Here is a 125,913-nt window from a genome sequence, read left to right on the forward strand (position 1 = left end):
CTCCATGGCAAACAAGGTTCCTTATGAATCTTCCATCTTTGGCTATCTGCATACATGCTTGAGATTCAGCCACCACTGACAAATGCTTTCGAGACTCACCCAGTCGGTTTCCACCTTACTTGCTTGGATCATCCCTTTCTTTGCTTCTTGGATGCTTTAAGAAATTTTATGACGGTTCGGCATACCAGACAAATTCTTTCTATTTTTTCTTTTTCTTGTGCTCCAAAACCCTCTTGGCAACTTTTCCTAAAAGTTGATATGCCTCCTAAAGTGGCCGAGGAGGGTCTTTATAGATGCACTTCCTTGTCCTGAGGGATCTTCACATAGGGTCCATCATTTGTGTTCTGACAATAACAAGTGTTCGAATGAACACTACTCCCAAGCTTCTTTACTCGTTAGTTCAACCATGTTTAGGTAATCCCTTGTCCATATCGCTACTCCCTTACCATCTTATTCTTTAATCCAGACTCGATCTCCTTGGCCAACTTCTATAGCCGATCATGCTTTGCATAGCCCTTTATTCCATTCACTCCTAAATTTGTCGTGATCGAGGACTTTATGATTTGGTGGGATGCCTAGATAATTAAGATTTGTTCTAATAAGGCAACCACCATCCTAGCCATATTAATGGTGAATCCCTTCTTGACTCCAAAGTTGAAAATGACTCCTTTGCTACTTCATTTTGCACAATTCCTCTAGAGGCCTTCTTGGTTTGGCCAGCTGAAATTGAATCTACTATAACTAAAGAAGGCCATAGTCCAAAGGGCCAAACCAGCTATACCTCAGTCCATGCAATTAAATGGAGCAAAAGATGATGAACTTCAAGCTCAAATAGAGACATATCACCTAGTTCCACTCTTGTATATTCTTTTCTCTTTGCACCTTTTTATCCTACTTTTAGAAGTTTTAACTTCAAATTTTTCCCTACAAGCACTCAAAACATTGCCATCTAATTCAAAAGGATTGCCAAACTCAATGTGGACTACTTAGGTCACTATAAAGAGGAATGGATAAGGTCCAGGAGCGAGATCTGCTATATTGGAAAGTTCAATCATATACCAAACTTTCAGGACCATAACTTGCCAGTATAATATCCAATTGAGGTGTCCCGTTTTTGCAATCAAGTAATTTTTTGAGCTCTTTGACATGGCGTCTTCTCTTTACAGTGAGATATATCGAGCAATCAAAGACAAATATTATTATTTGGACTCCAAAATAGACCAATCAATGCATTAATATCCATTTTAGAAAAGACTTTAACTGGATATATCTTCCAATCAGGAAGAAGTAGATAGAGTAGCTAAACATAAAGTAGATGTCGAAGTCGAGATCTACCTCTTACAAAATTTTAGCTTTTTATATTATTTTTACTAGCCATGTTAGGAAAAGTCATCTTCTTAATAACTTGATGAAACTTTCAAACTCTTCATCTCATATGGCTCAAATGTATCTAGGATTTTTTTTCAGATGATTGTTAGGTCAAACAAATTCATACTCTTAAAATCCATCTTTCATATCTCGAAATGACATAGATAGAGATGGAATGAAATCATCATAGTAGCAGTATGATTAATTCTGGTCAAATGACTTTCAAGCAAGAAACTATTATCAATTATGTAATATAAAGGAGGGACTTGAGTAAAGGACTCATACAAGATTTATTCCAAATTTTTTTCCATGCTTCCAGGGCTCTTCTCTTAAATTTTTTTCTAGCTTTTGACTCTCCATCTCCTCTTTCTTTTCTAGCATATTCTACTAAGATGTGTGCATTGAAAGAAATATGATCCATAAATAAAAAATGGAGAAATAATATAATGCATTTTCTTCTGCTAAAATATTCATTGATAAAGAGTAGTGCTTGAAACCCGGTTGAAAAGGGAGATAGCCCAAGCATAGGTGAGTTCCTACCTTGTCTCCTATTGTGTAACATCTTATTCCTCCCACCCACTCCACCAAACAGACCCATTGATGCCTTTAAAAGTCAATGACATGTATGCGATCTTGAAAATAATGATGCAAACTTTTGGTGATGGATTATCATGAAGAATAAATTCTAAATTCTTTCATCCCCTGCACCCCACAACAAAATAAAAAATTGTCAATGCAAGAGTCTGTAAATGACCAAAGGAGGCTACTATAGATAATATGGCCTAAATGATGCTTAATCTAGGAAGATTTGTATGGTTTAGTCAAACAAATAAAATGCCATGAACCAGAATGCTTTAGTAACTCGGATATGTAATTCAAAAAGTCACATAGCTGATGTGTTGTAATTCCTATTGCTTCTATGAATTAGCATCAATTTTGCCATGCAATGCTCTACTTCATTTTTTTTCTAACCAGCAAGCAACATAAACAAGATTGACATTTCTTTACTAGAACATGTTAGGCATATCAAAGAGCTAACTAGAGATTGTTGGGTTTACTACTAGTACTTTAGGCTATCCCCATGTGGAGTAGCCCACACCAGACTAATAGGTGTTGGACCTTACTAACAAGAAACATGTTTTTTAAGTGGTAGCCTACATAATATGAGAAAGAGCGCAAAGAAGAATAGGAAAGGGGCAAGGTTTTGGTTCTATACACACAATAAGGGTCTCATGGTTCTTCTTGGATTGAAGTTTAAGGCACAACAGATTGTTTTTCTTTATTCATTTTATCTACAAGGTTGTTTAATGCTTCAAAAAAGTTAGGATTTCTCTCTTTGAGGGTGTGTCTACTAATTTTGTAAGTTGGAAGCTTGTTCGTGCATTTTTTTGTGTCCTTAAAAAAATTTTGTTATTGTAGACCTTTTGTACTCTTCATCTTATTGATTAGTGGAATCCTGCTTGGTGCCCAAGGTTTTTCTCTTTCTTGAACGATTTTCCATGTAAATTGTTGGTGCTTTTACTCTCTTAGTTGCTTAGTTTTGCTACTTCCATTGAGTTGTTGGTTGTCATTGTATATTATGATTGTGAATATTATCTATAGCTTGCTTAGGAGAGGAGAGGGCACCTTCCTAATAAGTCGTATCAGAACTATGGTTGGTGCCTGCAGGATGTTTGATAAAATTTCTAAGTAAGCTATTAAGATTAATATAATTAGAATGGTGAGTTTAGATGGTGACGATTGGAGAACATGGAAGGGCAAGATATTAGACTTACTTTCTTATTAGGAGATGCATGCTCCCTTGGAGGATGACAATGCCAAGCCTAATGATATGATCGATAAGTGGAAACTCTTGAATTGACAATATGTTGGCTTCATTTGGCATGGATGACAATGTTTACCACCATGTGGAGAATGACACATCGGCTAGTGTACTTTGAAAAAAGTACAATAAGATTTATGTGTTTAAAAAGCTTGAAATTTGAAGTACAAGGAGGGCACATCAATGGTAGATCGCTAGAATGAGTTGCCAAGTTTGGTGAATCAACTTCCAACCATGAACATGGTGTTGGAAGATGAGTTCCAAGCATTACGACTTCTAAATTTGCTTCCAGATAGTTATGATACTTTAGTGGTAACTCTCACTAACTCAGAACCAAATGAAATATTGACAATGAGCATGATTAAAGCTAGTTTGCTTGAGAATGAGACTAGAAGAAAGCATGTGGATTCTTTGCAACCACAAATTCTTATCTCGGATAATAGAGGGAGGAGTAGAAGTCAGAATTTTTACAACCTAGAAAAATCTAAAGGAAGATCCAAGTCTAGAAAAGGCATACATTGTCATAGTTGTGGTAAGCTCGGCCATATGAAGAATAATTGCAAATTTCTTAAGAAGAAGAAAAAAAAAATGAAAGTGAAGGCAAACAAGAGGATAAGGACACCACAATAACTTCTTCTGATGAAGAGTTGATTATTTTATCCGCTTGTGATGAAAACAAACCAAGACTTAGATTGGGTCATTGATGTGGTGCTTCTTGTCATGCTAAAGCATGGTTGGATCTCTTCTCTCCCTACAAGGTAGGTGATTTTGACTTTGTGAAAAGATGAGCAGCAGTGGCATCACAAAAATTGTGGGAATAGGTGATGTTTGTCTTGAGATTAGCTTGGGTAACAAGTTTATACTCAAACATGTGTGGCGCATTTAACACCTTCATTTGAACTTGATCTCCACCGAAGAATTAGATGATGAAGGCTTTGAAAATTGATTCGTTAATGGGTGTTGGAAGCTTATCAAGGATGCTCTCTTTATAACAAGGGAGAGGAAGTGATGTACATATTACCGAATACAAGCTAAAGTGTGCAAGAACCAAATCAATGTCGTAGAGAAAGAAGCTACAATGGAGTTTTTGCAAAGAAAGCACTCATTTCGAATGTCAAAGGTATACCTTTGAATCGATGTTCTCATTGTATTCTTGGTAAGCAATAAGGAGTTTTCTTTACACACACTTCTACTAGATAGCATGATTTATTGGAATTGATTTATTCCAATGTTTATAGACCCATGAGAGTAAAATCTATGGGTGATGCTACATAGTTTGTGACTTTTGTAGATGATGCTTTTTAGAAAGGTGTGGACTTATACTATGAAGCACAAAGATGAAGTTCTTGGTATCTTCAAGCACTTTCATGCTAAAGTTGAAAAAAAAAACTAGAAAATCGGAAAGCCTAAGAAGCGCATCTATACCAACAACGGTGGAGAATATAGAGATCCATTTGAAGAATATTGCAATGGCCATGGTATTCAGTGTGAAAAGATGGAATCTAATACTCCTCAATATAATAGTGCGGCGGAGGGGATGAATTGCATATTTGTGAGAGGATTTGATGTATGTTGTCACATGCCAAGTTGTTAAGATCTTTTTGGGAGAGGCTATGCGCACCGCTTGCTACTTGATTAATCGATTTCCTTCAAAACCATTCAATGGGGATTACCTAAAAATGGTGTGGATGGGAAAAGATACCTCTTTCAAGCACTTGAGGGTGTTTGAGTGCAAAGCATTTGTTCATACACCAAAAGACCAAAGAACCAAGCTTGATGACATGTTAAGGCCATGCATTTTCTTGGACTATAGGAGTGAATAGTGTTTGGTTATAGATTTTAGGATCCAAAAGCGAAGAAGTTGATTAGAAGTTGAGATATTATTTTTTTTGAAAACCAAAGCATTGAAAATTTTGAAAAAGTGAAGAAACCACAAGCCAGTGGAGGTGAACTTATTGATTGAAGTTTTATTTCTCCTCCTATGATTCATGATGAAAGAGGAGATATCCAAAAAGACAAAGTTCAATTAATTGATAAAAATCCTCCTCTTGAAATTGGTGCCGAGTAAGAAAAGCAACCTCCCCAAGAATAATCACCACTAATGCTAAAACTAAGAAGGTCTATAAGGCTACATCAACCATCAAAGAAGTACTCTTATAGTGAGTATGTGATGCTTAGTGATACAGAAGAACCGAAAACTTTCCAAAAAGTATGGGTTCATGAATAAAGGGATAAGTGGCAATAGGCTATGCAAGAAGAGATTGATTCTTTCTACAAGAATTATACATACGATTTAGTGGAGCTACTAAAGGGTTGAAAGGCTTTGAAAAACAAGTGGATGTTTCAGTTGAAAAATGATGGTGAAAATCAAGTCAAGTATAAGGCTCGGCTTGTCATAAAAGGATTTGAGCAACAAAAAAAAGTTGATTTTGATGAGATTTTGTCTCTAATTGTCAGGATATCCTTTATCTATATTATTCTAGATCTTGTTGCAAGCTTTGACCTAGAGTTGGAGCAACTAGATATCAAAACTACTTTCCTTCATGGTAATTTGGAGAAGGAAATCCTATATAGAGCAACCTCAAGGCTTTACTATCAAGAGCAAAGAACACTTGGTTTGCAAAATTAAGAAGAGCTTGTATGGCTTGAAATAAGCTCCTCGCCAGTGGTATAAAAAGTTTGATACTTTTATGGTGAGCTATGGGTACAAGAGGAAAAATATTGATCATGTTGTTTATGCCAAGAAGTTTAGAGATAGTGGCTTTTTCATCATCCTTTTACTTTGTGTTGATGACATGCTTCTGGTTGGCAAGGATGTTGGAAAAATTGGCAAGTTGAAGAAAGATTTAAGCAAATCCTTTGACATGTAGGGTTTGGGGCTGGTAAGAAAAATCTTGGGCATGGAATCAAGCATATAATAGGAAAGCAAAAAAGTTGTGGCTATCACAGAGTATATTGAACAGGGTGCATGATAAGTTCAATATGAAAAATACTAAACCAGTTTGAACACCACTTGTAGGCTATTTCAAGTTGAGTTTAAAGCAAAGTCCTACAAATAAGATGAAACAAATTGAGATGAAGAATATTTCCTATTCCTCCATCATAGGGAGCTTGATCTATGCCATGATTTGTACAAGACTGAATATAGCAATGCGGTTGGTGTCGCAAGTAGATTCCTTCCAAAATTGGGTAAAGAGCATTGGGCAACGACTAGTAGGTAATGAGATATTTGAAAGGCACATCCAATTTATGTATATGCTTTACTAGTACAATGATCACTCTTGGTAGGTTACATAGATTTGGACATAGCCAATAATATAGACACTTGATGGTCCACCACTGAAATGAACTATATCGCCATTACTGAAGCAAGGACTTGGGGCAAGATAAGTATGTGATCCATTGTGATAGTTAAGCCAAAGTGCTATTCATCTTAGTAAGAATGCATCCTATAATGTTGGAACCAAGCATATTGCCCATTCGCTACCATTGGATCTGAGATATCTTGGAAAAGTAAGGAATGAAAATTGTGAAGATCCCGAAAGACTGCATTCCATTGATTTGATGACCAAGCCCTTTACAAAGAAGAATCAACAACTTTGTAAAGACTTGGTGGGTGTAGGAGCTTAGTGAGCATTGGCATTTTGGCGTGGGATGCACTAAGCAATCAGAGTCATCCTCATGGTTTAGAGGATGAGTTTGTTGGGCTTACAAAGCATTTTGGGTTAGTCACATGTGGAGTGGCCCACACCATACTAATAGGTATTGGGCCTTACTAACAAGGCATGTATGTTGAAGTTGGGTACACAATATTAGAGTGAGTTTGTTGGGCTTACAAAGCATTTTGGGTTAGTCACATGTGGAGTGGCCCACACCATCCTAATAGGTATTGGCCCTTACTAACAAGGCATATATGTTGAAGTGGTTGCATACACAATATTAGAAAGAACGCAATGAAATAGAAGAAAGAGGTGGGATTTTGTTTTTCTATATTCATGCAAGATCCTTCTTTAATTAAAGTTCAATACAAAAGCTTCTTTTTCTTCATTCAATTAATCTACAAGGTGTTCAATGCTTCCGAAAATTTTTGGGATTTTTCTTTTTAAGAGCATGTTTATTAACTTTGTAATCGGAAGCTTGTTGGTGCATTTTTTTGTAGAGATTTTCTTATGTCTTTTGATTTTTCTTTGTTGTTGTGAGGATCCATGCGGGCGTGTGTTCAGTCCCACATCAGTTATTTGCTGGGTAGATCTTGGATACTTATACATGATCAAGGAACCCAAATAATAACTTCCGGCTAGCCATTTTGGGTGAAGTCCTGGGTTGTTATAAATGGTATTAGGGCAGACCTGGCCCATAACCTATGTGACTAAAGAACACTGCAGCACGGATCCATTGGGACTGACCATGGGCCAATCATGGTGTTTGTGATTAGATTTGAATAGATTTGAACCCTTAGCTTGACGAGGACGTCAGGGCTTAAACAGAGGGAGTATGTGAGGATCCGTGCGGGCGTGTGTTTAGTCCTACATCAGTTATTTGCTGGGTAGATCTTGGGTACTTATACAGGATCAAGGAACCCAAATAATAACTTCCGGCTAGCCATTTTGGGCGAGGTCCTAGGTTGTTATAAATGGTATTAGGGCAGACCTGGCCCATAACCTATGTGGACTAAAGAACACTGCAGCACGGATCCATTGGGACTGACCATGGGCCAATCATGGTGTTTGTGATTAGATTTGAATAGATTTGAACCCTTAGCTTGACGAGGACGTCAGGACTTAAACGGAGGGAGTATGTGAGGATCCGTGCGGGCGTGTGTTTAGTCCCACATCGGTTATTCGCTGGGTAGATCTTGGGTACTTATACAGGATCAAGGAACCCAAATAATAACTTCCGGCTAGCCATTTTGAGTGAGATCCTAGGTTGTTACAAATGGTATCAGAGCGGACCCGGCCCATAACCTGTGGATTAGGGGACACTGCAGCACGGATTTATTGGAGCTGACCACGAGCTGATCATGGTGTTTGTGATTAGATTCGAATGGATTTAAACTCTTAGCCTGACGAGGACGTCACGACTTGAACGGGAGGAGTATGTGAGGACCCGTGCGGGCGTGTGTTTAGTCCCATATCGGTTATTCGTTAGATAGATCTTGGGTACTTATACAGGATTAAGGAACCTAAATAATAACTTCCGGCTAGCTATTTTGGGTGAGATCCTGGGTTGTTACAGTTGTTGTTGTTGTTGCAGACCTTCTGTACTTCTCGTCTCATTGATCATTAAATTTCCACTAATGCCCTGTAGTTTTTTCCTTTTAGAAAGATTTTCTATTTAAATTGTTAGTTTCTGCTTCATTTGATAGTTTGGTTTTTGCTGGTTTCATCTTCCTAGCAGAGATATGCTTGCTCAGTGATTCGAATGGAGAAAGATACAGCTACGCTTATTAAAGAAATTGAAGCGTACCGTCAAATGCTTGCGTGATTGAAATGTGACAGATCGAGACAGTTCAACCGAACCTTATACTTATACACGGACAATGAGAGAAGCATTGACCTCGTAAACCCTGAAAAATTATCTTGCTCTATGTATTCCACCAGACTCCGTCAAATTTCACCTTCTCCGAGCTCAAATCCTCACTCATTCCCTTCCCCCTTCTGTCAGTACCGTTGACATCTTCATTCCTCCCTTTGTTCGAAGCCTTAGATACCAACTCCCCTCAAAACTATAGAATAACCAGGGCCAATGCCAGAGCTACCCAACCCCAATCTCCACCTTCCCCCAATCACTCTCCCCTTTCTCTAACGTATGTCCAACTTCTTCCAGCCCTTACCAAACCCGATGAGCTCGACAGACACCTCCGGCGATGGCTTGGACCGAAGCTCCGGCGGTGGGCACTTCAGCTCTGACCACACCGGAGAGTTCAGATACGGTGCCGGAGTTTCTGTTGGCATCCTCCTTCTCATCACCACCATCACTCTGTCATCCTACTACTGCAACCGAGCCAACACACTGAGACCAGCGCCGCCTGACAACGGTGCGACGTCCGCGGTGGCCGACGTGGAGGCCGGGATCGACGAGGCCACCCTGATGAACTTCCCCAAAGTGCTTTACTCCGAGACCAAGCTCCGCGACGAGGGGACGACGAGTTCATGCTGCTCCATATGCCTGGCGGACTACAAGGATTCCGACGTGCTGCGAGATCTGCCGGACTGCCGGCACCTGTTTCATGCCAAGTGCGTCGACCCGTGGCTGCGGTTGCATCCGACGTGCCCCGTCTGCCGCACGTCGCCGCTGCCGACTCCCCTTCCGACGCCTCTGGCTGAGGTCGTTCCACTGGCAACGCACTCATGACTTGATAGCATGGAGGTGTAGCAAGTTTTCATTCTGTTTTTCTTGTAATATTGGGTTCAAGGTAGGATTTTTCGCTGCAACTTATGGATGATTAGATTCAAGAAGAAGTGTTTCGCAAAGCAATTCATCGGATTCATGTGAATTTCTTAAGGAAGATGGAAGAGAAGGAGATAGTATGGGATGTTGCATGGAATTTCAGATTGGAATTTGGCTCCTTCAGTTGGCATTCCACTGTGTATAATAGGGAGAGGTTCACCAGATATTGCTCAAAAAAAAAGGGGGAAAAAGAAGGAATCACAGATCCCTTCCGGCCTTTTTTTGGATAGGTCAAAAGATGCATGCGAGAAATTAATATGGATTCCTGTCCTATGAATACTGTTCCCAAATCTGATCAATCTACCCCTCTTCTACTAATGTCATAAAAGATTTCAAATCATGAAAGTTCATGCATTCATAGGTCAAATTTCGCTTCAATTAAATTCGATTGAATTCTCCGTGTTTATTTCAGAATGACTGTGGAGTCATGCAACCATGGACCATGCTGTTGGATGGGTCAAATGGTCAAGTCAACATGTTTTTTTCTTCTTTTTTTTTTGATAAAAAGGGAGTTTTAGCAGTATAAATCTGAACAGAAATACAAGCCAGATCATAAAACAGTAGAAAAGTGGAAAATAAATATGAAAAGAAAGGGAAGACAAGAAGGAAAAGAAAGAACGGGGATTGATTAATTTCTTAGATAAGAAACTGATCTAATCCAAGAAAAGATTGGTTATTAGAGCCATTACTTCTTGCACCATAGATCTCTTTCCTTTGAAGACCTTTCTTTCCTTTTTGATTCGAAAGCCCAGAGAAAATGTTAACCTTGGTAGTGAGTGGCATTCTCCAAGTAAGCTGTGTTCGATCACATTTCCTTCCAGGTGAATTTATCTGGCTGGTTGACTAATAGTCAAATTAAATACCTACTTGTCTCTGCCAATATGTTTGTTTTTGTCATGGGAAACATGCAACTTGATGCTCTGTTTGACGGCCAATTTACGTTTTGTCCTACCATGGTCAGTATTTTACGTTTCTTTACGCAGCTGGGCCTGTTATTATACATAGTTTTGCAAATTTTGGTACACAATCATATCTATTTTATGCACACTTACATATGGCACAAGGATAAGATACAAAATCTCATCAAAATCAAGATTTGAGAATAAAATCTTCAGAAGATGGCCTAAACATAAAATAACTGTCAATTTAGAGGGTGGATCCCAGTTTGCTTCTGTAGTTAGCTCAAAAATTTGCACATGCTTTGCACTGGTAACTACTATATTTTTCTCCATTTTTTTTTGTTGAGTCTCTCATTTGATACACCAAGATGCTACCCCACTTGAAAGCCCTATGTAAAGGCCATCCTTATCCATGTTTAGATGATTCCTAGACTAACTCGAAAAGCTCCATAAGCTATGTTAACCAACAAATGTGCTGTAAGCTATAGTAGTGAGAAAGCACAGACTTTTTTGCTTTAATGAGTGCTTCCAATTTGAAGAGATTGAAGGTTTATTCAGTTTTTGAAAGATGAAAACAGAGAAATGAATTCCTTTTTGTTCAGAGTTTCTTTTACACATATTTTAACATGTCTTCATTTCGTTCTCTTAGATTGCTTCCTCATTTCTCCACCATCTTGTCAAATTAATATTTGTACTAATATTTTCATGTTTAACTTGTATGTTACATCACTTGTTATACTTGCATGTTATAATTTGGCTCTATATCACTAGATGGGGAACAGGAAGCCAAACGCAAAAAGCCTTGATGACGTGGGAACCTAATTCTACCTAAAAGCTCAAGATGTTAGGTTTTGAGCCAATCATCTATATCAATTTTGCTGTCTTCCACTCTTTATTCCATATGAGACTACATACTACATGTAATACTCAACATCTTCTATCATACAAAGAGAAATGACATAAAATAAGCCAAAAACTTACAGTAACAAAGAGTGTTTAGTTTAGAAGCTGTTTATGTGGAAGCAAGATTGTGAAACTCAAAGAACATGACTTGCTTGACATTGTCCAAAACACTAGAAGCCTCCTTCAATTTTTGATGATCAAATTGTCTTAACATGGAAGGCATATGATTAACCATTTTTGCTCAAGTGGAAGGGAAGTAAATGTCAGAACAATCTTGGATTAAAAAATAACTTCCAAACTAGACATGTATGACAAGATCCAAATTCAGGCTATTGTCAGACTGCTTTATTTGGCTAATGTATGGGTTTGCTTATCCTTCTTTAAGACAAATTATACCCTACACCGCATGCACCAACGTGGCAATGCACCATACCAATTACCTCGTGTCCTTCATGTGGGCCAATTACCGAGACGAGTGCATAATGAATGAGACCCATGGGAAGGAGCATCCACATATACTTGTGGCTGCCTCGAATCACTTCGCCATCCAGCATCCAATGTCCAGGGAGGTGAACGTGGTGCAATCAAAATAGGGGGCATGCATCATATTCCGGCGGCCGCTAGACTCTTCTTTAATATAGTAGTATAGTATAGATGACAACATACTCTAGACCTTGGTTTAATCCTGTCCCCATCTGGTCAAGCTTCCACTCGCCTCTTTCCCCCAAAAGGAATTGAATTAGTTGCAAGCAATATAAACAAGAAGTAAAAATCTATTCCTACCTATAATCTACTTGTTTGCGCATTTAGGTTGTTTCCAGTAAATGATTGATTGTCTGCAACCAGTGATCAAACAATCGTAGGTCAAGTGATAAATTGTCAAAGATTGATGCTTTCTTTTCTTAGATTCTTCGAAACCGAAAAGGTATACTTTGATATAATTGTTATATGATTTAAAATTACTAATGGCATCCATTGAAGGATTAAAATATCACAGCTGAAAAACTTGAAAGAATCAAAAGGATAGCAATTGAAAGACGCAACATGTAAAGGACTACAAACCTACAAGTGATTTCTTATATTGGTAAAATACAAACCTACAAGTGATTCAAAGAATAAACAGTAAATAATAGAGGCATAAAGCCCATCCAATTCAGAAATCCAAATTATATTAGGAGTTTGGAGTTGTTGCAGAAACTAGGAAGGAACCCGCGCTACGCTGCGGTTTCTTTTAATACATGTTGACAAAAATAAAGAGAACCAACAAAGCTTCATGATTCCACTCCGATTAACCCATGTCGATCTCAAGGGATATATAAGCGTTCTATATTTCTCAGTAGTCATTCACGACTTCTCTATGTTTTCTAGGATGATTCCGAAAAAAAAAGAAAAGGAAGAAATGATCATGAATTGAGAGGAAGACATGCTAACTCTACATATCTATCTATAGTAGGTTACCTTCTATGCATTCTTTTTTCCGAACAGAGGTCAGGTATGTGCCTGCAGATTTTATTTTTTTTAAAAAAAAATAAAGATCAAAAAGTCGGAAGAGAGTTTAATTCTTGGAAGCTAACTATGATTATTGCATCAAAAAAAAAAAAAAATAGTATTAAAGGATTACTCCAGCAATGCATTTTCTTGGGAGTTTCATTTTCAGAGAGTTCGGTACAAATATGCTTTTTCCGAGTTGAAACAATAGTTTCTTCCACAAGCTAAGAGGTGGAAGGTCCAGCACTGGATGTTAGATGCTAATAAGGTACTTGTAATTTATCTTCTTGGAATACTTTCTGGCTAGCTTTTTTTCGGTGAGATTCTGAGTTGTTACAATTCTTGTTCTTCAAAGATGGCTGTTTATTTTCGACCACCTGTGATGATGCACCACCTGCAAGACTCTGCTTAACTTCCATCCTCTCAACCCTAGCCTGAGTTTAACAAGCGTAAATAGTTCATGACTAATCTGTATATAGTTCATGACTAATCTGTATAACTAATCAACTACCCACGGAGGAAAGACTGCCTCTTCTCCACGCATACTCAGCTTGAAGCTTAACCAGACTTGACATCAAACTTGATGAACTCAATCCAAGACCAACCTAAACTTAATATTCTAACCTCCTTTTCTTTTTCTTTTTCTTTTTTGATAAGCATATCCTCAGCTCAAGTTCAATACTAGACTAGGATCAAGCTGGGTTAAGTTTGATCAGGTCTAGTCGGGCCAACGAGAAAGAAGGCAATGAGGGAACCCAAAATGGCGGAGGAAACACAAAATTGAATGATCCCAATGGGGCTAATAACCCAAAATTGATATTTATTTGCAAATTGTTGGATTTAATTGATACCCTAGTTGTCTGATTTTATCAATTTATATTTGGGTTGGTCTTTGCCAACAGAAGTCCCCACATCTTGCTAAACTTATACAGGCCTTGCTAATAAAAGTGGTGGCTATTGAAGATCTTAATCTTCATAGCTTCCATTTTCATCAAAAAAAGGTAGTGTTGCCGGGGTGAAAACCCGCAACAACAGATGGTGCTTTCGTTAAGAGCGGTCCCCTTGCCGCAGGCTACCCTCCAGGACTGTGGGGGCCTCCGGGTAAAACCGGCACGGAACCTTCCCGCTGGGGGGCTATGTCGTGGGGGGTGCCAAACTTAGTCCTACATCGGCTAATAGCGGGAAGGTTCTGTGCCTTATAAAAGAGGCGTAGTTCCTTTTCTCTCGAGACGCCTTTTGAAGGGCAAAACCGTGCGGCGGGAAGGCGATCCCTGCTCTCGCCAAAGCGGACAATATCTCGGGAGGAACGCAGTCCTCTTTCTCTGCTAGCTCGGTTGGGACTAGGGCTGTTGCCGGGGTGAAAATCTCGCAACAAATGGTGCTTTCGTTGAGAGCAGTCCCCTTGCCGCAGGCTACCCTCCAGGACTGTGGGGGCCCCCGGGTAAAACCGGCACGGAACCTTCCCGCTGGAGGGGCTATGTCGTGGGGGGGGTGCCGAACTTAGTCCCACATCGGCTAGTAGTGGGAAGGTTTTGTGCCTTATAAAGGAGGCGTAGTTCCTTTCCTCTCGAGGCGCCTTTTGAAGGGCAAAACTGTGCGGTGGGAAGGCGATCCCTGCTATCGCCAAAGCGGACAATACCTCGGGATGAACGCAGTCCTCTTTCTCTGCTAGCTCGGTTGGGACTAGGGCTGTTGTTGGGGTGAAAAATCCTGCAACAGGAAGCACTGATCCAAGCCTGCTCATCTGTGAATTAGTTTTGGGTTAGCATGCCCAAATTGCACCCATACCATCACGTAATCTTGATTTCTTAAGGATCACAAGAATCACATTAAAAGAAGTTTTAATAACCTAGAAAAAGCACCAATCCCTCTCCATCTGATCCCTTTCTCTTTTAAAGAGGAACTCTTGCACATCTTGAGATCTACCCACATAAAAGAACTTCTAGCATGCATAAAAAAAAAAGGAATTTCAGGGTCTGTTTGGATATTCTAGCTGGAATATCCTCCAAGAATTAAGCTTGTTGGGCTGCCCAACCGGCATCTTCTAAGGCTTACTATGGTCCAAACATAAATCCCGTGGAAAGAAAAAAAAAAGAGAGAGCCATATAGACCTTTTTTTTATCTACAAAATTTGGGATACGGGCCATGCTCAAGTGGACATCCTAGTCACTTCTTAGCTTGTTTGCTCCATTAACTCTATAACTCTTTAATTATTTCCCGCAGTCTTCTATAAACAACACCAATATTCATAAATTGCTTCTCTAATATTTAATTTATTTTTAAATTGCCATTTTTTTTAATGGATCGGGATCCATTGTTATACTTGGAGTGATAATGATGATAGAACTGCCACCATCTATGAGCTGAATTGAATCTTGGTAGAATAGGTATAGTTTAATGTGATGGGGTAGTATTTGTATAACTTTGGTATAACTTAATTACTTCTTCAGCCTGAAAAGTTGATAGAATGAGGTGAAACACGATATTAGTTTAGATGTACAACTCAGTCTTGGCAGAATGAGGTCCAGTTCACTTTCAATGGTTATAGTTGCTAGGTGTATTGATAGAAATTATTTACGTGACTAGAGTTCAAAGTTGTCATAGATTAGATGCATAATCTGAAACTTGACCTACGTTTTAGATGGCATTCTACAAATATCCAGTAAACTTGCTAATGAGCTTACTAATCCCAAGTTTGTCTGAGTCGGGCCAGGCTGGATTAACGTTTCAGGCTTAAAAATGATTAAATTGGGTAGAATTGAGGAGGGTGATTAAGCTGGGTGGAATTCAAGAGGGTGCATGTATGCTCAAGAATCAAGTGGTAACAATTAATCATCGAAGCTGCAGCACACTAGAATATATTTTAGAAATTGAATGCTTTTCAGGAATTTGTTTATAGGAAAAAGTCCAGGAACATAGTCTTGGTCAAGCTAATTAAGGTTCTTAATGTATAATAATTTTTATTAGAACTTGACTGTAAGGGATGGACATTTTCTACATCAGCAAGATCATTTTGCAATAGTTTACTAAGACTTTGTTGATATTAAACCAATATACATGTCCCCTCTCCACTCTTCAATTGATATCATTCTTCAACTGCTTGATTATGTTATATGCATTTCTCAGTTTTTGCAGATTGATCAGTTCCATTGATCCATTCTCTTCCTATCTAACACCAAATTCAAGTTTTTAAAAAGGCGTAACTTCTGCAGTTTTCTACTTAAAATCTTCCCTAAAGTGTTCATGTACTTAGCAATGCTATTCTATAGAACAGATAAAGCTAACAGCTGAAGCAACTGGTTTTCCCTGTTTATTTTCTATTCCTTACAAGTTTGGGGGTACAAGAATGCTTTATGTAAAGAAATTTGTAGTATTGATCAGTGGTGCAAGTCTATGAGCATAAACCAACACCAAGAATTAGAATCAAGAATGCAACTCCAAGAGAGATTTAAAGCATTACACGAAAGTTTGACAACCACTGCCGAATCTTGTCCTGTCAACATGAAGTCAACTACGGAGCATAACTAGAATGATAAGGCTTCATAAGATAAATATCAAGAAAGGAGTTAAAGTTTTCATTATTCAAATGCTTAGTCAAAAATAAATCTGTTGTAGAATTTTGGAGTCGAGTTCTATTAGCTTGAAGCATGATGTCAAATCCCTCTTTTGTGTCACAACCTAGAACCTCATCCAAAAATGTTAATCGAAAGATTTTTTTTTGGGGATATTTAGCATGTATAAGTACCCAAGATCTCCTCATGTCACGCTCAAATCCTAAACATAACATGGCCATGCTACCAAGGGATACAACCCACGATAACACGAAGCCAAATATTTTATTTAACTTTCAAATTCATCTTAAATAAAATATAATAAATAAAAGTCTATTTTTATTATCTATTAAATGCAACTAATACTATTCAGAGTGCCTAAATACAAAAATAAATACCAAACCCATAATTAACTACAAATTTATAGTCAATTTAAAATATTAAAATTCTTCTACAAAATCGTCAAACTTATTAGCGCGAACTCAAACCTTGAACCATCCTTCGTTTCCATCGACCCTCTTCGTATAGAGAAAAAAATAAAAATAAAAATATGTGAGCGACATGGCTCAGCGAGTAAATCTTACATTACCTTAGCGGATCAGGTATAAGATTTTTCGTATCAATGCATTATTACAAAAATAATAGATATTAAAAAATAAAATATTTTATAGTATAGTATATTAAAATAGGTTATAAAATTAATCATGCATATATAAATCATCCATATTTCATAAACATTGTTCTAATATTTAGTGTGGCTAAATCATAAACATTACATAAATCATAAAGCCAAATAAAAACCGCCTAAATCTTTAGAAAAATGTCGCTATAGATGCACTAGCTTTCTCTAATGATTAGGTTACGTGTCGCTGTTGAAACAGCGCTAATAATTGATAATGTCAACGTACCGATCATTTCAACCACTGCGAAACATACCGAGCAGTGTTCCATTCTTTTCCTAGTGGTTTGGATCGTTACTCACTCCCTTCTTTCATATTGTAGTGTTTGCATTAAAAGACATATTACGTCAACACCACCATCCGAGACAAATTGACTAATTAACTAAACACATATATTTTATTCCTATTTCTAAAGTTACGTGAGTTGGATCGATGCCAAATTTAAGTTGGCTCCCGTTTTAGTTCCATTCTGGCTCATGGTCCTGGTTTAGGTCGGAGGTTAACAGAGAGCACGCCCACTATATAGGCGACTGGAGAAACCTTGACCTCGAAAGTCTTGCAGAGATTAATTAGCTTTGGACAATTTCCAAATCCCAAGCTTCCCTCCGTTCCCCTCGCTGCAAACCATGTGACCATTAATCCTTAAGCCTCGCATTTATTGCATCTTGGGATACCATCCAACTTCCAAGACTTCAACACGAAAGGGAACCACCTCCCTTGCCATCCACGCCCATCACCTCCCTCACCTAAACCTCATGAACTCCGCCAATAGCCCCACTCTGAGCCCCCATGGAGCCCCTGCCACCGTGCTCAGCCCCCACCTCAGCGGCAAGCTACGCTACGTTCTCGGCTTCTCCGTTGGCACCTTTCTCTTCATCGCCTCCATCACGTTTGTATACTACTTATGCACCCGAGCCAACATCCCGACCCAGCCACCGCGCCGGCGGTCGAGTGGGTCTGCCGGTGAGGCAAGGGTGGCCGACGTCGAGGCCGGGCTCGACGAGGCTACCCTGATGAGCTACCCCAAAGTGCTTTACTCCAAGGTCAAGCTCCGTGATAAGGGGTCGACGATGACAACGACGGCCTCTTGCTGCTCTATATGTCTTGCCGACTACAAGGGGACCGATGTGCTTCGCACTCTGCCGGACTGTGGGCACCTGTTCCATCTCAACTGCGTCGACCCATGGCTGAGGTCGCATCCGACGTGCCCGTTGTGCCGCACCTCGCCGATGCCGAGCCCTCTTTCGACGCCTTTAGCTGAGGTTGTTCCATTGTCAAGCCGATCATGGAATGTATGAGTAATACACAAGGCAGGAAAGGACTTTGCTAAATTTTTTTTTTTCATAACATGATTCTCTTCTGTGAATAGTGTATGTCTGAATTCAATTCAAGCTGTGTTTGCATATTAAGCACGTTATCAGATACGGTTGTTCTTTTGCTTGGAGAAGCAGGAAGGAGTTGACTCATATTTTGGCATTTATCTTAGACCCTTCTTGTTTGAGCTTGGGGCTTAGGGCTGGCAATGATGCGTAATTTTGACGGTGTTGTTGTTTCATGGTGTGACTTCATCTTCGATCCCTCTAGCTATGCTGAAGCTGAATTGCTTTGTTTAGCTTACGTTTCATGAATAGAAAAGGTTTATTTTTTTCAACTTATCTTAATTTTTTAAAAAAAATGAAGGGAAAGCAATTAGCAATCCGTCACTTACTCTACCGAAGACGAAAGAATACATAAAAAAGTAAACGAAAAGGACAAGCTGGCTGCTTCTAGGTAGGCTGCGCGAGACGTGGCATCTTTTTCTGCATCCTATGAAAAATGATATAAAGCCTCGTTCCATTAGTTTGCAGTTGCCAACTACATGGATTTTACGTGTCATTGGTTGTTGCTAACAAAAAGAGAAAATAGTGCTGATGGGAAAAATATTTGACACCTCGCCTTCGATTTAGACCAACTTCTTTGACCTTGAATATAAACCGAGAAGAATGACTTAGGCATTGGCCGAAGAGCCGATTAGCTAAGAAGCCACTAGCTAAGGAGCCAATAAGCTGAGAAAAACAATCAGCATATATCAACAAGGACTGACAGTACTAACAATCGACAGCTTCGGCAATTCGCAGTCATGGCAGTATTACAGCCTGCGTCGGACCAGCGTTGCACGTCGTCCACGCGGACTGACTCCCACGCCACGGCTATACTATCGGCTATTACCTGACCATCAGTGCACACCACATCAGCTCAGGTAATAACAGAACAGACTCCTATATAGAGGCATCCTCGGGGACCTTAAGGATGCAAGTAACATACTATTCATGGAGAACGACACTCTGCTAAAATTTCTTTCTTCCACATTATTGCATCTCTATTTAGACTTAGGCATCAGAGGGTCTCCCATCGGAAACTCTCCGACAAGCGGACTATTTTCAGGCCACCTTCGGACGAGATCCACTACCGTGCACCTCGACCCAATCTACTTAACTCATCTCCAGCCGACCTCAAGGTCGTTCGAGCTACACTCCAACCTCGGTCCCGAATTCAATGGCAATAGATTAGCTCTAAAGGAAGAGCCGCCCCCTAGCTACATCAATAGAAATTGAAGAGACAAATCACCAATATGAGGTCACAAGGAACCCGCGGTATATCGCATGCTTTGCAACGCCATGCTCCGACCTCCCAAGGGTTGTTGTAGAGCTCATAACCTGCTCCATCGAAACAACCCGCCATGCGTGTGGGCAATGAGCTTTCAACCTACTCATTCAATGGATGCAGGTGCTGACCGTGGAGGTCCAGGGCCTGCAGTAGGCATTAGCATGATTGGAGCAAGTCCGGCAGGAGTTTGGCCAATCCAACCATCACTCTCACTCACTGGCGCATCGCATGAACCTAGTCAGTTATCGCTCTCAAGGTCGAAACTCAGAGCGCCCCCCTCCCTTTGAGTTGGCGCACCCAGCAAAGTAGTCCTAGTCAAGATAGAAAATGACGTGCTTCGAGCCCCCATTCCAGCAGGGCCTCCGCTCGGAGCCTCTCTCTTTTTGTCATATGGAGACTCTTCTCTATCGAGACTCCGACCTCGATAGGAGAATCGAGAAGATGGGCCAGCAGATTCAGACCCTTAGAGGACAAGCTCCGAGGGAGAACAATGACCTCAATATCTCCTCGGAGGCCCCTTCACTAGGTTCAGGATGCCACCTCGGAGGTAGATCATGAAGGAACCGATCCCACCTCGATTCAAGATGCCCCAGGTAGAGCTGTAAGACGGCACCTCCGATGCTCTGGATCACCTTGAGAGCTTCAAGGCTCTCATGATGCTATATGAAGCCAATGATGTCATGCTTTGCATGGCTTTTCCCACAACCCAGCACAAGGTGGCTTGATTCTGGTTCTCCAGGCTTTGAACCAAATTCATCCACACCTTCGAGCAGCTCGCCCATCTCTTCGCGATGCACTTTATCTTCAGTTGAAGACAGTATCATGGCTTGGACCTGCTGCTCGGCATTAAGCAAAAGGACAAAGAGTCCCTTAGGGACTATACTAGTCGCTTCAACATGGCGACACTAGAGGTCTGCAATCTTGATCGGTCAGTTGCAATGTCGGCGATGAAGAGAGACCTACATCCATCACGCTTCCTCTTCTCCTTGGAGAAATGCTTCCCCGCTGACTTCATTGAGATGTTGGCATGTGCAGAGAAGTATGCCAGCATAGAGAAGGACATGGCTTTCCACCGCGAGTTTGCTGGAGGAAAACCTTCCTGAGGAGGCAAGAGGGCCGCGATGAGCAAAGAGAGCATAGAAGTGTTTTACCTTGGCTTACAATGACCTAGGAGCCCTCCTTAGAACTTCGGGAAGCACCTGATGCTCTCCGCCTTGAGGACTCATATCCAAATGGAAATTGAGGGTCGAGGATACCTCTATCCTCTGCATCTGATGAGAACCCTGGCAGCCAAGAGGGAATAGAAGAAATACTGCTGTTTACACTAGGACAACGGCTATGACACGAAGGAGTGCATCCAGCTCAAGGATGAAATTAAGGCACTCATCCGACGTGGGTGGCTGGACTGGGATGTGCGCGCTCGGTAGGACCAAGGAGTGCCTGCTTCGACCTCTAGTCTGCCATCTTCGGAGCCGATCGACAACTGCCTGACTACTGAGGTCATCAACACCATCTCTGGCAATCCTGCTGAGGTCTCGAGCACCTTAGGCTCAAGAGGTCAAGGCAGCATTGAAGTGACAACATATAGGAGACATCATCACCTTCTCTGACGCCGAACTATAGAGAGTCCCGATCCCCCATATGGCTCTATAGTTATTTCTCTTACAATCGCAAAATAGGATGTAAAAAGAATATTTATTGATAATGGAAGCTCGACCAACATATTAGTTTAAGATACTTTCCAAAGAAAGAGACTGCCTGCTGAGCAACTTTGGAGAGTTAACCCTCTTCTGGTTGTTTTCTCAGAAGACTCAATTTTTGGGTAATCAATCTATCAATCACTGCAGGACAAAAATCCCAAAGTAACACTTTGAGGCTAGACGTCCTCGTAGTTTGAGTCCCCTCAGCCTCCAACACAATTTTCGGTCGACCTAGTCAAAACATTTTTTGAGTTGTGATATCTATCCACCACTTGTTCATGTGATTCCCTACAAGGTGCAGAGTGGGAGAAATCCTAGGTGACCAAATCGTTGCTCGCCAATGCTACATGGCCACCCTCAAAGGAAAGAAGCTAGTAGAAATCCTACCAATCGAGAGGCTGGACACAAGGGATGAGCTCAAGGAGCAACAAGGAGAACCGACCAAAGTGCTGATACAGGTCTCCTTGTGGGAAGATGAGCCGGATCAGACTGTCCAAATTGGCTTTGGTCTAAGTCAAGGACACCGAACTGAAGTAATCAACTTTTTTCAAGCCAACAAATATGTCTTCGCCTAGTCGACTGTCGACATGTCAGGCATAATCCCCAAGGTGATAATTTACGAGCTCAACATAGATCTGACTCTCTGACCAGTGTGGTAGAAGAAAAGAAACTTCACCATAGAAATGCAACAGATCGTAAACCAGGAAGTTGACAAACTCCTGACAAGTCGGCCTTTTTTGCGAGGTAAGCTACCCTAATTAGTTGGCCAATATTGTGCTTGTCAGAATAGTTAATGAAAATAGTCGAGTTTGCATCGACTACGCCAACCTGAACAAAGCCTGCCCAAAAGATAGCTTTCTGTTCTCGAGGAAAAATTAGTTCGTAGATGCGACCGTGGGACACCAACTGCTCACCTTCATGGATGCTTTCTCTAGGTACAACTAGATCCCAATGGTGCTCAAGAACGAAGAGAAGATGACCTTTCTTGCTGATAAGCCTATACTTCTACAAGGTAATGCCCTTTGGCTTAAAGAATGTAGGGGCTACTTACCAGCACCTCATCAACAAAATTTTTAAGGAACAAATCGGCCGCAACATGGAGGTGTATGCAGACAATATGCTCGTGAAAAGCCAAGCAACGAAGCAGCATATCGCCAACCAAAGGAGACTCTTGTGATCCTCAAAAGGTACCAAATGAAACTCAAACCAATGAAGCGCACATTTGGAGTCACTTTAGAAAAATTTGGGAATTCATAGTGATCCAGTATGGCATTGAGGCAAATTTGGAGAAGATCCGAGCAGTACGGGACATGTAGCCCCCAAAGATCGTCAAAGAGGTTCAATGCCTAACAGGTCAGGTTGTTGCGCTAACGAGGTTTGTCTCTAGATCGGTGGAGCGTTGCCTCCTATTCTTCAAGGCCTTGAAACACCTGAAAGACTTCCAATGGACCGAGGAGTGTCAACAGGCCTTTGACCAACTGAAGGAGTACCTCAGCTCATCACCTTTCCTCACAAAATTGTAAGTTGGAGAAATGCTCTACCTGTACCTTCCTATTTCTCCCACTATTGTGAGTTCGATTCTAGTCTGAGAAGAGGGAGGATGCCAAAAACTCATCTACTACATAAGTTGGATTCTTGGCTAGATACTCCAAATTGGAGATGACAGTCTGCACCCTCATTCAATCACAATCCTGATCGACCAGCCAATGAGACAGGTTCTCTTGAAGCCTAAAAATGCAGGTCGTCTAGCAAAGTGGGAGGTGGAGCTCAGAGAGTTCGACCTTAAAGTATCGACCTCAGCCATCTATCAAGGCGCAGGTGTTGGCAGACTTTCTGGTGGAGTGCACCATCCCTAATGAGGATCCTGCCGAGCTTCCCAGGAAGATGGAGACCACAGAGCGATTGTTGATCCTGTATGTAGATGGGTCATCGGGCTCGAGGAGATGTGGAGCTAGGCTCATAATTACTAGCCCAGATGGAGTAGTCACGGAGTACGCTCTGCAATTCGAATTTTGGGCCTTAAATAATGAGGCCGAATATGAAGCACTTATCACCAAGCACAAGCTCTCCAAGGAGTTCGGAGTTCAACAACTAAAGATTTCAGTGACTCACAACTAATGATCGAACAACAATGAGGAGAATTTGAGGGTTGGGAGCCTTTAATGACCAAATACCTACAAAAGGTAAAGGACATCACTCGGCCATTTGTAGCTTTGGTATATAGCAGATCCCTTGGACGGAGAATGCGAGGGCCAACCTACTGTCAAAGTTGGCCATCTCGAACCTTGTCATGTTGACCAAAGCCACCTACCTCGAGGTCCTAGAGACGTCGAGCATTAATGAGGCTGAGGTTGTGCTGAACACCAATATCAAGCCAAGCTGGATGGATCCCCACCTCAACTTCTTAAAGGATGAAATAGTGCCTGCAAATCGAGCTGGAACCCACCAGATAAAGCAACAAGCCTTCCACTACGTCCTCCTCAAGGACAAGTTATACTAGAGGTCATTTTTGATACTACTCCTTAGATGCCTCTGTCCAACTGAAGCAGATTTTGCACTTCAGAAAATGCATGAGGGCATCTGTGGCAATCATCTGGGGGAGTAAATCTTTAGTCTACAAGGTCCTGCGGCAGACATACTACTGGTCGACCTCACCAAGGAATAAAGTCGACCTCATCAAGAAGTGCGATCAATGTCAAGACACATAAGCATCCAACAATGACCGACTATATCGTTGACGTCAATCAGTACCCCATAGCCATTTACATAGTCTGAAATCGACATCCTCGGACATTTTTCACTGGCAATAGGGCAGCGCAAGTTTTTCTTTGTAGCTGTGGATTACTTTAACAAATAGGCAGAAGCCGAACCAGTAGCTCATATTACTAAGAAAAAAACTCAGAACTTCATCTGGCAGAATATAATCTACAAGTTCGGGCTTCCCCAGATAATCATCACTAATAATGGGTGTCAGTTCGACAATGCTCAATTCAAAGAGTTCTATACCGAGCTCGAAATTGACTATCGGTTCACTTTGGTAGTGCACCCCCAGTCTAACAGAGAGGCCGAAGTGACCAACCGGACAATCCTGCAGAGATTGAAAGTGAGACTGGATTGAGTGAAAGGGCTATGAGCCGAAGAGCTCAATAATGTCTTGTAGTCACATTGGACAACATCTCGAGCCCATACTGGGGAGACACCCTTCAACCTTGCTTTTGGAATGGAGGCAGTGATCTTATTGGAGATTGGACTTCCGTCCCTTCAGATGGAAAGCTTTGATGACCCAAAAAATTTAGATCAGCTCCAAGCCAACGTCGACCTGCTAGAAGAAACCAATGAGCAAGCTCAGAACTGTATGGCGGCATACCAGCGAAAAGCAGCTTGGTACTATAACTAAAGGGTCAAAGGTAAGCTTTTCTGACCTGGCGACCTCGTCTTGAGAAAGACCGAAGCATCCCTACCAGCAGAACTCGATGTTGAGCCCAAATTGGAAAGGCCTATGCAATGTAACCGAAGTTGTCTGACCGAGAAGATATAAACTGGAGTCGCTTGATGCCACTTCGATCCCACGGATGTGGAACTCTGACCACCTTCATGTCTACTACCAGTAAAGTCCATTATTTTCTGGGCTTATCTCTAATAAAAATTCTTCTTGTTATATTTTTGTCTTTCAGATCGGGTAATTAGACAAGCATACTTGACTTAGGATACTGTCAGAGACGCTTGGGTCCTAATAAAGATGGCACCCTGGGGATGCCTAAGGCCTCCTTCAACCGAGCTTGCTCAGGGTCCCTTTGAAAACGAAAACTCTAGAGATAGCCAACAAAGGAGACACCTCGGCGGTTGACCTAGGACCATCTTAAGACTGAGCCCACTCGAAATTTCTCTAAGACCATAGTCCAGATATGCCTCCGGAACTCTAGTCCAAAGATGAACAAGTCCAAGCCCACTTGGAATTCTCCTAGGACCATAGTCTAGTGATGCCTCTGGGACTATAGTGCAGAGATGAAAGGAGACACCCTGGGCTGACCTAGGACCTCCTCAAGATGGAGGCCACTCAGAATTTTTCTAGTACTATAATCTAAAGATGCCCCTGGGACCATAGTCTAGAGATAAAAGGAGACGTCCCGGGCTGACTTGAGACTTCCTCAAGACCGAGCCCACTTGGAATTCTTCTAGGACCATAGTTCAGAGATGAATGGAGACACCTCGAGCCGACTTAGGGCCTCCTCAAGATTGTGCCCACTTAGAATTCTCCTGGGACCATAATCTAAGGATGCCTCTAGGACCATAGTCCTAAATGAAAGAAGACATTCTGGGCTAACCTGAGACCTCCTCAAGATAAGCTCACACAAAATTTTTAGGGAGCCGAACTTCGGAAAGATTGACCGAGGGGCCCAAGACAAGCTAAAGCTCCATAAGGAGAAGGGTCTGGTTTGAAACCAAGAAACAAACAACATAAGTAAAGATCGAAGTCAAGTACTTTGAAAAATTCTTTACCTTTTATTATCTTTTAGTACATACATTGACCTTGGCAGAAGCCGAGCAAAAAGAGCTACAAGAGAAGCTCGAAATTTGGAGTGTCGACCTAAACTCAGAAAAAAGGCAAACGATGAGGGCAAAAATTGAAGCCATGTACTTTAAAAATTCTTAACTTTCATTAAATTTGTAAACCCTTACAATTGATCTCAATAAAGGCCAAGCAACAAGAAAAGTACACCAAGCTCAATTTACCTGAGTGAAAGGAAGAAAGAATAAAAGAGATAAAAAGGCGAGACTTCACTCCTCTCCTTTGCCGCCTTTCCCACTGCCAACGTTGTTGTCACCGACCTCACCCTCCTTATGGTTGTTGCCTTCTACATCGTTGTTGCTACCTTCGCTACCCTCGCCTTCACCGCCATTGTTGTCATCATCATCAAGGCTAGAGAAATCCATCTCTATAAAGAGCCGCTGAGCCCGAGCTTGGCATTCTTCGAAGCCTTTCTCAAAGATGTCGGTAGCATTCTCCAAGGTCTCCTTGCAAAACTCCACTAAAGCGTAGTATTCCTCGACTGCTCTTGTAACCTTCTGCTTGGCTTGAAAGACGAGCTTCCAAGCCTCAAAGACTCTTTCCTCGACTCAGCTGGAGAACTTCTAGGCGTCATTAGCCTTCTACTTTGCTGGATTAGCTTCGCAGAAAACTTCGTGACCTTCTACTCGATGACTTTCAAGGCCTTCCTGGCAGCAGATAGGTGGCTCTGCTTGGGCCGAGGCTTGTCCCTCCGCCGAGTCGACCTTGTCTTTGGCATCCTTCGTCTTCACTTGGCTCGCTCCTCGGCCACCCTAGCCTGCTCCTTAGCACCCGCCACCCTCACCCGAAACTCCATGCTGAACCTAGGAAGTATCATGATCCTCTCATGCATGCAGCCAACCTCGAGGGCATGCTGAAAAGAAAAAGAAGGGTTAGTTACCGAAGTGAGTGATTTAATGAAGATTTATAAGATAGAAACTTACCTGAACGACCATGACAAAGGCCTCACTGAAGAACCAACTTCCTCGCCACCTTAGGGCTCCAAGGACATATGGACTCCTCAACCGACCACTCTAGGAAGTCGGTTCTGAAGTTATGGACCGAAGCTGAGTGGCCCTTCTCGAATGGAGCAGATGGACTCGAATCTGACCGAGCCAACGCACGGATCTCCGAGGATGATCAGCATGGGGCGTTGCGATAGCGTGGGGATGGGCAAGGATGACCCCTTCTAGGAAAGCCGACCTGATCGGCGATACAATCTCGACCTCAAGATCGAGGTCCATGGTCTCCTCTTGAGATACGAGCACCTTGGGGGAGATCTCGGGGACCAAGGCCTTGGCAGTGACCTCAGTAGTAGCTTCGGCGGCTTCGACAGCTTTGGTAGCAGGCGAAGGAGGATTTCCCTCTTGACTTCTTCCTTTGGGGGGTTTCACCCCCAAATGCCACGACCAACTCTTCTTCATCTTCCTCCTTTGATGGATCAATATGAGGTCAGTCTTCATGGCGGTGAGAGCTACAAAATTGAAGACAAAGTTAGTCAATAACACAAATATGAAAAGATAGAAAAAATTCACGAGAAGCTTATCCTAGAGGTTGGCCGAGCTCAGGTCAATATTGATCAACGTCTCCTCAGACAATAGCTCCTGAATGGTAGGAATCTTGGATTGAAATTTTAAGAGCTTGTGTAAGGCCCCTTTATCGTCACCGGGCAACATTGGGGGCCGATTTAAATCTCTGCAAGGTATTCTCCATACAGTTTCAAACAACCATGGCTACTCAGTAAAAATGAAGAAAAACCTTCCTTTTCATTTGTGGATGAAGGAGGGAGTACCTCATATCAGCTGGCGATCTTTTCTAGAAGAAGTACCAGCTTTGCTATCTTGAGCATGCCTCTTCAGAGTGAAGCATCCCTGAAAGAGGGAAACTAAGGCTTGGATGCCCTAAAAAAGAAAAAGAGAAAGAAAGTTGACGAGGAGCCGCCAGAAGTTCGGGACTAGTTGGCTCGGGACAAGGCTATAGGCCCTCATCAGCTTGACAAAAAAGGAGGTCAAGAGGTAGTCTCAGCCCAACCCTTAGAGTCTCCTCATATAGGCAAAGCAGAGAAAAAAAAGGACTAGTCACCTGAACATTGGGACCAGCAAGCTCAACGGTGAAATTGGGGGAACGAAATCCTAAGCTCAAATGAGGTCCAATTCCTCTTGGGTTAGGATGGATACCTCATTATATGGGTGCAATCTGATCTTAGACTCAGCCTCGCCCAAAGGAGACAACTGTCAAGCTCGAGAAGAGTGGTTAGGTGACCAACTCTTCTCTAAAGAATTAACCTCACCTCCGCTCATGGTGATGAAGAAGAAGATGAAGAAAAAGATGAAGGAGAAGATGAGGGGGCGAAGAAGACAGAGGGAGAAAAAAAGAGTAGCTAAAGAATGAGTACCCATTGGAAACCAGAGAATGCAGAGGATGCTAGAGCTAGAGACGAAGGGACTTCGCCAAAGCACCACCTAGGACCATGGACGCTTGAGCATTCGGATAGAGAAGCAAATGAAGCAAGAAGCGCAAACTAAAGGGAGGGGTCACACTTATATGGAGGCATAAACGATCTTGATTTAAGCATCGATTGGCCACTCGGGCAGATCAAACCATGTGTTGGCTCGGAATACAATGCGATAATTCACCAAGATCGTTGTAGTAATGACGCCTCAAAGAAAATCCTGCAATGATGATTCTCAGGACACCCTAGATATGGTGATGCTTCAAAAAGATTGATCAACACATTTAATGCCCCGAACCAAGGTCGCCCTTGATCGAGGTGATGACTCGATTTTTTTTGTCCGAACTGGAATGCAATTCGGCCTCGAAAGTGGAAGAAAAGTGATGGAGAAAATATTGGATACCTCGATCTCGGTCCAAACCGACCTCTTTGACCTCAGACATAAATAGAAGAGAATGACATTGACCACGACCAAAGAGCTGATCAGCTGAGGAGCCACCAACCGAGGTGCCAATCAGCTGAGAAAAACAATTAGCATGTGTCGACAAGGACTGACAGTCCTAACAACCGACAACTACGGCAACTCGCAACTGTGGCAGCACCACAGCTTGTACCCGATCAGCACTGCATGCCGCCCACGCGGATTAACTTTCAAGCTGCAGCCGTACTATCGGCCGTTACTTGGCTATCAGTGCATACCACATCAGCCCAAGTAACGACAAAACAGGCTTCCCTATATAAGGGTCAGTCTGGAGGACCTCAGACATGCAAGTAATATATTATTCACAAAGAATGATACTCTGTTAAAATTTCTCTTTTCCACGTTATTGCTTCTCTATTCCGACTTAGACATCGGAGGGTTTCCGCTAAAAACTCTCCGACAAGTGGACTTTTTGCAAGCCACCTTCAAGGGAGATCCACTTCTCCATACCTAGGCCAACCTATTTAGCTCGCCTTCAGCTGACCTTAGGGTGATTCAAGCTGACCTCAGTCCTGGATTCTACGGCAACATGCGCTTTTTAAATCAATTCTCTTTATGTCAATTCTTCCTTGATCTCCAAGTTAATTTATTAGAATTCTAAGCCCTCATTAATAGGCACAGTTTTATACCCACAAATTAGTCAATGATGAACTACCATAATAAATAGCCAAAAATATTAGGCTAATTAATATTTGCTTAGATATTTCTGTGGTCTCATTTGAAAGGCTCCTGTTAATCAGACAAGATTATCAGGGTACATTGGATAGCTGTTTGGGAGAGCAACCATCCAAAGAGGAGTTATTTATATCGGAAATGCTGGTAACCATCGGAGGAGTTACCATGACAAGAAACCACCTCCTAAAGAAAGTTATTGCCGGAAGTAACATACGTCTAACCAATATGATAAAAGGAGGAAGAAAGATCCAATTGATTCTTTTCAATACATTTATATAGCTCTACTACCGAAAGTAACAACCCTCTCCTAGGATTCAAAGTCTTTCTTGGTGGTGAACGATCTTCCAACCAACAATGGATGCGGCTCCCTTGCCTGAAGAGTGAAGGTTCAATCTACTCCCATATGGATATTGAGTGATTTAGTGTGAAGATCCGTGCAGGCGTGTGTTTAGTCCCACATCGGTTATTCACTGGATAGATCTTGGATATTTATACAGGATCAAGGAACCCAAATAACAACTTTCGGCTAGCTATTTTGGGTGAGGTCCTGGGTTGTTACAAATGGTATCAGAGCGGACCCTACCCATAACCTATGTGAACTAGGGGATACTGCAGCACGGATCCATTGGGGCTGACCACGGGCCAATCGTGGTGTTTGTGATTTGATTTGAATAGATATGAACCCTTAGCCTGACAAAGACGTCAGGACTTGAACGGGGGGAGTATGTGAAGATCCGTGCGGGCGTGTGTTTAGTCCCACATCGGTTATTCGCTGAGTAGATCTTGGGTATTTATATAGGATCAAGGAACCCAAATAATAACTTCCGGTTAGCTATTTTGGGTGAGGTCTTGGGTTGTTACATCTAGATTGAAGGTTCAACCTACTTCTATATGGATATCGAGGAATTCACAGATTGGAGATTCAAACTGTTCGAACGTGGAAGTTAGGGGACCCATAAAGTACAAGTACAGGACCTGACTTCTCCTTTTGTTTGGGGTTCAAACTTCAAATGAAAGAATTGGTCATGACTCAAGTAGCAGAGATGACTTATTCCTTCCCCTCTTATTATGAATAATTCTTTTATCTCTATTCTCTTGTACTCAGATATCCTTGTGAAATCAATCATTAGTTTGCTTCACTTACCTATGAGCTATTCCTCTCCTTATTACTTTGTGATTTATATAATTCTTGTTCTACTAGAAATTATGAAAAACCCTATCTGTTAACCAAACTCCTTGATCGATCCGCTCAATTTGTCATGCCAGCATCCTAATCAGTCAGAGCTTAGTTTCTTGGAAAACATTTTGGGCACACTCAGTGGGACTTAGTAGGATAGAATGCAACAGAACAGCTGTAAAGCAGCAAGCCAAAGTGAAACTTCCCAATGGAATGATCACATAGAATCCAACATTCCTTGTATGGTTGCTCAAGCAATGAAAATCATTTATTCATGCCATTTTGAATTTCAAGGAGGCTGCTAGAGATGATTAGAGGAATAGAAATAATCAGGAGTTTCGGGCTATAGAAAGATGCATCGATTGAATTGCACATGCTTCTCAGCAATTGGCTCCTGAAATCTATAGAAATTAATAAGATTAGGAGATATATTCGGCCTGTTAAAATTGTATACCTTCCCAGGTTCATCACCATAAGAAGGTATAAATTGATTTAGCGCTTACGCATGCTTCTTAATTATATGATAAAATCATGAAGAAAGTACTTATCTACCACTGAAATACTCTGGATGATCCTCAGGATTCCATCAGAGTAATATTAAATTCCTTGGTTGGGTTCTAGAATTAGATCATTCCATTCATGGCTGATCCAAAAGGCGATTTTTTCCTCTCAACTTTTCAAATAATTTCTGGTATATACTGGGCCATGGTATTTATATTCCAATAGGTTTTCATGCATAGAATATTTTTATTTGCACGTTATGTCTTTGAATATGTACTACATATGATGTTCTATGCTATGTTGCCAAGTATGACTGAATAGTATTTTTGAGGCTTTGGTTAATATACAAAACCAGATGCTTTTAATCTAGTTCTTGCTAGATGTGGCCCTATTGTACGCCTACTTTGATCGGTGTAAATGCTAGACACCTATTTAATCTTGGTAATTTACTATAGACCACTTCAAATGCCCTGAGGTTCATATTTTGCAGAAGTTTCTGCATGTAGTTTTCAGCCTAAAACTAGATCTGAATTTGATTAATTATTTTTGGGCTTTATTTTGGCAATGTCCAATAATTGTTGGATCGTAAACATGCATGGGATGCATAATTAAAATTTATTATAACTTCTGATTGGATTAGATAGCAATAATAAATCTAGTCTAATAAATTCAGCATGTTTCATTTATGTATGTTGTTCATTAATGTCATGAATGGCATATAAGTTATAACAATGTATTTCCCAGGAGGCTAGTGGCAGTGTACAGCAATTTATCAATCTCATTAACCAATTTATATATGACTAGCCACTCTAGTAGACTATTCTTTTAATTTAGTCCATATCATATCTTGATGATGCACTATAGGATTATCAAAACTTATGCACAAGGATATCCTGAGTGATTGATCTGATCAATTACTTAGATAAAACCCCAGATTCAGTGGAAGTATCTTGATTCAATAATACCCTGTTCTTGATATTCACCTAACTGATTTCTCCATCAATAGCGGACATATATTTCGTATTGCATGCATGTGACTCTTCATGCAGGTTGAGCAAGCACTCTAATAAAATAATGAGTTTGCAAAAAAATATTTTGCTATGATGCATTATTTATTGATAATAAATACCATAAGATAATAAAATAAAAAGGTTCATCATGAAATATCTCATGAGTAATATTTTTGGTGATGAAATACCATGCATTGCTAATTTTTGTGGCTAAACTTCTAGCACCAAATATTCCCACTCCTATTTTTTGGTGGGATGCTTTTTGCGATGATTTAAGATTTTTTCACATTAAAATATTACAGTCTTGAACATCAAGATTTTTAGCAAAGATATATTCCCGTCATGAGTTAGTTATTAATTTTGATAACAATGTTAAAATTGCTGTCCAATATATATTTGTGAATAAAAAATATCTATAATTTTTGGGTAATTAAATAGTTTGGTCACTAAAGTTTTTTTGACATTTGGTGACAACTTAATTTTCATTGCAAATGGATTTTATTTTTTTTGGCAAGGATAATATTTTATCACTAGAATTCATCTATTGGTATGTTTACAGTTTTGTCACAAAATATAGACTATATAGCGGTGAAACTCATTCACATAGAGATCATGAATATTGGGAATCTATATTATGCAACGAGATATTGCTTTTGCTCATTTGAATTGAAGGAGGATATCAAATTGGTCTATTTTCAGCATCCGATACATAGTTAATATATTTTTCATAGTTAGTAACTCCGTATCAAAGTCATCATCAATATCGTCACTATCATCAATATTGATATCATCATAAGATAACTTTTAGGCTTGTCATCCACGCTCAAAGGGTTGAAGGGAGATAGTGCATCAAGCTATTCGCAAGGGCCAACTTGATCCTCTTCCCCATGGATCCCAGATGAGGAAGAACTTGTTCAGAAACACTGTAATGAAAGGAGCACAGGAGTTCGTTGTTAGGTATTGACTAAATAAGATCGTCCAGTTTCTATAGATTCTACAACTAAAATGCACTTCGAAGAGGATAGAGCTAAGTAGAGAGAAAAGGTTTTCCATGTGATGAAAAATGAATAGAGCTAAGTAGAGAGAAAAATTTTTCCATATGATGGAAAATGAAAAGTATTTTGTCACGAATTATGTATGTCTTAACAATACTATTTATTTTGTCACAAAATTTTAAATATTTTGTGATGAATACTATTTTCGTCATAGATGGCTTTTAGCAGCGGGGCATTAGCTACGAACCTAGCGACGAATTTTTTTTGTCACCAAATATTTTAAGCGATAAATTTTTTTTTTAGTAACAAATATTTTTTATGGATAAATGTATAAATTCTTGTAGTGGAAGCTGATTAAAATATGTAATAAGTTTATGTATCACAATATTGTTATAGTTATTTTTTTCCTTTTAGTTTGATATTCCTTATTTTGTTTATTGTAGAAACAAATGATAGATTTTTAATTACAATTCATACCAAAGGGTGAGGCCTCGTAGACTCTACATGAGACAATCGATCATGTGCTTGATACCAGGATGGGGTATATCAAAGGTCTTAGATATGATTCAAAGCTAAGTATTTAGAGGTCCACTTAGGAACATTATTAGTCTCAGGAATCATAGATAGAGGTACGGAATTTGAAGATACGGTCTCAGTAATTAGAGAGAGATGATTTGTGGTCAAAACTAAAATAAGTGTTAGCTAATCAAGCTTTGCATAATGACCAAACAATCACATAATTAGTGATAGATAATATTGAATATTTTCAAAATATTGTTTCTTCTTTGTTACTTATTTATTAAATAAAAGATATAAAATATTACTTATATACTATTGTCTAATTGCATCTTATATTCATTTTTGTACAGACTACTAGCATAGATCATGGATTCTCATGCTGAGAGAGCAAGAAACACTTTGTTAGATTTTGGAATAGTTGTACTTGTAGCTATTATTGTAGTATATTTATTTAGTGGGTTTTAATTTTCTTATCGGGAATATTATGTTAGTGAACATTGACGAAGTATGTGGATGACTGACGACTTTGATTTGTCATGGAATTGATTTATTATTTAATAGATTCCATGATTTTATGTTCAAATGTGTTGTTGGTAGATGATATTTGTAAGATATGGATGATATGCTTATCAATCATATATCATATATAGTAAAGACTTTAAAAAGGAAAAACTATTTCCTAAGAGTAAAATACTACCAACAATAAAATAATTTTCGTCTATAAAACTGACTCAACGTACGCTGGTGAATATCAATTTCGTAGTGAAACTAGAAGAAAGCAGGCAATGATAATGCTTTGTTACTGAAGACTAAATATTGGTGTGGAATAAGTTTTTCTCACTAATTTACCATTTAAGACAAAAATATCTTTCCAGCAATTGTTGGTTTTTAGCTATGAACGTGCATTCATTGTCTGTATTTTACAATTTGCAGTAGAAATATATCATCTCTAATAGCTAATATTATAGTGATGACTAGAGGTGCAAATGGGTCGAATCGAATCAGATCCTAAGTGATCCCGATCCGATCCGATTTTTTATTCGGGTTCTAATTTTGGATCCAGATCCGATCCGGTTGAAGATCGGGTCGGATCGGATCTGGTCTGAGTTGGGTCTGGTCCGAGTCGGATTGAGTTCGGATTCGGTCGAATCCATTTTTTTATGTTTTTGGAAAAGATTTGGGCACATCTAATTTGGTCCATGCAGGTCCAACCTGACCCGACCCATTTGTAGCCTTAGTGATGACATTAACAAGGTATTAGCTTATTTAACAGAAAGATAATAGTTGGGGGTTATATGTCATGCATATAGCAAAAGTCAAGCGGTGAAATATATATTTCCGAAACGTCAGGGGGGAATATATAATTACCCCAAACCTCGAGGGTGATTAGTGTAATTTACTCTTCAATTTATGGTTCTTCCATTCTTAATCTAAAGAAAATATAAGAACCAATAAATGCAAAGAAAACTTGATGGTACCTGTTTACATATACATCCCATTTGAATTATAATCCTTGATTCAAGAAGCATTTATGTTTCCATTGAATGAAAAAAAGGATGGTACTGGAGAAGAAATGGAGCAGTTCAGAGCCCGTGTATTCCAATTTGTCGACTTGTGAGGTTTGGTTTTCTTTGGACTTGGATATATGGCTTGAGTTGTTAGGTTCCTTACATTATCTTTTTGCTCCGTTTCTTTTTTTTTTTAAAAAAAAAGTCTTCTTTGTTTTCTCTTATTTTATACTCATTTTATTTCTGATGAAATACGTGGTGATCTTTCCCACCATTTAGAAAAGAAAACTAGGTCATCGCAGCAATCCCCCTGTTTTACTGGATAACTGAAAATCTTCCTAAAAATTGGTTTTTATTCCAAAAGAATTGGCGACGGCAACTATTAAATCCCTCCCTAATTCCATCCTTTTTCATTATAAGAGGAATTCTTGCTAATTATGAGATTAATACAGCATTCAAATAAACCATAAATAATCCACCCTAAATATTTCTCAATTATGATAGCTGCTAACGTAAAGCAGATCAATTTCCTTGACTAAGCCCAAAAACTATTCACAGATTTATGACTTGGCATTTATAAATTATTAGAAATCTATGACCATGAAGCAATATTTATTAACTTAGAAAGACAAGAATATTTAAATTACAAAATACAACTGCAAATAAGACATGGGTTGATAGACCGTTCAATCTTGGCACGTTTGCAACTTGTAACAATTACTCAACCACTAATCCCTAAATGCTTAAGCAATGAATATAATAAATAGAACAGTGTTAGTATAAGTCTAAACTCACAATTAAAATAATCTCACAGCCAACATGTTCCTTTAGATCCATTTGAATTACATCATAGTTGCTGCCAGATCAATGAGTGAGGTTTCCACGATAACCAATTAATTACCAAACTAAATAGGCTACCAGCCGCACCTCCAGTGAATGTCAAACCACAATACAGAGAAATTTTAAATCAAAGATTTGAGATCATTACAGGGGATATAGAAAACACGGGGTATTCACAAAATAAAAGAGATTGGTGCTTGCAGTCAAATGCATAAGTTAGATAGATTGAGACTGATGAATTCAAGTGTAGATCCAAAGAACAAGCTGTAGATAAAGAGAGAAGCATTGACCTCGAAAAACTTGCATTGATTAAATTGCTTTATAATATTCCTCCCTGACCCTCTCAAACCATTCTAAGCTCAAATCCTCCCTAAGCCTCTCCCTGTCTCGCTCCAAACCACGTTACCGTTGACATCCTCAAACCTCCTTTCTTTGAAACAACCTTCTGAAAAGATGAAGGAGACACCATTTCTTCAATCCAAAAGAACCACTCAAGGCAGTGCAAGACCAACCCAACCCCAGACCAGACCTGGATAACTACAACAGCTCCGCCATGAGCCCCGACGGAAGCTCTGTCGGGGTGTTCAGCACAGACCGCGTCGGAAAATTAGGCTATGGCCTTGGCTTCACCATTGGCATCCTCCTGCTTGTCACCACCATCTTGCTTGCATCCTACGTATGCAACCGAAGCAACACAACCACCCGGTCACCACCTCGGCGACCAGGTCGGCCTGCTGATGAGACAAGGGCGACCGATGTGGAGGCCGGGCTCAATGAGAACATCCTGATGAGCTACCCGACACTGCTCTACTCGCAGGCCAGACTCCACAAGAAGGGATCAATGAGCTCTTGCTGCTCCATATGCTTGGCAGACTATAAGGACACCGACATGCTGCGAGGTCTGCCTGACTGCAGTCACATGTTCCATCTCAACTGTATCGACCCATGGCTGCTGTTACACCCAACATGCCCCATATGCCGCGCCTCGCCGCTGCCGACCCCTCTTCCAACGCCTCTAGCTGAGGTAGCTCCACTTGCAGGGCAGTCATAATAGCATGTCTTTGATGCAAGAAAGGGAAGAAATATTACTTAGCTTTGTCATATTGGTATGTGGTTTTTCTGTTGATAAGTTTTCATCCCTGTAAATAATTTACATACTTCAGATTCAACTTTCAAGCAGGGCTTTTGCAAAGCAGAACATCAGATTCAACTTTTCTTTCCCTGCAGAAGTGCAAGGAATAAGTAGAAACAGGTCAGCCTCTAGGCAGTGACATAGGATTCTTTTCTTTTTTTTCATTTTGAGGAAAACAGAACATGAAATTTTAAATCTAACCTGAGCTGCTCCTAGCATTGCCTTTTTTCTTTTCTCTTGAGAGAGTGAAATAGATAAAAAAAGTCCCATGTCATTGATATGGAGTAGGCCGCCTATTCTATATGTCATAGAGTAGGATGATGGGGTAGGATGCTTGACATTTCTATCTAGGTATTATATAGTAGGCAGTGCCATAGGGACAGCCAAAGAAGAAAGAATTCAATGAAACATCCTAAAAGAAACAAACTCACAAGATCACTCATGGAACTGAAACATCCTTTAAGTCGAACTTAATCTGCCAAGTGAAATATAAAACAACTGAAACAGGGAAAAAGTTTCCAGGCAAAAAATTTGATTTGCCTCATGAAAGATAAAAAATACATCACAACCACCAGCAAATCACTTATCATGGTAACATGTTTGACAAAAGCAAGAACCAAGACAATAACACTGAATCTCTTAAATGGATTTCCATGCAGTAGAAACATCAGGTCATGACATACAACAAAGCAATGGGAAACAATAGTAATAATAAAAGAAGGCAACCTTCTAAGAAGGGTATATAGAGAAATGGAGAAAATACAGTTGGATTAAAGAACAAGTTGTGCTATAGACCCTTAAGAAAAAAAAATGTTGCCCAACTGACAACAACGACTAGACCTCGCTGGACTCGTCAATTTCTGCACTCCAGTTCTCTAACTTTTGTTGGCAATTCAGGCCCCAGACTTAGCACACACTTGTGCATCCAGCTTTTTTATTTAGTTCATCCATTCCTTTGAGAAAATCATAAAATAAGAAATCAGAAAGGCCTATTCTCGGTGATCAAGATTGCACCTATGAGCACGCTTCCTTCAGAGGATACATGGCGGCAAAGATCCTTAAGCTTGCAGCATTAAATAACAATAAATTAGTCTTTGACATCTGAGCAAATTCTGCAAACTTATTGTAATGTAATGAACAAATTGTTGAAGACAACAAAAGATTGATAAAAAAGGAAATAGGAAAGTTATATCACTTAAATGTACATCAGACAAAGAATGATTGGTTTATCTTCTGATGTAGCACTGTAGACTCCCATTGCAAATCACTTGGCATATGTTCTTGTAATAATTGCAAATTTTTATTGAGATAGACATCAAAAACAATTTAAATTACATATAATGTTTCTGTGCAAATAAGCAAGTAACAAAAAGACGAAAAGCAAATAAAACTGACCTAATTTGAAAACAAAGAATCTTGTTGAAACACTTGGCTAACTTCCTGCTATTATTTAATTTTACATACACTGAGGAGTATAGCTTCCAAGTCAAATGCTCCAGGATTACCAAACCAGGTTTATGAAACACAAGATTCTACCTTTCCTTGCAAATAACGGAGTATCTGGGGAATAGAAATCAATGGTCCATCTCCAGTCTTGGTACACAATCTTGCTAGAACCAGAAGGCTTTTAAGCTCTTTGGAATCATAACTGTCTCCAAGATCAGCATCCACCATCTTGTGCATTGAATACACAAAACCAGATTCTTGGACCCATTGGACTAGTTCATCATCACCACCCAATGATTGACCAGTTATGAGCTCAAGGATCAGCACACCAAACTGAAACAACAATTCCTTGCTTCTTTGATCAATGTGCTCTGCGAGATGGAAGGAAATCAGGAGTCATGAGTTAGTTTGAATGCACAAATATAATTAAGATGTCACGTCGAAGGATTAACCTTCTGAAAAGGTACAGTTAGGTTCATCAATTTGATTCAAGTCAGAGTCCAGAAATCCCACATCAGATAGCTGTAACATCAAAAAAAAAAACTGTTTTTAGTTTCTATTGCCTTGGCTCAGGAAACTGTATTTATATTCTGAAAGGGTGTGGCATAGATGACTGCTTTTGACTGCTTTCAAATGCAAACAAAAATGCATTTCAAGCAAATAGGCCTTACCTTGGCCACAAAGTTCTCATCCAACAATACATTATTTGAGTTGATGGACACATTATAAACAGGAGGGTCACAGAAATAATGAAGATATTCCTGCATTGCACATCATGATTGATGGTAACTATAAGTTGAAGAAATGAGTAGATAATTATTCTTTTTATAAGCCATCTCTTCTTTGTTTATGTGCATTATGTTGTAAATAGATAATCTGTCTAGCAAACCACCCACCAGAGCAGCTGCCACATCAACAGCAATCTGTAACCTGGTCCTCCAATTCAACGGTGTTCTAAGTGGATCTGTCAAAATCATCAAATTAGTCTGTCACAATTACATAATAAAAGTTCCAAATGTCTTAATTATGTATTAGTTATACCATGTAGATACTCCTTTAAGCTTCCATTTTCCATGTGGTCAAAGACAAGAAACCTGAAACCAACCTGCTGTGAAAATCCTTGACAGGAGAATAATTAATCTTGCAATGTGAAGAACAATTTGAGGTTATGCAAATCCTAGACTTAGATTAACTATATAATACCTATCATTTCCTTCAGAAAATCCTTGAAGTCTGACAAGATGGCGATGGTGCAAGCGTCCTAAGAGTTGCACTTTCCTATAGAAAGCATTCTTGCCTTGTTGCATAAATTGTATCTTCCTTACTGAAGCAACAAGACCATCATGAAATCGAGCTTTATATATAGTTCCATGACGACCATTTCCAAGAATCATGCTGTACCCATCAGTTGCTTTCTTAATCTCCTTGGATGAGAATTTCTTAACAAATGGTATTGGACCTACAGTAAGCAGAAAACATGAAATTTATCAAGTTCTCAAAATCAGAGATGAATATCAGAGCATATGATGGATAAGAGTAGTTTTCCACTCAATTCTGCAGGTATCTAAGGTAGCATATTATTTAAATCAACCATGATGATAAATATCAACAGCCCAAGGGCAAACATGTGGGACTCCACTCTTTTAAACTTAATATGTCATTGCAGTATCCGATCATGTACAATATAATTTAATTTCAATGGTATAAAATAGGACTACTAATTCAGGTATACATGCAAAAACTTGCATAATTGGCAGTAGAAATGGTACAATAATCCATCAAGATGCAGAGAAAGCAATTCACAGAAAGAACTCTCTTAACATAATCGAATAAATGATTTACTACCATCAACCTCTATATTAATGATATTTTTATATAAATACCATCCATGTTCTATATTTGTCTCCTCACTAATCTTAGATGCTCTTCCTCGCATTTTCATATATCAGCTTGAACAAAAAATATATTTGTGTCAATGCCAGAGAGTGTATATGATGAAGAAAACGGAGCTCATAAAATGGAGAAGTCAAACTGTGTCAATGACTTTTATTATCTGATCATAGGCAGGTTGATCTAGAAGCTGTGAAATGAAACATCTGAGAGGTAAAAAGATTAAAATTGGGGATAAATGAAGAGAGGAAAGTGAAGTTGGTCATCTCAAATCAAGCATTTAGATATTGGATCAGTTTCTGTTCCGATCACCTGCTTACAGAGCAATGTAAAAAAGCAAAGTGAAGTTGGTTACTTCAAACTAAGGATTTGGGTTTAGATCCCAGTATTCATGCCATTCTTACAAATATATACATATATATACATATATATACATATACATATATACATACATATATATATATATAGAGAGAGAGAGAAATTGACTTGGCTTCGATGATTCGAGTTGTTGGATATCTACTCTAAATTATTTATACACCAAAAATCATATTATTTTGAAGATCCCTAGCCTAAGCATCACATGGTAAAAAAATCGATATTTTAAGTAAATATGAAAAAATTTATATTTTTTGACCACCTGATGCATAGAATAGAGGTCTCCAAACTATATGATTTTTTGTTTATAAACAGTTTAGAGATAGTAGATCACATCCAACAGCACGGATCATCAATGTGGAATCCCATCATCCGATCTAGACCAGACCGGACCTAAGTGGAGATCTACTCAAGTATAGCCAAATCAATCTCTTTATTTACATATGTGTATATATATATATATAGACACACACACACACACACACACACACACACACACACACACACATATATATGCATGTATATACGTATGTATAACTATTTTTATTGAAAAAAAATATTAGAGATGGATTTAATAGATGTCAAGCTGACTCATACTAGCTATTTATATTGGTCCGGCATGGTGCATGTTGGTTGGCACATGAAACCATTATCCAAGTGCAGTTGTCTTGCATAAAAGTTGAACGTTTGGTGGTTGTAAATCTAGAAAATGGCATTAAACTTGGACATGGTACAGTCTAAGGGCTCGTTTGAATTTCTGCTTACTTTGTACATTGGATAAACCATGTGTTCAGGTTTTAAGTTAAGAATGGATAGAGGCGGGGAGATGAGGTTTAGCTGTGCTTGCAGATTCCTTAGATTAAATTCCTTTGAAAATATGGGACGTGGCATATAACCTTCAAGAAGGAATGTAAGTTCCCTGTCTTTTTCAAGATTGCTTCAAGGATCTCCAACCACAAAATTTCATCTCTTCAGGCCGCTGAATTCTTCCTGCCTTAGGTCAGCGTGAGGTTTACACAACATACAAGATAGGCGTCCTCCCTAAGAGGCCCTAAATGTCCCAGCAAATTGGTTTGTAGTTCAAGGTCTATCAATAAATAGAACAGTAGGGAGGGAGAAGGCTTATAAATGTAGATGGATTCAGATGGGCATACAATGTTCATTTTGCTGCCTCATAATGCATGTCTCAATCGCATGGTTTGATTGCTTAGGTGTTATGATGTAAAGTAATGTCTATCCACACCAGATATAATAATACAAGTCCCAAAAAATTGGTTTTTGTACTTCAAGAAAAGGTTGAAGAAGATAACTATGTCTTTTAACCAGTGATGCATGGATGTAAACACGACCAAGCCCAGACGCATATTCAAGGGTTGGATCTGTCCAGAGGAGAAGAGATATGGTCAAATGCAGAAGAATAATTCCATCTAAATTTTATATGTTGATATTAGAATTGTTATATTAAACATACTAAGGGGGCTAACCATTCATAAAAACCTAATAGTGTTTCGTTATTACTAGCTTGTCAATCATTGATAAATTTATGATGTCACTCTTGATTTCAAACATTTCAATAATTTTGACTTGTTTGATGTGTCAGTTGAAAGGTTTAAGTTAGTAATATAACGATGCATTCATCAAAATCTTAAACAGTGGTCATAAATATAACTCATGATATATATGATCACTCCATGCTATATTTTACGGCATCTAAAGAGTATCAGCTTCAAAGATGATGGAAAAAGAAACTAGGAATTATGTAGTGCGTTGTTTTCTATATGCTTTAGCAAAAGCAAATGTTTGTGTCATATGTCACACCCATAGAATTCTTATAAATTGCTTTCTCATAAAATCTCCATGCATATGGCATTCTACAAAGGTTTTCTTTCTTGATACTTCATTACTAAACAACCTTAAAAAACAACAACGACCTGCTTATGATGTCATTACTTTAAATTGGAGCAGTGTTGGAAGAGTTCAACTTTTGACCAATCTTTAGTTCTTGCAATAAAAGAATCTGGTTGGTATCAAAAGTCTTTGATGTGTATCCAGCTTACCACTATGAGTGGAACGTTTCTTTGAGCTTTATCTGGAAATATATATAATACTTCCTTTAAATAGGTCCCATAAATGTTCCATATAAACCATATAAATTAACATAATCAAGAATATAGAATCCTCACATTAAGATAAATCCATGACTCGGCTAATCGATGGCCACACAAAGTAAACAAGACACCTTCACTTAACTCTATCGGCAAAGAGTCGGTAGCATCTTTGAGATCGAAAGAAAACAAATTACCTTGACTGGGCGTGGTTTTTGGTTATATGAAGCATATACAATACAGAAACACTTCTTCCCTTCTTGGCAAATACCGTTGGATGCTCAATAAAAGGTACAGAACATGTTCCAACTCATTTAGTTTTCCTCCCAATGTATCTTGCAAAATCCTTCTTTTACTGGGGCTATTGAATGCTTCCAATTATACTAAACCATTTATCTAATTAACAACTACCATCATTATCATTCCACCAAAACAAAATTTCACTAGTATAATACTATATGGTGCATGTGATCAATGTACAAAAGATATTATTCTTTTCATAGAAAACAATTTCTTCAGGTATATCCTCGGTATCCTCCTCATGCCTGCCTGATTTTAGTGTCCTCCTCTGACTTCCTACAACTGGAAATATTATCTTCGGCATAATATTATAAGTAATAAAAACAAAGCATAGGTGGTTGGATGGGTCTACGAATCTATGAATTAGCACACTAACCAGGCCCAAGTCATTTGTAAACATTGGTGAGTTGGACACCAAAAGAAAATTTTACAAGCACCTCGAATCTAATTATTAATACTCCAATGAACTGCAGAGAAACCATGAGCATATAGAATTATTAATCTTAAAAATGAATCTGGTCAATGCCTGATAGAAAGGAAGCATTATCTCCAAGAAGCCAACATCCTTCCCATCCCATCAACAACCTAGTTATCAAAACATATAATCAAATACAGTGGGCATACTATCAAAGACACATCAAACTTGTAGTGATCTTTCCTGAAGAATAGCAACCAATTGGCGCCAAGATGTACAAAATTGCAGACATTCATAGAATTCGAGCTCGTGGTAAAGAAACAAAAGGGAAGACAAGAAGAAGAGAAACGTAGCAAATGGAGAGGGACCTGCACGAGAGGGGCGATGCCAGGGGAGGAGTGAATCCCTGAGCTTGCGGAGGAGGAGCCGGTACTTCATCTGCCGAGAAGAAGAGCAGGGGATTCGACTTCGCCGAGAGAGAACGGAGAAGAGGGAAGAGAAGGAGGGATAGAGAGGAGGGCGGCGGGGAGAGAAGGAATGGAAATTTCGGAGGCGTCCAGATGGGCATTTGGTTGGTCTCTCTCTTCTTTAACCGGAATCTCCCAACTTTACCCCACGTCTTCGTCCTCTCGCTCTACCACCCCACCACTGGTAAAAAGAAGAGTTTAAAGAAACGGGGAAGGGATAACAAGAAACGGCTTTTTATCACAACGGTTGTGGGGGAATCTACCTTTATTCGTCTTCTTGCTGACTTTTCTTTGCCTTTTTTTTTTTTACTCCCTTTCTCCTTTTCCGATCGGATGTGCCCGTGGGCGAAGAGTGGTTATTGGTTGGACCAGGTCCACCAATCGGGGGGTGGACCCGTCCAACCGCAAAATAACACGTATAATGATGGATAAAAGGGAGACAAGGACTCATGGTTCTACTGGCCCATCAGCTTGGTGGATGGATCTAATCCAACTAAAAAATTATAATTATACGTGGACAAGAGGAAGGATTGAAATCACAAGGGCTGATAAGAAGATAGCAGAAATATATTCTCCATATTCTCAAATTATGCAATAACTTTATAATTTATTCACAAATTGTTCATAACTAGTTTTCAAAATTTCGTATGTTACAAATAAATAAGACAACACGTTGTTGTTGATTATTTTTTTTGCTATAATTTGTTTCTTTTGCTTCTCTTATGCTTTCTCAATAAATATATATATAAATATTTTAGAAAAGTTTATTTTTAAAAATTTAATTATTTTCTTAATTTTTTGTTATTTGAAATCTTTCTAAGTTTTTGACAAATTTGCTAAATTTTTTAAAGTTTGGAATCATTATATCTAATTGGATTGCTCTCAAATTCCGGTCTTGTGGCTATTTTTTTGCAAATTAGTTAGCCTGCATGGAAAACCTTAGCAATCTTAGAAGAAAAATGGTGCGGATACAGTAGTCTCATGAATAAATGATGTGGGCTACCGATCATCTATCAGATCATCGATCAATATATCAGACTTATATGCAATCAAGAATTTGTGCACCATGTAATATTGTCGATATTGCCTCTCAAAACCCAACCTACATGTGGTTGAGCTGATGGGAGAGCTGCTCTACTTGCTTGGGTTGGAGGAGAGTCATATGGTACTGCAGCTGATTTACAATCACAAAAAATAATCAGAGGGTTGCCAGAATATGTCCCGCTGGGAATTCTTCGATGCTTAAGTTAGGAAGAGTTTCAAGAAGAAGCACAAGAGATGAAAGAGGGATAGAAGTACGAGAGTGTGGTATTCAAATTTCTCATCATACCTCGTGCCTAGTATTTATAGAGGAGAAGGCGCAAATTTGTGTAGTTAGGATCGTGCGATTTGCGGATGAGCAATTGAGCTTTTTCTATATCCGCTGACCAAGACGGTTAGCATATTCCCTTTCAGGAGCATCATGATCGAGCTTTTTCCATTTCTACTGATTTGGTCGATTACAATATTCCTTTTCAGGCATGTTGAGATTGCACTGAGCTATATCTGATTATGCTAATTGTTTAATTTTTTAATTGGCTATTGATTTCATTAGACACTTGTTGTTATCGTGTTGGCAGGCTGAGTTGTCAGGCGAGATTTTAGGCATAGCGAATATGAACTCTATCACTTTTATCCTACTTCTAGCTACTTCATCCCACTCGGGCTACTTCATCTCAACATTCCAACGGCTCTTGTGGTGCCAAACCAGAGACCTTCAACCTAGCATTGTGGAGCGCATTCTGAACTAGGACAACTTAGACCAATTCTAGGTGGGCTATCATGTTTTGGCCAACTTCTCCTTTAGGCTACCTGGGGGTGAGGATAGGGTCAATGCCTACAATCCCCTCAGTTTATCTTTTATGAGAAGACTCTGAAGGCTAGATTGAAGCTTCCTCTTCCTCCTTTTGTTGTCTTTCTTCTCAATGGTTTCTGATTGTTGCTTGTCCAGGTTCCCAATATGTGGCAAATTATCAATGATTTTTTGTTTCTTCTATTTCTGTATGGTATACAACCCATTATAGAGCTATTTCATGCAAGCTACATACTCAAGGAGCATCCTATTCAGCCGGGCTGGTGGTGCGTCTCAGCTCGGAAGGGGTTCTGGCTGATTTATGGTAGTCTTTCAGTGCATGGCTGGAAAGACTGCTTCTTTTTTATATTGTCTGAGTAGCCCTAGTGGTTTAACATCTTCTGAACCACGCCCAAGAAAATCTTGAACCAAATCCTTATTCTCTTCGATGGTGAGGAATAGATCTTGGAGTCCTCATGCAGCATCAAGGCTACTATTTAGGAGGTGTTGGCCAAGCAGGCCTTGGTCAATGTCGGACTGAGCCTTGCTTGGCCTCAGGGTAGGAGATTCTCTATTTTTCAATACTTCAACTTATTACTAATTTTTTTGACTTTATTTTTGTTTCTTTAGACATTGTCGACAAGTCTTTGATAAGAAAGGTAGCTGCTGCAAAGCACAAGATGTTATGGAGGGTGCTTCATTGGCGTTCCCTAAGAGGTTGCGCGAGGCCTCACTTTTAAGGTTGCAAATGGGTCGGGTTGACTTGTGACCCGACCCGATCCGACCCGCTTAGACCAGAATCAACCCAATTTGGAGGACCTGTGGGACCGACTCGGGTCCTAAAATTGGACCCATTCCATTTTCTAGGTTGAGTTTGGGTTTACTGAATTTAGACCCGACCCAATCCATTTGAATTTGGATAATTTTTAATTTTCAATCCTACAACCCAACCCAACCCGACCTAACCCAAATCTATAAAATTATTTTGGCCTGCGGGCCGCAGCCCATAGGGGTGCAAACAAGTCTTGAAGCCATAGATGGGTTGACCCGAACCAGACCCAAGCTAGACTCAAACTAGACCCAAATTTTTCGGATTGGGTCGGGTTATACATGAACACAACCCGACCTGAATGACCCGTTAGGTCAAAAATTGTAGCGGTGGATTCGACTCGATCTAACCTAATCTTCTATTGGGTTGGGTCTAGATCTGGGTCCAAAATTAAAACCCAAACAAAAAACTAGGTTGGGTCAAGGACACTCATGATTTGACCCGACCCATTTGCACCCTTACTCGCCTTCTTGCCCCAATTGGGATGCAGCTGCAACCGCCTCGACCCCTTAAGCAAGTCAAGCTCCATCTAGAGGCCTCCGTGTGGACCCTAAAGTGGAGATTCCGCTAACTTCTCGATCCATTCCTTCTGAGGAACTGACAACTCTCCCACGTCCCGCCTTAAGGAGGAGGTCCACCGCCTTAGCTAGACCATGAAATCCTCTACCTCAGCTTTGACGGACCTGAAGGTGGCCTGCAAATTGATTAATGGGATCATTCTCCCCGCCAACTGGAAGAAGCTGGAGAATGGAAACACAAGAGCCTTTTTGATGGGGCTTTTCGAGCTACTGCCGAGGTGAGCATCATCTTGTATTTTGTAGATCTTCTGCTAAGTCATTTCATTGCTGACAATTTATCTTTTTACTTAAAAATGTTACCCACACAATACTCGTTCATAAGCAGTACCACCAGCTCCAGCAAGACACCTGAGAGGTGGAGTGGGAGTAGGAGACAAGATAAGGAAGAGAATGGATGGATGAGCTAAGGGCCCAGCTGAAGGCCAGTATTGTGGAGCTGAAGAGCTTCCAAACCCAATGCATGGCAGCTCAGCTTCGGGCTACCAAGAATAAGAAGGAGCAACCGGCGACTGAGCAGGTGACTTCTGCCAAAAAGCATGTCCTCCGGGCTATGGGGGCATATAAGGCCTCCCAAGATTTCTAGGACATTGCTTCTGCTTCCATTGGCTCTTACCAACACAGCTTGTACGACTGCTGGCGATAGGTGATGAGGTGCTCCCCCAAGTTTGACTTAAGCCACATTATCCTGCTTAAGGACGATAAGGACAAGGAATTCGAGGAGGAGGGACATGAGGCTGAGGCTGTAGAATGGAAAAAGAGTACCGTTGAGCAAGTGCAGCAAGGTGAAGGTATCGCTAATCACTCGTGCCTGTTGCAAACCTTCCTCAGGCCGCTGAGGTCCCGCCACAAATAGGGATTTGTATATGTCTTCTTCTTTCGCTTCTTGGTGCCATTGTTGAAATGTAAGGTAAAGGGCAGCTTCCTTTGCTGGAGGCCTTGCTCCTGATTCTCAACATCATTTTGCCAAGGTTGTAGACTTAGGTTCTTTCAGCCTAGACATGTAGGTCATAGATTGAGGTCAGAGTTCTCTCGAGTCTCTATTTGGACTTGATGAGGTCAAGGACTCTTGAACAAATTTTGAGAGGCACGTTCATGGTCAGCTCGGACCTTTCTTCTCTATTCGTAGTTAGGTCAGTGGGTTGTGCCCACTTTGTCATTGCTTTGTAACTCAGCTTCATTGTTCCCTCGCCTAAAGAGGCAAGTTGTCCAACCCTCTGAATCTTTGAGCATTTGGTCGAAACTCGGCTTGTCATCCCGGTGCATGGTTCCCCTTGCCTAAAATGGGTCGCTTGGCCCTCCGGATCTTCAGTCATTTGGTCGAAGCTCAGTTCTTCATCCCAATGATTGGTTCTCCTTGTCTGAAAAGGTGGGTCATTTGGCCCTCTAGGTCTTCGATTGTTATTCGAAGCTTGGCTTGTCATCTTGGTTCCTAGTTCCCTTTGCCTAAAAAGGTAGGTTGTTTGGCCCTCCAAGTGTTCTGTTAGTTGGATTTTTTGGATGGCTAGCACCTGGTTGATTAGGCTAAGCGTGCCTCTCATTCAAGCTTAGTTTTTACAAGATCTTTCATCGGCTCTTAGTTGGTAATAATAGTCTAGTGGCCTCTTGAGAGGCTCATCTTGGCCTATGATGCTCAAGTGTAGCACCATCTATGGTCTCTCAAGAGATTTGTGTGACATTAAATGTCTGTGATTGGCGATTTTGCATCTTTGCCAAGCCTGCAAGAATAATAGATCGGTAGCCCCTGAGGAGACTTGTTCGACCTAGGGCACTCAGTTGTGGTGCCATTGGTGGTATCTTGAGAGACTCATCAGACATTTTATACTTGATAAGCAATTTGCCCATTTTATCCAAGAATTATGGTCGGTGGTATTTGAGAAACTCACCCGACCTAGCAAGAACACCAAGGATCGACAACCACGGATGAAATATTGGACAAGTCTTGCAACAACCACTGACAATGCTGCACTCATGCACCACAAGTCGGACGAGCCTTCCAAGACGCCATCGATCTATTATTCATGTGGGCCTGCCAAGAATGCTAAACATCGTCGATCACGAATAAAATGTCGATCAGGTCTCACAATGACCATCGATGTGCTGCACTCATGTTAAAACTAGGCTTGAATATGAGGAAGCACACTAGACCTAATCAACCAAGTATTAGCTATCCAACAAGCCAAATCAATCAAAGATCTGGAGGCTAAACTACTCACCTTTTTAGAAAATGAGAAGTAGGCACCAGGATGAAGAGCCGAGCTCCGAGCAATGATAGAAGATATGGCAAGCTAAACAACCCACCGGAGAATAAGGCACTGGGATGAGGGGCCAACCTCATCATCAGCAGAACAGCAAGCCCAATCAATCTACTACACAATCAATCTTCATTTTCATATCAGTCGCTGATCTAGCAGGTACTTTTTGGCATATTCTTTTTGACATGGCGTGAAACATCCCTAATATGGTCTCACATGGGCCAATGATGACATATGTCCACTTGCAGAACGGCCTCATGGGTTGTCCATGGAATGGGACCATGCTAGCAACATGCCTAGATGAGCGGACAAAGAGGCTTGACATTACGTCTATTTTGTCTTCATAATTCAAAATTTATTGTCTATTCATCAATTTATTTTAATTTGAATAAAACTAGAAAGTAATCAAACAATCGATTACAAAATTCAAACGAGAAAAGAATTGAAACCCTCTGAATAATTATAAAAACAAATCCAACATATTGTGATAAGAAATGTGGTTTATATACTATTCAAATATGTATACTATTCCATGGTTTCCTTGCTAAATATGTTTTAACACATTCCAGATAATCTCCTTCCCAAGTTGATTTTTTTTAAAATTTTTTTTTCCTTTTTTCCTCCTCTATTTCCAAAAGCCTGTGGTCAAGCAAGCAAATACTGGGCTTGGCTCGGTTAATTTTTCACCTCTAGGGATATGACAATAGACCCATAATTAAAATCATTTAACTAAAACTCCTGGCTTAATCCATCTCTTTAGTCACCTGATGCAAAACTGAGACAACTTTCAAAGTCCTACAAGAACAAGTTCTGACTTTGTGCTCTTTTATGAAAGTAGGCTACCACAGAAACTTAATGGTGCTGATGGATCAGACTGGGTCTTTTTTTTGGGTACCGATCTAGGTTTTATTATTTCCAAATACAAACCTATTGGACTTTGGATCTAAATTTTATTCCATGTCCGGCGCAATGAAAGTTAAATCGGCTCCAGGCTTAGGTGATAAAAATATGATAAAACCATTAGTTCTTAGGGTTGGTATCGGCTATGTTAAGACCTGCACTTGATCCAATGCATATCAATTTTCTGGCCTGAGTTCTTGTTGCGTCCCAAAACATAACATTTTACCAATTAATCAAGTTAAAACCATCCATGCTTTGTGATCTCAGGTATGTCAAGACCTATACTTGATCCAATGAATATCAAGTTTCGGCTCTGAGTTCTTGTCGAGTCCCAAAACATATCACTTTAAGAATTAATCCAGTTAAAACCATCTATGTTTTGAAAAGCTTATCAATGAAACACTAATTACATACCCCAAAAATTGAGCAATAACCCACAAGCACTTGATGGTTGAGCACTTAATAATGGTCGACTGAAAATTGAAAATATATGCTTAATTTATAATCAATTACAGCCGCCTCAACATGTTCGAACATATGATTGTTTTTATTCTTTTTACCCTATTAAATTGTAGAACAAAATTTTATATTACCAAGAATTTAGAAATTGAAGGGAATAGAAATAAAACTAAGACCATATACATGTATGTAGATAGACCGGGTAGTTAGTCAGAACAGGATTGCTTATAGAAACATCAAACCTGGACCTGATTCAAAAATTGTCAATGGAACTAATATCAGACTCTGATACCCAATCCTCATCAGGGTTATTCATGAAAGGTTTTGTTTCAACATGTTCCTTTAACTAATGTGCTAGGCTTTTATTAACAGTGTATGAAACTATGGCCACATATATTTTCCAACTTCCATCTTGACATTGTCACATGGCTCATCCAAGGACCACATATATTTTCGAACTTCCATCTTGCATATGTATGTATGCATGTATGATATATATATATATAGACACACACACACATACATACATACTTGTATACATAAATAATTAATTAAATACATGTCTATATGTGTATCTATCAATTTTTTTAACCATAAATTAAAAAAAAATCAATAATGAGAGGAGTAAAACCTTAACTCATTTTATTCCACCAAATTCTTATCATCTCATTTTAGTATAGTCTTTTTATAATATATTTGTTATGATTTAGCATTTGTCATTTCTTATAATGTGTTTTCGACTATATGTATGCATATATACATATATGTAGATGCACATAAAAACATAAACAAACAAACTACACACACACATATATATAATTTGTTTCTATATATGTATGTATATGTATGTCTGTACATATATATGTGTATTTTTGTTTGTATGCGCATAACTGGTTAGCATTCAGGTTTTCAGGTATGGTTTACCTAAACCCAAATCTAATCCAATAAGACTTCGGGTCTATTTTTGAAAACAAATCTAACTTAATAGCTTTTCGTATTAATTTTTCTACCCAAGCCAAATGTTTCATGTTAGGTTCTGATTGGTTTAATGGGTTTTGTCCTCCATTGACACTCCTATATAGTGGATGTAATTAGATATGTTGATCGATTAATAGAAACAACAAATATATGAGATTAATAGGGTAGGAAATCACTATCATCACCAAGATACTGTATTAGTGACAGAACCCTGTTTTTCGTGAATGTGTACATTTCATACCCATTTTGCAATCACATTTATATACATCCTCATAGGAACAGGTGCCTGTAAACAAATGTATGGATTTCAAGATCTGAAAAGGGATCTGAGAGCTCACTTGTTTTTCTATGGGTGAGGCAGATGGATCATTGGAATCATGGGAAAGGTTGAGAAATGTCCTAAAACATATCTTGTTCTCGTGCATTTAAAAATCAATCATGTGAACAACTCAATAAAGTTAAATGATGTTTTAGGAATGATTGATGTACCCGCTCACCCCCAGGGTCCACCATTAGATCATGCAATGAAATCTATGAAATTCATGCAGACCGATGAATAAAAAAGTTTGGAGTGCTTTGGGATCTATATGGGATACGATCCAATGGTCAAGTTGTGAAAAAGGATCAATAAGTCTTTGGTGCGAAAGATACATCCCAACTCCACCAAAAATGCCCTAACCCTACTCATGATCAAATCCAAATAGCTACTATAGCCCACAACAACACACTTGATTCACAATTGCATTAAAACTACCCATATGTCAATCCTGTCACCTCCAAAGCCGTTGCGGCATCTCTTAACTGGTCTATTAGCTTTGTTTCTTAAATAAATAACCTCGATAATTACCTTTTATTTCTATGCCTTGCCAAGTTCCTTGCCCCGCCTTGCCATAATTTGGATATCAAGAGGTATAAACAGTAATTAAAAATAAATTTTATAACTCTACAGCATTAATCAACTATTATATTACGTTTTTCTCTATTAATCAACTATTGCATTACTATTATATAGCCATAATTCGGACCAAATCTAACTGGACCCAGGAAGAATCAGGTCATGAGTGATGGTGATCCATTGGCTGGCCTACAAACAATCTCTCTCAGAAGCACAGATGTTCTTGGCCTAGATCAAATTAGTCCAGGTCCCAAAAGTAGTCTCATGAAAGTTTGTTCATATATACATAACCAGGCGGTTACTTGTCCTTCCTAAAGAAGTGCTACGTGATTCCAACTCCCACTTGCCACTTCCTTGAAGTCCAAACTTCCTTCTTCCCCCTCCCTTTCATTGTTAACCAACCCCATCAGCAATTGAAGCCAACATCCTTGTATACAAATGAAACGAAGATCAATGAAAGCCAGGCCCATCCTTCTGCTTCAAATGGCTGTCATAGCTGCTTTCTTCGCTGCATCTTTGCTCGCCACTGACCACATTGTAGGGGACTCCATATGGACGATCCCTCCGAGCAATGATTTCTATAGCAACTGGTCTCAGAACAAATCTTTCAATGTTGGTGACTCACTAGGTAAAAATGCCTATAACCTAGTATTTTTTTTTATTTCCAACAGAACTCACAGGTTTATATTACACTCTTTAGAATCATGATATTGTTGTGCTGTTGCTTGTGCTCTTCAAGTTTTTAGGTTCGAGATGGGACTCTACAATGTGGTGCAGGTTTCTAAGAGGGAGTTTGATAGCTGCAGTGCTGAGAACCCCTTCCGAACGATTCTTACAGGGCCAGTGACCATCGATCTCAAAGAAGAAGGCATCTTATACTTCATTTGTAGCTTTGGAAACTATTGTCTTCTAGGCCAAAAGCTCTTTGTCTCTGTCCAGAGGCCACCACCACCACCACCACCGGCCAAGTCTTCTTCACCTACTAGCTCTTAGTTGCTGCGCCAGCACTTTAAAATTTCAAACTTTATAGTTGGATCCGAGCAGATTAGCCTGCTTCTGTATGCGGGTTTACTTGTTCCATAGATGGATTGAGTGTACAAGTAAATTTATGTTAACTTACATCATTGCAATAATCTTTCTGATTTCAAATATTTGTTCTTCCTGGTGTTGGGCACAAGGTTTATTAAAGTAATAAAAACACTTCATAGATAGTTGTAATCCTAACAATTAATTTTTTAGTAATATATTTATTTTAGTGATATGTTCTCATATAATCATTTACTTGAAAGGAGAATATGTTGGGTTTATTTACTTAAAAAGGAGAGTGTTTATATATATTTATAGTGGCAATCGGAGATCGATGGTTGGTTCGCAAGATATGACTCTTGAATGTTGAGGTTTAAAAGTTCGAGCAAATCTGAAAAATCCGGTAAGATTCAGAAAGAAGCTTCATTGTTAAATGCTACAAAAAAATTAATGAGATGAGATGTAAATTTATTGAATTGCGTCTTTCTAAAAAATTTAATTATGATATTAGCATATTAACATGATCATATGTATAATGCCTCCTAACATGTATTATGTAAAACATAACACAATGTAATTTTAGATTTTATAGGGCTCATTTTGTATGTTGCCATGTCTAGTAGTGAGATCAGGGTATTATTACGTGAGAAATAAATTATTACCAGGTTACTGTGAGGACCCATGCGAGCGTGTGTTTAGTTCCGCATCGGTTATTCACTGGGTAGATCTCGGGTACTTATACAGAATTAAGGAACCTAAATAATACCTTCCGGCTAGCCATTTTGGGTGAGGCTCTGAGTTGTTACAAATGGTATCAGAGCGGATCCGGTCTATAATCTATGTGAACTAGGGGACATTGCAGTACGGATCCATTGGGGCTAACCATAAGCCAATCGTGGTGTTTGTGATTAGATTTAAATGAATTTGAACTCCTTAGCCTGACGAGGACGTCAGAGCTTGAACGGGGGGAGTATGTGAGGACCCATGCGGACGTGTGTTTAGTCCCACATCGGTTATTCGCTAATACCTTCCGGCTAGCCATTTTGAATGAGGTTCTGAGTTGTTATAGTTACAATATGAAGTATTACATTATATACACACACATTATGCTCATGAGAGAGGAAAATTTAGCTAGGTCCTATTATAATAGAAGATGAATTATGTGAACCTCTGTTTCCATTGCAATACAACTTGAACTATTATGGTCCCAAGGAAAACTTTACCAAGCCTGCCAACAGTAGTTTGATAGTTCATGTAAATATACGTGGTTTGCGTGAATGATATAGGGGAAGACTATATGCTCTTATATAAGATAGCAATATAATAATTGTACTTTTTCTCATTATGTTTTTGTGCATGTAATATATAATACATAGAAAGCAATGACCAACCCGATAAAGAAAGGGGTTCGTAGAGAAATATTGACTATCCAACTAGGTAGACTAATTTATATCAACCACATTAGGTGCGTATGTAGTATATATGTCATATTTAGGGGTTACCATTTGACTATTTATGCCATGCCCCAAACCCGACACTCGAGTCCGGCCATGTGACACGGCTGCGTACTCCCTACACTACAAAAAAAATTGTCTTTTTCGGTGCTTTTTAAAACCTATACCGACGCTTATAAGCGTCCGTAATTTTGGCACCGGTGCTTTTTAAAGTATCGCAAAAGCGTCGGCATTTAAAGAGTGAAATTTTTTTTTGCCTGTGCTTTTTAAAAGCGTCGGCAATAATGGGAGCTTTGCCGATACTTTAAAGCATCGGCAATACTTATTCTAACGACACTTTAAAGCGTTGTTAGAGTTATTTTTAAAAAAAAATTATTTAAAAAACCTAATTTTTTTTTTGAGGGCAAAAAAAGAAATTGGATCAATGGTTCGTTTACAAATGCCCGATGTTTCTTTTACAAATTATAATTTATATGATATTTTCTTACAAATTACAATTGGAAAGACCAATCAATGGTTCTCTCAAATCCCGTTTTCATCTCCTTCGCATCAGTTGAATACCATGTGGAGGGGGGGGAGACTCTTGATAGTAAAAATTAAGAGGAAAGCAAGAAACGAGAGAAAGATAATAGGATTAGAGATGAACATATATTTTTTATCAAAATGGATAAGATTGGAGATGAATGCCACAAAAATACAAAAAATAGTAAAAAGAATAATAAAAAAACATACAAGTGGGCAAACAACCCACTTCGGACAAGCTTCTAGAGCTTTTTTCTAGCTTTTGGAGCTTCTTTCCTGTGAGGGGTTTGGCGATGGGGACTCCGCCTAACGCCTCCACCCTGGCGCCCTCTAACTCGGACTGCAACGACATCCTCCAGCGTGGGCAGCAGCTCCGCCCCTTTGTCCAATATCCCAACGAGCAAGCCTGGGCCTTCAACGCCACCGCCACCATCCTCAACTCCGATACCGCCGACCTCGACGCTTGGGAGCTCCACATCGGCTTCTGCCATCGAGAAATCCGCGTCTCCGCCTCACCCAACATCCTCACCCATGGCTCCCCCTTCCCCTACTCCACCCCCAACGACACTGCCACCTCCTTCTCCAGTTTTCCCAACCCCAACCTCAAGTACCCCATCGAGGTCGCCGGCGACCCCCCTTCGGCTCCCCTCCCTCTCTCTCTCTATGATCGTGGCTAGGGTTTCTTGGTTAGGAGATCGGCATTGTATAAGGCGGTTGTGGACCATGGGGTAGTGCGGGGGAGTGGGTTGGTGTCTGAGGACATTTTTAAGCATCGTCTGGCCCAAGTGGGGAGATGGTTGGCGTCCAACGACACTTTTAAGTGTCATCTGGCCCAAGTGGTGTCCAACGATGTTTATAAGCGTCGTTTTAGATTAGTGTTTGAGAAGGTTTAAGGAGAAAGTTAGTGTTAAGTGGGGCATTTAGTGAGTAGGACTCTGACAATGCTTTTAAGCATTGTCTGCTCTTTTTCCTCTTTAGCCTCCGACGATACTTAGAAGCGTCGTCTTATAATTTGGTTTCCAATGACGTTTTTAAGCATCATCTTAGTTTCGTCTTTATCGATGCTACTAAAAAACGCTGGCAAATTTTGGTGCGCTCACCAAATTGTCGACGCTTCTTTTTTGCGTCGGCACATAAGAGTCAAAAAAATTCTATTTTTGTTGTAGTGCTAGAGTAGGGCCCCAGAGAATATGCTAAGCTTGAAAAATCTATTACAATCTCAATATTTGTGAAGAAAAATGATCTCATTTCATAACAAGTAACAAACTTATACATAATTAAATTCATTCATACAATTGGTAACAATGATGCTCCATCTATTCATCCCTTTTAAAATGAGGAAGGTCCGATGAAGGGATGAAAGGACCAACACCAGTGGCGACAATAAGAAGGGACGATCCGAAGATGGGAGAGGGAAAGGACTTCAGAGATGAACCACTAACCCACTCTCAACCTCTCCCCTAGACGACTAGCCACAGAAGGCCTAAAATGGAGACGACGCGCAAGTCACCAGCATTATATAGAGCCTCGGGCGACCAAGATTGACATGACTGTTAGGATTCTCGATTCAATCTCCATCACATGTTGACCAGGCATTCAATCCTGAACTGTCACTCAGGTCGCTACAAGCAAAGCATACATTCATCGCCTAGAAATTCTGCCTCTAATGATACTGCTTTGGGAAGGGCAGACACCAGCATGCAATTATAAATGCAGTCAATCTCTAGAAGATTTTTGAAGATGAAAAGAGAATCTCGGTTGATTGGCTTCATGGCTCACCTTGGCTAGTCGGCTTGATCAGCAAAAAATTACTTTCTTCTCCCGAGCCGATCAAATCAACTCGGCCTCAAAATTTGGCGGCAAGTGATATGCCTCAGAATCGACCATAGCTGATGTGGCAAATTGACCAATAAAAGCTCGCCACATAGCCGCAGACTGACTACTCAAAGCTCGCTATTTGGCCGACCCAAAAGGCACGGGAAGAGTCCTTCTTGACTTGGATAGTAAACAAGCCGAGCACTCCAGCAACCCAGTCAGTTCGGTGCCTTGGTCAAGCCGGTTCCCAATGGCAATAGTACCTTTCCACTATTCCACCAGCATTAACCTTCACTGCGTATATGCATTCGCAATCAACTACATCCTTTCCAAAAATAGATCAACAAGCTCCCAAATGTTGTTCCTTCTGAAAGCTTCTGTATATCTCGTCTTCATAGCCCACTTCCATTGTGGTTGTGAGAGTACCACAAAAGAATAATGGGCCCCTTTATGCAAGATCAATAAAAAAGGAAGGTCCCACAGGAGTTTGATACAGCATGATAGGAAAGACTTTTTTTTTTTTTTGTTCAAATCGGCAACTTACACAACCCTAGAATAGACACACCGATCAACATCAAAATATATCCTTTAATCTCTAGGGTAATAATGCTGCCATTTCCAATAGCACTGCTCTACAATGATTAGCCATATATGATGCCATCCAATCGGTTGCACAATTGCCCTGCCTATAGGTATGATGCATGAGTTACAACTCAAAATAAGTCTTTCTGTATCGGCCAACAAGGGGGGTAGGTATCCTGGTGCTCAATCCTTGCCATAGTCCATGAAATTACTATTCTGGAGTCATCTTCCAGAACAATGCAATCAGCCCTAGAACGAGAATGGCATGCATCTGTCCCTCCCATGCAGCTCTCAATTTGGCGAGCTACCTTTGTCCAAGAGTGGACAAGTAGTGCAATTTGCAAATCAAGGAGGATTGGTAATGACTTAAGAGCTATTGGAACATCAGGAGCCAAAGTAGGGTAGCTACCTTTGTCCAAGCATGGACAGGTAGAGCTATTTCCTAGCCCAAGAACGTGCTCCTCACAGGTGCTTTCCCTGACAAAAGGTAGGGCAGCGCATGTGCCCCCAGTGTCCTACCTGGGCAAAGATTGATAGGACCATGAATTGATGTAGATAGTAGGGCTGCAAAATGAGTCGGGACAACCCATGACCCGACCCGACCCGACCCGACCCACATAAGACCCGACCCGATCCAAATTTTAGGACCTGCGGGACCGAGTTGGGTCCTAAATTTGGACCCATTCTATTTTTCGAGTCGGGTTGGGTCAGGTCCACCTAATTTGACCCAGACTCGGACCCGACCCGACCTATTTTTTTTGGATCAATTTTTTACTATTATAGTGGAACTTTGAATATAAAAATACATAGATCCGGATCCGATCTAACCCGAATGACCTATCAGGTCAAAATTTGTAGGCATGGACAGGACCCGACCCAACCCGATTTTCAACCGGGTCGAGTCTGGGTTCAAAATTTGGATTTGAACAAAAAACCGAGTTGGATCAGGGTCACTCAGGACCCGACTCAACCCGACCTATTTGCAGCCCTAGTAGATAGTTGATTAGGAGCAGTATTGTCAATCAATACAAATTTCAGCCCATCGGCTTTCTTGGATTCATTAACCTTGTTATATTAATTGGCCAGTCTTGGTAATTTGACCTTTCTTGACCAATTCAAACAGTGCTTCTTATGCACCCTCCTCTTTGGTTGTTTAGCTTTTCCAAATCAATTTGATCAATGCCCATTAAGTATTTTTATCTTTAGTTCATCAGCCTTTTAAAGCTGATTCATATGCTGCCTCCCCCGTAATTTTACCATAGATTGACCGACCTCTTTAAGCCAATTCCCATGTTGCCCCCTGGAAGCTTTCATCATGATGAATGATGTATCTTTTTGTAATGAAATCTGAAAACAATGATCACACAATGCCCTGGTAGGTATGCCAAAATAGTTTCATTAGAAAACAATTTGACTTGATCGATGTCGAGCAAGCCATGATTGTTGTGAGAAATAGACTGCTCTTTTTCATGTCTTGACACTAGGGACTTAAAATCCACTGTTTGATCTAAAAATTGCTTTATCGAATTGGACAATTCATCTAATAGGGGAAAAAATGGATCACCCAATGCATATGGTTAAAGCACCCGAATCCGACAATAAGCCTAGTCTCGGCGAATGTGATCTCGGCGAGCATGATCTCGGTAAGCGTGGTCTCGGCTAAGCAAAGCTGGATTAACTTCGAAGCCAAGAAAAATTCAGTCAGAAGCTGAGACCGACTCCAACTCCACCGAAAATCAAGCCGAACTCTAAATCGGACATAAAGAAGAGGTCACCAAATCCTCCATTTTCGGGATCAAATTTCGCAGTCTCCACCACAACAGCTGTCAAACCTGAATCCTTGCAATCTCAACCGATTGCCAGCTAGCCTGAATTTTCGTGCTATCTAAGGTAATCTATTTAACCCAAGATTTGCACAATCACATCCGATTGCGAATAACCGCCACACCCCCTCCTATAAAGACGGGAGAACTTCAGGGAGAGAGAGGACTTTCTCCTCCACTACAAAAAGATTTCTCCATTAGAATATCTTTAAATCCTCTCTAACTTAAGCATCAGAGGGCTTTCGCCGAATCCCCCGGTCTGGGCTTCTTGCAGGTCTGCTGGAGACAGCTATCCGCCACCGCCTGCGGCAGAAGCTCCTCCTCCTGGTTCGCGATCACCCCCGAGTCCAATTTCCAGCAACAACATCATTCATGAAATCATATGATTTGGTATCTCCTTTCATTTGAAGCATGCCATGTCTTTATGTTCTTCTAACTTCATCTAATGCATCACACGCACAAAAAAAAAGGAGTTCTCATAGCAAGTATCATGCTTTATATCATGCCATTCATATATCATAATAGGATTAAAAGGATAGCAGATGCTTTATTATAGTTGGTCAAAAATTAATTGAATTTAAATATAAACATAAGTTACTAATACCAACAAATCAGTATCACAAGATTTAGATCTTGTAAGACTTGACTCGAAATTAATCTTAGAATCGGAGATCAAATTCAAACCGAACTAATGTAGTGTTATAGTCTTTAGGAGTTTGTACCAAGGATCAGGATTCACATTCTCCCTCACATTGATTTATAATAGGACTTCTATTAATTTGAAAAAAATAAAGAATATCATATGCATTTCGTTCATAACTAAAATCAAATCGAAATGGATTGAAATAGAAATCAGAATGATCATATTAGCTAATATTCTCGGATCGTAACTAAAATAAAAATTAAAATTTGAATAGGAATTGGATAAGGGCATCTTTAGTTTTCTCTGAATGAAAATAGAAATATTTTTATTGTCCAGCTCCTCCCAACCAAATGTACCATCAAGCTGAAGCCAGCTCAATTAGCTTAGACCTACTTTGTCTGAGTTTTCATGTCAGCCAATTGACAGCGCAAGCCATTAGATACGGTGAGGTTTTAACCCATCTTAGGCGCAGGATTCAGCTTTCGCATCTAATAACGGACTTTCTCTCACCTCATCTCCCAAAACAGGTAAGGAAATATCTAAATATATCCTCTTGCAATAAATTTGCCGTATCCGAACTAAGCCCTGAGCTCCATCTTTATCTTCTGTCAAATCCCTAGAAATTCCTCTCTCACCGTGCTACGGATCGATCTGCGAAGAAGAAACAATGGAGGTGATGGCCGCTCGTTTTGGGCTCCTGCCCGCTCTCTTTCTGGCGTTCTGCCTCCTCTTCTCTTCCGCCGCCCTCGCCTCCTCGGTCGAGTACTGCAGTGAGTTCTTCGAATCTTTTTCTATCTCTGATTCGTTGTCTTCTTCTGTCATTTTTTGAGTATTTTTTGGTGTTGCTGTTGCCTTTGATTTGTTCTAAAGAGGGGTGTATTTGGTGGGATTCTGTGAGCTCCTTGTGCATGCGCAGCGATACTGTTGATTTGGTTTTCTTGGATGGATCTTAATGTCGATTCCAATTAATTCGATATCGTCTCCTGCTGACCGTTTCCTTTTGTCTTTTTCTAGATCCATACTGCTTAGCAATTCGAAGGGTTTTGACTTTTCCTTTTCTTCGAGATGTTTTGAAATCGTTTGTTTAAATTCATATGGAGAGTTGTTTATTGGATTACCCTCTTTTGTAATTTAGTTACGGAGTTATTATCGCCTCGCAAAATGGTACCGAGATGGTCGATTTGGTGGTTTTGTTTTGAGATATATGTTTTGGAAAATTGTTTAACTTGTATTTGGTTGCAGAGAGGTTCCGTAATGTGGCATTAGGAATGATTCTTTGATTGTGCTGCTGATTTTGAATATTGATGATAAGAAAGGAATTATGCGTTGATTCATAGGAGGATTGTGTTATCTATGTAGATAAAGGTTGTTTTCTTTCTATTAGAAGCTTTTCTGATGCAGACATGGTGTTTGTGAAAAAGCTAGAGTCAGGTCTTTATGGTTTCCCTTGATTACGAGAAGTTCCTAAGGTTTTGTTGCTCAAAGTCATGTGCCTGTGTTTGTAATTTTGCATGAAGATTGTGCTATGTCCTCTTGTGAATGCTATTCTCAGTTCGTCTACAAGGCTAGGTGGAATATCTTTTAGGTCAAACTGATTTTAAGATGCCTGAGAGACCAGTGGCCTGACAATCTTTCCCTGCATGCTGTGGAGCATGTGGATTTGATGATTCTCATAGGAGAATGTGGGATCATAATTGCTCAAGTTTCTGGCATATTTAAAAATGAGAAAAGAATTTATCTCATCTTGTCAAAAAATTGGGAAAGCTTCAAGTGCATCTAACTGCGCCTGTAATAACTGATGTATTTAAAGATTAAAGATAGGATTTCTCTGGTCTTGTGAAAAAATTGATTATTTTCAATAAAATCAAAGCTTAATTTTGTTACCTTCATCTCTTACCATATTGTGAACAATACGAATATGGTTTTGAAGGCCCAAAACCATATTTCTATGCATGAATTTTATTCTTCAAAGAAGCCTCATACCGAAGTCAAACAATTTCAGCTGCCTCCTCCATCTTCTTCACAATTTAAACCTCTTCTAAAGGCTTGCACTCTTCTTAATTATGCTAGGCATGGGTTTGAGATTGAAATGATGTTTAATTGTTCATTTATTTGATTCATGTGGTCGTCCTTTTTTAAATTTGACCATATGATTGAATAATTCTAGTGATCTGTTGATTCTCTTATATCTACATTTTCTTACTAGTTTACTTTTTGTTAAATGTAAAATAGTTTGATGTAATAATTTGGCTTGTTACGTTATCAACTCTTTCTCTGTTTCATGTTTTCTTATTTACTTGTTTGATCATTATTGGATTCTTGGATTTTTTGAGTTTTTGGTTGTATTTTTAATAGTGAATTGAGTTCATTTCATATGTAATTTGTAGAAAAGGGAGCTGACTATGCAGTTAAGGTCAGCGGCGTGGACATATCTCCAGATCCAATTGCACGGGGCAAGCCAGCTACATTCACTATCTCTGCATATACTGGTAAAAGCACATGTTTGCTTCTTTAGTTTGTCTATTCAGTCATTCCTCATTTGCTCTTTGCATGTCCATAGGAGTCTTACTTTTATTGTCGTTCATATTGATCCCTGCAATATAAACATATTTTGTAAGGTTAATTTTTAGGAAAATTTGTCTGCAGAAGCAGGCATAAATCTTTTAATACATTAATTATGTTTAAAATTCTTTTGATCAGAGATATCCTATCACTTCTTGTGAAGGATTGCTTATGTGATTGATGAGTTTTATGTTTACTCACCCCTGTCCACCCCAAAAAAAACCCACCATACCCCCCACCAATACTTTAGTGATGTCATGCTAACTCATCAGGTCTTGGATTATCTTAGGCTACGATTGAGTTGTATATACCAGCCTGCAGGCCATCATTGAAATAGAAGACTGCTGTTTTCAGTTCATGAGTCTATATTTGACCAATATTAAGCTGACTGTTAGGTCTTTTGGGGCCTTAGCTATTATACTATATGATTATATATGTAACTAGGGTGGCAATGGGTTATGTTTAGTTGCATCAAACTCAATCATCAATATTAAAAAGCATGATCTAAACCCAACTTCATCCACTAACGGGTCCATCATGCTCCACTTAGTCTTGCTAGTGAATCAAGAGAGCTGACTTGTGACCAACCAAGTTTATAGGGAAGAGGAGAAGAGGGAGGGGGTGAAGGAGAGAGAAGAGGAAGATACCAGTGGAAGTGACTGAAAGTTAGTGTTGTGTGGTGGTCTCAAGCTGGTGGAGATGAAAGGAGGGTAAGGATATTAGAAAAGAGGGAGGAGAGAAAAGGTGAAGCATTCAGAGTAGAGAAGGGATTTAGTATAACATATGTTATATGTTAACGGCATCATGACAACACAAGTCAAAAAAACTTAAAACTTCAACTTGATCCAACATACCCAGTAAGTCTGGCTTGCCTAATCATGAGCAAGCTAGATTGGGTTAGGCAGATTGAAAGCAGGTCAGGAAGAGTTAGGTCCAAAATTGCCAGCCTTGTAACTAAGATCAAACAAAGGAGGAGAGATAGATCTTGATGATTGGATATAAGATAAGAAATACTTGGATTGAGGCTTTAATGAGCATAATGGGGAAGGTTTTGCAACATGCTTCAGTAGGAAAGGCAACACCTAGCCCTAAACCCTCGTATGAGTGTTTGCCTAGGTTGGGCTAGTAAATCTGGTCCATGCAAGCCTAGGCTGGCATTAGATATTAGGCACCTAGATTGACTAGAGCTTGGCACATTGGTCCATATCTTTCGTCCTTTCTTTCTGTCCAACATGCAACCTATCATCTTTATTTCTCATTTAGGTTTTTTTCTTCTTTTTTTTTCTACTTTGCCCCCACCCTGCCAAAAAAAAAAAGAACAAAAAAAAAGACCCTCCTCTTCTTATCTATGTCTACTGAACATTCTTTCATCTTTTGCCCCATTCTTTTCTATTCCATCTTGTCTTTTGTTGTATCTTCTTAATTGTTTCTTCTACTACGACTCTTTTTCTTTGAGGAGTCTCCTTTTCCTTTGCCTCCCCTCCCCCTTAAATTAAGGTTATTCCAAACACATATCGCAGTAGAAATGTTATGCGAACAGTAGCTTAAGTAAAAACTAATTGCTTCTCCAGGTCCTAAACTTAGAAACATTTAGCTCCCTAATTATTATTTCTTTTATACTCTCAGTAGCCAAAATTCTAAATTAGAACAATTCCGTCATAAGAAAACTTAATCAGATAAGTGTTTAGCTGGCCTTTTAACGCTGAAGTTTCTTAGGATCTTGAATTTCAGATCATAACTGTTTTCCAATAGTTAATAATTGCTATTTGAGATAACAGTCACTACTTTTGAAATAACCGGTTAAGGTAACTTGAGAAAGATGTAAAATTAAAGAGAAAAGATACTGTTAAGAAAAGGTTTTTGAAATTACCTTTTTCTTTTGCAAGATATGCAAATTGTTCTTGAAATGAAATCCCATTTATTCTTGGAGACCCTTTTTAATGTTCTGGCCCTGGGTAGTTTGAGTCCAAAAGAAATATTGACTTTCAGAGGAGCTGCCTGCCAAATTCTTAATGATCAGATACTGATCGAACAGGGCTAGTTGATGATTCTAAATATTATTAAGATTATCAAGGCCAGTTCACCTAGAAGCATATGTCAATGCCCTTAACTGGCACCAACGTATCAAGCAATTCAACGAGTGCTACTTTGATGGTAAATGCATAGCCAAAACCTTTCTAGGGAAACAATGGCATAATGCATATAAATGTGATTTGAATTGAAAGGTCTGAACTTTAGTTGAAAATACCAAAGTGCTAGTCAGACTAAATCTAAATGACCCTAAGGGATCAAAACCTTCATACGTGGTTATGTTTTGACAGGCTGGTATATGATAATTAACCGCTTTCTTACTCTGTGTGCATGGATGTCTGTCTGTGTCATAGCATAACCGTTGTAAATTGTCATAGTAGGGATATGTTATGGTTACCAAAAGTTTGAAGACATACTAAATGTTGGGATGCCCTTGTTTTTTTTTTTTTTTTGGTTTGGGGGGGGGGGGTGGGGGGGCATCGCTGAAAACTTGGAAGTTGTTATATAAATTTCACATACATCTGTCTTTGCTTATGTCTAGTGATGTTAGTGTGCAATTAATAATGCTTGGCCCCAAATACCACCAACAAAAAATCAATGGTAGACCTGTCAAGTAAAAATCGACATCACTGATCATGATCTAAAATGTCGAAATTGCTTAGAAACCGTAAATTGTGTTTTGAAGGTCTTTTGTGTATGCATATTAGGGACGCAAAATGGACAATTTTAATTATATGGAAGCATTCTTTGATTTCATAGTTTAGAATTATCTAAATCAATCCAATTTTGGTCGACAGGTGTTTTAAATATATATCAAGGTCAACAGTTTGGATTCTCAAGTTATATGACCTATAATATACCTCAGCTTGCTATCTGTATTGCAACCATCCGTTTTGTATTCACTTGATGCATAAGAGACCTCCAAAGCACATTTTTTGGTTTCTAGAGACTTTATATGTTATAGATCATGATTGCATGTGTGTGGTGTTTCATTTTGACGCTACCAGTGAATTTGCTTCGATAGTACTTGAACTGAGATACTATCTAGTCTTCTAGCTTTGCTATATACATATGCTGGAAGGAGAGATCTGAGATAATCTTTATATGGGTGACCTCGATTGGACCATCACATGACATATATGTAGATGAATGATATAGACATACGTTACTTGTGTAGACCTATCGGCAATGGGGTTGTTTGTGTTTTGCTTTCTTGTATTTCTTCAACCATACATCATCGTAAAATAGCTTTGTAGCTATGAAGTGCAGTAGAAAGTTAAGGGAAATGATTGTAATATTAATATGCCTATAACCTAGTCATCTGTGTGGGTAATGCATTAACTATTTAATGCACTCATGAAGTATTAAGATGTCTCAGTTTATTGCTTAGATATGGATTTGCTTTTGTAGGTTCACTACTTGAATAATTTACTATACAGTATGCACAGGATGATTAACCATTTTGTATGGTCTGATGCAGTGAATGCCATTACTGAAGGAAAATTGGTGATTAATGTCAAATATTTTGGATTGAATGTATATGAGGAAACTCATGACCTTTGCAAGGAGACATCGTGCCCAGTCTCAACCGGTGCATTTAAGATATCCCATAAACAGACACTACCAATATTTACACCACCGGTAAGATGTTGCTAGTGTTTTTCCTACATATATGATGTTCACGTTCGATTAAATGCACTGAATTTTGCTGGAGTTGTTAATTTTCAATGATTCATAAGATCCTTGACAGAAATTTGCTTTGGCTATAAGTATTCTTGAACGTTCTGTAAGGTGGGAAATATTTGTCCATATAGATGGATTTGTTTGTGGAAAAATATAGGAAACAATTTCTTAGCACCACAATGCTGTGGTTTCTACAAAATGACCAAGGGATGTGGTTAGCTTGATGATCATTCATGTATGAGAACAAAGAGATATTGAGGTCTCATGTGGCTTAGGCTACTTATTTATATTTGCTCCCCTTTCAGTTGTGTGAAGGTCTTCAGGGGCAGAAGAAAAAAAGGGGTTGGGGGGGGGGGAGGTCGTGTGCATACAGATTTTAAAGTTATGATTAAATGTTTCAAAGGTGATATGCATATGCAGTTGTATTTTTTAAATATTTTAAAAATAAATGATATACATAAAAATAGAATAATTACAATACTAACAGTAGCAACATTAATTACAAGAGCACATAAAAATTAGTACTGTGTTAGTAGCTATTAACAATAGTTATGACATTGTTAACATTAATATTATTAACAATACCTGAATCTGGCCCTGCCATAACCTGCATCTTTCCACAAATCTGTTGAATCCACACTGCTTGCATGGGCTCTCACAACATATGGAGCCACACGCTACAAAATGGGGCCACACATATGGCTGTATAATGCTACTTTAGACCTGTTTATCTGTCCATGTGCTGCCCAACCACATATAGCAACTGATAGAGGGAATGTGGTGTGGTTGCATAGCGACATTTGCGGCCACGTAGACTGCTTTTAAACAATATTATGGTTACTTGCTCACTGATTGCTGACCAGAGTCCTTGATTTCAGATAGGATCATGAAGCTTAGTCATGTAATGTTAAGTTTGCCAGGATTACTAAAACTGATATATATGTAAAAAATAAAAAAAAACTTGGAAGATGAACTATTCCTGTGTTTTTAGCTGTCCATTTCTTTAAAACTTTAAAGCATATTCAATATCCCAGTGATTTATCCTGTATGTAAGACTGTTTGCCTGGAACGAGTCAATGGTCTGAAAAATTATACGAACTAAAAAATGTATGACCGCAAATTGTTAGCTCATGAGGTAGCATCTGTAGCCCATGTTCGAAAGTGGCAATTTGATTTCAGGCTCTCACAAGTTGTTTTTCTTGCTTGATCTACTAAAGATGTATTCTCTGTGATTATCTGTTAAAACCAGCATATATTGCACAAGTTTGCTTCTCTGTTAAATCATGTGAAAACTTTCTTTTCACCCTGCTTTTAGCTTCCTGTGGCATGTGATAGCTATCTAAATATATTTAAGGGCAATAAGTTGGATGAGTTCAGGTCTGTCTTCTTTTGTCCTGCTTTATCCCTCCACCCTCCCCTTCCCCCCTTTCTTCTTGCCCTAAATGTCCATGTGGTTTTATGATATCCTAAGAACATACTGATAATTGGAAGTGGAAGTGGAACCACTGGGGGATCATTTTTGCTCCAAAAATGAGTGTGGGAATCATTTTAGCGGTGTTATTTTAAACCTTCTGATGATCCATTCTTATTGCAGGGCTCCTACACACTAAGAATGACAATGATGGGAGAAGATGGGAAGCAATTGACATGCATCACCTTTGATTTCTACATCGGATTCTTCTCATCTGTAGCTGACATCTGAATGGGTTCAAATATGAGCTGTCATTAGTATAATATGTATCATGCCTAGTCTGTGGTTCTTTGACATCACCGAACTGGATAGATTTCCATTGGGTAGAACCCTATGATATCCATCCATAACATCATGCATGAATGCAATCCAAATCAGTATGAATGTTCCATATCTCCGCTGGATTATGAAACAAATGATTTAGATATGAGTACTTCCGTTCAAACCAGCTATCTCTTTATCTAGTTAAGGCACTCAATGGTGTTGAAGTATTCATAGTAAATAAATATACACGTTCATCCAAACTGCGGAGTTCACTATTATACCTGTCTACATCCCTTTATCTGGTTTAGTAGATTTGGAGAATGTACATTGTTTTGCATGGAGGTGGCTTTTTTACAACTGGATTACATGAAAAATTACTGTTGATGTACTAAGCTATCCATTACAGTTGTTATTCAACCATGGGACGATGCCTAACAGATCTAGTAGGTGGAAATGCAGACAGGTTGCAATTGCTGCACACAAAGCTTAACACCAGGTAATTCGGATGTGGATTTCCATAATTTGTGCTTGTAGTAGCTCACCGTGTTTCCAGTGCCAGACATGGGTTAAGAAACCTCTTGCTGGTTTGCGCGAGGATGAGAAGCAATTATGTTCACAGCCACAATGATCTGAGAAGGCCAGGGGAAATTTATAAAAGGATACGGGGGGTCTAAACCGATAAAGTGGTCAATTGGCTATGCTTTTTCCTGAAGTCTAACTTTGTGTGGGTGCCATTTCCGGCTTATGCTTGCCTTCTATCTAAGAATTTGTTATGTAAAATGAAACAGGATTAGGTTTAAGCAGACTGAACTGTCGATCACCCTTTGAAAAATGATTTTTATTCATGTGACTAGTATGAGCTTGGTTGCAATAGTCTAGGAAACTATAAGCAAATGTCTGTATTAAGAAAAAATATTCCAAGCTAAAGCAGGATCACCAGATCTCCTTCCGGAGGTCTCAAGAGTAAGATATTCTATTACAGGAATCATGTATAGGCAGAAATGTCTCACAGCTACACGCGATACCTGTACCGTTCCCTTCTTAAGCTGCCAATGATTTTTTTACCGTGAGATTTGTGTTATTAGAAAATATCATGTCTTGGTAAATAGACATTTGATGGATACTTTATCAGATTCACATGCTTGTGCTTCCACAAGAAACAGTACTGCCTGTTTGTAGTCCTTCACTTGCTTTAGACTTGGGATAGGCCAAAAGTTTCCGGCAAATCGCATTGTATCCATCAGATCCCATCTCTTTCCCTGGGCCCAACTTCGAACGGATGGCCCCACCAGGAATTATGACCGTTGCCCTCACCCCCAGCTTTGGTTTCTTAGTGGCAACTATTTTCAAATTTAAAACCCCCTAACTTTATAGCCGTTGGCATCTCTGCCTAGAGAGAGAGAGAAGCTTAATGAAAAGCTCGGAGTTGCTTCTCCTGATCCCTCCCAATTCCCTTTCATTCCATTCTCTAAATTGAATCATTTCATGTCCTTATTTCCAATTAATCTACAGGGCATCCACACAGCCCCCCACTTTTCCTTCTTTCCTTCTCCTTCCTCCAAATCTCCGAGCCTGCCTTCAATACCGGATTGGAGTGGAGAAAGTGGAGATGAAGGGGATGAAAGGCAGGATCCTGAAGAAGCTCAAGTCCATCCCCCATGTCGGATACCTCAAAGAAGGCCGAGTCCTCCATATGAATGCCTCCGATGGGTTGCTCGAGGACTCCCCTCCCCACAACCCCGGCCGGTTTCTCTGCGATCTCCCCGTTACCAGAGAAGAAAACCCTGATTCCAAGGTCTCCAACCCCACCACACCCTCCCAACCCGAAATCATCAATGTTGACGATCTCATGAGAGATCTCGAAGACGAGGAACCGGATCTCAGCAGTGGAAATAAAGAGAACATCAGACCGGTGTCACCGCCAAAACACCCGGCTTCATGGAAGAAGAAATCAGAGAACTCCCTCCAGTCTGAAACCGAAGACCATAATTCTGAGGTCGACATGCCCGCCTTCCGGCGACCCGACCTCAATTCCGACACCCTGTTCGACCCCGACCTTCTCGCTGCATTCGAACAGGCAGTGATGGATCATATGCGAAGCTATGAGGAAGCTAGGAGCACGGCCAGGGCACCAAAAGAAGAAGAAGAAGAAGAAGAATCCCTTATAGATGAAGAGCCTCCCTCGAAAGTTCCTCGCAAAAGCGAGGACTACGTGGATCCACTGATGGAATTCGAGGAGAGGTGCCCTCCAGGAGCGATGGGAGCTATAGTTCTATACACGACGACACTCCGAGGGGTGAGGAAGACATTCGAGGACTGCAACAGCGTCAGGTTTCTGCTTGGGAGCTTGAAACTGGTGTTCTTGGAGAGAGATGTATCAATGCACATGGTATTCAGGGAGGAGCTTTGGAGAGTGTTAGGGGGCCGGACAATCCCCCCAAGGCTCTTCATTAATGGGAGATATATAGGAGGGGCCGACGAGGTGCTGGGGCTTCATGAGCAGGGGAAGCTTCTGCCATTGGTGCAGGGCTTGCAGCTCGAGCGGTCGGGTGGAGCGGCTTGCAAAGGGTGCGGCGGGGTGAGGTTCATGCTGTGCTGCGAGTGTAATGGCAGTCGCAAGCTGTATCATGATGAGAATGGGATGCACATCCAATGCAATCACTGCAATGAGAATGGTTTGATTCCATGCCCCATTTGTTGCTAAACATGCTCTCTTGCCTTTGGAGATTTCCTTCCTCCGAGAGATTCGTTGTGCTGCGAATCTCTAAATTCTTTTGATTGTCATTTTGCGCTGTATCATCGGTGCTGTTTGTGGGTATGTGCAAAGTTGCTTCATCTTCTAATTACTTTTTTGCAGAGTTGCTCCATTATTCTCTCTGATCTACATTCACCTTGTCAATAATTTGCTGTTGTAAACCTTGGCAATGAACTTTGGACCTCTTGCTCTGTTTTTGTCTTTTTTTTCTTTTCCCCTCCTCTTGTCTTATAATCGGATAACTAGTGGCATTCTAAGGAACAGTTTGCTACCATTCTAGAGGGACCGGACTTTGAGGCTTAGAATATTTATTGCTGATATTTGAGAGCATTTAATTTGGGACATGTATTTGCATATTGATACTACAAAAAGATACACTAGGACTGCTCAAAGACATCTTTTTAAGTTTTTCTGAGAGGAAGACATCTTTTAAGTTGCTCATGCATTATCTAAGGTTGTGAGATCTTTCCTTGGTGGGGTGACTTGGTGAACGTGCCAGCTTGTAGCATTTCAGCCTCATGTTTTTTTGTTTCCAATCGGATTTCTTCTTTGATGAAACCATGATTTATATCAGCATGTTAATTGTTTCCAGAGTAATTATTCTTCAACATTCATTAAAGTAATTGCCCGTAAAATTTGCTCTTCCAACTGGAAACAAAAAAGCAGCCAAATTAGCAGCAATAAACTTTTTATAAGTTGTTTAGCTCTCGAAACTGTACTTGATGCTGAGATTTGCATTATCTCTGTCCTCTGCTATTATTCTTGTAGCATTCGCTCTTTGATTGCTATCTCCAACATATCTCTTGGAAACATCTGAACCTATTCATAATTATTTCCACTTGCTTGTTCAGCTATCATAGCATGTCTGAGTTTCTAGCTTAAAAGAGGAAGATATTTCATCTTACGGGTGCAAAATCTTAGTATAAAGTCATTCATGTTGGAGGAATATTGCCTAGAGATTACCATGTTGTTCTTTTAGAATAATGTTATAAAAGAAAAATCTACTAAAATAAATTCAAAAGATTGAAAAAAATTTATTGAAATGAGGACGTGTGATGCACACTATCCCAAGAACATAATTCACCCATTACATGTGAGCCTACAATGATCTCGTCCTCAACGTACAATAACTCAACTCAACCCAATCCTCCTCTAATAAGCACGGTCACTCGGAGGCTTCCGAACGACTCCTTCTATTGCATAGAAAAGGAAGAAGAAGAAAAAATGAAGGAAAAATAGAAAAATAGAAAATGTAGAAGTAAAGTCTCTATCGGAGTGCAACAGAGTGCACTACAAAAAGTGGATGTGTAAGTGTGTTTCGGATATATCCCAGAGGAGTTTATTTATAGACTCTATCCAGATGACTAAGGAGACATGATGATTCTGAAGATACATGTTGTTTTGAAAACACTATATCTCTTCAAAACCCAACGTTCTCTTTTGAAGATTCATAACTCTTAGGAAAGAGACGTTTGAAAAATAAAAGTATTTTAACCAACTAAAATTTAGGCCATAAGGCTCTTTTTTTAAAAAAAAATTTAAATCATTTTTATAAATTAAAACTCTAACAATCACCCACAAAAAAATTAAATTTAGAAAAAATATAAAAAAGAATATATGTGCAACATATACTGTGCAATGGTGACATGCCCTGTGGACTTAAACCTCACTTAGTGTTGAGAGTATCCACCTGAAGAAACTATAGTGGATTAGATCTTGAACTAGTCCTTTGTCTCAAACTTCTACTTTTCACATATATAGCACAGATCAATTGGTCTTTATGTAATCAGCGCTATTTAAAAGGCATTGCACCTATTTCTTGATTTTTTATGAAAATTCAATTAGGGTTAGCCTAAATCTCTAGTTGCAGCCTATACGACAATTCTCATATAGGTAAATTCCCTAAGAATTTTTGTGACCTAATACTTGCAGATTTTTTATCCTAGACTTATTTAAAAGTATAACTCAACCTTTCCTAATTATTTTGTCACTAACATTAGCACTCATCATAAAAATAAGAGGAGATATACTCTAAAGAATGTGCTCAGACACGATCACTCAAGCAACTTTATTTCTACCATATTGAACCTCTTTCATGAGATCTCCAATTATAGAGATTGGGTATCTACTGTCGGTGACTAAGTAGTGCGCTTAAGCCCCACCCCCCTTGATGAATCTAGGACTCCTTTCCTAGACAAACCCTTGGTTAATTGATCTACCAAATTTTTCTCAAGCTCGATAAATTTCAAGAGAATGACATTACTCTTTTTGAGTTGTCATATAAAATTTATGACAAATCCAAATATGTCGATTCATATTTTTATTAGTACTCTTTGTATTTGTCAGTTCTATTACCGTCTTATTATCACAATGGATTGATATAGCCGGAACTAGATTAGGCACTAAAGGTAGCTCTAAGATAAGATTTTTAATCCACTCTGCATTAGTACAAATAGTATCTAGAGCAATCAACTCAACCTCTATGGTGCTTCGAGATATAATGGTTTGCCTAGAATATCCCCAATCTATGGTTGCACCACCAAGAAGGAAAAGATATCCGACGGTTGGTATTAGATCAAGAGAATCAATAATCTAATTTGTATATCTGTAACCCTCAACCACCTCAGTATATCCTATATACAAGAGACATAGATTAAAAGTTTTCTTAAGATATCGAAATACCCTTTCAACAACTAACCGATGAGAATGATTTGGATTTTGAGATTCTTTTCCATTTTAAAGAATGTCCCTCGGGGTCTAAAATAGGTTTGATTTGATTCGATTAAATTGATCTTGGGTCCAAAATCATATTTGGGTTTATGTTTAAGTCGATGCTCTTCTTTGATCCTAACAGAGTTTATAATCTCTGATAGGGTTAAGTCATCTTGCTTATGATTTAACTCATTAGAAAAACTCAACCAAGATAGAGGGAGAGATCAACTAAGGTTTAGACTTTATAATTTTCAAAGAATTTACAGCCAATCAGTTTCTTTCTAAGCAGATCTTGAAATTCATGGATTTAGATACCGATAGATTTGGGAATCCACCATAATATATTTACAAAACTTGGATATGGTGAACCGATCAAAACCGGCATCATGCATTCCATATTTCGCTTCAAGAGCATCTCAAAGATCCTTAGCTAATTCGGTAGAAAGGTACACATCATACAACAAATCAGAAAGGGAATTAAGGATCCTATGGTGACAACCTAGAGGATCCAGAATTTTGAGAACTAGGAGAAGGTTGAAAGTTGATCCAGAGGATGGTCTAGGATCAGAGAATTCTAAGGCAGAGATCAACCCTAATATAGTGAGCTAATATTTTACTTGGCTTTGCCCCATTCTGAAAAAGGAACCACTAAATTTTTCGGATTTGCTTGCACTATGATCATCAAAGAAGCCATTTATTAAGTTTTGGTTGTTTAATTAGTTCTAAAAATACAAGTTTGAAAGGGTTTAGCCCTATATGTTCAAATAGTTAATTAATGGCTTTCAATAATATAATTATAGGTTTTGAAACAAATGCAATAAAAAGTAATAATAACAATAAAATTAACTAGCTATACTAAAAAATATGACAAGTAAAATAACTTTATAATTTTTTTATTTTTTCAAAGCAACAGTAATTTCTGCATAGTAATAAAATGTACTATTTTTAAAACAGTAATTTCTATACAGTTTTTAAAGATGTAGGATATTCTGCATAGATTTTGAAGATGTAAAAAAAATCTGCATAGAAATTAAAGATTACAGAAAATAAGTTTGCACATAATTTAAAATTGTAGAAAACTTCTACACAACTTTTACAGCTGCAACAACTTTCTACACTGACTTTTAGTCTGCAGAAAATTTGTGCCCAATTTTTAAAGCTGCAGAAAATTCTGCAAATATTTTAAATCTAAAGAAAATTCCTATACAGTTTTTTATGTTGCAGAAAATATATTTGCACTATTTTTAGAGCAATATAATTTTCTTAAAAAAATAATTTTTGTAAATAAAATAATTTTTAAATGATAAAGTTAAAGATTTCCAATCCTATACAACTAAACCAAATTTTGTACCATGCAATCAAATTAAATTTGATAAACAATCAAATAACAATTTCTACTATAATCAATGTCACGTTCTTAGAATGTTAAAGTAATACACCTCAGCCCGATCCTCCTCTAATGAGCATGATCGCTAGGAGGCTTGATCCGAAAGACTCCTCCTGATGCCCAAAAAAGAAAAAAGAAAAGATGAAGAAAAAATGAAAAACTAGAAAGTGTGGAAGCAGAGTCTCTATCGAAGTGCAACAGAGTGCATTGTATATGTGTTTTAGGTAATATCCCATTGCAGTCTATTTACAGACTCTATCCGGATGATCGAGAAGATGTGATTGTTCTGAAGATACATAATGTGTCAGAAATACCGTATATCTTCGAAAACCAATGTTCTTTCTCGAAGAGCCATAACCCTTCAAAAAGAAACATTTGAAATATATAAGTATTTTAAAGCATTTAAACCAACTAAAATTTAGAAGATAAGACTAGTTTATTTTTTAAATTTAAATATTTTTATAAATTAAAACTCTGACACTTCAAATTTTAAAAGCAGTTTTTATGTCTTTCAGTGTCATTCATTTATCATACTACAGACAGGGAGAGACGTCTAGTTTGCAAGTTAAGAGTAAAATCTAAAATAAATAGAGGAAATCCATCATGCTGAATAAAAAACTAGAGAATAGCATCCTGTTCTTCAATAGCATCCTGTTCTTCAACTAGTCACTTAGTGCAACTACGGGGATAGGGTCTGATGGAGATGGAACAACTCTGGTTCCTTCAGCACCCAAGAATTTCTATGACATTTTTTACAGCGGGGGAGTTTTTTCCACTCTCTTCCCTATCATTTGGAGAGATGTAATTCTAGAGGAGTTTTATATGGCTCTTAGCGAACAACCAGCTGCCAACTTCGGCCAACCTCAAGAAAAGAAGCTTAAACCTGGCTCCTCTGTCTTCTGTGGAAATGGGGGGAAATCAGCCTATCACCTTTCTTTATCCAAAGCAAAGGTGTCTCAGGCATTTGGGATCATTTCGGTCATATTGGCTTCTCAAGAAAACAAAAGAAAAGAAAAAGAAAAAAAAAGCTAGAGAATAGCTGGGATGTGGACCTGTGATGCCATTTTATGCTTCACACACTAATCAGGCTTGGGAGCAAGGGCCAACATTGTTTGGCATCGAACCCATTTTGTCATGCCTTCAACCCAAAATTGTAAGCCGGGAGCCGGGACAACTACCATATAGTCATTAAAAACTCTTTCTATAAGTATGAAAGGTATTTCGTCATAATATTATCCACAAACAACGAAAAAAATAAATTACTAATATTCAAATTTTAATTTAAATAACTAATCAAAATTTAATATCCCACAAAACCAACAATTTTTTAAAATCTTGCATCAAACTTTAATAACAATCCTAATCTAGAATAAAAATGTAAAATTTTTGCCTCTAGTCACTCTCCCATAACAAATCCCGAGTCAAGTTAGTTCTTTGAATCTGTACAAATAGAGAGGTAACGATTAATGAGCTATACAATTAGGCAATACTTTAACTAGAATAATTAGGCAATAAGATAAATAATATTTTTTTAGAAAATAAGCATACATAATATATCAATTCAAAGCAAAAGCCAAATATGCAGCTTGATCATACATGCGAATCCAATTTTTCTCAAAATTAAGTTTTCCATTGATGAATCAAATTTCTTTAACATATAAGGTTCATCTCATCAGCTATAAGCTATAACTACATTTTTCCTATAGCAGGCTCATAGATATTGTCATTCCGGATAAAATATATGCTAATATTTAACATCTATTGGCAGGATCCTTTACCAATGTTTGACTCCTATTGGTGGGGTCCTTGTGTTGCACCACTTTTACCGTAAGTCATCCCTTTTGCGGCATAAATTCTACAGGACTAATCAAGTGCCAAGGTACAACCCTCATTAGCAGGGTCCTTTATAGAGTCAGGCTAAAAATTCAAAATCATATCAAATCTTTTTTTTATATAAAACACATTTCATGTTTTATTTTAATAAAAATACATGTAATCAATCGATCAAACTCAACACTTTCAATCATGCATCAAATAATGTTCCACAATATGACATATTCAATAATAAAATAATATAAATCACAAATAATATGACTTAAGATTTAATGAAATAAATATTTATAATTTGCCGATAAATCCAAAAAAAAGGATTACATTACTTACCTTGCTAGTGAAATCATCCGACAAATCTAATTAACTCCAAAAATCTTCCCCAGAGCCTAATATTCAAAAATTATATTTTTTATTAGAATTTAGTCCTGATTATTTTAAGAATAAAAATCCTAAGTCTCAATATCCACATAGGGCTAGTCAAGCGAGAGTGCCTGACATCCCGATTAGGACCTCCTTCACCGAGATCATTGAGGAGGGCCCTTTTCTGGATCCAACAAAATGTTGCCCTATATTTTCTTTACTTCTAATCATCCCCAAACTTGACCTAACACTATGTTTGGTCCTTCTCTCTGCCCTAGAAATAGGGACAAGAGGATCAGTGAAAGGGAGAAATAATAAAGAGGAAAACAATGTAGAGAGAGAAAAAGAGAGAAAAAATAGAGAAGAGAGAGAAGAGAGATAACAAAGCTTCTCTCTCTAATTGAGGAAGGGGAGCATTGTGGGTGGCTCCTGGTGGGGACTAGCAGTCAGAGGATCGATGATTGACCATCGTGGATGGCGATCGATGGCAATAGAGGACCGATGACAAAAAAAGTCAAACAAAACTTCACTAAAATATGGGTTTCAGTCCAATATCTTGAGATCCATGGCATCCCAATGGATAGGGCTCTGACTACGGCTACAAGCTGATATGAGGGATCGGACAAAGGTTTCAACAACTAGCACCGACAATGAAAATGATCAGAAAAAGAAAGAGGGTCAGATGTTTAATAGAGCAAATATAGCATCATCTTTCTTAGCAAAAATTTGCTAATAGCCAACCGAAATCAGAGCTCCAAGAATTGAGGAAGAGGGAGAGGAAGTTCAATCGAAGGACTTTGGGTTCTTACCTGGCTTCTGACAATGCTTAGGTTGCAGCAGTGGTAGAAATCATCCGTGATGGAGCTCGGCCAAGTGCTAGCAAACTCCACTCAAGGTCGAGGTTTTCAATGGAAAATCAAAGAAAAGATGGGATGGCTCTAAAAAGAGCTAAGGATGTTGGAATCCATCTTAATGTCAAATCCCGTCCGATGAATTCAGACAGCAGACTCCCATTAGGAATCTACTTCTCTCATTGCACGTGCCAAGCACCTGCCTTTTTTGTTTTTCTTTTTTTCGATTATGAGCTAATTCATCTATTTGGGCCAAACAAGTGGACCAAGCTCAGCTCCGTATTAGGCTGAGAAGAATTGGGTGTTACATTCTCCTCTCTAAAAAAAAAATCATCCTCAAAATTTTCAAACGTGGTTTCGAAAAGCTGGGATAATTTTGCTTCATCTCATCCTCTAGTTCCTAGGTGGCTTCTCTTTCTGAATAATGACTCCATTGCACTTTAACATAAGGAATGATACAGTATCTTAATGCTTGATCTTTATGGTCCACTATCTGTACAAGATACTCCTCATATGATAAATCTTCACAAACATGTAAGGGCTCAATCTCTAAGACATGATTTGGACCTGTCACATATTTCTTCAACACGGGGATATGGAAGAAATTGTGCATAATGGAGAGCAAAGGCAGCAAGGCAATTCTATAAGCTACCTCACCAAATCTTTGTAAGATCTCAAACGGAACAACAAATCTAGAATTCAACTGCATGGAATACCGAATCTCGAGATTCCCATCGTAGAAGATAATTTAAATCACCAACCTAAAACTCCGACTCCCATCTCCTAAAATTTGCATAACTCTTCTATCTACTCTAAGCAACTCGAAGTCATTCTTTGATCAGCTGAATTTTCTTAATTGTTTACTATACAAGTTTAGGTCCCAACAGTCTTTGCTCACCAACATTATCCCAACAAATCGACAAACGTCAACTTTTACCATATAATACTTTATAAGGTGCCATCTGGATGCTAGCCTAATAATTATTATTATATTTAATATTTATTAAAGGTAGATACTTATCCCACGAACTCTTCATATCCATAACATAGACTCTCAACATATCCTCTAAAATCTGTACAGTCCTCTCTCACTGACCATTAGTCTGGGGGTGGAAGGCAGTACTAAAATTCTGCTTAGTCCCTAAGGCCTTATGTAAGTTTTTCTAAAATTGCGATACTAAGACGGTATCTTAATATGATACAATAGTCACTAGAATTCCATGCAGCCTTATAATCTCTTTTATGTATGATTTTGCTAACCTTTGCAAACTAAAACCAACTCTAATATATGAAAAGTTTACAGATTTTATTAATCTATTCATAATAATCCAACTTGCATCATTACCGCTAGAAGTCTTTGGTAATCTAGTTACAAAATCCATAGTAATATGTTCCCACTTCCACATTGGAATATCAAGAGGGTGAAGCGCCTACTAGTCTTTGATGTTCAACTTTAACTTGTTGACACACCAAATATTGAGCCACAAATTGAGCTATTTCCTTTTTCATATTATTCCGCAAATCTCACTCCTTCAAATCTCGATACATCTTAGTACCTCTAAGATGTACTGTATATCCAAACTAATGAACCTATTTAAGAATTTCCTGCTTAATTTTCTAATCCATAGGTACACAAATCCTATTCCAAAATCTCAAAGTTCCATCATCATGTATTTTGAATTCAGATTAATCACCTAATTTCACTAATTGTCTATTCTTCAATAATTGTCGATCATTATTCTAGGTAATTTTAATCTTTTCTACAAGTGTCGGCTGAACTTGCATATTAGCTAATTGAATCCCTACGTCATGTAGTCAAATCTCTAAATCAAGTCTCCTCATATCTTCCAAAATATGTCATTGATTAGAAATTAAGGCAGCCCTATTCCCTATAGATTTTATAATTAGGGCATTTGCAACGAGATTAGATCTTCCATAATGATAGTTAAACATCAAATCATAATCCTTCAATAACTATAGCCTTTTTTCTATCTCATATTCAGTTCATTTTGAGTAAATATTTTTTTCAAACTTTTGTAATCTATAAATCATACTCTCCATATTCTAAGAGAGGAAACTACCATTGCAAATTCCAAATCATATGTAAGGTAATTTTGCTCATAAAGTTTCAATTGTCTAGAAGCATATGCCACCACTTTACCATGCTGCATCAGTATGCCTTTAAGTTCTTTCCTAAAAGCATCACTATAAATCATGAATCCTTCACTACTTGGGGGTATGGTAAGAATAGGGGCTGAAACTAACCATCTCTTTAATTTTCGAAAACTTTGCTCACAATCCTTGGTCCATTCAAACTTAATCTCTTTTTAAGTTAGATGAGTCAAAGATAAAGCTATATGAGAAAATTCTTCCACAAATCTTCTATAATAACCTGCTATCCCTAGAAAACTACAAAACTCTAAAATATTTGTTAGTATGTTCCATTGAACCATAGCTTCACTTTCATTGGATCTATGGAAATCCATCTCCAGATACGATATGTCCCAAAAATGCTATCTCCTCCAACCAAAACTCATGCTTCTACAATTTAGCATAAAGTTTCTTCCCTCAAATGTTCCTCATGCTCGATTTTACCTTTTGAATGAACTAAGATATCATCAACGAACGCCACTACAAATCGATCCAAAAAAAAATTTGAATATTATGTCCATTAAATCCATAAAGGTTGTTGGAGCATTCGTCAATCCAAATGGCATCACTAAGGATTCATAGTGTCCGTAATGAGTTCTAAATGCAGTCTTTGATGTATCCTCGGCTTTGATTTTCAACTGATGAGACCCTGATCAAAGATCAATCTTAGAGAAAACCTGTGCACTTCGCAACTAATCAAACAAACCATCTATTGAAGGTAAAGGGTACTTATTTCTTACAGAAATTTTGTTCAGCTTCCTATAATCAGTACAAAGTCTCATACTTCCATTCTTCTTTTTCACGAACAATATCGGAGCTCCCCAAGGCGATGCACTAGGTCGGACAAAATCCTTATCCAACAAATCTTGTAGTTGATCTTTCAATTCTTTCCACTCAGTGGGGGCCACTCAATAAAGATCTTTGGAAATCATACCCGAACTTGGTATTAGATTAATTAAAACACAATTTCTGTATCCGACGGCAATCCTTGTAAATCCTCAACAAAAACATTTGAAAATTTATTCACTATAGGAATGTCTTCTAATCTCAATTCATCTTGGTAAGGGTCCCTTACTGAAGCTAGAAAGCCTCTATACCCTTTCTTTAGCATTCATCCAGTTTGCAATGGCAATATAATATGTGGAGGGGTAGCTTCTATATTTCTAATGAAACTAAACTCTATTCACCCGATATCTGAAAGTTCACAATTTTTTTATTATTGTCAACTGAGGCATGATAAGTGGCAAGCTAATCCATTCACTGTATAACATCAAAATTTCACATATCTAACACTGTTAGATTAGCAAGCAACTCTCACGTCTTCTATTTTGATTCTATAGGACTGCATATAGTATTAGTACTCAATATACCTCTTATTGGTGTCTCAACATATAATTTTGTTTTCATAGGTTCACAAAACATTTGGTTTCTAACAAAAACAGTGGATATGAGTAAATGCATAGTACCAAGATCAAATAATATATAAGAACAAACATCAGATATGAGAATGGTACTTGTTATCACTACATTAAAGGCCTGCATATCTTATTGTGTAAAGGCATAAACTCTTCCTTGAGCATTTGGTTTTTGAATTCCTTTCTTATTTTGAGCTATCTGTGTAGATTTGTTCTGATTCCTTTAAGGATAGTTTGCTATTTTATGTCCCTTTTGATCGTAATTGAAGCATGCACCAATATTCCAGAGGCGATCCTCCTCATGATCTCGGCCATAGTTAGAACATTTACCTTTCTAGTGAGTTTTGCCATTTTCTGGCCTCTTAGCTAAACCCTTATCATTCTTATTTTTATTTCACCCTTGAGATTCATCAGACCTACTCGTTTTTCTTTGATTTCTTTACCACTTAGCATGAGTTTCATTAACTTACCTTTCAATTATTAATGCTTTGTTCACCCCATGGATGCATAGGTAATCAACTCATATAGTACCACTTATTTTCTAATTTTAGTCCTCAATCCAATTTCAAATTTATGCACTTGTTCTTGCTCATCTTCAACCATCCTTGGAACAAATTTGGCAAGCACTGTAAATTTAGCTTCATATTTTGCAACTATCATATTTCTTTATTTCAAATGAATAAACTCCAACTCTTTCTATATCCTCACACTCCGTAGGAAGTACTTACCATAATTGCTTCTCAAAATCTTTTCCAAGTGAGTTGTGCCCTATTTTATTCATATTTGTGTTTCAGCATCTGTCACCAATAGAATGCCCTACCCTACAACATGTAGGATGCATAGAGGATCTTTTCTTCATCATGGCATCTCAGAACAACAAATGCTTTCCTCATCTCCATAAGCCAATTTTCAGCTTCCAAAGATTTCAGTCCCCTTGAAAGCTGGTGGAGCCAGTTTCTTGAACTTTGCAATGTTACTTTGCTACTCCTGTTGCTCCCCATGTCCTTGTTGTTCTGTGTATGTCGTTGTAGCTAAGTCTGTTGCTATTATCTCTATTACTATTGGAGCAACTGCTACTGCATTTGCTACTACATCCACGTCGTTCCGACTAATGTTTGCATTAGTTGGGCTATACTAAGTTCTTGCTACTCTGTTTGAGTATTCCTAGAAGGATCAATGACTCCCTCCTACTGAGAAGTGTCATCGACTTGTTGGCGAGTACTACCAACTTGCTAGTTTGATGCCTCTCAAGCAGCATCTCTAATAACCTTTTTCATCCAATGTGGAGGCATCTTCACCTATATCCATCAAACAGCAGCAAAATACTTGATAAAATTATTAATTAATTAGAAGAATGATTAAGATAGCTTATGCAGAAATCATCATAAAGTGGCACTCCAATGCCCCTAGAGTCTATCCATCTATACTCATGTGTCAGACTTTATATCTTATGACATCCACGTATGCTCTAGTACAATATTAACCGTCATGTCCTGGATCTGAAATCACGAGCATGGGATCACAGCAACTACCACAAACTCATTGAAAATTTAAATAACTAACATTCAAAATTTATATAACTAATCAAAATTTAAATTTAATATCTTACAAAACCAACAATTTTCTAAAGTCATGCATCAAACTTTAATAAAAAATTCTAATCTAGAATAAAAATATAAAATTTCTACCTCTAGTCACTCTCTCATAGCAAATCCCCAAGTCAAGCTAGTTCTCTAAATAAAGAAAAGTAGAGAGATAACGAATAATGAGCTACACAATCCAATAAGTAAGAAACACTTTAACTAGATTAATCAGACAATAAGATAAATAATATTTTTTAGAAAATAAGCATGCATAATATATCAATTTAAAACCAAAACAAAATATGCAACTTGATCATACATGCGAATTTAATTTTTCTCAAAATTAAAATTTTTATTATGAATCTAATTTCTTCAAAACATCAGATTCATTTCATCAGCCATAAGCTATAACCATATCTTTTCTCTAGTAGGGTCATAAATATATTAATTTAGGATAAAACATATACCAACATTTAACCCTATTGGTGGGGTCCGTTACAAACATTTAACTCCCATTGATGGAGTCTTTTGCCAATATTTAACCCCCATTGGTGAGGTCCTCATGTTGTGCCACATTTGTGATAAGCCATCCTATTTGCAGTATAAATCCTTTAGGACTAATTTAAGTACCAACATACAACCCCTATTAGCAGGGTCATTTATATAGTCAGGCTAAGAATTCAAAATCATCTCAAATCAATTTTTTTTTTTATAAAACACATTTCATGTTTCAGTTTAACCAAAATATATGTAATCAATTGATCAAACTCAGCACTTTCAATCATGCACCAAATAATGTTCCACAATATGACGTATTCAATAACAAAATAATATAAATCACAAGCAATACAACCCAAGGTTTAATGAAATAAGTATTTATAATTTGTCAATAAATTCAAAAAAAAGATTACATTACCTACCTTACAAATAAAATCATCCGACAAATCCAATTAACTCTAAAAATCTCCTTGAGAGCCTAAGAACCAAAAATTATATTTTTTATCATAATTTAGTCTTGATTATTTTAATAATAAAATTTTAAGTTTTGATATGCTTATAGGACTGGCCAAGTGAGAGTGCCTAACATCTCGATCGGTCCAATCAAAATAATTTTATCTGATCATGGTTGAACTACTATAAATGGTTCAACAGAAATTAAAGATGACCAAATCTAACGATGTCCATAGTTAAGGTCGGCATGCTACCCAGCAGCCATGGATCAGGATCTCCTTCACCAGGGTTGATCAAGATCATTGAGGAGAGCTTTGGATCCAACAAAATCCTGAGGAAATAATAGAGAGATAAATAATGTAGAGAGAAAACAAGAGAAAAAATGGGGAAGAGACAAAGAAGAGAGAGAAAAAGAGATGAAGCTGCTGGTGGGGACTGGCGATTAGAGGACTGACAGTCAACCACCATGGACAATGACCAACGATAGCAGATGGGCGGCGGCAAAAAGAAATCAAACAAAACTACACCAAAATAGGGTCTTTGGTCCAATATCCAAAGATTTATGGCATCCCGATGGCTGGGGCTCCGGCTATGGCTACAAGCTGCTACAAGGGACCGGACGAAGGCCTCAACAACGAGCACCAGCGGTGAAAACGACCAGAAAAAGGAGGATAGATGTTTGATAATAGGGGAAACAAAGCATCAACTTTCTTAACAAAAATCCGACAATAGCCGGCCGAAATCAAAGCTTCAAGGACTAAGGAAAACGGAGAGGGGATTCCGGGCTCTTACCTGGCTCACAGCGGAGCATAGGCCACGACGGTGGTAGAAACCGTCCAGGATGGAGCTCGGTCAAACGCGGGCGAACTCCATTCAAGGCCGTGGTTTTCAATCCAAAATCGAACAAAAAGTGGAGGGCTTTAAATAGAATCGGGGACGACATCATAATCCGTCTCGATGTTAAATTCCATCCGATGAATTCGAGAAGAAGGAAACTCCCACGGGAGTCTACTTCTCTCATCGCACGTGCCGAGCACGTGCCTTCTCCTTCCTTTTTTTTCTTTTTTTTTCATTCTGGGCTAATTCATATATTTGGGCCGGTCAAGTGGACCGAGCCCAGCACCCTATTAGGCTGAAATGGGTCGGGTGTTACACGTCCCCTTCGCAAGCGGCAAGGGCTGTACCATCCAAACGAAGGTTCTACCTAGTGATGGGCATCGGGCCGTGCCTGGCCCGTCCCGCTTTGTTAGCAGGCCGTGCCGGACACAGCCCGCTCAGCGAAAAACGCAAGCCCGGCCCGGCCCCAGGCCCGTGGATTGGCGGGCCAGGCCGGGCACGGCACGAGACGGGCGATGCCAGGGAGGGGGAAGAAAATAGCCATTTCCAACGGCTATTTTTGGTTTTTTTCCAAAATACCCCTCCCAACAGTCCAAAAACAGCTAATTTGAGGGATATTTTGGGAAAAAAAATTTCTGGCTCGCGAGCCGTGCCGGGCCCAGGCCCTTATGGGCCGTGCCGGGCTGGCCCGCGGGCATTGCCGTGCTTGGCCCGCGGGCCGTGCCAGCCCATGCCCTTATGGGCCGTGCCGGGCTCGGCCCGCGGGCCAGAAAATGGTAACCCAGCCCGGCCCCCTTTCATGGGTCGTGCCTGGCACGGCCCGTTACTGTAGCAAGCAGGCGGTGCCAGGCACGGCCCGCTTCGTGCCGGGCCGTGCCGGGCCATGGGCGGCCCGGCCCAGCGCCCATCTCTAGTTCTACCGTCCGACCAAGATTTTGGCGGTAACTAGGAAACATCTTGACTTTATACTTTTGGTCTGCCTGTAGTTTCCACTGGTTCCTACTCTTCAGCTGTCCATAATTCATCAGTGATATGGTCGACCAAATCAATAAGCATTGGCTATGAATCTTCCACAATCCGTTGTCTATCAGGGAAAATTCTATGCAAGCAAACCATCTCACCATTAACGACCACAGAGATCCTTCTTTCTCCACCCTCCAAGAACGGTAGGCAGGTATTGCACGTGTTGCGGCAAGCTTCGCATTTTCAGGTCACTTTTTTGGTAGAATATACCCCACGGTCTTTGCCAAAGTGGAGTCTGCACCTCCTGGCAAATACTTAGCCCCACCAGACTGATAGCTGAGTGCCAGAAGGGTCCATCATGTACTTTCTCAATTGGGGGTCGCCAATTGCTGCTCTCCCCCTCCTATCCCTTAGACCAGTACAAGGGCCAGAACCCAGAGGGGAAAAAGAATGGAAGAAAAATTAGATTCGGAAAACAAAATTGATGATGACCGAGAATGATATCCTAGGAGGTAGAAACAGTCTAGTTGGCACTAAACCTTTAACAATTAGGAAGAAATTTTCTCGGACTGATTAAGAAATGTACATCAGTTGCGCTGACTAATTCATCCTATTTTGAGCCCAAATAGAGAGAACCTCAAATTGGATACCAGAACGTCAAACAATATGGACCTAATAATTAGAAAGAGCAATCCATCATTTAGTAGAATAAAGTAGACTCGCGTATAAAGGATACACATCAAAAGATTAGAAAAATAACCATCAAAAGATTAGCCTTCTTCAAATTTAAGGAAAATTTTTCTTTCATATTTAAGGAAATTTTTTTTTCTTCCTGCATTCTGCAATTTTCTAAGAAAACTTTATTCTTTCTTACAGGCGGAACTTTTCAAATAAACCAAAATTTATCTTAGAGATGGTTATTATAGGAACATAAGCATGTCCTTATACCTTATTCACAGCTCTTCCAACAATAGTCACAGCTTATTTATTGGGAATGAACTATAATACTTCAATTTGGGTTTAAATAAGGTAGACATCATCAAGCAGGCTGTGGCATGTTTAACTCAAGACAAACATATTATCTCACACTGAATATACATTTCATTGAAAAGCAAAAACAAATCCCCATTACCATTTAAAATATGGACTCCGTTCAATCTTTAGCAATAAAACACTGAATGAATAGCTCATACACGTACATTGTGCGCCAACAAGATTTTACCCAGAATACCTGCAAGTTTTCAACAGATATTACCTCTCACATCAATAACCGACAAAGATAACTAATTGGCTATAAAGAATGATAAGTAATAACCTGTAAAGCACAAAGAGCAAACCTGCTAAATGAAAACAAACTTGGCAGTCAGACAAGTTACCACAGTGAATTTAAGTCTGGCCTCATGCACGAAACCTGTGACATGCTATTGTAAAAACAAAATACAAACATTCAAGAATATTGAGTTCACATGATAGGTTAAATGGTATCAGAAGATATTCCCAAGTTACATCCCAGGAGATTCAAACAGGATACAACAATAACTCTCAATGTCCATCACCAACTATATGTTCAGACTTCAGACTAAAACTCAGAAAAAAACAGATTGGAACAGCCAAGTGCCTAACTTTTAATGACTTTCAGCAATTCTGGGGAGGTCTCGGGCTGAAGTTGCCCATCATCAGGGTTGACAGGTGCATCCACAGGAACTGCAGCATCTTTATCTTTGCAGCTTCCTTCTTCTGGAACCTTGCTTTCTTTCACCACTTGCTCAGCTGAATCAGTAGGTGGAGGCAGTATGTCAGTATCAGCAGGGATAACCTTACTGCTTTCTTCCAATTCTTCAGTTTTCTCTCCAATATTTTCTGCTCCCTCTTTTAGTGCAGTTTCTGCAGAAATAAACTCTTCTTTGGATTTTTCATCACCATCTCCATCGGCTTTTACTTTTTCATCAACTGCACCTGTGCCTTCAACTGTTGCATCTTCAGCTTCAACTTTTGCATCTTCCTGAGCTGCAGGACCTTCAGTCACACTATCATTAGCTTTTTTTTCATTTTCTGTTTTTTTGGAGCTTGCTTTTCTTTCTCGTTTTCTGGATTTTTCACCTTCTGGGTTTTCTGCTGCCTTCATCTTTTCATTAATTCTAGCAGAACGCCTAGGCGTTTGTCCTGTTTAAAATCCATGTCAAAAAAAGAGTGAACAAAGAAATCATGTTTGCTAGAATATGTATGCAAAGCTTGTTCCCATGCATGGAAGAGGTGGAGGATTAGCAAGCAAGCATGAGAGAGAGAGAGAGAGAGAGAGAGAGAGACCTGTTCCCCAGTCAAATTCAGAGGATGGTGGATTTTCAGGGTGCAAACGTAGGAAAATTTCCAGTTGTTTCTTATTTTTTATTTCTTCACCATTTGGCGATATGAAAACTACGTCATTTCTACGTGGCGTTCCGACTTTTTTGGGCATCAACTGCAAATGCAGGAAAAGACATTATGTTATTAAGCCAAGAAAATGAAAACGTAAGAGAGTTCTATGTGTTCTTTGTGTCAACTAGTAACAAATACTTCTCCAAGTATGACATCAAAGTGCCAGATTTTACTCCACATCCTATGTGTTCTCTATTGTGTCAACAAGTAACAAATATTTCTCCAAATATGACATCAAAGTGTCAGATTTTACTCCACAAGCAAATCCTGTAGAAAGAGTTTGAGCAATTTTGAACTGAAACAGTTCTCTGTTGAAAAGATATATTTGGCAATTATACTTACCACAGAATAGGACTTCACCCTTTTCCCTTGCAGTACATTAAAGGAAAGATAAGAGGGGAGGTTCCGAACACTTCCCAATTTTGACATCTCCAATACATGTTTGTGTATACATATATCCACAGATATACATATAAATGATGACATATCCATCCCTTTTTGTTTATCCTACCATGGTCCCAACTGCCAACTTAGGAAACCCTCTTGTATATGAGGTCTAAACAGTATGTATACTGAATAAAGGACAGCTGGTATAGATATTTTCTGAAGAAGCAAACCTTGTTGATACAGAATCAAACATGTCCATAATTTCGGTTTTTCACTATCATAATAGTTAATTATAGTAAAAAAATTTGTAATTATAAAAATCAAACAATTGCCCAATTTAAGGGCAGAAATGATATCAAATCTATTGTATAATGGATATGTCCCTGAAGTGCTGCATAGATATCTTTGATAAAGCAGGATTAAAATTTATCAATTTACTATTCTAGCTTAATGCAGCCTAAACTTCTTATGAAACTAAAGAAAATCCTCGCATATTTCAGGTCTCGTGGACTTCCACAGTTATAAAAGAATGAATACAAATGATTCCTTTTAATACTATCCCAGATGACACAGAAATTATATCATACACCGATCTCTGTCTATGAGAAGAATACATGCTTCTGGATAAAGAATAGGAACTAGGTAATTCTGCCAGCTAAAGGAAAGGAAACAACAAATGTTACCATATAAGGATATGACCATGAAGCAATGCCGAGATGTTCCTAGTACATTTAAGACTGGTCAGATAGGAACACTCCCAGGATGTCATACTAGCACCATAAGATGTCAGAATAAACAGAAAATGTGGGAAACACCAGAATGAAGAGGATGGAGAAGATAACCTACTCTAATCAACAAAAGAAGTAAATACTTTGATTATTTAAAAGCTTTGCACACCATATACCAATTCAGATACATCGTTTTACGTAATCTCAGGATTAATAACTTAAAAACCTTTGTAGACCATATGCCATTTCAAATATGTTGTGTTATACACAATCTTAAGATTGATTAAGATAATTTTTAGTCAAGTACAAAGTGTCGATAACAAGATTGCAGTGAACAACTGAAAGTTTCAAACTTAAATGTACATCCTTGCCCAAAACATTCAAAATATCAAAAAGAAAGAAATTTATTGTGAGGTTACAACAAAGTTTATTGTAGGGAATGTGGTGTACAACTAAGTTCATCAGGCAGCACCATAACTGCAGTTTCCATGGTGAGGATGCTGTCAGATTAAATATTCCCAGCATGAAACAAAATAAATGAAAAATTTTCCAATTCTATACATAAGAATGGGCCCAAAATTCTAATGGATTCACAATTAGGGCCAACAAAATCTTCATTTGATGTTTACATAGTAATAGAGCTAGGATAAAGTTCTCTTTGTAAAAACCTACTAGGAACCAAAAGCTAATGAAAGAGCACATCAGGACTGTAAGATAAACAAACATTTTCCATTCAGAACCTTTGTTTGAATGTTTAAACAAAGAAACCAGAAAAGACGATGTAAGAAAGGTTGATGGGTTGTTTTGGTCTTCAGTTATTGGGATGATTAAGTGTAAGGTTAAAAACAGTTATTCAGAAATATTTTCAGGTTTTTTATAGACAATATTATAATAAGAAAGAGAAACATGTTGTCCGAGCATGGGGATTCCATAGGCTAAGGTTCCTTTTTGATTTAAAAGCCACACGGAAGGTTTTCAAGATACGAGGGCAGAGATCCATATATTTGGTATAAATACCTGAAATAAAATCTAATAATAACATTGAAGTTCACTGACAAAAGAGTAATACAGCATTCATGGCAACTTCTAGATTGAGAAAATCATTGATCAGATCTGATCTTAGGTACAGGCTGTGCAATAAATTTTAATTCCACACTCAGCGTAATTGAAAATTGAAGAAAGCGCAAAAAAACAGAAAAATACAGAGAAGAAGAAACAACAGGGAGAGAAAATGGATTTGGACGATCCAATCAAACTGAGGGCATCAGTTATACGTTCTTACAGATATGCAGTGCATAGAAAATTTTGACTTAAGCAGGAGCAGAAGTTGTTAATGAAACAGAATAGGATTAGAAAAGTACAAAGGGATGAGAAAGACCAGGAACAAGAAATGACTTGAAAGGAGCCAATCCCCAATTTATTATCAAAATAATTGACTCTCCCTACAAAAAACCAGTCATCCCTTGCTAATTTACTAAAACAAGCCAACTCTAATTCCTAAATTATATTTTTCAGATTTTTAACATGGTTTGCCATACTAATCCGAACAACCCAGTACTAAGCATATTGTACTGTATTAGTAAAGTACCATTATGGTACCGAGGTTCAATATAGCGCAGAGGCTAAATAGGCTTGTACCATGTGGAGCTAGCGTGTTCTACATGGCATTCTATTGTCTCAACCCATACCATCCAATTTTGGGTGATAACATAGCTGCGGGTGAGAAAAAGGTCTCCCAACCCTATGTCGGTACAAGGAGTTTATTATACCATACCAGCAAGCTACCAATACATTAACCAATTTTGGTGCAATGAACCTTGACTCTTAACAAGAACAGAAAAACTGAAAAAACTCAAATATTAAGATCCCTTATGCATCTTGCGGTATAGAAATATCTCCCAGAGCAATTAACTAGGCTCCCAATATATCTCATAGATTCAGGAATTCCTGCAACATGGAAAATGTATGAATTGCTGAAATAGCAACAAGCAGGCCTTTCTTTTGGAACTCTATTTCAATCCAAATAATATACAAAAAGAGCATTGGATGGCATCTTGTAAACCACATAACTAGATCACATCAGGTGATGGTCTAGAGAAAATTCCAATCCATGATACATTTCTGCATGGGTATCTAAATTTAAGAAATAACAAAAGCTTTGGCAAACAAAAGTTAATAAACAACTATACAACTTGCATAAATGGGACTACAATCTACCAAAGGCCATATCAATGAATAGTGCTTCTTATACAAGAATAATAAGCAACGATAATAAGTTATTTACTCAAACCTCACAATGACGGGAGCCTCGTGCACTAGACTGCCCTTTTAAGCTAAGCAACTACGATAGCATCATTTGCTAAGCAAAAAAAATAGGCACGATAAATAGTCCAATTATGTAACAAATCTGGAAATCGAGTTCCAACATGAATATGCATAATGGCACAGATTTACACCTGCAGGAGATTTAACAAGGTAATAACAAGGTGTTCAAATTTTTTTTTAAGGGTCTGGAACAAGGATGAGAGGATTCAAGACAACATGAGTGGAGCTTGTGAGAAAGTATTTCGTAAAGTTTGTGGTAAAGATTTATTGGGAAAATAAGAATCCATAACGCAACCTAAAATTATATTGTTAAAATCATCATCACATGTAGAGGATAATACTCATAGGATGTACTGCGGCAACTGAAAAAGAATTCTAAAACCTTCAGCTATACTGATTTATATGTTGGTTAACTGACCAAACTACCCTTCTCTATTTTCCTCTTTGCTAATAAATACAAATGGCATATAATTACCTCAATTCCACATGTAAGCACCCAAAAGACACTGCACATTGACAACAGCCTTAACTTAGCAATTCATTATAAACAATCGAGAAAGACGATAACAAAGTAGGCTGACCTGCAAGGAAACTATGAGAAAGTTCAGGAAGGTTAAAATCAGCAGCAAAGGGTACACTTAACAAGAACAAACAATCGACAAATAAAAGATTCGTAAGATCAATCAAATAGTCTTTCCACCCAGGAAGTCCCTTTAAATCATAGTATAGATGTGCACAAGGTACGCGGTACCGACTGTACCGACGTACCGGTGGGCATCGGTACCGGTACGGTACCGAACCAAACCGAGCCGAACCGGTACGGTACCGATAGGGATAAAAGCCAAAAAAAATTTGGAGCTGGTACGAACTGGTCGGTTCGGATCGGTACAGATCGGTACTAGTCGGTACGCGTCGATATCGGATCGGTACGGGCCGGTACGCATCGGTACGGTTCAGTACCGAAATATGTAGCTGTACCGTAGCGGTAGGGTCCGATACCGGCATGTACCGGCCGGTACCGACCCGTACTGACCGGTACGGCAGACCATGGATGTGCATGCTCGTGAATTTAAGTCACTCATGGCAATCAACATGACACATGAAATACCACGCTAGCACCCAATTGACAAGTGGCATTACATGGAGCCAGTCACATACCAATGGCTGGCAAATTCTAGCATGCAACTTCTTACGATATGTGCCATGCCAATGCCAAGCATGGAATACTCTCTGTGCAAGCTTACACATACAAACACATCCTCACAGTTACTCCTTTTAACCAAGGTAGGAATCACTTCTGCCAATTTAACAGTAATTATCATATAGTTTGGTTCTATGTACATGTCTATCATCCTTATATCCTCTGTTAAGATCTCTGAGATTCTTCAGAGGTAAGCCGGTCTTCTCAGATGGCTGTGATTTTTTGCAGAAAATTAGTTTTTCTATTTTCTAGGTTAGAGGCTTCCTCCTCTTCTACTTTCTAGGATAGGCTCGAGAGAGACTGCTGGAGAAAAAACTACACAAGCCAATGCCTTTGCATGTTGAATACAAAGCACAAATTCTTGAAACTTTCATGCTGCAAATAGTTGGGTTTAAATATTATAATAAATTTCAAAAGTCTGGCTATACCAAAGTATTCAACCACAGATGAAAATCTAAATGTGAAGGCTTCTTTCATTAAATATAGTAGACAATAACATCTAAATAGAGGTGAAAATGGAGGGAATAATATTCATGTTTCCATATTTGAGTCTATCCAGATGTGGATATACATTTTAGTCTCTAGCAAATATCCATATCTGTAATGGTATCCATCAAAGAAAAGCAGATAAGCATATGGATACTCAAATATCCAATCCATGATTCCTTTTGCACTTCCATTTAATCTTATATAGCTTTCAATTACTTCAAAGGGAAATAAATGTGAACATCAACATTTCTCTACTTTGCCTTTCATATGGATACAACCTTGATTTGATGGAGTGTGTCCTTGTAGTCATCAGTATGCCTTTAACTTAACTTTCTTTTCACATAGCAATATCTTTGATTTGATGGATTGCATCCTTAATCGTCATTTTTTAATCCAAAGCATGCAACTCAGTGGAATTATCAAGATCCACTAAAGAATCAGGTGATTAAGTGGATGTTGACAGGTATCTCTATTTCTTCGATCATTATTTGTGAAGTAGAAAAATATCCTACCCATAAAGTTCATCTATATGAGTTATATCTGCATTTATATCCATATTACCAATATCCAATTTGTATCTCTATCCATTTAACACAAATTTTAGCATCAACTAATATCCATATCCATATTCATATATCCCAAATAAAAATGATATGGATATGGATATGCTGCTAGCTAATCTATATACCATCATTTTTTCAGCCCTATACGAGAATACCATCACTACTTGCAACCATGTTTTAGTCAAGTAATATGTTGTTATAGCACATTCATTTCCTGCTCCTGTAAAGTACCCTTTTAAAGAAAATATCACTAAAAAGGTCATGTACAAGCTCTATCAGCCTCTCTCAAGTTGAAACCCTATAAAAATGAAGTCTAGGTATGAGATCAACATGGTTTGACATTTAAATAAAAAATTCAAATAACAAGCATCTTGTGATCCTAAAGAGCTCGATTTCTACAAGTGATGACAAATCTATGTACCTAACAAAAACAGAACGCCATAAAAAAGGAATGGTGAAAAGGGGAAACATTAATGGAAACAAAAATATAAGGACAATATCATCATCGTGTTATTGTTTTTGTTTGTAAGTCAAGAGTATATATAATATATAACTAGCGGAATATGGTATGCATGGCCGGCGGAACTATCCTAAACCATCCAGTTCGGAACATACCGAGTCCTACCGGCGATGGACCGGAGCGGTTCTAGCCACCAAAATGAGAAACCGAAATGGAGGGGGAGAAGGAGAAGGAGAGGACGAGAGAGAGAGCAGGAGAGGGAGGGAGAGGGACAGGAAGGAAGAGAGAGGGAGGGTGGCGGCTGGCCGACAGAGGGCCAAGGAGCCACACGGAGAGGCGGAGGAGGGGTCCAAGAGGGGGCATCTTTTTATTTTCAAAAATTTTAAGTAAAGTTAGCAAATCTCTTGTCAACTTCACTTATATTTTTTAAAATTTGCCGACTTCACTTAACTTTTGAAAATAAAGAGGGCCCCTCCGGGCCCCTGTTTTGAATGAAACAGGAGAACCGGAGGCGGAACCCCTCCTCTGCCCCTTCGCGTGGCTCTATCGGCCTCCTCTCTCCCTCCCTCTCTTCCCCTTCTCTCTCTCTCTCTTCCTCTCTCTGGTTCTCCCTCTCCCTCGCCTTCTCTACTATGCAGCCGAGCAACCGGCCCAGGCCCCGGTTTCAGCACAGCAATCCTTGATGGTATGTACTCCGACTATACTTATGCAAATGATGAAGCGACAAATCATATGATTTTTCTTCTTTGTGCCTACTAATCCCCTGGATAGATTTTTTCTCTACTGGTCTCCACATACCACAACCAAATCTAGCTAACACCATAAAGGGTGAACAATAGAATACCTAGAGTCTAGCCATTAATGATAGTTACCCTTTATTTTGCATTCACGATTTCCTTTATTGGTTTTCTTTTCAGAGGCTAATGGGGCTAGGCTTTATTGAATATCAAAAGAAGACTACAAAAGAAGTTTCCAGAAAAGCATTACACAGAGGGTATGGGAGATTGGGGGGAAGAAGATTACACAAGAAGCTTATAAAACAGAAAACAGGGGAGTAAGAAAGAAGAAAGAGGACTACAGCTCAATGAACTCTGACAGGAACTCTGAATTTCCTCAAACTTGTAGGAATGCCCACTTCATTCTTCTCCTTCCAAAAGTGCAAGTAGCACTTAAACAATGCGCGAATGCTTTAGATTGTTTGGATTCTGATGTGCTAGTTATTCCTGAAGATCCGAGCTTTTCGTTCTGACAAATTTTCTAACAAATAACTACTTAAACCATATCCAATTCAGAGACAAGCTCCTTTAGGATTTTATCCTCCCTCCAAGAACCCATTATCACATCCAAAAAAAAGTGCAGACCTCAGACTCCTATTTTGTAGAGGAAATGTTTCCAGATTGATGAAGCAAATTTACACCTCAAAAAAAGATAATTAGCTTATTCCTCCACTCTTCTACATAAGACAATTATCAAATCAAGCTTGGATCCTCTTTCTAAGATTGTTGGCTGTAAGCAATTTATTTTAAAGTAACACCCAAACAAGATTTTGGGCGTCCTAAGAAGGGGGCAGCTCCAATGATCTTTTGCAACTGGAAAAACAACTCCACTATCATATATGAATTTAGAGGTTATATTATAAGAGGACTCCAAAGAGTTCCATCTCCACCGGATTGTGTCTTCTTACCGATTTCCTTTCCCTTCACATGGATTCACACCTAATGAATCTTACAACTTCAAACTATCTTGGTTAACAACCCAGGAAGATGCCATAAAATGGAGAGAGGTGGTACCAAGTTAGTTGCCAGATAAGCACTAACGCCCTTACAAAATCCACCATTAGGAGCAAAAATACAGCAACTCCTCAAGAGAGATAACTTTCTTCTTTGAATATAAAATGGCAATCCACCTTCATCATGCATGGTGTAGAGATTATATAGCATATGAGGAACAAGTCTCCAACTCTATGCATTCAATCAAAAACAAGTTGCAAAATAGCCATCCAAATTACTAAAAGATGATAAAAGTAACCGTAGACAATTTGAAACTTAAAAATTAATCCAAACTAACCATGACTTCAAATACATCCACTAACCAATATATTTGAAATTCAAAAAGGGCGATAGAACATGCATCATCCCATGGACTCCCCTTGGGTATAGGCCACCTAATTAGGCCTACTTTAACCAAACTCCGGCTTGCCGCTTGGGAAGCTACATTAGTCTTGGTGCATGGAACCTCCAATGTCATGCTCCTCTAATCAATAAGAACTTGCCCTCGATTTCAACTCTTTATCAAGAATTTGATGATGCAAAAAAAAGGACACTTTTTTCTACGCCACTTTGATTGTTTTCTTCGCAAATTTCTCGTCGACAATTTTTTTTTAGGTGAAACTCCTATAGAATTATGTTCAATAAAATCTTAAAAACTTTCCTTCCATACTGCTTTTCTTGATTCTGACAAAAGTTTAATAATATGAAGAGCATGTTAATCCTCTTCCAAGTATGATCCTTGTATTCATGGTTTTAAATAAAGGCATGACACCAGAGCCTCCCATCGTGTCAAGTACCAGGATGAGTTGGGAAATGGACTGGAACAGGATGGCACATCCACCATCATGAGTGTTGGTACGCGGGGCATCCATTCCAAGAAAAAGATGGGGATGCCCATACCACAGTAACTAATACCTTGCTTATATTCTTTGAATAAATGAGAAGAAGAGAAAGAAAGTGATTAAGTATTGTTCTTTGACTTCCTTGCAACAGTGATTCTTCTTCTCCAAGCAAAATTTCCAGGAGATCAAACCATTAATTTTCATGAATATTGAGACGCTTTTCTTCACCATGGATGTCTGCAACTCTACTACATGATTGATAATCATGGTTTGGAACTAATTTTACAAGGAAACATTCTTCAAAGCAAGGTCTGCCGAACCGGGCCAAACCGTCCGGTTCAGACAGTACGGAACCGACCCGGTGCAAAACCAGATCGGTTCATCATTCATATTCGAATCCGACCCCTACCAGTCAGAACCGATATTGGACCGGCCAAAACCGGCCAGTTCACACCGAGTCAACCCAATTTCGAACTGGGTTGGGTATGGGCCACCTCCCACTGCCCTACTGGTTCGGTCCAGTACCGAACCGTACCAGGCGCCGACCGGTATGGATTCCTATACCGGTTCGGCAGACCTTACTTCAAAATGACCTAAAACGTCATATAAGAATTGGACATCACCCTTTTAATAATTTTTGACCTTTAGCAATAAAGATAGGTTTATGAGGTGAGCCTTGATGCAACGGTAAAGTTGCTTTATTTTGATCTAGAGGTTATAAGTTCAAAACACGAAAATAGCTTCTCTGCATGTAAGGATGGGGCTACGTACAATTAACCCTCCCCACAATAGCAGAAGTCTGGTGCATTGGGCCACCCTTTTTTTCATCAACAAAGGTAGGTTTATCTTTGTTAAGATTAGAATCAGTAGCAAAGATAGGTTCATATGAATCGTAGGAAACTTCATCTAAATAAACGTCAAAATTAGGAGGCAAACCAAAGCAATAATTTGTTGTCAATGAATCTCATTATAGTAAAGATGATCATCATTACATTCCTTTTGAATCATGAAAAGCATCATCATGCTACAAGACTAGTTAAAGTGAAGACGTTCTTCTTGATGCTGCACTTGTCTTCTCTTCAGTGTCTTGCCAAATGGGTTTATCAATCGAAGCTTCCTTGGTTCATCCATGTCAAATCCACGCCTAAAATGATTGGCCATCACGATCACCCAAGATCCAATACCAACTTGATGTGGGAGACAAAGAGGAGAGGCAACACAAGGGATGTCGGATAAGCACTCGCACCATTATGGAATAAACCACAAAGGGAGAAGCAAGAAAAAGAACGCCCTAAAGAAAATTTCTACCCTCGCCATACATAGTATAAAGATTTTATAGTATAGAAGGGAAAAAGCATACATATCGGATTCCATAGGAAAGAACAAGTATAAAAATTGGATACCATAGGAAGGAACAAGTATATATCTCTATGCATTAATTAGAAACAAGTTTCCAAAATAGTCAATTCAAATTTTCAAGGGAGATAAAACAAGCAATTGTAAACTTAGCTTCCAGCTATCAGAAAATTAATTGCAACAAGAAGCCTTACCCTTAAATGTGAATCGACCAAAATATTCAACATCAAAAATAAGGGGTAATGAAATGTGTTTCATGACCTGGGCTTCAATGTTAGGGCAAAAACCAACTAATCGTTCCTACTTTAGTTGGGCCAAGATCCGCAATCTCGGTTCCAAGTACCATACTGATACATTACTGATTTGGTACAGTATGGGCTGGTACAATATAGTATGCACCCTATATCATAATAGCTTTTGAACCATTTTTCTCATTTTTTTATCTCAATATGCCTCAGTACGGATTGGTATGCCCCTCGATACGCCTTAGTACAGAGCCTATACCAACCCGAATATGAGTTTTGTACTGGTTCTGACTTAGAATAGTACAGTACGCTTCGTACCAAGCCATTCAGGGTGGTACAGCAGTCCATAGTTGGGCCATTGGCTGCCCAAGGTAATCAAATTACCTAGGTTGTTCTAGCCATTGATCCTCTTACAATCCTAGGCCCATACCTATGCAGCCAAGTGGGTGCATATGTAAAACATATTTCTAAATTCTAAGAGTTAATAAAATCATATATTTCATGTATAGAGACATACATACATACATACATATAAAGAGTAAGGTTGTCCATTACTAAAGATATGCAATAATGAAATTCTTTTTTAAGTACTTTAGTTTTACTTAGTAGTTTTTCAATTAAGTGACATAAAAGATTTAAAACTTTTTAGAAAAATAATATGTTCAAACACCAATTAGTATTTAAGCTAACGTGTTATAAATGAAGTCAACTTCTTTTTCTCTTGAAATTAATAACTTTTCTTTTACTCGACACGAAATAAGTTAAGAAAATGTAATGCCTTTAATAAGCACCAAAAAAACTCAAACCAAGAAAAAAAACGGCCCTTAGGCAACTAGGCACCTACTTAGGGTGCTAACCAAGGTGCTCGGGCGACCACCTCGCCTAAAGGCCTAGAAAATGCCAAGTGCCTAGGCAATTGAGTTGTCCAAAATGCCCAGGTAGTCACCTGTGACCACCTTGGAGTTGCCCCTCAATATAATTCTTTAGTTCTTTAGGATTGGTCCATGGACATCGCTGATGTCACAGTAGTTAGAATATAGTAATGTAACTTATGTCACTTAGGTGGAGGCTTATTGTTTTTTAACTTATAAGCACAACGGAATGTATGGAGATTATTGACTTATACAAGACTTTAAGAGAAAATTACCAAACCCAAAGTATTAACCAAGCAATTGTTTTACCGGCTGATTATAATTCCACAAATGTGGTCAAATAAAATCCACAGCACATGCAAAAAGAAATTCTAAGATTGCACACATCATTGGAAGAAATAAAAAAAAGACAGAACAGGTGCAGTTACCATAGTCATATGGCACTAGAGGTGATCAAAACCCGGGCCGGGCCGGACTCGGGCCGGGCTATACAGCAGAAATTAGGCCCGATGGCTATGCCCAGATCCGGCCCGGCCCGACTGTCGGGCTTAAATTTTTGTCCAAGCCCGACCCAACCTTATAAATCTGGTCCCAGGCCCGACCCGATAGGCCCGACACGACAGGCCCGACCCGACAGGCCCGATTTTTTTTTTTTGTTTGGAATCTAGAAATGGGCAAAAATAACAATCCTCATGCTCATTATCCGCCACAATCCTCATGCTCATTATCCGCCACAAGAATAGGTGAACTTTGGCTTGCTATTGACATAAGCCTATCAAAAAATTATACAACTAATTATACAAAAAATTCAGTTCATAAGAATTATCATAATACAAATAAAGCACCATCCAACCGGAAAAAAAAAATCAGGGGAGAAGAAACTGAGAGGAGAAAATTCAGAGAATCTCCACCCTCCAAGAAGTTCATCTCCAATCCCCCGATCTTTCTTCCTGATGGCCCAGCTGGAACTGGGTTACTGGAGCAATGTGAGGGAAGGAAAACCAAGACCAAAACCAAAAAAGAGAAGGGATGAAAGATCCCTCCTCTCTTTCTCTGTCTCCCGTCTCCACCCAAAACAAAACCACTGTCCCCACTCCCCACTCTCCCACTGTTCCGAGCTCTCTCGCTGCCCCACCACCTCTCTCTCTCTCTCTTTCTCTCTCCGGGCTTGGGCAAAATCTACCGGGATCGAGCTCGAAGAGGAGGAGGAGGAGGAGAAAACTCTTACCGGTGACTGTGAGTCGGTGACCGGAGCCGCGGAGGTTGCCGTCCGGGGGAGAAGGACGCGAAGAGCCGCCGGCCGGTCGTTGAAGAGGCGACGACACCGAGAGGAGGTGGCTATCAGGCTCTCAGCGAGGGAAAAGGGGGGGCGGCGGCGGCGGCGGCTCTCAGCGAGGGAGGGGGGGTGCGGCGGCGGCTCTCAGCGAGGGAGGGCGGCGGCGGCTCTCAGCGAGGGAGGGCGGGCGAGGGAGTGGGGGGGGGCGGCGGCGGCTCTCAGCGAGGGAGGGGAAGGGAAGGGAAGGGAAGGGAAAGGCCCAAAGGTTAGGGTTTTTGTTAAAAAATTTTAATATATTATAATTTATAACAGGATTTTATAGCCGGGCCGGGCCGAACCGGGCCATTTTTAACGTTTCCAGGCCCGGCCCGATTTTTTTGGTCGGGCCGCTTTTTCTGCCCAGGCCCGATCAATGGGCCCTTTTTCAATGCCCAAGCCCGAAAAATTTCGGACCGGGCCGGGCGGGCTGGGCGGGCCAGAAGGCCCGTGATCACCTCTATATGGCACCAACATGGTAAAAGATAACAACTCAACAAGCAACAGGACACATACAAAATTTCATCAAAAGCTGGAAGAAAATGACCATACCATTTCTTTAAAAATAAATGATTAAGCCTACTTTGAAGATAATGCAATTAAATGCCTATGCAATCTGCTTGACAATCTTGACCCATAGAATACTGATAATCTTTTCTAAACTGTCCATCAAATGAAATTCCCTATACAAATAATAGTTTTGTACTGTATTATCCTAACTCACCAAAAATTCCGTCTCATTCAAGAACAATGTCTCAGTCCAACAAAAAGAAAAAGGATAATTTTTCTTGAGTTTTGACAGCAGGGGCAGCATGTAAGGGTGTGTGAGCAAGCCAAACTAGAGCAAGCTAGTCCCAGCTCAAGCTCTACTTGTTTCAACTCAAGCCAGCTCCTACCTTGTTTGAGGATTGATGGGAGGAGATGGTAATGAAGTGGATAAGGTAGGTGGAAACAGTCAACAAGATGTGGACAGAAATGGGTGGTTCCAAGCATCATGATGACGAGCTCGACGTGGAGGCAGAGGCAGCAAAGAATGTACCAAAGAAATTAGGTGAGTGTGGATAGGTTTAAATGTTACCACTATTTCCAACAGAAAGAGGGAGTGAGAGAGTTGAACAAAAAGAGGGGAAGAGGAGAGAGGAATAGGTTTCTGAGGGAGAGTCAATATGTGGGGAAAAAGCCAGGGTAGCGGTGGGTTTTGCTCGTTGACATCTCCATTATCATCAAATATTCATTTCAATCATTAGATTTTGATCCGACTGCCAAGTTTACTAACTTTTGTCCATCAACAAAACTAAAATTTCTGTAAAATAAGTTAAAAGAGAAAAAAGAAAATAGTAATAATAAACACATCCATGCTCACATATATTTTTGAGGGTTTTCTAGTGAATTCTCCCATCTTATCAGAGTCAGCTGAGATGCCTTCTACACACACACACACACACACATAGATAAATTCAAGATATTCTAGTGGAACACAAGCAAGCTGGGACTAACTAGCATTCAATTCGCTTACATATTCAAGTTCACAATCTCCGCTTGGATTTGGCCCATGTGCCGATCAAGCAAACTGATTTCAAGGTGAATTTCAAGCCAAATATTAGCTGACCATGACAGCTCGCTTTTGACAGCACCCATGGCATGTGATAAATGCTCAAAAGAAAAATCATATGTCGCTCTCCAAATATCATGGGATAAAATAGAACATATGGTAGACAATATTCTTGAATAAAAGTCCAAAAATTGTAGATTGAATAGCATGGAACTGAAGCATCACATATGATGGGAAAATTTAAAATTTGCCACTGAACAATGAGAGACTTGAATAGTTGCAATAAAAATATAGAGGTAGGAATTATTTACAAAAGCATGACCATGTAATCTTTTCATATTTGGAAATAACTTGAATAAGACAAAAATTTGTAATTTGGGAAAATAATGTAAGAAAGAAGATCAGCTATTACTAAATCATAAAGAGTAACTAAAAATATAAGCATTACAGCTGAGATATATTTTGTATAAAGCAAAAGTGTTTCCAAAATCTAGAATAATAAAAAAACAGATGTAGTAAATGATGACGATGAGAATTAAAAGTTTAAAATTATTTCTCATAGAAAGATAGTGAGTTTTAGAACTGTTGAAAAGTTTTCAACTATGGAAGGAATTTCCTGGTAAAGCCCAAAAGTCAGATGATTCTTCCTATGTTCATTAAGGTATTCACTGGGCAAGCATATTGGGTTGCTGCACCTAAACAAGGACCACAATATGTGATATTTCTTGAAAAATGCATGACACATCAGATATAAACAACATAATTATAATTTTAAATGTGTTCCATATGCATATATATGCAATAATCTTTCTATGATAGTTTAAATATTATGTATATTCTCAATAGCTTAATTGACAGATAGTACAGATTTCAGAATCTAGAAGTTTTCATCCTTAAAATCCCTAAGCTAAGAAATGACATTGGCCCAAGTAAGAGACCTGTCAGACTCAAATTGGCATTCTATGACAATTTTGCAATGCCTACATAGATCAAGCTCTAGTATGAGTTAATAATGGTCATAACAATTAGGTAAATCTAGAAAAAGCAAATTAATCTGAAATAGATGAAGTATCAAAGGAACTCGTAGTCAAGGACAGCCTAAAGGAGGGCTCCTAATCCGTAGCCTTACCTGCAAAGATCACCCAATCTATTGACCATGCCTTAAAAAATTAAAAGAAATAATAATAAAAAAAGAAACATAGGAGATAGGACCCTAGGTTGGATATGGGTATGACACTACATATTCCCAAGAGGAATTTCTTAGGAATAAAATAGAGGCTTTGATATTTGCTTGCACCAAATACTTATAGTTGAGTCCATTTTAAACAGGTTAGAAATAGGATCTGAATAAGTTGATACCAACAGTATGCCTAAAGAACTAGTCTATTGTTCGCATCAATAAAATTCAGTTAGATCACAGCAAGGTACGCGGTACCGAGTGTACCGACGTCCCGGTCGGCTTCGGTACTGGTACGGTACCGGTGCCAAACCGATACCGTACCGATGGGGCTGGTTCGGCCTGGTTTCGACCCCGTCATCGTTTTTTTTGGGGAGGGGGAGGCGAGTTCTCTCACTTTTGGATTTTTTTTGATGTTTTTATGTTTAGGTTTAAGGGTTAAACTAGATGATGCATCTTATTACTTCCAAATGATTCAAATAATGAGATGAAGAACATAAAATATCTTCAAATTAAGATACAATCAATTACATACATTTAAAACACTCTCGGATATCTAAAATCGGATCGAATGGCGATGCTTCTCGTCGATATCTGGATCATCAGCATAATACGGAGGCAGATCAACCCATCCCTCTAACCAAGCGGCGTTGTAGTCTTGTATGCTCAATCCCCGAGAGATGCGCGTCGGGTCATAAGAACTCTCGGATCTCTCGCTGAAGTTCTGGCTCTGAAAGGTGTCTTGATAATATGGCTGTGCAGGGGCCCATCCGAATATGCCGGCACCAAAATCCGACCCGTAAGACCCTCCGGGCTATGCAAGATAGTAGCCACCGGAAGATGACTCCGATGCACCATATCCATAGGCTAGCTAAGGCCGCGGATAATAGAAAGACTCGGAACTTGATACATCAATGGATCCTACTCCACATGGAAGGTCATCTGCAGCTGCATCCTGCCCTCTTGAACGACCTCGAGGAGCCCGTCTTCGATATACAATGGTCTGTATCTTGTGTAGCATGCGTAAACTGGGACTCATCGGTGTATCGAAAATCTTCCTCCGGCTGTGTCTCATAAGTAGTATCATACTATCCTCCACCTCCTCCATGGCTAGTAGATCCATCACCACCAGAACCTTCATCGTTGCTGATCCAAGTCTCCTCCTCGACACTCTCCATTAGGGCCCTTTCCTTTTTTCTTCTCGTTTGCTAGGATTGACGCCCTCCTGATCGAGTCGACTAGATACTAGAACGTCCTCGTCCTCGCATGAGAGGATCATCTCTCTGAACGGGAGCATCGTACCAGTCATGTGGTGACTGGCTCCCCTCTAGCCATGTCCTATCAGCTGTAGGAGTGCGTGGAATGTTGTGCTCAGCCCATTGCTATGGATCGACCATAGCCTCGGTGGCTATGATGCTGGCTGGTCGTCGAGGCGATCCTGGCTCATCAAGCTCGGGCTCCTGCTGCTGGGCCGCAAGCCAGTCGAGCTTAGGATTATCATCATCTGTAAAAGTCCTATAGATGGGATCTGCATACTTGAGCTCCACTTTCTCCTGAATGCATTTTAGCCTCAGCCGCATATTGTAGTGCACATAAACTAGATCATTGAGGCACTTTTGTGTCAAATGGTTCCTCTGTTTGCTGTGGATGAGGGCGAAGGTGGACCAGTTGTGCTCACAGCCACTCGAGAAGACCGTTTGGGAGAGGATCCAGATAGCTATCCTCTTAAGATTTTTTGCGGATCCGCCAAAAAGAATCCACCATTCAGCTGCAAAAATATTGAAGATAATTACATTTTACATATATGATGGCCTCATAGTTGAAGATAATTCAGCTGCAAAAATGTCTTGCATATTTGTATTGTACCTGGATTCATAGTTGTCTTGCTCACGGCAGCTGGTCATTGTCCAAAGCTGTGGTTGCCCTCTCTAAATAATTTGGTCTGTGAAAAAAAGCTTGTTGTAGTATGTTAATAATATAAGATCCGATATATTTACATATGCTACTAAATCATAGTTACTTCTTCTATACATGATGCGGCGACTTCTGGATCAGGCTTCATCTTATAAATAATATTATGCAGAGCATCAAGAAGTTCATCATCCATACCAATTCCATTTCCGTATTGGAACCAGAGATTCAAGTAGTATGCTGCACATAGACAACACCATCTTAGTATAATTATACAAATATATCCATCAGTATAATATAAGATCCGATATATTTACATATGCTACTAAATCATAGTTACTTCTTCTATACATGATGCGGCGACTTCTGGATCAGGCTTCATCTTATAAATAACATTATGCAGAGCATCAAGAAGTTCATCATCCATACCAATTCCATTTCCGTATTGGAACCAGAGATTCAAGTAGTATGCTGCACATAGACAACACCATCTTAGTATAATTATACAAATATATCCATCAGTATAATTATCAATATTATCGCTTACCTGTTAGATGCAATTCTCTATCCATTTGGGCTCCCCACCGCTGCTCAATGATGTCGATGTACTCATGAGCATGGGCTACATCTGCCTCCATGATCTGAGCCTTTGCCTTCTCCATCATGTGATACAAAAAGCCCATCTAGGGTACCTCTCGCTATCCACGGCACGCAGCACTTCATATAATGGTTTGATAGCCTTGACTAGCGCATTGTCCCGTTGCCAGAATGACTACCTGCTTACCAAGTCTTCCATCCTGCTTCCTTCAGTGCCGGCCTGGGCATATCTACTTTTCTGCCACTCGGGACTGACAAACATCTGACGTAGGGCTCCTTTTTTCTCGATAAAGCTATCAAGTGCAATGTAGTTTGTAGCAAACCATGTGACTCTTGGTTCCAGAATCTCTCCCCCTGTATACTTTCTCATTAATGAAAGAACTCAAGTATGGCAATAAATATACCTAGTGATGCGTTGGGCTATCTCCACCGTATGTTGCACCCTACAGAGCTTTCCAATGTCCATCAGGATGAGGTCGATGCAATGTGCAGCACATGGGGTCCACAAAATTTGTGGTCGCCGCTCCATCAAGATCTTCCCGGCCAACTTATATTGCGGCTCATTATCAATGATGACCTGCACGCCATTCTCCTCTCCAATTTGATCAATCACCTCCTCTATAAGTCTGAGGATGTATGAGGCGTTGTGCACCTTATTGGAAGCATCAACTGACTTGTGGAAGAAGATCTTCGTATCACAGTATGTCAGAAAGTTGATGATGGCCCACTTTGTTGGACCGGTCCAACCATCACACATCAGAGTAAGCCCATATCTGGGCCACTTACTCTTATATGAGCCAATCCAATTCTGTAGCTTCTTCTTATTGTTGTCAAGAAGCTCACCGTAGATGTCCTTCGAGCCTAGAGGATCGACACCGGGACTGGCAGACTGTATGGCGGAAATGGCAGACTTGTAGTATATATTGTCTGCAGCATTCGCTGGGATGTGGCTGAAGTGGAACCAGGATCCAATAGCTCGCCACATATCTTTCTTCTTCTCCTTCTTCCACATTGTGTCAACCCTTTGCTGCTTCAAATCTCTCCTGAGGAAGGCATGCAGATCTACATCATGGATTGACGCTCCTGATGGAATCCCTCCGAAAGACTTCTTTCGGCTAGCAAAACCATCCAGGATAGATGCAATCCGGCCACGTCCTCTGCCCTCGCCCTCCCTGACTAAGCTTATCCTTTGAAACTCTGGATCTTGTCTGCTTTCTACCAGAACCGGCGCCCGACTCGAAAAACGAGGGCCCAAATTGAGCCCGATGCCTCGCCACCTCCTCCTGCTGCCACCGATCATCCAGACTCGCCCGCATGGCAGCCTGGATCTGGACTCTCGACCTTCTATGACTCCATGAAGTGATAGGAAGGTACTTTTGCAACTTGGCGTTCCACCTCCGCTTTCTGCTTCGCTGCCCTCTCCTTGGTTGCTTTGATCTCAGCGAGGTTTTTCCTCATCAGCTGACGTATGTTCGGTGGGCACTCCGAGCACGCAGATATCTGACAAGAATTACCAGCTAAGTGCTGCTTTAATCTGGTTACCCCTTCTCCCTTAAAGCACTTGTGGCAATAATTGCACTGATACTGGTGCCGTTCACTGAGCATCTTCCCATGCTCCCAGCCAATATTACGCTCTTGAGGTTGCCCTCTCCTTGACAGCTCCATTCCTACGACCACATTAATTTTTTAAAATTTCAAAATTTTTTAATTAAAAAATAATTTTTAAAATTTTTTTATTAAATTATAAATTATATAAATTCTGTAAAAACAAAAATTAATGTCACCATTAACATCGTCCATATATCGACAATATATAAAAAATTCAAGACGAAATGGAATCATTTAATCATTTTCTTTTTTTTTTGGCAATTTTTGACTTATTTTTTTAAAGCAATTTAACTAAAATATTAAAAAAAGAATATAGAGGAAAGAAATTTTACCTTATTTAGTTTTTGCTGGATTTTTCTTGAAGTAAAACGACGCTCTCTGACCCTTCTAAATTTTTTTCACGTCTTTGTCTTTGCCTTTCTCTTCTTTTCCTCCACCTTCGTCTATGCCTTTCCTTTCATTTTATTTCTGGCTTTGGCTGATGAATCGTTCGGCTTTTATAGCCGAACAAATGCAAAGACAACCATGCTATGGGTGATTTTTCGGCCAGTGCTGTGGCACTTTTGAAAGTGACAGCATATGGCACAGATGAGTGCCGCCATTTACTCTTCGTTGTGGCACTTTTGAAAGTGCCACAGCACGTGGCAGGGTGGAAATCATCCAAAAAAAACACCCAAAATGACACTGTGGCACTTTTGAAAGTGCCGCTCTTTGGCGGTCTGGCATTTTCAAAGTGCCACAGCGCGAGCACTTAGCACGTGGCTACGGCCACGTGCTGTCCCCCACACCCCCTACCGGTGCGAACCGAGCGGTTCTCGTACCGGTGCGAACCGAAACCGGTACGAGCATGTACCGGTACGAGGCAAAACCGACCAGTTCCAACCCAAGATTTCCACCCCCATACCGGACGGTGCCAATCGGTACCGGTCCGGTACGGGCTGAACCGACCGGTACAGGTCGGTTCAGCAAACACTGGATCACAGCATGGGTTTGACTTAAAGGTTAGGCAGATGGTCAACTGCAAGCTTTTCGCTAGTTGTGGCAGTGGCAGGTTTGTAGCTGGTCTCTTTAAAACAGTAGCAGGAAAAATGAAAAATATAAAGGAAAATAGCATTCTTAACAATAGTTAATTGCAAGATTTTGGCTAATTGTGGCAGGTTTGAAGCTGGACCCCTTTAAAAGGTAGCAGCAAAAGGGGAATATATAAAGGAAAATAGTATTCTTAACAACAGGTACTTCTTGTTTCTTTTCCTCAATTTTTATGGCTAGTGTCAGGGATGGCAATTAAGTTTCATGCAGGCACTATAAATGCGACATTCTTAGGGGTTTGAGGTTAGATCTCATTATTGCACAGTTTTGTCATCAGAGAAGTAAAATGTGGAAAAAGATGAAGAAAATAGTGGAGAAGGAAGCATTAACAGCTTAAAGAAGTAAAAAAATGGAAGGTGAAATTGCACAACTGAGTCTTGGGTTGGGGGGGGGGGGGGGGGGGGGGGGGTTGTGCATCCTCTCCTCACAAATAGGAATTTTCATCTGGTGGGAACACGATGGGAAGAGTCTGCTTCATCTTTAAGGTTGAACAATGAGGAAGACTGAGAGAATCTTCTCATTCATTGATGGGATCACTTGCCAATGCATTAAAAAACTGCCTGTGGGCATGAAAAGGATTGCAAAGACTTGACTTGGTTAAACAGCAGATACATGGAGCGTAAAGAAAGGGCCAAAGCCAACCAAATATAATTTGAAGAGCTTGTCAACATTGAGTATGGCTAAGTTAGGGAAAGTTGAATAAGATCACAAATCTAAATCACAACTAGAGATCTAATGTTTCTAGTAAACATAATAAGACAAGATTGTAAAGATTCGAATCCAAGGAGAAATTATACAAGACCTCTTATTGAGCAAGGGAGAAAAAAAAGAGTTCTTAACGTGATAGCAACTTTCTACAACCACCTCCCCCAAGTGTTGCTTGGACATATGACATGAGTGTCAAATGTCCAAAAGATATCGGTGCAGGAATCTTCTGAAAATTGGACAAGGGGGCAAGTTTGTACTTTAGACAATTATGCTTAAATATGTACTGATGTATACATATAATGAATAATGAGCTGAAACTATGCTATAAAAATTGATAAAATGTTGGCTAATTGTTATATTAGAATTAGAACTTCCATATAGAACAGCCAAATTTAGACAGTAACAGTCATGTATCATAACTTGATGGTATAAAATGTCAATGTGTATCATATATGTCCGAAGTGTCCAAGTGCCCCACACGTTAGAAGACCCAAAATGTCGAGTGTCCCAGTAATATTGTCCCCGCCATGGGCAAAAAAAAATGTTGAATAGTAGAAAATAATGGATAACATTAATATAAAAGAGAGAATTTAAGACTTTTCCTTTTTCAAACTAAGACCTACACTTAGTTGCCACTTGCCAGAATTCGGAGCAGGTACAAGAATAAAAGTGGTTGCAAGTGCACGGAAGAGGATATTTTAGAAACGCGTTTAGTAAGGAAGAGCTTAGGAAGTGGGTGCAGGTTTGAGATTTCAAACACTGCAAAACCAAATGCACAGTAAACTACAAACACTAATGATCAACAAGTTTCAAGCAAAAAAGACTACTTCCACACTTTTCCTAATAGAAGTACATATTTGTCTTGCTTGACTATGTCCAGTCAAATTTCCAAATGTGCATGCAGGGTCAGTTGAGTGGTTATGCGAAGGAAGACCCCACAAAATTGGGCCACAAAGAATCATAGACATTTGCCTATTATATATATAGACATCACCTGCCTTGAGAACTTGTTTGTTTGAATTGGTCTGATGAAATCGTGCTTCAATGGAATCATCAACAAAATTTTGAATGAAACAAAATTGACAGTGGAAACAAGATGAAATTCATTCATAATCTTCCTACAGAAGACACTGTCAGAGATTAAGTAACAATGCCTAGAACCCATTTCAAACAAAAAAGCATTGAACAATGGAGACTGGACAAAATACATGACCCAACAAAATACATGACCCATATCTAAAATATATATCAAGGCAACTACATGCAACAATATAGGCATCTCAACTCTGACTCTCATGGGCCACTTTCGTTGGTTAACAATATAAGAACTCTATCTGCATTTAGTTACATGTAAACTGGATAAGGTTTCTTGGTTTAAGGTTTTACTCAATGCACATATTATTGATAGAATGTTTAGTGGATCACTATGTATTGTGGTTTGAAGAGGATGCTGAGTTTAATGCGTGCTTAAATCAGGAAGAATAAAGAAGTGCAGATTGAAAGAGTAGCAGCAATGGAAGATCAATTGCAGTGGACAATCAACTAGAGAAAAACAGATGTATCATGATAGGCACTCGAACTAGGTATAAATGGTCAGTCTTGGTCTGATGGAATCAGACTGAGGTTGCTAGATGGCATATTATTTGAGGCCATTTATAGCCATTAGTTAGTGGTATATTTTAACTAGTTCTGTCATTATCTGAAATTATTTAACATCCATTTGTTTCAGGGGATAGCTAGGCTAAGCATCTAACAGAGTCCTCATCGGACTCAAAAGCAGGGGCTGTGAGGGACAGTGGTTTTAGGATTGCTCAAGTTCTAGATGGACTTAAACAGGTGGACAAGCTGGACCTTGGTTCGCATGCTTAGATATTAAGTTAAAAATTTAAGCAGTTGACATTGACATTACTCATCGACCTTCTTTCCAAAACAAACCTTAAAAGATAGAAGTGTCTCCCTTACTTTGTTTTCTAATGCTATTTTGAGTATTTTCTTTTAATTGTGTTGCAAAAACTTTTTAACATGGTTCATCTAGAAAATTCCAGAGACAGCTGCAAGCATTATAGGTCTCAAATTCAGATTGGAGGATGAGAAAAGAATGCTTGGATGGGAATGCTGAGAAGGGAAGTAATCTGTAAGCACATCATAGTTTGAGTACCATGGCCTTTTCTGTTACTTCGGAGATAAAATTTTGCACAGAACTCACTCATTTCTGTTCATAGCACCATCAAACATAAAGAGTTTTCAACCTTTCATCTATTTGATTTGTTCAAGAATTGGAAACAAATCCACTCAACAACTGGATTGCTCTTAAAAGATCAAGATCTATCACTTCTCTGTTATTTTTTGTAATGGCTTCCTTAGAAAAAGAAGAAGAAGAAGAAGAAGAAGAAGAAGAAGAAGTGCAACTAAATCCTGTACAAAAAAAACATGCTAGTTGATCTCAGGGAAAACCTTCATTATATCACCCTTCAAAATCTGCCAAAACTTTACATAAAAAGGGAACCATTTGAAGCAAGAACTTTTTTCCGTCCTCAATACCCCATGTTTGACCACTTCATCCTGAAATTCTACAACCTTTCTCCCACCTTTTGATCACCTCAAAATCCATCCTCATGAGCTAATGCCACCAAGTTATCTATCAATAATTATTTAAAATAAGAAGAACTAGTAGTCCTAAAAGAAAACCACAATTAATAATTATTTTCTTACAAATTAATGCCTTCATCAGAAACTACCTTCTCTTGTATGGCATTTTGTGAAATATAATAGACACCCATATCACCTTACTTGGCAAAATTATTCAAGTCTTGGCCACATTTCCTCCCATCAAAGCCCATTTGAAGTACCTATTTGAAGTACCTTAATCCCTTCCCTTTCAAGATCTCCTTCACCAAAATCTATTTAGGCTCCACTAGCCCCAACAATTTTCATTTTCCACACCTACAATCATATATTTTCAACTGTGTTACCTTGCTGTAAATCAATCAGCAACAGAAAGGAAAAATATAAAGAGGATTCAACAGTATAGCTAAAGTACAAATCTTGGTAGATTATTTTCATAAGTGAAAAGTAAGGTTTCAATGTATCTGATATTCTTGCTCATGGTAGTTGCAAAAGATTTTTTGGATTGACAAACACCAGAAATTAGTCAATTAATCAGCCACTTCCCCAATTCTTTTCCAAAGAAAGCCAAAATAACCTTCAACTCCTCATCAAAAAACTTTAGACAACCCACTTCATTCCACACTTTAGCATTTCTTCCAAAATCTCCAGTATAGATCATCTGGAACCATTTATGATTTTACTGAGGATCATCAAACCAGAAAATTCATTGCCTCGTAAGCATTTTCCATCTTATTCCACAAAAGAAAAGGTCCCTAGACCTACTTATGACATTTTGTTTAACTCCAGCATCTAGTAAGCCCTTAAACAAGACTACTACCATACTGCAGTCATATTTTATAAATATATAACAGATATCTTCATTGATAATTTACTTCCTAAATATAATTGAAAATAAAAATATCCACTTTATCAGTATATTAATCATTCTTTTCTTTATGATTCCACCCCCACTTCTGCATCATTTTACCTAGGTTTTTCTTATTCATGAGGTTAATTTAAATTATACTAAAAGAGCAAGTTGGGGTCTTCAGGCATATTAAACTTGCCCTTAGGTGTAATGATTCACAATTCAAACTTTATTATACAATAATTATGGGTATTGGTTATTGTAAAACGAATCTCACATAGATTTCAAAGTTGCTTCATTAGATTGCATTCCATCCATACTTATACTGATTTCAACTTTTTTCCAACTTTTCTAATGTCAAATTATTCATAAATTTCAAACTTTGTTTACAAATATGCACTGAACATGCCCATGTACTGCTATAATTAAAAATTTGAGATATAAATGACTGATAATTGTTGAATAAAATACCTTAAATAAAATGGCATATGGCATATATATAAGTAGCATATGCTATAAATACATAAATTTTATTCATATTTACCCTTTGTAGTTTCAAATACCAAATGCCCCCAATTTCTCTAAAATCTTACTAGATGATAAAGTCATGCTTTATCAAGATAAAATTTGAAACCTAACTAGGCGGTTATGAGCGTAGGAAAGGCGTTCAGTTGACAGTTATGCAAAAGATTCTTAGATTAGTTTTATTTATTGATAAGTGAATCTATTTAGTTATATTAAAAGCCACTAGATGAAGTTATGGACTTGTGGAAGACAAAAGCTTCATTATGTTTCAAGCCTATCTTGAAGCTAACATCCAACTCTTTCTCAGATTGGTCCATCTACAAGGAATCTTGCTCAAAGTTTAAATTAGCAAAAACATTGAGAATTATTACACAATCATAATATAAAAGAACATATGAATCAAGAGGAATTGTCGACATAAACCTTTTAGGCTGAGTAACAAAACAAATCCAGAAATAATAGAGGTATGTGGTGTCATATTTCTTATGTTTGTTTCCAAAGGGGCATCTAATAACATTTGGAGTTTAAAATTAGATTACATCATTCTATTGAGAGCTAATTAGCTTGGTGATTCCTGCACTTGTTTTGACTAGCCTCTGATATTCTGCAAGGGTTAAGGATAGGGTTTAGGTTCTCTTTTAGAGAAAGCAATACAGAATTGGAGGCAGTCCTAGTCACAAGATCCACTGAAGAAAAATGCACTTCCTTACAAAGTCAAAAAAACCATGGAGAATCAACAAATGCAGTAAAATAGTTCTTTTTCGTGGAATTGATAACCATGGAGGTTACGACAAAAGATGGGATCCTTCTAAATAGGGGGCAAATATGAATGATATGTGCCTTGATGACAGGAGAAGAATCTAATTTCCATCCACTTTATTGTGATCTCATGAAGAGCCTTTGACATTGTTGTCCTTTCATTGTTTAAATAACCAAATAAAGCATTGATACTAGTTAAATACTTGCAGTCATCTCTAATCCAATATAGAAGATCTTAAGGACGTCAGATCCATCATGTATCATACTCTTATCCAAGTATCCAAGTATTGCAATACTAGTATCAAAGAATCATCTTTCTCATTTTAATTACAATCCATCATGTATCATACCAAGGTTGACTCGGTATTGCATACTATGTGACTCAACATGCAATGATGCCCCATTGCTGCAGGGTACATTCACTCACATCCAAAAGGAAGTCCATTTTTGAACCTAGCAACTTCATGCATTACAGGGGTACATAGACAAGAACAATTAGACAAAAAGTTTTACCCATTTGAATAGATCTAAGCTCTTAAAATAAAATAAACAGGAATTTCATATTGATAGACATAACATGAACAATATGCATACTCTACTTAAAAAATTTTAGCTCATAAATTCTAACAAGCTAACATCCAATAATGCTAGACTTAACTAAATAAACCAAAACAGAATAAGGAGCCCAAGTTTTAATAAAAAAAATACACTACATAATGGTTTTGAGCAGAGAATTAAAAATGAGAGGATAATATATAAGCTAATCAGCAATTGATATTATCAGATACATCAGGGAAAGGGTTTTATTTTCTCAATGGCGTGCAATTTGATGTTGAACTTCTACTTATAATCTAGTTTCTTGTACCTAGATGTCATAAATACTTAGGACAACATCTGGAAGTTTTTGTCAAGTTACATTGTTGGTTTTGTATCATTGTTTCAATTTGTGGATTGAAGTGGTGAATTTCCATCTTATTTTAGCACATTGTGCAGAGCATGTCCAAGGCTTTCAAATAGGACAAATTTCAGCCTGAGGCAACATATAATCAAGCCTAAATAGGCCCCAAAGCCAATGTGGCTGCAACCCCAAGTAAGAAAAGAAACATATCAGTAACATGGCATAATATGATTTTTGCAAATTCACATACTTGTGGTATGTGGCGTAGGTTGGCCATAATTACCGTGAATGGAAGCACATTACTGATTAAAAGTCTTCCCATCACAAGTAGGGTGCATTTGTGAGTTTGGGGGATAAGGAAGAAGTTTCCTAATCCATATAAATAAATTGATGATAAAGTCCCTTAAGTATAGTCCACCCAGAAATTAACAGAAATTGATTTATGTGTAGCATAGAGTGTTTATTCCTGTGCAGGCTATAGCAGAAACATCTAGGCAAAATCAATACCAACAACACTGATCATGCCGATAATCATCTGAAGCGAAATACTTCAAACATGGTTCCATAAAAGAGCCAAAACATTAATCATCAAACACTCTACAACTTAAGAAAAACAGGTTAATCTCAAACTCTGAGGGGGCACACAAGAGATCGTAGGTTGATTATAATTTATGAAACCACTACTAAAATTATAATTATTAATAAACTAGAAGACTATAACTTCTAATGAAACAAGCCAAGTTATATTTCATTCCCCAAATCTTATGGTAGACTGATTAATCAGCAGTGATTACATAGTCGAAGTTACACCACAACCATAGAAGCTAGAAAAGAAATATTAGAGGGGAACAATGACAAGCGTACGATTTCAAACCACCAGTTGAACTACTTTCCATGCAATTAAATATGTTCACACAGATCTATTTATTCTAACATAAAACTCAGACATTTGATAGCATGAACAAATTGTAAAGTACAGAAAGCAGCCTCACAAATAATTTTAATAGAATTTGTTATTTATGATTACACATTCAGGTGAATAATATATAGCATGTACCTGCTTTCAGAAATACCCCATAGTGATGAGTATAATCTAAGTACCATGTTAACACTTTGAAATGGAAAAAAAAATAGAACTAAAAAGTATTACAGGATAAGTACATTATGGGTTCATGTGCACTCCAGAATGTTCTAGCAAAAAGAACCATGGTATGCCGTATCATACCGAACCGGACAGTACCGGATGTACCATACCATACTAGTTCGATACCAGTACCGATACCGATGACGTACCGACACTCGATATACCCAAAAAATTTCAAACCATATCGTACTGATACTATACTAATGTGGCACCGGTATGGGGTCCGGTACCGGTACCGATCCAGCACCGGTACAGTGAATCCTGTAGAGAACTAAAGATTTTACAGGTGCAGCTCAAATTATTGCATAGGTAGCTATTGTACTATAAAAGTAGGAATCAAGCTTCAACTACTTCAGATATCCTATTTTCTGTAACCAGATGTAAGACTCTACCACATGCACACGCGCACCCACTCACGCATAAAAAATCGAAAAACAAAAAAAAGCAAAGAACAAAAAAAAACAAAAAAGAAGTTTGCAGCAAGCATGAAAATGTTTCATTAGTGCGAAAAAGAACTCAATCCTAGTACGAAAATTATATTCAGCAGTATTTCCCTCCACTCCGCTTGCACCAAAACATCACAGGTCTTTTCCTCTGCAGTCCTATAGCCAGTACAGAGAATCGAAAAGATAAACACAAGCCAAATATTTTCATCGTCTGGAACAACTTACCATTAGCAAACAACCCATACCTAACCCTAGATCACCCCAACACCAAAGCACTTCATCTAGCTGATTCAGCAAGGAAACACTATAATTCGCCGCAATCAAGCACCTAGAACCTCAAAATCTCCCAAACTCCGTACCAAACACAGCCTCAAAATCCTAATATTAACCAAAAAATCTCCAAAATAAATCTTGATCAAGGAACCACAAGAAACAGCCAAAGAAAAGCTCAGAAACCCTAGCATGCAAAGCAGGAAACCAAGATCTCGTCTCAGAAGCAGAAAAACAGGCAGGAAACAAGAAATTAGCGCATGAGAAGAGAAGAACGAACCAGAGGTCCCCAAAAAAGAGATGGAAAGAATCGAAATCGAACCTTTTTCCTCCAGCCCGGTGGCGCCGTGAGCTCCCTGTCGACGACCTCCTCCGCGCCGCGCTCTTTCTCAGCCGGCGATTCCTCCGCTACCTTCCTCTCTGCTTCATTGGCCGCCATCTGCTCTGTTTTCGAGTTTTCGCTGGGGTGGACGAGTTCCCGCTCTCGAACGAATTGGTACGAGCTCAGCGGAAAATATTAATATATTTATATGGGGGGAAGAAATGATAGACGGTTAAGGCCCGCAGGGTCAGCCGATGCCCCCCCCGCTCCGACCCCGCAAACGGCGTCACGGGCCTGAAGGATATCCAGTGCCGGATTGGAGCCGCGACTTTGGCGTCCGCATTTATCGCATCCCTTTTTGGGCTCGGTACTTACAGAACTACCGTGCCCGATGCATTGAGCCTAATCTAACGGTAATAAACAAACGGCCGGGTGCAGTAGAGACAAATGACGTTAGAGAATGGCAAGGCCGCAAGTGTGGCTATATTTGGTTTGGCTTTCCTTAGCAATGCATGTAGCGACAAAAATGGAAAATTAATTTATACTTATCACTTTGCGAACTAAAATTTATTATTAAAAAGATTATCTTTCCTTTTTGGGTAAAGGAAAAGATTATCTTTCCCTTTTTGGAAGTTGGTTAAATGTAAAGACAAAAATTGTTATGTAATTAAGAATAGGAGCGCGGAAGAATTTATTTTAGTAACTTATGGTATTTAATATTTAACTGAATGGATAGTGCTTGAATATTGTGAAGCTTCTAGTATCATTAATTACCTGCATGGGCCACCTTTAACAAAATTATTTTATTATTTTATATTACACTCCTAAAATGGCAAGTAGAATTTTTTGTCCCTTCCCTCATTTTGTCATCCCTTTTCCATTTCCTAGTGAAATTTTTGTTAGATGCACAAGTGAAAATGGGTATCTAACCAAGGTAATATAGTAGTATTCACAAAAAAAATTAAAGTATTTATTATTCGATGAACTGAAAGCATTTTTCGAGAAAACAAAGGTTTTCCACTTAAACATTTGAAATTCTTAATGCCTAATTCATTTAATCCTCTTAGTAGAATTTGGAATGTAACTAATTGCTTGCAGAAATTTAGTTAAACAAAATTGACTTATAATAACATATTACACTTCTAAAATGACCAATAGAGTTGCTAGGACCTAAACTCGTTTTGCTATCTCTTCTAATATTTTTGATATATGAAATTATTACTCTTCTTAATAAATTTCTTTTTAAATTAATAATCCAATCCATAAGAAGTTTTTTATTCTGAGAATAGTCCAATTAGGATACATTGGGTTGCTTGTACTTGTTTCCACTTCGATGTAATTTACATTGCAATTGCAATTTAAAATGTTATGGTTCAATTTATAGTTTTTTAGCTACTCGAAATTTCAGCTAGAAACTATTTCATTTTGCTTGGATGCTTAAAGACTGCAACTGATAAACACAAGTTCTTTGTCTTTTTACTTTTTGGTTGTTGAAAGAAGTATAACTATCTTAGAGATTTTTTTTATTTCATTGAGAGTTAGTTGATTTAGGAGATATTTTGTTAAATATGCTTCCACTTTCCTATAGTTTCACTTGCAATTGAAATTCATAATGTTGTAAATTGATTTGTAGCTTTTGTTTGATTTGATTTTACTTTGAGTTGTAAAATCTACTTTTTTTGCTTAAGCCTACATATAATGGCTGCAAGTAGTTTTGTCCTATATCTATGCCCACAAATTTACCAACTTTAAAAATTAATGGCAACTTATTTCCTTAATCTCCATACAATTGACCAAACAAATCACTTAATAGTTACTGTGATACAATATATTTTTATAGTAATAAAATATATGAATTTGATTATTGTAATATTTTATATTAAATTATTAACATAACATATATTTTAGAATTTTAATCACTTGTTTTTTCTTATCATGTAGACACATTATATATCATCATCCATGGTGTATACCATAATCTAGTATATATTAACATACCATGATTTTTGTATTGTACGTTGAACTATATATTGGAGTTAGGATAAAATGCTCTTCAATATATTCAGCTTCAAATGCTTCCCATTGAAACTGATGGCAAGCCTCTTACCATTGTTCCCGATCTATATTATGTAAAATATTTAAAGATTAAAAATCAATTATGGTAAAGGATTTTGGCATATGCATTAAGCAAGAACAAAATTGTAGCAATATATCTAAGGAGCAAAAAACATATCATAAACTACATAATTTGCAAACCCAAGCCTTTGATCATGATCTAAATATTTCAAGACATATAAATGTCAAATTTTATCTGGTTTGGAAATGTATAGACTATAGATTGAACAAGAACACGGTGTTATAATGTTAAAGTTTTTCATGATCTAATACATTGGTTAAAGACTAGTAATGATGACCTTTTCTTTCTAGCCAATTTAGATGTCTTAGATCATGACCAATGGTGAGGATTTTATTTTGAAAGGTTCATCATCAAATTTTGTTGGGAAGCATATTATCCCAAATGCACTTAACATCTTCTAGTCTCGCTCATATATTATGAGTACATAGTATATGATTAATATTGTATATATTGCATTTTTAATATTGTAAAAGTAATATATCATTTTAAATTTACTAATATATATACTAATAATAATGTATAATGGTAGATATAACATTATATTATGTGGCATATTTTTATTCTTTTTTATTACATCAACAATAATTAATATGAATATTATATAAAATATATATTGCTAATATTATGAAATATATGTCGACAAAATGATAATACCATTTAATAATAAATTATATATATTATGTATCACTTAAATGGATTATTTTATTAAAAGAATCATAAAATCATTATGAGGGGTGGTGATTTCTTACATAGATAGGCAATCCAAACTAACTTGCCTAGAATAACTAGGTACTTTAATAATAGGATTAAATTTGGGTTGGTGAAGACCAACCTAATTATAGATGATTTATTTTAGATTTGGCATCTCAGGCAAATGTGTCACTATGGTTTGGACAAAGCCTAAAAACCTATTTTTATGCACCTAGAATTTTAATAATTATGCATATCAACCATACGCTAGTCAAAGATGGTTCAAGTGATTAAGAAGGTACATATAATAATGGTTCTAGGAGGAAAAAAATTTGAAGAATAAAGTGGTGTTGAGTATGTGATGCAGGTAAAGGGCCTTGTTGTGGTTCAAATCTGGCCCGAGGGTGACCACATCGGTGGAGCCAAGGGAGCTGCCGGTGCTGGAAAGGGGGAGACGGGAGTCACCTCCTGCGCGACGGCCGCGGTCCTACACAAAGCCTCACCGGTGTTTCTGATGGGGGCCCTCCAACGATTAAGCTAGAGTGGGTAATTTTGGTCTAGCCAAAGGTCCCTTTGAAATTACTTGACCGAGCTATTTATAGCCTCAGTGGAGTGGCCCAGGTGACGGAGATACTGTCAGTCCCCATCATGAGAGAGCATGCCTTTGAGCCGAATGGCGCGCAGCTCAAGTTGGCTGGTGACGTGCGGTACAGTCCGTTCTTGAGAACAGTAGGGCGTTGAAGTCACAGCAAAGTATGGCTGAAGTAGGCAGGGTGTCGTCTGACTGTTGTTGGCCGGTTATGGAGACATGACACGGCAGTGTGGTGGAGTACGGTCATGTAGGTGGGCGTAGGCCCACACATGGGTGCGGTCGCTGACGAGGCCGAGCTCGTTAAGTAGTCGCATTATGCGTTTGATAAGGTCAGCTTGGCAGATACTGGGAGCAGCTCGGTTTCGTAGGTTTCGAGGTGTGTTCGGATGTGCACCCCGAGCTCGAAGTCGGAGCGTATTGCTGGGGGTTTGGTGTCCCAAACTTGGTCGGGACGGGTCAGCGTTTGTCTGGAGGCACCCCGAACTTGGTCGGAGGAGTCGGCGAATGTCCGGAGTTGGTGAAGCTTTCGGCGAAGTTCCGAAGATGAGCTGGCCCTGGGCCGAGGTGAAAATTCATCCGATTGTTGTTGATGTTTACTGTGCCAAAACTGGGCGGCCTTTTAGTTGTGGGCTGGATGACCCATTTTTCCCTCTATCAAGCCTCTTCTTACCTACATGAATAAGAAGTATAGTGGATCCAGCTACATGAAGTCAAGGTGTGCACAAGGAAGTAAAAGGATATCTTACGTGGGGTTGCAGAAGTGATATGATTAAGGACGCTCACAAATTAGAACACAATTTGTTGTGTAGACTGCTGCAATAAACCTGACAGAACCTAAACATAGGCTTTTCTATTAAAGGCATTGAGGTTTTATAAAAGGCAAGAAATAATTAGAAAGCTTGATCTAAAAACTAACTAGTAAGTAAGAAAAAGAAAGAAGAGCTAGAAAACTTGATCTAAACTAGAACAACTATAAAACACAAAAAGATAACTACATTGCTCAAAAAGAGAAAAAAATAACTTGAGTGCATAGCCCAGTTGTACACCCTCTCACCTCTCGGACAAGAGTACGGGGGTTCAATTTTGATTGGCATCATCTCTTAATGTTTAACCCCAACTAAAAGTACTAGTTGCACAAGCACAAGCACAAGCATAGTCTGCCCCGAAGTCTAGATTAAGATCTAGGTGGCGTGTGGTGGCTCTAGACTCTCCTATTTCAATAATACTTGAACAACTAGAAGCTAAATTAAGCTAGGATAACTTGTTAGATTTGCATCAACCTAATCCCTCGATCCAATCAAATCATATTGATCATTGCTTGGGCTTCCCATTTCTTCATCGACACTTAGAGCCTTCAAGTTGGAGAAAGTTACTACCAAGTCACACCACAACAAGGTGGAATCAAATCATGAACAATATCAATAGAGAACTTCAAAAGCTTCAATTCACTAGTCATATGATGTAAAAGAAATGACTATATGGGGAATCTATAGTTTTCCAAGGCCTCTTACATTGACTAAAATTCATGATTGCCTCTATAATTCATCTAGTTCAACTAAAAATATGTCAAAAGCGACTTCTACAAAGTAATCTCATACCTCAACCACACTTTTAGATGATAAAACTAATCCAATAGTGACTTAGGTCATGTTAGATGGATAGGATGATATCTTAATTACTATCAGATGACCCTTAAGTTAATTAAGAACTGAAGAACTAGCTGATCATAGGTTATTCCATCCAAAATGAAATGAAAATAGGTTCATTAACATCAAGCTAACTGAACTGGCTGAACTGGATGGATTTTATGGCGACCGGCTGATCTGGTACTATAGTATCCGCACCAACTCTCTCTAGGTGGAAAGAAGTCGACCTCGACAAAAGCGGCTCGGTGTAGCACCGGTAGTACTCCAACAAGTCCGAATCAATCGGTTGTAGCTCCTCGCACGGGATCCAAGTGTAGCCGGACTTCGGTCGTCCTCGCCAATGAACTAGGATACACTGGATGCCTCCATCACTGGTAAAAACTATTTGCTCGACTAAAATAGAATCAATATACTCTTTTTGTGTTCGATGGAGAAAAAAAGGAGATGAAGATGGCATGGAATCAGTAATAAGATAAGCAATTGGCTCGGGAGAGGGTTCAGCAAAAAAAGTCATCAGGGATTATAATCAAATCTTTGATATTAAAAGTAAGACTATTACCAAATCAAATGGGAAGTCGATGGTATAGGCGTCAGTGCCATCCTTGTGCAACACCCTGAATAGTCCAACACTAAGGGACTGCACTTCCTTAAGACGGATCATTACGTAACCCCAAGTTTTAAATTCAACAGGATGCAGGATGTGGACTACACTTATAGTGGACCGGTCAGAATATCTCTCTAAAGGCGCAACAGATATAGGTGTAGCGCGGATACATCTTAGGGCATTAGCTTCTTCATCACGCGCTTCCTCATCAATGTCCTGAATGTCATCGATGTTTGGTTCATAAACTTGTTCTTTCAATTCAACTGTATCATTTTTCGAATCTTGTTGATCAATAACTAGGGTCTTATTGGCACATTGGAAGGCAACATGACCGAAACCCTGACATTTATAGCACTGAATTCTAGAGGTTGGCTTTGGAGGTTCACCGAGGATTCCCTTGCCTTTGGGGTCCCGATTTGTGATAGATATAGTAGGAGGGGGTCTAGGGGCATAGGACCCTATAGAAGGTATGGACTCTGAAGAATTAAGATTCGTGGATGCACCCCGAATGCTAGGGCACCTCACAAACATGGATTTGGAGACCTGCTCATAGTTCATTATGAATGTATAGGCCTGGTCTAACGTGGACACCACTCGAAGGATAAGTTCCTTCCTGAGTTCATCATTGAGACTTCTATAGAACTGACTCAGGACCATTCTCTCATCCTCAATTACATTACATCGCATCATGTATTTATCAAATTGTGTGATGTGATCGTCTTGGTAGCTAATGGGCAAGTATTTCTCCTTAAGTGTCTTTTTTCATTTCTATCCAATCAGTTATGGTAGGTTGATGTTTCCTACCCAAAAGTTGTTCAGTATTTTGCTAGAAAAACTTAGCTCAACCAATGAACTTCATTCTGATAAATCGGACCTTCTTTTCATCAGACAAGTTATACCACTCAAAGAAGTGGTCCATTTCGTATAGCCAGTCTGAGAAAAGCTTTGGGTCAAGGCGACCGTCGAAGGTGGATGCTTCAACCCTAATGCTCTTCAACACATTCTCATCATGATCACGGGGCTCTCTAAGTTCTACGTTGTATCGATAACCCCTATTGACATTAGAAAAGGAACCTTGTACTCTATGACGAGGGTAGGTTTGAGGACGGCCTGAAAAAGAGCTAGGATCAAATTGACCTTGTCGAGCCGACCCTAGATGGTCTAAGGTTTCATCCTCAACCTCTCAGCCATCCAAATGGGAGGCACTACCTTCTTTGGATCTTATAATCCTCTGAAGGTTAGCCTCAGCTGAGTCTAGTTGAGCGTAAGCCTGGGTGGATACTGTGGTCAAGTTCTGGACTGCCTTCATTAGGGCTTCGATGCAAGCATCCATAGTAGATTAGGTATCGGAATGTGGGACGACACTACGAAGGTGTATATACGAAGGGTGCTAAATTATGCTTGACCCTACAAAGCTAAGACAGTGGTGGTTCTTAGGCAGACTTAATGCATGAAAATGATATCTAAAATGCAACGTATATGCTCAATATAAACGGAAACTAACCTCTAGCAATCGAAATTAGCTCAAAATTACGTAATAAATCTCGGCAAGTAGTTGCAGTCAGATAGTACTAGTTATTCAGTGTGTTGTGGGGCTGCACAGAGCCTCAAAGAACTTCCAAAGATCAAGTACCTTACAATTCATAGCAAAGATAGACCAATATTAGAGTTTTGCTGTTGTCTCGAGTGGGTGTGTTGAATTTTTTTTTTAGGAAGCAATATCAATAAAACACTTAAGAGTTAATTGATGCTAAATTTAGACAAATAGATATAATTTTTATAAGGAAAGAAACCTGACCTAGGTTGGGGCGACGATCAGGGTGTGGTTGCAGCTGATGGGCTCTTCAATTAGCGAACCGAATCTGACTTTAGCAATTTGCAGACTTGAATAATTTTAATTGGTGGGCCCGTGGAAGAAAGGGCTTGTTGGGCCCTTGAATTGAAGAGTGGAAGTGGGCTGTTAGGAGGTGGCGCGGGCTCGATTGGCCCGCAGAAGTGCTGGTGGGCGGGTCCTGAACAGATGGTGCGAACTATTGGGCCCACTAGTGAGATGGTGATT

The 125,913-nt window shown here is 38.9% G+C and overlaps 7 protein-coding genes and 2 long non-coding RNA genes across 12 annotated transcripts; 5 read left to right on the plus strand and 4 right to left on the minus strand.

Annotated features, from left to right (window-relative positions):
• Positions 1 to 8,792: 8,792 nt before the first annotated feature.
• Positions 8,793 to 9,980, plus strand: LOC103715724 (RING-H2 finger protein ATL70-like). Its single transcript, XM_008803459.3, has one exon. It carries the CDS (start codon positions 8,999 to 9,001, stop codon positions 9,542 to 9,544), a length of 546 nt encoding a protein of 181 aa, XP_008801681.2. The 5' UTR covers positions 8,793 to 8,998; the 3' UTR covers positions 9,545 to 9,980.
• Positions 9,981 to 17,661: 7,681 nt separating this feature from the next.
• Positions 17,662 to 18,700, plus strand: LOC103715722 (RING-H2 finger protein ATL70-like). The gene has a single exon (XM_008803458.4). The coding sequence runs from the start codon at positions 17,917 to 17,919 to the stop codon at positions 18,457 to 18,459; it is 543 nt and encodes a 180-aa protein (XP_008801680.1). The 5' UTR covers positions 17,662 to 17,916; the 3' UTR covers positions 18,460 to 18,700.
• An 18,481-nt stretch (positions 18,701 to 37,181) lies between these two features.
• On the minus strand, positions 37,182 to 44,534 carry LOC103715707 (probable receptor-like protein kinase At1g49730). Of its 3 annotated transcripts, none has more exons than XM_026807940.2 (9): positions 44,246 to 44,509; positions 43,989 to 44,047; positions 39,996 to 40,251; positions 39,834 to 39,886; positions 39,689 to 39,756; positions 39,464 to 39,553; positions 39,245 to 39,314; positions 38,883 to 39,163; positions 37,182 to 37,353 (listed from the first exon to the last, which is right to left on the minus strand). In XM_026807940.2, the coding sequence occupies exons 1-9, from the start codon at positions 44,443 to 44,445 to the stop codon at positions 37,348 to 37,350; spliced, it is 1,083 nt and encodes a 360-aa protein (XP_026663741.1). In that variant the 5' UTR covers positions 44,446 to 44,509; the 3' UTR covers positions 37,182 to 37,347. The 3 variants fall into 3 exon arrangements, with proteins under 3 accessions (XP_026663741.1, XP_026663740.1, XP_038970186.1); XM_026807939.2 differs by lacking the exon at positions 37,182 to 37,353 and adding an exon at positions 37,965 to 38,409; XM_039114258.1 differs by lacking the exons at positions 37,182 to 37,353; positions 43,989 to 44,047 and adding an exon at positions 37,965 to 38,409 and having other exon boundaries at positions 44,246 to 44,534.
• An 8,775-nt stretch (positions 44,535 to 53,309) lies between these two features.
• LOC103715720 (umecyanin-like) lies at positions 53,310 to 54,146 on the plus strand. The gene is made up of 2 exons (XM_008803457.3): positions 53,310 to 53,694; positions 53,806 to 54,146. The coding sequence occupies exons 1-2, from the start codon at positions 53,505 to 53,507 to the stop codon at positions 54,057 to 54,059; spliced, it is 444 nt and encodes a 147-aa protein (XP_008801679.3). The 5' UTR covers positions 53,310 to 53,504; the 3' UTR covers positions 54,060 to 54,146.
• A 7,155-nt stretch (positions 54,147 to 61,301) lies between these two features.
• Positions 61,302 to 69,202, plus strand: LOC103715706 (putative phosphatidylglycerol/phosphatidylinositol transfer protein DDB_G0282179). Of its 2 annotated transcripts, XM_039114259.1 has the most exons (5): positions 61,302 to 61,458; positions 61,552 to 61,701; positions 63,319 to 63,420; positions 67,005 to 67,165; positions 68,802 to 69,202. In XM_039114259.1, exons 2-5 carry the CDS (start codon positions 61,599 to 61,601, stop codon positions 68,907 to 68,909), a joined length of 474 nt encoding a protein of 157 aa, XP_038970187.1. In that variant the 5' UTR covers positions 61,302 to 61,458; positions 61,552 to 61,598; the 3' UTR covers positions 68,910 to 69,202. The 2 variants fall into 2 exon arrangements, with proteins under 2 accessions (XP_038970187.1, XP_008801657.1); XM_008803435.4 differs by lacking the exon at positions 61,302 to 61,458 and having other exon boundaries at positions 61,471 to 61,701.
• A 378-nt stretch (positions 69,203 to 69,580) lies between these two features.
• LOC103715719 (uncharacterized protein At5g39865-like) lies at positions 69,581 to 71,890 on the plus strand. Its single transcript, XM_008803456.4, has one exon. It carries the CDS (start codon positions 70,552 to 70,554, stop codon positions 71,644 to 71,646), a length of 1,095 nt encoding a protein of 364 aa, XP_008801678.2. The 5' UTR covers positions 69,581 to 70,551; the 3' UTR covers positions 71,647 to 71,890.
• Positions 71,891 to 76,971: 5,081 nt separating this feature from the next.
• Positions 76,972 to 85,848, minus strand: LOC113463285. Its single transcript, XR_003387273.2, has 3 exons — positions 85,733 to 85,848; positions 84,095 to 84,139; positions 76,972 to 77,236 (listed from the first exon to the last, which is right to left on the minus strand). It is a non-coding gene; the product is annotated as an uncharacterized LOC113463285 (long non-coding RNA).
• LOC113463286 lies at positions 84,748 to 85,723 on the minus strand. Its single transcript, XR_003387274.2, has 2 exons — positions 85,396 to 85,723; positions 84,748 to 85,271 (listed from the first exon to the last, which is right to left on the minus strand). It is a non-coding gene; the product is annotated as an uncharacterized LOC113463286 (long non-coding RNA).
• Positions 85,849 to 87,823: 1,975 nt separating the features above from the next.
• Positions 87,824 to 118,454, minus strand: LOC113463284 (methyl-CpG-binding domain-containing protein 11-like). Its single transcript, XM_039114260.1, has 4 exons — positions 118,186 to 118,454; positions 89,048 to 89,198; positions 88,078 to 88,903; positions 87,824 to 87,971 (listed from the first exon to the last, which is right to left on the minus strand). The coding sequence occupies exons 1-3, from the start codon at positions 118,300 to 118,302 to the stop codon at positions 88,359 to 88,361; spliced, it is 813 nt and encodes a 270-aa protein (XP_038970188.1). The 5' UTR covers positions 118,303 to 118,454; the 3' UTR covers positions 87,824 to 87,971; positions 88,078 to 88,358.
• Between the last annotated feature and the right edge of the window lie 7,459 nt (positions 118,455 to 125,913).

The sequence above is a fragment of the Phoenix dactylifera genome, chromosome 16 (genome assembly GCF_009389715.1).
Source record: "Phoenix dactylifera cultivar Barhee BC4 chromosome 16, palm_55x_up_171113_PBpolish2nd_filt_p, whole genome shotgun sequence".
Classification (NCBI taxonomy): Eukaryota; Viridiplantae; Streptophyta; class Magnoliopsida; order Arecales; family Arecaceae; genus Phoenix; species Phoenix dactylifera.

Coding starts and splice junctions, on each gene's coding strand:
- LOC103715724 (XM_008803459.3), top strand. CDS start 8,999: ATGTCCAACTTCTTCCAGCCCTTACCAAACCCGATGAGCTCGACAGAC.
- LOC103715722 (XM_008803458.4), top strand. CDS start 17,917: ATGAACTCCGCCAATAGCCCCACTCTGAGCCCCCATGGAGCCCCTGCC.
- LOC103715707 (XM_026807939.2), bottom strand. CDS start 44,445: ATGCCCATCTGGACGCCTCCGAAATTTCCATTCCTTCTCTCCCCGCCG. Junction 44,048..44,245: donor GCATCGCCCCTCTCGTGCAG/GTCCCTCTCCAT, acceptor TTTGATAACTAG/GTTGTTGATGGGATGGGAAG. Junction 39,757..39,833: donor CTTAAAGGAGTATCTACATG/GTATAACTAATA, acceptor TGATTTTGACAG/ATCCACTTAGAACACCGTTG.
- LOC103715720 (XM_008803457.3), top strand. CDS start 53,505: ATGAAACGAAGATCAATGAAAGCCAGGCCCATCCTTCTGCTTCAAATG. Junction 53,695..53,805: donor CAATGTTGGTGACTCACTAG/GTAAAAATGCCT, acceptor GTGCTCTTCAAG/TTTTTAGGTTCGAGATGGGA.
- LOC103715706 (XM_039114259.1), top strand. CDS start 61,599: ATGGAGGTGATGGCCGCTCGTTTTGGGCTCCTGCCCGCTCTCTTTCTG. Junction 61,702..63,318: donor CTCCTCGGTCGAGTACTGCA/GTGAGTTCTTCG, acceptor TGTAATTTGTAG/AAAAGGGAGCTGACTATGCA. Junction 67,166..68,801: donor TACCAATATTTACACCACCG/GTAAGATGTTGC, acceptor TTCTTATTGCAG/GGCTCCTACACACTAAGAAT.
- LOC103715719 (XM_008803456.4), top strand. CDS start 70,552: ATGAAGGGGATGAAAGGCAGGATCCTGAAGAAGCTCAAGTCCATCCCC.
- LOC113463284 (XM_039114260.1), bottom strand. CDS start 118,302: ATGGCGGCCAATGAAGCAGAGAGGAAGGTAGCGGAGGAATCGCCGGCT. Junction 89,199..118,185: donor CACCGGGCTGGAGGAAAAAG/GTTCGATTTCGA, acceptor CTGCATTTGCAG/TTGATGCCCAAAAAAGTCGG. Junction 88,904..89,047: donor TGAATTTGACTGGGGAACAG/GTCTCTCTCTCT, acceptor GATTTTAAACAG/GACAAACGCCTAGGCGTTCT.